This window comes from Mchenga conophoros, linkage group LG16 (assembly GCF_057382185.1).
Source record: "Mchenga conophoros isolate Kocher_MC1m ecotype Shallow Benthic linkage group LG16, M_conophoros_male_GT1.1, whole genome shotgun sequence".
Classification (NCBI taxonomy): domain Eukaryota; kingdom Metazoa; phylum Chordata; class Actinopteri; order Cichliformes; family Cichlidae; genus Mchenga; species Mchenga conophoros.
In genome coordinates this window covers 11033728-11177906 of record NC_140541.1, presented here as the reverse complement: position 1 = coordinate 11177906, position 144179 = coordinate 11033728, and the positions used below count along the sequence as shown (strand labels likewise).

The 144179-nt window shown below is 40.7% G+C and overlaps 3 protein-coding genes and 1 long non-coding RNA gene across 4 annotated transcripts; 1 reads left to right on the top strand and 3 right to left on the bottom strand.

The window, feature by feature from the left end:
- Positions 1 to 13687: 13687 nt before the first annotated feature.
- On the bottom strand, positions 13688 to 17945 carry LOC146556337 (uncharacterized). Its single transcript, XM_085250111.1, has 13 exons — positions 17751 to 17945; positions 17526 to 17667; positions 16791 to 17441; positions 16616 to 16693; positions 16309 to 16484; positions 16093 to 16212; positions 15971 to 16018; positions 15802 to 15885; positions 15642 to 15691; positions 15215 to 15230; positions 14099 to 14159; positions 13951 to 14001; positions 13688 to 13875 (listed from the first exon to the last, which is right to left on the bottom strand). The coding sequence occupies exons 2-11, from the start codon at positions 17578 to 17580 to the stop codon at positions 14106 to 14108; spliced, it is 1332 nt and encodes a 443-aa protein (XP_085106237.1). The 5' UTR covers positions 17581 to 17667; positions 17751 to 17945; the 3' UTR covers positions 13688 to 13875; positions 13951 to 14001; positions 14099 to 14105.
- Positions 17946 to 18018: 73 nt separating this feature from the next.
- On the bottom strand, positions 18019 to 19753 carry LOC146556336 (uncharacterized). The gene is made up of 4 exons (XM_085250521.1): positions 18785 to 19753; positions 18546 to 18685; positions 18206 to 18410; positions 18019 to 18128 (listed from the first exon to the last, which is right to left on the bottom strand). The coding sequence occupies exons 1-4, from the start codon at positions 19743 to 19745 to the stop codon at positions 18019 to 18021; spliced, it is 1416 nt and encodes a 471-aa protein (XP_085106647.1). The 5' UTR covers positions 19746 to 19753.
- Positions 19754 to 39641: 19888 nt separating this feature from the next.
- Positions 39642 to 137407, top strand: htr2aa (5-hydroxytryptamine (serotonin) receptor 2A, genome duplicate a). The gene is made up of 3 exons (XM_085248948.1): positions 39642 to 41589; positions 106969 to 107169; positions 131559 to 137407. Exons 1-3 carry the CDS (start codon positions 41148 to 41150, stop codon positions 132419 to 132421), a joined length of 1506 nt encoding a protein of 501 aa, XP_085105074.1. The 5' UTR covers positions 39642 to 41147; the 3' UTR covers positions 132422 to 137407.
- Positions 137408 to 142711: 5304 nt separating this feature from the next.
- Positions 142712 to 143396, bottom strand: LOC146556334 (uncharacterized). Its single transcript, XR_014888976.1, has 2 exons — positions 143001 to 143396; positions 142712 to 142913 (listed from the first exon to the last, which is right to left on the bottom strand). It is a non-coding gene; the product is annotated as an uncharacterized LOC146556334 (long non-coding RNA).
- Between the last annotated feature and the right edge of the window lie 783 nt (positions 143397 to 144179).

Here is a 144179-nt window from a genome sequence, read left to right as displayed (position 1 = left end):
TTTTGGCCCAGTCCTCTTTGCAGAATTATTTTAAATCGGAGGGTCTTCAGGCATGAACGGCCTGTTTTAGGTGATGTCAGCACAGTTGATTCCAATTCCTGACTTTGACTAGGCCACTTCAAAACCTTTCTTTTGTTTTTCTTTTTGGAGCTATTCAGAGGTAAACAATCAAATTGAAGAAATATAAACATTTTGTAATTTTACTTGATGTTTTGTCATTGATTTACTATTCTACTGTGGTACGAAAGACCACAATATTCCCGCTTGTTCATGTTGACTGTACTAAACTATATAATCACTTAATTGATTCAATTAAATAGCCCTTGTTTTGAACAGCTTTAATTTGACAGTTTCAAGCTGTCACTCTTTGTCAGTAGGTTGTTTAAAGCTCATCGGCAGCTTCCAAACACAGGAAACAACTGGTGAAATGCTAACAGTGCAATTACAGATGGTGAAAACTGCTTTGCCTGCTCAGATCAGATCTGCTTTTATCACTTTACCTCAGTGTGCACATCAGATGAGCGGTCAGACTGGGCAGCATCACCTCATCCTCCATCACACTGAACACTGGTGCTCCACAGGGGTGTGTACTGAGCCCTCTCCTATACTCACTCTACACCTACGACTGCACGGCCACTAGAAACTCCAACATCATTGTAAAGTTTGTGGACGACACTACAGTGGTGGGTCTTATCACCAACGGTGATGAGACGGCCTACAGGGAGGAGGTCAGCGCCCTGACCCACTGGTGTCAAGACAACCATCTCACCCTCAACGTCGCAAAGACAAAGGAGTTGATAGTGGAGGTGCAGAGAAGTACACACCCCCATCACCATCAACGGCGCTGCTGTGGAGAGAGTGAGCAGCTTCCGCTTCCTTGCTGTACATCTGGCTGAGGATCTTACGTGGTCAGTACACACAAACAAAACAGTGAAGAAGGCGCAGCAGCGCCTCTTCTTTCTCAGGAGACTGAAAAGATTCGGCATGAGCCCCCGCATCCTCAGGACCTTCTATCGCTGTGCCATTGAGAGCATCCTCACTGGATGCATCACCACCTGGTACGGCAACAGCACCGCTTACAACCGCAAAGCTCTCCAGAGAGTAGTGCGGTGCTCTGAACGGATAATTGGAGGTGAGCTTCCCTCCCTCCAGGACATCTACAGGAAGCGGTGCCTGAGGAAAGCGGGGAGGATCATCAAGGACTCCAGTCACCCCAGCCATAAACTGTTCAGACTGCTTCCATCAGGAAGGAGGTTCTGCAGCATCCGGTCCCGTACCAGCAGACTGAGAGACAGCTTTTTTCACCAGGCCATCAGACTGCTGAACACGTCATAGACACCTCACCTTCACTACTGGAACTTCAACATTATGCACTCCATACTGTATATAAATGCCACTTGTTTTGCACAATATCCAACTACCAACCTCTGTATATTTTATATATTTACTTTATTTTTACTCTATTTAATTTGTAAAATATGTATATACACACACACACATATATACACACGTAGACATACATATTTAGTATACACATTCAGTAATATGCATACACTCTTATATTGTATATATATTTAGTCATATCATTCTCAGACTTAGCCATTCTTATATTTGCTTGTTCTTTTGTTATTGTACTTTGCACACCTCTGTTGCTTGTGAAGCTCGCACACAAGAATTTCACTCACATGTACTGTACCAGTGTACCTGCACATGTGATGTGACAATAAAAGTGATTTGATTTGAGATGAATAAAAGTCATATCAGTAAAATGTCATAAAATTTCTCAGGATCCTGGAAAAACAAACTTTCCTTTTGCATTTGTCATTTAATCCATTGAGGCTTTGAAAGAACTTGGTGTGCCCGGACAGCTATAGAATTTCTTCACCAAAGAGGGCATGTAGTCCTTCACATCAAGTTTAAATATATCAGCTAAATCAGAGCTGAAAGGATAGAACTCCAAAACTGTCATGCCTGGTGTGTCCCTCCCACGTTTCTTGTCATAGCGGTTTTCACCTTTGCTGTTATTGAAAGAATGCTACAGAAATATCAAACTTGCTCACAGGATCACCAGACACTGAATGGAAGGTACAAAACGTGTATTTTTGTGTTTTATTGTGGGATTTGTTTTCTCTGCATGAGTGCTCATCTGGAGGATTTTGTTATTTATATGTGAAGGATAACAGGTGATCCTCTGGTCCTCTTCATCCCTCTTTATCTCCTTCCTACCATAATGACTCCATCCATGACTTCATGACTTATCCCTGCTGTCCATCTCTCTCTGCTTCTCTTATTGCTATAAAGGCATTTCACTGTGTGTGTCACATTTATTTTCTATATGTTCTACAGCTCTATTCACAGTTTTTCAATTTTAATACTGTTTTTGGTCATGATTTTTTTCACCAATGCACATCCACTCAAAATGTGTGTTTTGATGTGTCAGCAGGAGAGTCTGGTCTCTCCTAACTTGTCTTTTGCCTGCAGTCAAGGGTGTGTTGTAACCCAAACCTCTATCTTTTCCTAAACCAAACCAAGAACCTTTTAGTGCTAAAACCTAAAAAAGTTGTTTTTAAAGCATAAACCCAACCACCCACCAAAGGTGACTGAACGGATGGAAAACACTAGGGTTCGACAGGGATGCAAGCCCCTTCCCCTTTCACATCTGTAAAACAGGGCCATTCAGTCCTGTGCATCAGAGCACTAATGCTAAAGGACTCCTTGCACTTAATGGGAGGATGCAGCAGGGATCTGACAAAGTTGCAGCACACACACATATTTGTTGTATAAAAAGTTGCATATTAAATAGTGAAATGCCACATGCATTTTCTTTTCTCGCTTTTCTAGCAAACATGTACAGTATTATATGAATCAAAATGCACATTGCTTTGTATCTTGGTCTCCCTGACAACACTAATGATGTTTTGGTTTCTGTCACTTCTGCAGCTGATCCATAACCAGGGTGGTCCGCAGGTGCGCATGGGCTGTCAAAATAAAAGATAAGAAGTTGCAACGCGCGTTTGCGTACATAAGATTTTCTGGAGGAGGACAGACATTTGTTTAGAACTCTTAAAGATGTCGAAGAAGCAAGCTCCTTTAAGCAATTACTTTGGTGTTCCTCCACCTCCAAAGAAATATCAGAAGGAGTCCGAACCACAAAAGAAGCACGTATTCTCGGAAAAGTGGAGAAGGTGAGCTGGCTTCAAACAACTACTGGTTCTTTTTAGAGAACCGGCTCTTTCGGCTCCGAACCAGCTCTTCAGGTTGTTTTGTTGCTTTAATTAATTTATTATTAACAATAATATAAAATTATGCACAAAAAGGAATTACTAATGTAAAAAAAAGTGGTTTTATTTATATATGTTTATATATAAATATTTACGGTGGCCCCTAGAGACAAAGCACGTACAAACTCCAAAACACATTTCTAGCATGAACTGAACTTCCAAAACAGAGCTACCTAAATCACTTAAATTACACAATTGAAAGCATGAAAGCATATGTGTATTGTTTGTGTATTTATGCACAAGCATTCATATATAGTCAAATAATAAAAAAAAAATATGTTCATTTACCTGTTACTACCACACACCAAATCCGGTCGTTGGTACTTGCTGGCTTGTGTAGCCACTAGGTAACAAAAGCTCAACACTGCCCCTATCATCCTGGAGCACTTCTGTTGTCTTTTGTACGTATTTTGAGTTTTTACGTGTTTTTTTATGTGTTTTGGAGTCTGTACGTTTGTACGTGCTTCAGGGTTCACACACACACACATACACACACAGTGTCAAACACTGTAAGTCTTTTGGCCAAGGCTTTAGCTGATTGATCTGTCAATACAGGGTTTCTGTTTTTTTGAAAGGCTCTGTGAGGCTGTAATTCCTGCTGTCGCTGCAAAAAAGGGACAGGAAACAAATTAGAAAATGAAAGTGCAGAGCGATGGTTCTGCGGAGAGGTTGACACACAAGCCAGCTAGAAAGAGAATGAAACTGAGTAAATGAAAAAAAGTGCAAGAGACACTTGGAAACTCAGTGAGTGAACGAGGGAGACAGTAATTACCCTTCTGACTGAGAAGGACCATAAGGTTGAAAGTGAAGATGAGTTAATGTGAGAGACTAGCTGAAAAGGAGGGTACTTTATCTAAGACTCACTGCACCCTTAAAGCCTCTGATGCGGTTTCAAATTAGAAAATTATCCTCAGTGGAAAAAAGTCAACATTTGTTCAAATTACTGTTGTTGAAAAAAGCTGAAACTGACTAAAAACAAACAAAAATCACATCAAACACACCTTTGGTCCACTAATCAAAACCAGTGCTTGAATCAGACTAGAACACATGTATGGCTTGTTTTTCTGTTGAACTGAGGATGGAAAGCTCCCTGGAGAAAACCTTAAGAACATAAAATCTGTGGTATAGGCTCAAAGTTCTGAACAATTAAAGGGAAAAATCATTATCAGTTCAATTCAATTCAGTTTTATATAGCGCCAAATCACAACAAAAGTTGCCTCAAGGCGCTTTGTATTGTACAGTAGATACAGAGAGAAGCCCAACAATCATATGACCCCCTATGAGCAAGCACTTTGGCGACAATGGGAAGGAAAAAATCCCTTTTAACAAGAAGAAACCTCCGGCAGAACCAGGCTCAGGGAGGGGCGGCCATCTGCTGCGACCGGTTGGGGTGGGAGAAGGAAAACAGCATAAAGACATGCTGTGGAAGAGAGACAGAGATTAATAACAGATATGATTCAATGCAGAGAGGTCTATTAACACATAGTGAGTGAGAAAGGTGACTGGAAAGGAAAAACAATGCATCATGGGAATCCCTATCTCTATTGCAGCATAACTAAGGGAGGATTCAGGGTCACCTGATCCAGCCCTAACTATATGCTTTAGCAAAAAGGAAAGTTTTAAGCCTAATCTTAAAAGTAGAGATAGTGTCTGTCTCCCAAATCCAAACTGGAAGCTGGTTCCACAGAAGAGGGGCCTGAAAACTGAAGGCTCTCCCTCCCATTCTACTTTTAAATACTCTAGGAACAACAAGTAGGCCTGCAGAGCGAGAGCGAAGTGCTCTAATAGGGTGATATGGTACTACAAGGTCATTAAGATAAGATGGGGCCTGATTATTTAAGACCTTGTATGTCAGGAGCAGGATTTTGAATTCAATTCTGGATTTAACAGGAAGTCAATGAAGGGAAGCCAAAACAGGAGAAATATGCTCTCTCTTTCTAGTCCCTGTCAGTACTCCTGCTGCAGCATTTTGGATTAGCTGAAGGCTTTTTAGGGAGTTTTTTGGACATCCTGATAATAATGAATTGAAGTAGTCCAGCCTGGTAATAAATGCATGAACTAGTTTTTCAGCATCACTCTGAGACAGGAAATTTCTAACTTTAGAGATGTTGCGCAAATGGAAGAAAGCAGTCTTACATATTTGTATAACATGTGCATTGAAGGACATATCCTGGTCAAAAATGACTCCAAGTTTCCTCACAGCGTTACTGAAGGCCAAGGTAATGCCATCCAGAATAAGAATCTGGTTAGATACCATATTTCTAAGATTTTCAGGGCAGAGTACAATAACCTCAGTTTTATCTGAATTAAGAAGCAGAAAGTTTGCGGCTTTATGTCTTTAAGACATTCCTGCAGTTTAACTAATTGGTGTGTGTTATCTGGCTTCATAGATAGATAGATAGAGCTGCGTGTCATCTGCATAGCAGTGAAAATTTATGCTATGTCTTCTAATGATACTGCCTAAGGGAAGCATGTATAATGTAAACAGAATTGGTCCCAGCACTGAACCCTGTGGAACTCCATAATTAACCTCAGTGTGTGAAGAGGACTCTATTTACATGTACAAACTGGAGTCTGTTAGATAGATATGATACAAACCACTGCAGTGCAGTACCTGTAATACCTACAGCATGTTCTAATCGCTCTAATAGGATATTATGGTCGACAGTATCGAATGCTGCACTAAGGTCTAGCAGGACAAGCACAGAGATGAGTCCACTGTCAGAGGCCATAAGAAGATCATTTGTAACCTTCACTAAAGCTGTTTCTGTGCTGTGATGAGCTCTGAAACCTGACTGAAACTCTTCAAATAAACCATTCCTCTGCAGATGATCTGTTAGCTGTTTGACAACTACTCTTTCAAGGATTTTTGATATGAAAGGAAGATTGGAGATTGGCCTATAATTAGCTAAGGCTGCTGGGTCTAGAGATGGCTTTTTGAGTAAAGGTTTAACTACAGCCAGCTTGAAGGCCTGTGGTACATAGCCGATTATTAGAGATAGGTTGATCATATTTAAGATCGAAGAATTAATTAATGGCAGGACTTCTTTGAGCAGTTTTGTCGGAATGGGGTCTAAAAGACACATTGATGGTTTGCAGGAAGTGATTATTGAAGTTAACTCAGAAAGATCAATTGGAGAAAAAGAGTCTAACTTAACATCAATGGTACTAAGAGTAGCTCTGGATAATATTACATCTGTGGGATGATTATTGGTAATTTTTTTCTCTAATGATTAAAATTTTATTTGTGAAGAAGTTCATGAAGTCATTACTAGTTAACATTAAAGGGATGGTTGGCTCAGTAGAGCTCTGACTTTTTGTCAGCCTGGCTACAGTGCTGAAGAGAAACCTGGGGTTGTTCTTATTTTCTTCAATCAGTGACGAATAGTAAGATGTTCTGGCTTTGCGGTGGGCTTGCTCATAAAGCAACAAACTATTTCTCCAGGCTAAATGATGATCCTCTAAATTTGTGACATGCCATTTTCTCTCCAGCTTACAAGTCATCTGCTTTAGGCTACTTGTTTGAGAATTATACCACGGAGTCAGGTACTTCTGATTTGACGCCTTAGTTTTCACCGGAGCTACAGTATCCAGAGTCATACGTAGTGAGGAGGTAAAATTATTAACAAGATAATCGACCTCTGTTGGGGTGACGTTCAGATAGCTGCTCTGCTCTATGAGCATTGAAGATGATAACAGTGGGTGGATTAGTGATGCGCGAATCATGAACGAATCGTTCAATACTCGAGAATCACTTTACTGACTCATGAATCATGATTCACAAGCCCAACTGACTCACTAACTCATCCCTGTTGCTGTTAGCAGCGATTTATCTAGCTTATAATTAAAATTGTGGAGAAAAACACAACATCCAGTATCTTAACAAAAAAATTTCTGCTCTGAACTGGAAGAAAAAACCCTGAGTAGAAGCTCACATCAAGACAATAGCTCCTCGGTTCACAGTAGCATCGCTCTGCTAACATGCTAACAGCACATGTGAGCTACTCACCCCCTCCCTTCCTGTGCTGAATCATAGAGCGAACGAATCACTCACTCACTAAACCCCTCCCTCCTGTGCTGAATCATAGAGCGAACGAATCACTCAGGACTCACTAACCCCCTCCCTCCAAGAGGACCTGGCTGCAGCCACTGTGGAGCTCCACAGTAACCGGAAACACGTGACCTCCACAGTAACCGGAAACACGTAACTTCAGTTAAATCGACTTTGACAGCGAAAACTAAATTGCGTTTTTGTTACTATTGATGCTGCTGAGAAATAAAAATGGTTTTAAGTGGGGGTTTTTAACACTCTGGGTTTGTTCAAAAAAAATTCACCATCCCCTAAATTATTCGTGGCCAAAAGTGACACATTTATGTTTTTTTTTTTACAGTACATCGCGTTGTGCGTTCTGATTGCTGTAGACCATTGTCAATCAATCTAGTCCAGTGTCTCCTGTACTGGAGCGGTCCCTAATAGGCCCACGGACCGGTCCCGGTCCGTGAGTCTTTTGGTACCGTTCCGCGAGAGTTGATCCTCCGGTGTGAAATGTATGGTTGTAGTTGTGTGTCTTATTTTGAAAGAACTATTTACGCGTTATCATAGCGACCAGAGAGCATTAAAAAGCAGAGAGGAGAATGTCACTGTCATTGTTGTTGGCGTACAGCTCAAGTCACGTTTATTATTATATTTACAAAATACCACAGTTTCTTTTTTTTATTCTTTTGTTGTATTTATCCGCGACACCTTAAAGCTCGTTCCCTGAAAATATTGTCTGACATTAAAGTGGTCTGTGGTGCAAAAAGCTTGGGGACTCCTGCTGTACAGTACAGAATGCGTTTAGCTTGTCGAATTTACATAGCAGTGTAACTCTGAAGTGCTGTACTGTATGTTTGTAAGTTTTCTCCCAAACAAACACAACAATGCCGACGAAACGTTTTGCACTGGACTTATGTTTCTACGAAGGTTTGAACTCTAAGAGTGTTTAAACAAAAAAGAAAAGTGTGAAAATATTCATGCCTGTCTGAGAAAAGTGTAAAAAGCATGTAGTGAGGGGTTTTACAGTCTTAACATCTATAATAATTGTAAAAAAAATAAAGTTGGCTACTTCATGGATTTCACCTACCGCGGGTTATTTTTTGAACGTAACACCAGCGATAAACGAGGGGCTGCTGTATTAGTAATAGTAGAGTCTGGGACATTTAATTGATTAACATAAACATTGATTATTATGCACTATTATTTTTGTTCAAGGAGAGACAAAAATATAAAACTCTCTCTCAGCTTGTTTGTTGCCAAAAATGGCCACTTTTTGTGTATGTTCACAAAATGCTATAAAATGTATATTTCTTAAAACATTTATCTACTTTTACCGACGTGACTCTTTAAATTAGTACCAGTCCTTTTCATCAAAATCAAAATTGTATATACATTTTTTACTCTTTATAGCCAGTTAGGTTATATATTACCATTAACTTTGAAGATAAAACGGTGATAAAGTCCTAATGTTTTCATGAAACTTCCTTTTTTCCCCCATCTGAGCATCGGGGAAAAGGCTGTCTTGCAATTGTTGAGGTCACTAGTGTGTGCCCAATTTCTTCCAGGATCACTCTCTTTATAGGTTTTAGTGGACTCCTAGTACTGCGAAGTGGTTTCATGGTACAAAGGGATTGTATTCCAAGATCTGGGAGACTGTAGAAATGAGCAGTGATGGCCTTCCTACCATCTTTCCAGAAAAATAAGTGATCTGGAAGCTGTTAGGCTGACTTACAGCAGCAGCACTTTCTGCACCTGCATAAACTCCAGGACACATTTAATAACGGTGTTTGTTGCTGTATGTGCTGCAGCTTTTAAATTTTTAATAATACATATTTTGTTAATATTTTGGCTATGGTGTCTTGTTATGAAATGTACAAGAGTAAAAGTGTTTTTAGCAGGTGCTTCAAAGCTAAGTTTGACTGGGAAACTCAAAGCTCAATAGTCTGTATCAACAGAAATTCCCTGCAGCCTATGTAATATTTCATGCGTCATAATTTATTCTACTCTATCTTGCAAATACATATTTGTGTGGCAATGTCATGCACAACACACACAACTATTAGATCCTTAAGATCAAACCCGTGTCATTCTTTTGGTCCACTGCAGTGCAGTAGTCAAAAAAAAGAATAAGTGAAGTGTCCACAGATGGCCAGGATAGAGCCCAGAGTGTTAATGTTTAAAATGTATAAAAATATTATTGATTACAATTCTTTACTGTTAATATCAACAATAAGCTTTTTATTTTGAAATTACAAGTTTAAAAAAAATGCTGTTACATTTACATTTAGTGCGCATGCGCCAACCAGCGTGCAGCCTGTTACAGTCGCTCCTGCTTTTCTCTTAGTTTAGCTTTTTTTTTTCTACGTATTCTTTTTTTTCCTGACTTGTATTTTCCTCCGTTTTCTATCTCTTACTCAATCATGTGGATTGAGAGAGTTTTTGTTCTTCTGGTGGCCGTGGAACTGTTACTTTTATCAAGGAACGGGACCGCGGCACATCTCCTACACGCACGGACTGTTTACTCCAGAGATCAGCTGATCGCCCTGATGCCGGCCGGTTCGCTGGCCAGGCCCGCAGAAGTACCAGCTGAAATTTGGAGGAAAACACATCGGGGATGCAGAGGTCAAGGACAGAAGAGAAGAAAAAAGGTGACGGTGAGACAGCGGAGGCTCGAAGCGAGGAGGTTTAAACCGTGTCTGCCGTCTATCGTGATGGGTAATGTGCGATCGTTGGCAATTAAAATCGACGAGCTCTCAGCACTGGTACGGAGTCAGAGGGAATACCGAGAGTGTAGCCTGATGTGTTTCACCGAATCATGGATGCACCAGGACATTCCTGATGAGAATGCTTCCGTGGAAGGCTTCCACACTGTTCGGGCGGACAGGGACAGCATCGCTAGCGGTAAGCGGAAAGGAGGTGGGCTTGCTGTTTTAGTTAACAACCGGTGGTGTAACCCTGCCAACATAACAATCAAAGAAAGGATTTGTTGCCCGGACACTGAACTGTGTGCTGTTGGACTCAGGCCGTATTATTTACCCATGGAATTCTCTCACGTCATCTTGGTGGCTGTTTATGTACCCCCCTCTGCTAACCCCACAGCTGCATGTGACACTATCCACTCTGCCATAGCTCGGCTACAGACTCAGCACCCGAGTGCCTTTATTGTGATCTCGGGTGACTTCAACCATGTATCACTGGACAATACACTACCAACATTCAAACAATATGTGGACTGTCCCACCAGGGGAGAGAAAACTTTAGACTTACTGTATGCTAACGTCAAGGATGCATACAGCTCCTCCTCCCTCCCCCCACTTGGTAGGTCAGATCATAACCTGATTCACCTCACCCCCCGCTATGTGCCAATTGTGAGGAGGGAACCTGTGACCACCAGGACTGTCAGGAGGTGGTCAGAGGAGGCCTTAGCAGAACTACAGGGCTGTTTCGAGGTGACCGACTGGGAAACACTCTGTGAGCCTCACGCCGAGGACATCAATGGGCTTACTGAGTGTATCACAGACTACATAACTTTCTGCACCGACTCCATTGTTCCAGCTCAGACTGTTCATTGTTACCCAAATAACAAGCCGTGGGTGACTAAGGACATCAAAGCCCTCCTCAACAACAAGAAGAGGGCTTTCAGAGGGGGCAACAAAGAGGAGGTGAGGAAGATCCAGGTGTTACTAAAGGACAAGATCAGAGAGGCTAAGGACAATTACAGGAGGAAACTGGAGTGGAAACTCCAGCAGAACAGCATGAGAGAGGTGTGGAGGGGCATGAAGACCATCACTGGATTCAGGCCAACCAACAGCAGGGGAACTGAGGGAGGTGAGAATAGAGCCAATGAGTTGAATCTGTTTTTCAATAGATTCGACACCACAGTGTCTGCTCCTACCCCCACAACCTCACCTGTAGTCAGCCTGGAATCCAGAGCCACACCACTGTGCCAGCCTCTCTCTTCACATGGCGCTGTTGCCTCCTGTGAGATTCCTGACACCCCTCCCCCATCCATCACCTTCACTCAATACCAGGTTGAGATGCAAATGAGGAGACTTCACTCAGGCAAGTCTGCTGGACCAGACGGAGTGAGTCCCCTTGTCCTCAAGACCTGTGCCCCCCAGCTGTGTGGAGTCTTTCATAAACTGTTTATGCTGAGTCTGAGTCTGCAGAGGGTCCCGGTGATGTGGAAGACATCATGCCTCGTCCCTGTACCAAAGACGCCACGTCCCAGTGGCCCCCAAGATTACAGGCCCGTGGCATTGACCTCCCACATCATGAAGACCCTGGAAAGGCTCATCCTGGACCAGCTGCGACCCATAGTAAGACCACACCTGGATCCCCTTCAGTTCGCTTATCAGCCTCGTCTCGGAACTGAGGACGCCATCATCTACCTGCTCAATCGTGTCTACACCCATCTGGACCAGCCGGCGAGCACTGTGAGGGTCATGTTTTTTGACTTTTCCAGTGCTTTCAACACCATCAGGCCGACCCTCCTGGGTGATAAGTTAGCAGCGATGCAGGTGGATGCTTCTCTGGTGTCCTGGATTGTTGATTACCTGACAGGAAGACCACAATATGTACGTCTCCCACAGTGTGTGTCTGACAAGGTGATCAGCAACACAGGGGCACCACAGGGGACTGTCCTCTCCCCCTTCCTCTTCACCCTCTACACCACAGACTTCAGCCACTGCACAGTGACATGCCATCTTCAGAAGTTTTCTGATGACTCTGCCGTGGTTGGATGCATCAGCAGGGATGATGAGACAGAGTACCGGGCTGTGGTCGACTCCTTTGTCACGTGGTGTGAGCAGAATCATCTGCAGCTCAACGTGGCAAAGACCAAGGAACTGATCGTGGACTTCAGGAAGAACAAGAAACACTTGACCCCTGTTTCAATCCAGGGGGTCAGTGTTGACATTGTGGAGGACTATAAATACCTTGGAGTACACATTGACAATAAACTGGACTGGGCTAAAAACACCACAGCACTTTACAGGAAGGGCCAGAGTCGTCTCTATTTTTTGAGGCGACTGAGGTCCTTCAACATCTGCCAGAAAATGCTGAGGATTTTCTATGAGTCTGTTGTGGCCAGTGCGATCCTCTATGCTGTTGCATGCTGGGGGAGCAGGCTGAGGGTCGCAGATGCCAACAGACTTAATAAACTAATCCGTAAGGCCAGCAATGTTGTGGGGATGGAGCTGGACTCCCTCAAGGTGGTGTCGGAGAGGCGGATGCTGTCCAAGATAAAGACAATGTTGGATAACACCTCCCACCCACTCCATGACATGCTGGTCAGTCACAGGAGCACGTTCAGTGAGAGACTGAGATTACCGAAAAGCACCACTGAACGACACAGGAAATCATTCCTGCCTGTGGCCATCTCCCTGTACAACGCATCCACTTAACACACTGTTTGCTGCTACAACTACACATGTTTCTTTTCCAACTATTTATTTATGAGTGACTTATGTATGTATGTATGTATATATATGTATATATTGTACTATTCTTAGTTAGTGTATTGTCTGTCTTGTCTTAATGTTGGTTTAAAATGGAGCACTGTAACAAAAAATAATTTCCCCCAGGGATCAATAAAGTATTCTGATTCTGATTCTGATTTAATGCTGTTACACTGTAATCCTTTATTATAAGTATGGACACAGAATCAAGTGAACAACATTTTGAAATAAGTTTAATTGGAATTTTGTACTACGCAAAAAAACAACAACAACAACAACAACATATTAAACAAACAAACAAACAAACACAGCCAGTGCCTTCATTTGTCCATCACATGTCAAACATAGCACTGACCCTTAGTCCCTGCTCATCAGCACATGCTTTCAAAAAGAGCTCCATGTCCTCTGCAAAATGAAAAACAAAGAGGAACAAGTCCCTTGCTCCAGTGTCTTCTTCCTCTGACATGTCTCTTAAGACCCTCTGCTGGTCCCCTTGATTTAAGGACACATATTTGGGCATTGTTACGTGTCCACGGAAAAGTGCCTTATTTTGGACAACCCACTGCACAGCAGGACGCAGATCTTCAACAACTGCTGGCTCCTGTGTCAGGCAAACGGGGATAAAAACATAGTTATTTCTCTGTTGCAGAACAGTTTTTTAACAGTTATTCAAATGTCACTAACCATGTAATTACACTACTGGTTAAAGTGAATACTGACCTGACCGACTTCCTGGAACTTGCGCTTTTTCAGTCTGAAAATGGGCACGTGTTGTCCTTCAAGCACAGCTTTGGCTTCCTCTCTCCAGTGTGCAAATAGCTTGCCAGAGCTTAACAGAAAATGTTGATATTGTTAAGGTGTGTAAACTTTGACACAACATAGAACAGAAGTCAAAATATAAATACCTCCTGAGATCAAAGTTCTCCATCAACAGCAAGCACCACCATTTACGCAAGTAGGGCATGTCTGACTGTAAAATATTAATATGAAACATATTTAACAACTTTCAAAAGATTCAAGACTCCATTGCTGTGAAAGTAAATAGAATACTTACTATAGTATAGTCAAATGAAGCATCCAGTGCCACGTACAGAGCAGACTATTTGGAAGAAAAAATAAAAATGTCATTGCTTAAATTATCTTCTGAATCTCAAGAAGAGAAGAGAAAAATTACCATCAGCATGAAGATCCCACAGTCAACTCCATAGTCTTGGCTTGGAAAACCCTGTATTACATTGAAAATAAAGGCTCGTTAATAAAATCCCTTAAAAGAAGACTAGTGTAATTCATATTATTCACCATACACTTAAACTAGCACATACCTTCAAGTCAAAGCTCTTTTTTTCTGACCACTGCCCGGGAATGATCTTCACTGCAAGATTCCTTTTTTTTTAAAGACAGTTACATTCACAAGTTAACAGATGTCATCATGATGGGTGTGAAATGTTTATTGCTAATAGCACCAACTGTAACTACAGGCCTTAGGAACACGACCTCAAAAAAACAGCATAACAAAATGAAAAAGTACAGTCACATGCTCACAGTTGGTCAAAATAAAGCATTAACAGCTTTAAGTTAAGGTTGGCATATTTTATAAACTAATTTTTAATGGTGTTTTATGTTAAAATAGAACACTGGAAGACCCTATTTATGTCTGAAATTCATCTAAAGACAGTATCACTGACTTGATCATAATTTGAAGATGAGAATAAAATGTTGAAGCATCATGCTGATATATCCATCCATCCATTCGCTTCCGCTTATCCTTTTCAGGGTCACGGGGGGAGCTGGAGCCTATCCCAGCTGTCATAGGGCGACAGACTGGACAGGTCGCCAGTCTGTCGCAGGGCTAACACACAGGGACAGACAACCATTCGCACTCACATTCATTCACACAGTTACACCTAGTGGCAATTTGGATTATCCAATTAACCTATCCCCACAAGCTGCATGTCTTTGGACGGTGGGAGGAAGCCGGAGTACCCGGAGGGAACCCACGCAAACACGGGGAGAACATGCAAACTCCACACAGAAACTTGCTGATATAGTTTATAGAAAAAGCATGTGAGTGTACTGTATGTGTGAACACTCAAGATCAGCAGAACATGATCTGGGATGCACTTAACCTGGAACACTGAACAGGTTCCTGAAAACTCCAGAACAAACCAAAAATGCTTATAAAAATGTGACCTCAAAAGTGAAACATATTGTTGGTCACCAAATCCTGCCTTGGTGTATAATGGGTCAAGAAAGAGGATTTCTCTTTTAGGTGGCTTCAGTACCTAAAAGACAGTTAGCCATGACTTCAAACCTAAAAACAATGTCATTGCAAGCGATCACAATCAAAGACTTTTGAAACTGCGTCATAAAAGCTTGAATACATCTCAGACACATAGCAAAATTCTAACAGTTTGTACGTGTCAAAAAACAAGACTTACACACAACTGGAAATGACCACACAGCAAAATCTCCAGTGTTAAATTAACACTAGAGAGTGTCTATATGGGTCCACACCTCTGAGTGTTAAATACAACACTGTTGAGTGTTAAATTAACACTTTTGACAGTGTTATATGTTTAAAAGTAACCTAGTCAGTTTTGAAGATTAACAATGGCTAACACTGAGCAGTGCTGATTTTCTAACACTGGAAAATAACTCAAAATGTTAGAAATATTCCAGTGTTAGAAAATCAGCACTTCTCAGTGTTAGCCATTGTTAATCTTCAAAACTGACTAGGTTACTTTTAAACATATAACACTGTCAAAAGTGTTAATTTAACACTCAACAGTGTTGTATTTAACACTCAGAGGTGTGGACCCATATAGACACTCTCTAGTGTTAATTTAACACTGGAGATTTTGCTGTGCAGGTGTCCAGAGAGGGAGAACTATGATGTCCATCCTCTGAGCATCAGTCTGAAACAGAATTGTATTTTTAAGTATCCTGTATATGAACTCGCACCAAAGTTATAAAAAAAAAATCATTTTGATTACTTGCTTGTTTCTTTAAAGGACGGTACACTTACAGGAAAGGACTGCAGTGGATCACAGCCATAGGGTGCAAGCCAAGTCCGGGTGACATACAGATTTTCTATGTAAATGCTTATCCCCTAGAATGTTAAAAAAAAAAAAAACATTTAAAACAACAACTCTTTCAATTAAAGCTTGACAATCATCATATACAACATACAGTACCTTTGACTGAACAATTTTAGTGATAAGCTCGAAACAGCCATTTCCAATCTGAAACAGAAAAAATCATGATAACAATGAATGTACACTTTATTTTTTCATATTCGTAGAAAAAAAATACTTACAGTCGATTCCATTTCTTTGTTTAAACCCAGTGTCCAAAGATCTGACCGCGTGAGGCATCCAGAAGACGTTTCAACAATCAGCTCATCTTTGGGTCTGCTGATGTCCAGAACATAGTTGAGCTAAAAAAAAAACAGATAGGTGTCATAGACTGTGGATGACCAAATCAGATAAGCACTAAAAGTTGCACTTTGCGACATCTGAAAACTTTAACATACAAGCTGTTGTTGGCCAGGGTGCGGTACAAGACACCATGATGAACGGCTGGCCAAAATGTTCTCAGGCTTTGTCAGAGCTTCGCACGGTGGTCCACACAGGTCAGGAAAAGTTGCATCTGTTGACCTTCTATTGGCTTTCTTGTTGTCAACTCTTTCCTGAGGTTCTATAGGGATTTCTATAAGGAAATTCATTTGAAACAGCATGTAACAAATTCTTTTATGAGCCATCAACTACAACAAGATAATGAATGCAAGATTATTATTTCACCTATATATGAGAATCACTATTCAAAATAAGAAATTTTACCAGTGTCACCAGACGCTGAAGGTGCTGGGTTCAACACCGTTTCTGTGATTTCTCTGGGTTTATTGCACACCAGTGGGGCTAGGTACACAAAGAAAAGAATATACACACAGATAGGAACAAACCTAACATGTAAACAATGGTAGCGTTCTGGTCATGACACAATGCATGTACTTACCTACGACAGCTTGACCCAGTGCCGACAATGAGATATTGATCTTTCCAAGTCGACCATGTCTTAGCTGCCTCTCCAGAAGTTTCTTGTTGGTGACAGTGTTATAATGATGATTTATATTTCTCATCAGAAACACATGTGTGGATGGACTCATATTACTTAAAAAGTAATTGCTTTTCCTCATGTTTGCAAAGAACTGTTCAACAACTTGACTGTTCAGCCAGCCTTTCAGCTCTGGGACAAGTTGAATTCTGCGTAATATGTCCTTGGGATCTTTTGTATTTCCCTCATGAAATCTGTCATACAGGACATAATGGTCAGATGATCCAGTGACAGGATGAGGATTTTCATTTACACTATCCATCCTTTCATGTAGCCATGGAAGATTCACTTTCAGGCTTCCATCCTGTCCTGCCTTGACATTTTCCTCAGTGGGCTCAGCAAGTCGACCTTCATGTGGATGAAATGGCAGTTTATCAGGAACCCGCAAATTGGTGTGTGCTGCCAAACCCCTCGCAAAATCGTAAACACAGACGTTTGGCATGTGCTTCCAGGACAGGAGAAGGTCAGCAAAATCCCGGGGACTTTCAGCACGAAGATTAAATTTAACACTGTATACAATGCCATGTGGACATAGTATTACAGACCATCCTCCTGCAAGCAAAGATTTAAAAAGTTGTTTGTAATTGTAATTACATTTTTTAATGCTACTTCTAATAATCGCTAAGTGATGCTTACCAGAGGCACCCCATATGCTTTGAAAGACCTTATCATATGTCTGCCTGCTCTTCATCTTCTCCCTCAGTCTGGTGATGAGATCAAAGCGGGAGCCTTTGGAGTCGATGTTGCATGCTTTACACAATTTTCTTACCACTCCAACCTGACAGCAATTAGGGAAAACTGTAAATGGAACAACCCCAGAACTTTATGTCACATATTCTGAAAACTTCAAAGCAATGTTACCTTTTGTTTGGCAAGTTCATCCAACAGACGGTCTTCTGTGACACTGCTAAGCTTTGCTTCATGTGAAGAGCTTGTTCCTACTTTTTTAAACTCTGTGTTAAGCACAATGTCACTTGTTCGAGTTTCACTCCCGATCCATGGTGCCCAGTGCGTGTAACTTGGTGGAACGGAAAATGGATTCTTCACACCGCCTACAGAAAATGGCATGTTTTTAATTACAATCTAAATTACTTTAAAACACTGAATGACTTTCAAAAAGTTTTTGCCATCACTCACTTGGAAAAAACCCACGGCTTATCATTTCCAGGTGAATAGAGTTCCAAAAACCTTCAATGTCATGTTCACCATTGAAGTCTTCCGGGGCTTTGAGGTCACTCACTATAATAAATTGACTCATAAAAACATGCACATAATGTACACAATGAACTATATACACAAATGTACATTAAACTTACCTGCTAACTTGAACACCCCTTTTCTGTGTAAGTCCATAACTACCACAGGGGGGTGAAACCCACAGTTTATGCAGGAGTACATGTATTCTGCGTCAGTCAAAGCCTCAAAATGGCAATAAGCATGGAAAATGGTATCCCGAGAAGGAAACTTCACTCTTCTTAAGCCCTCCAATGAGTCAATGACCCTTGAAGCAGATACATGGTTCTGTAATATGACAATAGGGTGAAGAAGACTATGATTACACAGATATTTAAATTTGGGCACCAAAATATCATAATGACACAAACACATTTTTAAAGCAATCTTCAGATGAGTATATTTTATTTTTGTGATCCTCACCTGCAGATTTTCTCTCAAAAGAAGGCAAAGTTCAAGAGACAAAACAACATGGTTGTCAAAGTTGTGAAGCCCATCTGTCCACTCCTGGTACCTGTAGACCATGTGGCACCGAGGACACGATCTATGGTGTGTTGAAACATCTGTTAAAGACAAATCACATTAATGTCAAAACATTAGTATAGGAACAATTATAACTAATTATTTCACACTGATGTTTAATCTTATTCATTAAAACTTACTCTCAATCACTCCCATCATGCTGACAATCCTCGCTTTATTGGTAACTAGAACAGCCTCATCAAGTTTTGGGTGCTCTGGGCACACCTGGCACAACGTTTCACATGGAAAGAGCTGTTTCTGATGATCCATTTTCTGTGAGATGACATTTTCTGGAAGAGATCCAGGTATTTTTTTCTCTTTAAAAATATAGCGTATACTCCTTTCGACGGCAGCATTGTCCTCAAAGGAAGAACTCTCCTGAGTCATCTGTGATGGGGTGCCTGATGATAGTGGTACAGTTGATTTGAAGATGTCTCTCTGTGTCTGGAAGAGATGCCATTTAGCTATGTTTTTATGAGGACATGATATTCGAGGCTTTGCACAAGCACAATGCCAGGTGTTCCTCAGAGCATTGTAAGTCACAAATATTCTGCCAAGACGGCAGAAACTGTGTATTTCCGGCTCAAATACAGACAAACAGATCTGTGTTGAGGATCCACCAAAATCCACCCTCACACAAAGTGGAGCATGTGCCATCTGGGCAGCTTTCTGTCTCTTTATGCATGTAGCAGCTTTGGCCTCTCCAAAAAATTTAAGGTCCACCATTTCCATCACGATGTGCTCTTGAAGAAAAACCTCCTTTACAGTTTCTCGGCAGTAATCTAGTGAGCGAAGGTGCTCACATAAACTGAAGCCTAGTCCGCTCCGCTGGGCCAGCAACTGGTATTGCTGACATTCCTCCAGCTCACATCTAATATTGTGAGACATCCCCCATGTTTTCCTCTGAACGTGAACTGGCACAGAAAACCCATGGCCAGTTCTCTGCACAGCAAATAACCCTGTAGTTTCATCTACACAAACACACTGCAGATGACTGGCCAGGCAAACATCTATTGATTGGTTGGAGTGCTTCCTCATCATGTGAGCCTTGTAGTTTTTGGTACGAAGAGCAAGGCCACAGTGAGGGCATGTCATTTTCATGGACTTTCCATCAGCTGCAGTTTTATTGAACACAGAGGGTAGAGCATATGAATGTTCTAACAAAGACTCAGAAAATGGTTCAGATCCCAAAGACAAAACCTTGGGGGGGAGACGGGGCTCCTCGAAGAGTACTGCCGGAGGAATACGGGTCTCCTCGGAGAGTTCAGCGGGAAGCAGTCCTGATAATGGTGGCTGACTTGGTATTGAAGAATGCTGACAAGACAATAAATGCCTTGCCATATCCCCACGCCGTATGATTGTAATCTTACAGACAGGGCAGTGAAAGTGTCCTATTGTCCTACAAGGCAGCCTGCACCGGCATATCATTTTATCTGTAAGAGAAAAAAACAAACAAATAAACAAACAGATGTAATTTAAATGTAGTTGTATAGAATGCAATCAATTTGTCTAACAATCAGATTGTACATGTTAACAAAAACATCCAAGCCAACCTCAATAATGAAAGTTAAATGGTATGGATCACAAAAGTTATGTCTAGGAAAGTGGTGAAAAGTAAATAAAAATATATTTTATAAAAACACTATTTTTGTTGCAGATGAATGAACTGAACTGTACAATATCAACAGCAACTTTTAAGTCAACAAAGATACTGCAGAAGTGCTTAAAAAAGTGCATATTTATAACTATAAAGTATATTTAATACAAACATACCTTTGAAAGGCAAAGCATTTTTTATATGCACACTTAGATGCTCCTCAATCTTTGCCCTGACAGTAGGGCTGAAAGTGGGGCACAGAGGGCAGTGAAAGAGTCCTCTGCAACACGTGTTGCATTCCTGCAATTCTGGCTTTAAGCCCGAATTCCAGATTGATAAGTGCATCTAAAACAGAGAGAGAAACAGATAAACACCATATATACATTTAAGTTAAGGTTTTAGCAGAAATAACAATTTACAGTTGGCATGTAATAGATTTGGGAAGAAAATCCTTGAAAAAAACCCCACAAATATTTTACAAGACACTTTAATTTGTGAGACATGTTTCTATTGACATATAACAGTCAATTGAACAGAGGCTAACTAAAATCTGGGCAATAAAAAAGCTGTACAGAATAGAATGACGAATAGAAGTATTGATAAATATATAAATCTGTTTGTGACGAAATTTACAGTGTTGACGCTAACCAAAGGTGTCACAACAAGTACACACGTTCCTTACTACAGTTTAGATACCTCTGTTTAAAAAGCACCGACTCGACTTTTTAGTCAAGTCGAAGTAAGAAGTACAGGGTCTAAAATATAATTTATGTACAAAATTTTGAAGTAATCTTGCGTCCAAAGCACGCGTGCGGGGGGCTGATTTACAAATGTACGGATTACAAAGTACAGATACGCGTGCTAAAATGTGAGAAGTAGAAGTATAAAGAAGTATACAGTAGGCACAAAAAAGTACAGGAGTAAAGTAAAGATACCAGAAAATTCTACTTAAGTACAGTATTGAAGTATTCGTTATTTCGCATCTCTGACGCCAACAATAAATCATACTCTAATGCAAAATGTGTTTTTTGCTTCTTCTCGCCCACAGAAGCCGTTAATCCAGCTCTCTTACTGAAACCAGGCCCAGGAAAAAGCATATCTGTGTGTTTCTCTGCCATGGAGCACGATGAAAAAACATTAAAATAAGGAGGAATGTTGTTGTAACGCAAAAAAAGTGGCAACATGATCATTGTAAGAAAACTAGACGATTCCTAGAATTATGAAATCACTAACGGCAAATTTATTTAAGAAAGACTTAACCAACCTTTGCGATCAACTTGCAAGACTTCCACGGTATCCATGCGTGTTTACGGCTACTGTGGAGGTCACGTGCTTCCGGCTACTGTGGAGGTCACGTGCTTCCGGCTACTGTGGAGGTCACGTGTTTCCGGTTAGTGTGGAGCTCCACAGTGGCTGCAGCCAGACCCTTCTCCCTCCCTCCTGTGCTGAATCATAAAGTGAACGAATCACTCAGGACTCGCTCACCCCCTCCCTCCTGTCTCACAGCTTCTTCTTCTTGGTTGGCAAACAATGTTAAGGCGCATTACCGCCCCCTGGCTCACAGCTCAGTGGACATTTAGATGAGAAAATATATATTTAACACATTTAAGGAAAATACTAATAAAATAAAAATAAACAAAATAAATGTTTATTAAGCAATTTTGATAGGAAATTGCTTAATTTTAGAAATGTTTTTGCTCTATAAAATAGTTGTTTTCTTTTAGAATCATTCATCTAAGCAGTAGGATTTACATGAAAAGAGAAACAAATTAAGTTTGAGTGAAAATGTACATTTTCTGCACTCTCTGGTCAACTGACTCAGTGAATCAAATGACTCAAAAAACCCGATTCACTTTGGTGAGTGACTCATTAAAACTCGATTCAGTAAAAAGAATCAAATTTACCATCATTAGGGTGGATTACATTCTTAAACATAGTTAAGGCGCTTTCAGAAAGACATCTACTGTGATAAAGTCTACTCTCCACTGCTGTGTAATCAATTATTGTAAATGTAAATGTTATCAGGAAATGATCAGACAGGAGAGGATTTTCAGGAAACACTGTTAAATGTTCAGTTTCTATGCCATATGTTAACACAAGATCTAGAGTGTGATTGAAGTGGTGGGTGGGTTCTTTTACATTTTGAGAGAAGCCAGTTGAGCAATTTTAGCATCTACATGGATATTAAAATCACCCACAATAATTATTTTATCTGAGCTCAGAACTAAATTAGATATAAAGTCTGAGAAATCAGACAGAAACTCTGTGTAAGGCCCAGGTGGACGATATATGATAACAAGTAAGACTGGTTTCTGAGTTTTACAGCTGGGGTGGACAAGGCTAAGCATCAGGCTTTCAAATGAATTAAAAGTCTGTCTTGGTCTTTCATTAATTAATAGGCTGGTGTGAAAAATTGCTGCCATTGTGCTTCCAGATTTCTGGTAGTTAGAATGACTCGGGGGTGTTGATTCATTTAAACTAACATAATCATTCTGCTGCAACCAGGTTTCTGTAAGGCAGAGTAAATCGATTTGTTGATCAATTATTAAGTCTTGTACTAACAGAGACTTGGAGGAGAGAGACCTAATATTTAATAATCCACATTTCACTGTTTTACTCTTTGGTTCAGATGTGGATACTGTATTGTTCTTTCTTTGTAATTGTTTATATTTAAGTTGTTTGTTGCTGGTTTTTAGTTTGTTTTTTGTCTTTTTGGAAGCTGACACAGTCTCTATGGTGATGGGTTTTTGCAGTGAAATTATTATAAAATCTGTGTGCGCCTAACTTTTGTGCCGGTATGTCTAACTTTTTAAAGTTAGGCGTACCGGTACGCCCATGGCAAAAAGTTAGTCTAGAGCCCTGAATGTGATGGCAGAGGCTGTATCAAGACTAATGTGATCTATTAGATGGTTTTTATATAGGTTAGAATTAAGATTATTTTTATTTTTCCAGTTAATGAGGACCATTTTCTGAAAAGTGCTTGAATTTCAGATGTGGTGCTTAAAAGTGCTTGAAAGTGTAACTGTATTTCATTCACCATAAATAACTATCTAATTGAATAGTTTTCTTATCAGATAGAGAAATAAAACGAGTCGCAAAATGTAGAGGCAAATTTCCCCGCCTGGGCTGCCTTGCGTTTCAACGTGTGACCCCGCCCCTTCCTCGGACAGTCGGGGATGAGTGCGCTAACATACCTGTAGGTTGCCGTTTTAATGAGTGTTTGATGGAAAACAACAATGGCGGAGTTTGCGCTCTCCAGTCGCATGATAGGTGAGTCCTAGTAAATAATTTTCCAGTACGTGTACGTTACACATGCTATTTTTAAAAAATTATGATTATTATTTTGCTATCTGTCAAACTTGCTGGAGAAATGATTGAAATGTACTGAGTGTGATGCAGTATGGCAGCGCTATTATGGAATATGCTGTGAACTTAGCTAACATTACTTAGCAGTAATATGAGTTAATTTACTCAAGTGAAAGCTTTAAACATTAGCCTGATACATAACTAGCTAACTTAAGGCTTTCTGGTTAGCCCTCTGGGGTCAACGGACCCAGAATCTCCATTTCAACTTGGGTCGAACGTGTGGACTTCAAACTATATACCAGTTTTTAAATTGTGTTGATAGGCCACGTAAAACTGGTGTTTTTTGTGTTTAATAAAACAGTGGCGTTTCCTCCGGGAAGAAACGGTAAAAATGGCGTTTTCTAAGGAAAGCGCTGGCAGACACGCTTTGCTTGTGAGTGAAAAACAACAGTTATTGGTGAAAAAAGAAAAAACACTCCTTCCCTATTGGTGGAAAAATGTACCATGTCAACCAATCAAAAAATGATATGGCAACATGTGGCATTTGGTTGTTTGGGAAGAGGGGGAAGTTTTAGGAGTGAGCGAAAGAGAGAGAAAGACAGTTTTGATATATGAGAGATTTGTGACGTTTACCGTGTTTGGAAAAAGCCATCAAAGACAGATTACAGTGTAAACGCTGAGTGACACACCTGCTGATTTATCCCTGTGCTGTTCTCATCTGTGTTAGAGTGGACACAAACTATTTTTTGGCGTTGCATAAATAATTTGTGTGCCTTCTTATTTGATGCAGAACACCTGATTGTTCTGCAAAGAGATTTAAATGGTTATATAAAAAAAGTCTGAGCCTTGGCTGCATTTTTAGGTAAATAGTACCATATAACTTTGTTGTTTACAGAACTTGTGCATATTTTTAAAAATGTACAATTTCTATTTGCATTTCAAGTTATGAAAATGATTCGTTAAACATGCTTGTGGTTTTTACAGTTAAAAATTTCACTTTCTACTTAAATATATCTAAATATTGTCTGAATTTAGATAAATTGTGCTGATACAGTTTGTCAAAATGAGAAATTAACAGATTGGCAAGATAAAGGTGAAATATAGAGGCCAAATCAAAAGTAAGGCAAGGCAAGGCAAGGCAAATTTATTTGTATAGCACAATTCAACAACAAGGTGATTCAAAGTGCTTTACAGAGACATTAGAAACAAAAACAAATAAAAAGCATGATTTAAAATTGATTAAAACAAGTCAAAAACGGCCAATTATACCCTGGACCCCAGATTTTTTGAGTATTTGAAATAATGGTAATATGAGTGATCCATATGGTCACAAAGAATAGCCACTTGTTTCTGTGCTACCAAAGTTCCCTGGCTTTCATTCAAAATGTGTTTATCGTCATCTGCACATTAAACTACTTAAACATTATAAATGTCTTCAAGCTCACACTGAGGCCTGTGGGGCACTATCAGCCACACATTTATGTGTTTTTGTATATGAATATTTCATACTTTAAGGCTGCCTGTTTATTTAAGGGAGATGAACAAAATACATTGGATTTGTACATAATAATATCACAGATGATAAATTAAATAGATTTTAAGTAGATGCTTGTGCATTCTTAAAGTCTTATATGTTGAATTGAACTATGTGATCTGTTCAAAGCCTCCCAGTCAGTGCTGTTCTCCATGCCTGTCTGACTGTACATGATGTTATTAGCACAAACACTTTAAAGGTGATCATTTAGGACTTCAGCAATAATACAGACAGCAATGTAGTTAGCAATAAAACCGTTTTATTGGGAATTAACTTAAAAAACAAACAAACAACAAACAAATGCCTGTCTCCTATTTTTTGTCACACAGGAAAGAAGCATCAATTTCTGATGAGAAGACTTATGTATTTCTTTATTTTTTGGGGGGGGGGGGGGTCAACAGGAGATGAATATCTCTAACAAGTTGATTTGTTCACATTTTCACATCTTAATTTTTAAGTGAAATGTGCATTTTGAGTTTGTACACTATGTATATAAGGTGACAGTTTCCTTTTGCAGTATTTTTGTGTGGTTTGTTTTTCTATTTCTTAACAAAAGGTGAACAAAGGTATTTAAGTTCACCTAGGATGATTTGTTTTAATTTTCACATGGTTTTACTGAGGTGATGTGAATTGAAACATGCATTCTTTTTGGGGGTCGGCAGTGGCAGCATGTGCTGGAAAAGCTTGAAAAGGGACACTGAAAGTGCTTAAAAAGTGCTTGAATTTGACCCTGAAAAAGGCGTATGAACCCTGACTTGCTCATCAGAGGTTATATGATGTTGGGGTTTTCTCAGTTTTTTGTGGGTTCTTCGCCTTAAACCATAAATCACCTTGAGGCAACTTTTGTTACATTGTACAACTTTCCTCTTTATCATTAACCCCATGTTACCATTTTACATAAAATGATCTTGTGCCTTTTCCCCCTAATGTCCCATGTTCTCTTTTCTGTCATTTCCTGTCAGCGAAAACTTGGACTTACTGCAAGCAGTGTAAAAACAACTAATGCAATATGATAATTCCAAATGTCACCTAAAAAGTGTAACATATTTCTTTCTAATAAACTTGTTTCACATACATGTGGGCTATTTCTTTAAGATTTTTGTGGCACTGATAAAGTAAATAAACTGATAAACAGCTCGCCTATTTTCCAAAGAATAACAAAGGTGCAGTCCCTCTGCTGTGAAACGTAAACAGTTAATGTGGACAGTAAATCATTCTTCATAATGGATCTGTTCTCTCACACAAAGAGCAGTAATAATGAGTCTGAGCCTGGCTTTGTGGCGTGCTCGGTGTGGTGAGGAGGAAGAGAAAAGAAATCAAGTCCTCGCCCTTAATTCATTTTACGGATGTGCCGCTGTATAGAGTGCAAAATGGACCAATACAAAATGAAGAATACACACTATTTGTTACAATTAGTGAGAAGCATGTAGCACAAAAACACAATTAACACAAATCGAAAGCTGCGTTCACTGCTGTTGTCAACGGGCTTTTCTTTGCCTACAAAGGCTAAACAAAGCATATTGATGAAAAAGAGATGGTTGTTAGATCTGACAGTCATTACGCGCATGAGTCGGAGACAGAAAGAGGCAGTGCAGGAGAAAATGAGGCAAATCGTCGGAGAGAGAAAGCAAATGGTTTATGCTCTTCATTATGATTTTCTGTTAACAGCTTCTGCTTCATTGAAGAGCGTCTGTGTGGTGACGGCCTTTTGTTTCACCAGCTGTTTTGGAGCGTAAAAACACCTTTTTACCTCACCTAAAGGGAAGTGAAAGGAGAGTGTCAGCAGCACAGAGAAATTACACAGAGTCGGATTCAAACATCGCATAGGTGTCGCCCGACACCTATGTTACAAGCAGTTGCATGTACCATAAAATCTCAAGTGAAAGCTGGAATTTAAAGTTAAACTGACATGAACAATTTTAAAATGAAAGTTTACAGTATAAACATTCATATTCCCACCTGGTTAATGCACTTTCCAGACTTTAATCGAGACACAGGCTGTTCTGTTATCTTGGTCACTTTAAGTTTAAGCAAATGACAATAAACCTTTTACTTCCTCATATAGTTGCCTGCTGCTCTGTGCAGAAGTCCTATGTACGTTACACACTTCACCTACAGCAGGCCTTGTAAGCATTAATAAAATATAACCTGCAGCACAGCTTTCCAGCAGAAACAAAAGAAGAAAAACTGCATGGAAATATCCACAAAGATACACCCTGAGCTGTAAATACACGTGTGTGTTAACCAGCTGTCATTTCCAAGGCACTGACGCTCCAAATGAAATCATTATCTCATGATCAAAACATCGTCTGACAAAGGAAGAAAAACACAGGTTAATAAGAGCAGCCGTGCTGTGGGATCCGCCATGCTGACATTTAAAATGAGTGATGACAGAAAGTTAGTGGGTTGTCATGTTCAAGTACAGATGTGAAGCATCTCAATGGGCCCCTTGCAAAATGTTTTTATAGCATCATTGAAAACATGGGTTTTAGAAAGTGTATTTAAGCAGTGACTCTGTCCCCAGTGTTCACAAAAAAGGCACTAATTGCACTGCTATCTCTAGCAGCTTATTTACTTGTGAATTTGTAGCACTTAAGTCTTGATGGAAATTTTATTTGATTTTATCATCTTACAAGAGAAGAATACTGCATTTGTGCATGATTATTTTCCTTACTGACAGTATGCACTGTATGTATGCCTGATCTGTTACAGTGAGCGTTATGAGTGACTTGCTTTTGTTTTTTTCGATTTCCTTATCCTTCATCAGAAGTTCTTCAATTGAGATATGAAAAATAGTGAGAGTGTTTTTGTTGTTTCTTTTGTTTTTAGTGAATTAAAATTTCTAAGAATGATTTGGTGATTATGAAGGTGAGTTTCTGATTTCTTCCTCCAACACAGCAAAAAAAAAACACTAGAGAAAAAGCCTCTCTGAGTCTCCAGCTGAGGGATAATCTTAATTGTTCCCCTGCCCAGGAGTGAGACTATTTCCTTCTCCTGCAGTGTTGAATTGTGGGATTGTGGAAGCTCAAGCATAAACCCTCCACAGTCCATATGTCACCCTTTTCTGTTATTTTCATTTTGTTGGGCATACTTGTCACTCACTTGCAGCAAACTCAATGTTTTGTTACTGAAAAAAAATCTGTATCCAAGGGTCATTAGTCAACCATAATTATTATGTTACTATCAGGCAGACTTTTTCTGTAGAATAGTCATCAAAAATGGGAATTGTGCAAGTTTTCCTTTTATATCACACAGCAGAAAACTTGAAGAATGGTGTGTGAGTTTGTGGCTTGACATTTCCCTCTTGTATCCAGCCTAGTATACGCCCCAACTGTGTCTTTGTTAACTTGAAAGTTCACACTATGATGGATAACACCAGGAACTCCATTTTTTCATTGTTGTTAGTTTTTACCTCTCTTTGTATTTACGTGTAATTCACATTTCAAATCTGCCGTGTCCGAGCCAACACAACAATCAAATGTTGTTGTGATGACTGAGATACAACAAATTCAGTTTTATCTACATAGCACCAAATCACAACAGTCACTCCAAGGCGCTTTATATTGTAAGTTAAACAAAGACCCATTTGAGCAAACACTTGGAAACAGTGGGAAAGAAAAACAGGAAGAAACCACTGGCTGAACAAGGCTCAAAGATGGCAGCCATGATCTGAATGATGGGATAAATGATTATGTGGCAGTGGTATAGAGCCCCAAATTATTAGCTGTGTGCTGTTGTACAGTATTTATGTCCAGACTTTTATTTCAGTCATTTATGTATTTGTCTGATGACTAGTCAAAGTGGTGGACCCAACACAGACACAAAACACTCACTGATAGTGGTTACAGGCTGAGCTCCTGATTGGAGGTGTTAATAGAAGGGATGTACCAATCTGATATACAGTCCGATCCTGGCCCAAATTACTGGATCGGATATTGGGATGAAATAAGAAATGTAACCTGACCCATTAAATGTCAAAAAAAGCGCTTCACAAAACTTGCAACATCGCATGGTCTCACACATGTTGTTGTGTTTGAGACCTGTTGGCATGTCAGCGGTGTGGAGTTACTTCAGAAAAAAAAGAGCAAGACCGCAGAGTCTGACTTATGCAATGCAAATGTTTCATGATGGCAGCAGTGTTGGGAACTTTAACACCACTAACATAATTAAACACTTGCAGAAACACTAAGGAAAGGAATACATGGAATTTATCCAGGCCTCCAATGCTGAGAACAAAAAAGGTACTGTATCAACAAGCACTTTTGGAAACCATTCAGAAGCGTGAGAAACTCCCTCCAGAAAGCAACAAAGCAAAGCTGATAACAGAGAAAATTGTTGATTTTATAGTGCTTGATGACCATACCCTTTCTGCTGTGGAAAATGCTGGTTTTCAAGGCTTAATGGAGCATTTGGTGTTGCCAAACTGCCATTTCATCTCCAAGCAAGCTATCCCAGAGATGTACAAGCAGTTGTCTAATTTCCTCTCTGAATGTTTGGAAAGTATTCCCACGTTAAACTTAACAACTGATATTGGGATCTTGGACGTCTGTCCATCGTCATTTCTAAGTCTGACCACACAATTGACAGACTCAAGTTTTACTTTTACACTATAAAAAAGCAGTGTTGCAGACTAAACAGTTTCATGGTTAGCACTCAGGAGAGTCCATCTCTACAGCTATGGAGGAAATGTTGGAAAGAAAAAATTCGAAGAATTAAATCTACGTTATTTTGCAAGACAATGCCAGCAAAGGTAATGGATCAGCAAGGAGTTACAAGTTTGGGATGCTTTGAGCACACGTTGCAAGTCGTGGTGAATGAGGGACTGCTAGCACCAATGTAGTGGATGTGACGCTGTGGTAGTTGGAAGAAAAATAGTGGGTCACCCTCAACACAAGCATATTCACGTTTAGAGGACATTTGAATGGAGCTGAATATGCCACCAAGAGGAGAGTGTGTGTGTCAGAAACGGTGACGTCATTCTAGATTAGATAGACTTGTCGTTCAGTAGATACACCACCAGTGCATATTAGAAAATATGCTGCCTGTGTCATGAACCGAAGTTCCGTGCGCAAGCTGGACCCAGAAGCAGAACACACACACCAGGGTAGGAGGTAATAAAGAAAGCAAATTTATTATAACTAAAGGTGTCCCGTGAGGGTAGCCGAAAAAACAACGTATGGAACCAGAAGAAACCGAGGGACTGGGGAGGTGAACTGCGCAGGGAACGCCGAGAGCGGGGCTGTGAGAAGGGAGGTAGCCGGGCTGAGTGAACCAGAGGGGGGAGGGCTCCAAAAGGGTCGAGACGGCGAGGCTGATAGTGCTTCCGAATCTCAGGCGGACAGGTGGACAGGCAGGTGGCTCGCAAAAACGCCGAGTTGTGATCTGAGTACACAGGGTAAAACAGAGTCAGTTCCAATGGACAATTTGTCATAAGCTTTACCGCTGAGAGGCGACTACGGACTGGCGTGGAGCAGCAGGTAGGGCAGGATTAAATAGTCCACCTGGTGATCGCCTGGGATGGGATGCAGGTGTGGGGTTAGCAGCCACGCCCGTGGGCGTGGGCATCCCAACAGCACCCCGGACGCCGGGCCGCGGACCATGACAGCCTGGCTCAAAATAGTACAGCAAAGTATGTTGAGATCCATAAAATGGACATGGAATAAAGAGCAAGAATGAGGGCCCAAGTTTAATCACCCTACCTGATGATACATTTAATATTATCATTTGGCTATTCTTATAATTTCAGGGACTTCACAAGTGCAGAAACCTCAAAACAATCAAAAGCTACTTTAATGGTAGAGGTATGGAACATGGACGAGGTTTTGAGGAGAACTACTCATGAAAGAATAAAGTTACGTTGAAACCAAGCACACCATTGTTTTTCTTGTGACATTACCAATAAGTTTGATGTGTCACATGGCCCTCTTTCTATTGAAAAAACAAAAGTTGTATCCAAGATGGCCGACTTCTAAATGGCCACCATGGTCACCACCCATCTTGAGGAGTTTGCCCCCTCACATATACTAATGTGCCACAAACAGGACTTTAATATCACCAACCATTCCCATTTTATTACGGTGTATCCATATAAATGGCCCACCCTGTACATTAGATTCATCAGAGTGACATAATGTTTGGCATTCTTGGAGTCAGCAAAGAAGACTCCTCGGGTAGAATCTACAAGCCCAAGAGACTTGAAAGTGTTTTGGATAAAATCCCGAAGGAAAACACTGTAAATCCTGTGCCTCAGTGAGCCAACCATTCAGCGTTCAGACAATCCACTGCTGTACTGGAAAGTCAACCAACCTCGATTGCCCACTCTGGTTTCTACAGCAGCTAAATTTCTCTGTGCACCTACAACAAGTGTGGAGAGTGAGAGACTCTTCAGTACAGCCTCTATTGTTATTGATGAAAGGAGAAGCAGCCTGACAGCTGAGAAGGCTGAAATGCAGATCTTTCTAAAGAAAAACCTCCCTCTCATGTTAAAGTGGACACGTTACAAAAGGGTTATTAAAAGAATGAGCTTTTTTTTCATTCGAGTTTGGGCAGCTAACGTTTTATCATAAAAAAGTGGTATCGTGCCATTCCTAGTTAATAGCATAGGGACTGGGCAGGTAGTGAGCTGAAGAGTGGACAGACGGAAATCGGCCGAAAGGGGAAGAGGAATCAAGAGGGTGTTCTCAAATAAACAGAAGCCTGAGACACATACCAGAGGAACCAGTACAAGGTTGAAATCACCAGAATGCTAAAGACAACTTAAACTAAACTGTCAAAGGCGCTTGCAAAGAAAAGCGTCTGGACTTCTTTAAGTTACTTGAAGACGTTTCACCTCCCATCCGAGAAGCTTCTTCAGTTCTGAGGTCAAATGGTGGAGAGTCCCAGATATAAACCTAGTGGGAGTAACCCCCCACAGAGGGACAAAAGGACCCCCTGATGATCCTCTAATCGCCTGAGCCAAGGTGTGAAACTGGGTGTCGGTCCCAATCAGCCAGAGTATCGGGTGCGTTCATTGTGAAACCTGGCCCCACCTTATCATGCGAATTCCTGAGATCAGATGGCCCAGGATGTGAGTGGGCGTTAAGGCGTCTGGGAAGGGATCTCAAAACTGGATTATAGATGGCAGAGAGTTGGTGTCGTAAACCACCGCCTCTGTTCAAAGATGGTCGCTCACAGTGGACATAGATGGCTTCTTTCACTCCTCTTTCAAACCATCTGTCCTCTCTGTCCAAAATGTGAACATTGGCATCCTCGAAAGAGTGTCCTTTATCCTTAAGATGCAGATGGACTGCTGAGTCTTGTCCTGTGGAGGTGGCTCTTCTGTGTTGTGCCATGCGCTTGTGAAGTGGCTGGTTGGTCTCTCCAATGTAGAGGTCTGGGCATTCCTCGCTGCACTGTACAGCATACACCACATTGTTAAGTCTGTGTTTTGGCGTTTTGTCTTTCGGGTGAACCAGTTTTTGTCTGATTTTTTCTCAATGGGCCCCTTGCAAAATGTTTTTATACCTTTCCACTTCCTCCATGTAAAGGTTGGCTACAATAGGTGACACCTATTGTAGCCAACCTTTACATGGAGGAAGTGGAAAGGAAGGCTCTTGGCTCTTTCAAAGGAAGAGTACCCAGCCACTGGTACAGACATGTGGACGACACCTGGGTCAAAATCAAGACACAAGAAGTGGTATCCTTCACTGCGCACATTAACGCTGTGGATAAAAACATCAAGTTCACCAGGGAAGACACAAAGGACGACTGTTTGCCTTTCCTGGACTGCACTGTGCACATTGAAGAGAATGGCAACCTCAACATTGAAGTTTACCGGAAGCCCACACACACGGACCAGTACCTCCTCTTTGACTCCCATCACCCTCTGGAACACAAACTTGGAGTAATTAGGACCCTACACCACCAGGCAGAACATGTTCCCTCTAAGCCTGAAGGAAAAAGAAGGAACACACACATGTAAAGGAAGCACTCAAAACGTGCGGCTATCCTAAATGGGCGTTCTTAAAGTCAGCAAAGAGGCACAGAAAAGAAGACCAGACACCAGCGAGGGAGGATAAGAAAGACAGACGCAACAACATTGTCATCCCCTATGTAGCCGGTGTATCGGAAAAAAAAACTCAGGAGAGTTTTCTCCAAGCATGACATCCCGGTGCATTTCAGACCAAGCAACACACTCAGACAAAAACTGGTTCACCCGAAAGACAAAACGCCAAAACACAGACTTAACAATGTGGTGTATGCTGTACAGTGCAGCGAGGAATGCCCAGACCTCTACATTGGAGAGACCAAACAGCTACTTCACAAGCGCATGGCACAACACAGAAGAGCCACCTCCACAGGACAAGACTCAGCAGTCCATCTGCATCTTAAGGATAAAGGACACTCTTTCAAGGATGCCAATGTTCACATTTTGGACAGAGAGGACAGATGGTTTGAAAGAGGAGTGAAAGAAGCCATCTATGTCCACTGTGAGCGACCATCTTTGAACAGAGGCGGTGGTTTACGACACCAACTCTCTGCCATCTACAATCCAGTTTTGAGATCCCTTCCCAGACGCCTTAACGCCCACTCACATCCTGGGCCATCTGACCTCAGGAATTCGCATGATAAGGTGGGGCCAGGTTTCACAATGAGCTCACCCGAAACCCTGGCTGATTGGGACCCACACCCAGTTTCACACCTTGGCTCAGGCGATTAGAGGATCATCAGGGGGTCCTTTTGTCCCTCTGTGGGGGGTTACTTCCACTAGGTTTATATCTGGGACTCTCCACCATTTGACCTCAGAACTGAAGAAGCTTCTCGGATGAGAGGTGAAACGTCTTCAAGTAACTTAAAGAAGTCCAGACGCTTTTCTTTGCAAGCTCCTTTGACTACGATGACCTGGATGACTGGGAACCTTCACAGACTTAAACTAAACTGGTTACCACATCACTACAATGTAATAATCTGGCAATCAATGAATGAGTCCTTTTATTCAGGCAGTGATCAATGGATGTTGCAGGTGTGCCAGCGAGAGGCCAGACTGGATAGAGAGCACTCCCTCCTGGAGGACATCACACAGCTGGAAAGACCTGTCTGTATTCACATGCTCACAAAAAATGGGTAAAAGGGGGAGAGAAAGACAAGATGAGAAAGAGGAAGAAAATAAAGAAGAAAGGAGAAGGATAGTCCTGTTAGAGGAGGATAAAAGGGGGAAATCTAGGAGCTGACAGGCACTGATTGACACCCTGGCTCTAATGGATATCTACTCCCTTTTCAGAGCACAATCAGGTGAGGAGAGTGTGAATCATGCAGAACTCAGAGGTTCAGAGGCTACCTTCAGGTCCTGAACACAGGTACTTTCATGCAACAGAGCACAAAAGCAATGTTGGAGGGAATGAAACTTGTCCATTACAAGTCATGGTTGTACATAAGGCATTGTAAAAGGTACCTTTTAAAGTGAGCTGAATGGTTCCTAGTATTCCTGGGTTTTAGTCAGACTTCTACACAGAGATCAGTCCAGAAAAGCAATACTGCAACATCACAAATCATGCTCATGACTTCTTTTTTGGTTAGACTTCCTACTAGTATTAGATATTTAACACAAGGTATTAAAATCTAGGTCGATATGTAATCATTGATGTCACTCATGTATCTGAAATGAGTTTTAAAAATATCTGAATTGTCTGAGTCATGTCCACGTTTGGATAACTAATGTGTTCTTGTACAATCTAACAGGTCCAATTGTACACATAAGTGGGTCTGTATGGAAGACTTTTGTTGTAATGAAGAATTCCTTCTCTGCGCTCCACCTAGGCTGTCAGATGTATCCAGAGAACAGTTGCCTTTCCTCCAAGACCTCACAGTGCCCATCAATTTCTAACAGAAGAGTTTGCCCTGATGTCACAACATCGATTTTCCTTAAACTCTCTCTCTTTGATCTGAACTGCCATGTTGCTCTCAGAAACAAACACTTGAATAATACCTGCATTTTTATATTGGATTATGTTGGTTAGTATGTTACCCACTCCCTCAAGAGGTGTGCTTATTTTTGATCACCTAATTTGCACTGCTTATGGTGGATGGCTTGCATTCATACATTTATGGATTTAAAAAAAATAGCATCCCAATAGCAGTGTGCTTGTGGCCTCTGTAATATGTACATGACTGAAAAAAATGTGGACAGTTTTAACACAGACTTTCTGTATAGTACAAAGCACTATGAGCTGCTTCCAGATATGAATTTACTTTTTAGATGAATGCCTAATGTGTTTGGAAATGTGAGATTGCTTGTAATGTGTTTATATGAGTTACACTACAGTCTCCTCAGTCAAAGGAGCTTGGAAAGAAAAGCGTCTGGACTTCTTTAAGTTACTTGAAGATGTTTCACCTCTCATCCGAGAAGCTTCTTCAGTTCTAAGGTCAAATGGTGGAGAGTCCCAGATATAAACCTAGTGGGAGTAACCCCCCACAGAGGGACAAAAGGACCCCCTGATGATCCTCTAATCGCCTGAGCCAAGGTGTGAAACTGGGCGTGGGTCCCAATCAGCCAGAGTTTCGGGTGAGTTCATTGTGAAACCTGGCCCCACCTTATCATGCGAATTCCTGAGGTCAGATGGCCCAGGATCTGAGTGGGCGTTAAGGCGTCTGGGAAGGGATCTCAAAACTGGATTGTAGATGGCAGAGAGTTGGTGTCGTAAACCCCCGTCTCTGTTCAAAGATGGTCGCTCACAGTGGACATAGATGGCTTCTTTCACTCCTCCTTCGAACCATCTGTCCTCTCTGTCCAAAATGTGAACATTGGCATCCTCGAAAGAGTGTCCTTTATCCTTAAGATGCAGATGGACTGCTGAGTCTTGTCCTGTGGAGGTGGCTCTTCTGTGTTGTGCCATGCGCTTGTGAAGTGGCTGTTTGGTCTCTCCAATGTAGAGGTCTGGGCATTCCTCGCTGCACTGTACAGCATACACCACGTTGTTAAGTCTGTGTTTTGGCGTTTTGTCTTTCGGGTGAACCAGTTTCTGTCTGAGCGTGTTGCTGGGTCTGAAATACACTGGGATGTCATGCTTGGAGAAAACTCTCCTGAGTTTCTCTGATACACCGGCTACATAGGGGATGACAATGTTGTTGCGTCTGTCCTTCTTATCCTCCCTCGCTGGTGTCTGGTCTTCTTTTTTGTGCCTCTTTGCTGACTTTAAGAACGCCCATTTAGGATAGCCGCACGTTTTGAGTGCTTCCTTTACATGTGTGTGTTCCTTCTTTTTCCCTTCAGGCTTAGAGGGAACATGTTCTGCCCGGTGGTGTAGGGTCCTAATTACTCCAAGTTTGTGTTCCAGAGGGTGATGGGAGTCAAAGAGGAGGTACTGGTCCGTGTGTGTGGGCTTCCGGTAAACTTCAATGTTGAGTTTGCCGTTCTCTTCAATGTGCACGGCGCAGTCCAGGAAAGGCAGACAGTTGTCCTTTGTGTCTTCCCTGGTGAACTTGATGTTTTTATCCACAGCGTTAATGTGCACAGTGAAGGATTCCACTTCTTGTGTCTTGATTTTGACCCAGGTGTCGTCCACATATCTGTACCAGTGGCTGGGTACTCTTCCTTTGAAAGAGCCAAGAGCCTTCCTTTCCACTTCCTCCATGTAAAGGTTGGCTACAATAGGTGACACGGGGGAGCCCATGGCACAGCCATGTTTTTGTCTGTAAAAGCCTTCGTTGTACTTGAAATATGTAGTGGTGAGGCAGAGGTCTAACAGTGTGCAGATCTGATCGGGTGTGAAGTTGGTCCTGTCCTCCAAGGAGCTGTCTTCTTGTAGTCGTTTTCTGACAGTCTCCACCGCCTCCGTGGTGGGTATGCAAGTGAAAAGGGAGACTACATCAAAGGACACCATGGTTTCATCTAGATCCAGGGTAAGTTTCTGGACCTTGTCGGTGAAGTCGGTGGAGTTCTTGATGTGGTGTGGGGTGTTCCCCACGAGAGGCGCAAGGATGGTAGCAAGGTGTTTAGCAATGTTATAAGTGGCGGAGTTTATGCTACTGACTATGGGTCTGAGTGGGACAGCTTCCTTGTGGATCTTGGGAAGTCCATAGATGCAGGGTATGGCATCCCCTGGGTAAAGGCGGTGATATGTAAGGCGGTCAATAATTTTGTCCAAACAGTCTCCACAGTTCCCCTGCTTAATATGAAGCTTTGTGTCTTCATTTAGAGTAGACTAGAGGATGGAAACCTGCAGTAAATCTGTAATTGACTACAGATTAAATAAAGTGTAACCTTTCATACACATGCATTTCAGGCTTTAGCACTCTTGGCTCAGCATTCATTTTTTGATGAGTTGATGTCATCCATTGACCAGTTGAAATTGTGAATGCTTTGCTTTACTTGTGATTACGAGCTGAGTGTCCAAACACCAGCACAGATGGCAGCAAACTAAAATGCATCTGTTCAAATGTATCTGCACATTCCGCCAGCCAACCAAATCATGTCGTGATTGGCAGCCATCAAAAATCTTCTGGTATAATTCTGGCTGGATGTTTGACCATTTTTCTTGTCAGAGTTCCTTTAAATTGCTTTGTTTCCTGTCATTTACCCAGCTTTTCAGTGTAGTCCACATATTTTCAACATGGTTAAAATCAGGGCTTTGGGAAAGCCTTTCAAGAAGCCTAAGGTTCTCAGTCATCCAGGTCATCATAGTCCAAGTCTAACATTTCACCTCTCATCTGAGAAGCTTCTTTAGTGGTAAGAGCAATTTGTGGAGAGTCCCAGATTTTAAGTCCTATGGAAGTGTCCCCAAGAGGGTCATGGACCCCCTATTGATCTTCTACCTAATAACACAAGCCAAGGTGTGAAAAGGGGTGTGGGTCACAATCAGCCAAGGTTTCGGGTGAACCCATTGTGAAGCCTAGCCCCACCCTATCATGTGATTTCTTGAGGTCAGATGGCCCAGGATGTGAGTGAGAGTTAAGGTGTCTGTGGATGGATTTCAAAACTGGATTATAGGTGGCAGACAGTTTGTGTCATAAACCACCGCCTCTGTTCAAAGATGGTCGCTCACAGCGGACATACATTGCTTCTTTCACTCCTCTTACAAACCATCTGTCTTCTCTGTCCAAAATGTGAACATTGGCATCCTTGAAAGATTGACCTTTGTTCTTTAGGTACAGATGGACTGCTGAGTCTTGTCCTGTGGAGGTGGCTCTTCTGTGTTGTGCCATGCGTTTATGAAGTCCACTTCAAAAATGTCTTCAAGGAAACTTAAAGAAGTTCAGATGCTTTTCTTTCCAAGGTCCTTAGACCTTTCCAGAAGCCAAATGATAGCCTGCTTTATCCATTTAAAACATAGTTTTGATGTGTGTTTGGGATAACCGTCCTGTTCGAAAACTGAGCTGTGTCAAGTTTCAACCGTCTAGCTGTAGATTTGAGGGTAAGTTGAATCATTTGTAGGTAGTCCTCATTATTCAATCCACTTTGTGCAGTACTACTAGCAGCAAAACAGCCCCAGAGGTTTGATCCCATGATGATTGACAGCTGGCAAAATGGCCATAAAGCTCAATCTTTGACTCATGTGACCAAAATTTTTCTCCAGAAGGCATTTAGCTTGTCCATGTAAACAGCTGGAGCAGGTCCTTCTTTGTTGGTTGGCACCTTCTCATTTCATAAAAATGTAAAACACCTCACTGTGGACAATGATGCTGGTGTTCTAGTGGTTTTCAGGCTTGAGTCCTGGTGGTTCCTGGGTTGATCCTGAATAATTCTCTCATCTGAGGGTGACAACTGAGGTCTTCTCCCCGACCTTGGCAGTGTGGTGGCGACATATCTAAATAATTTGAACTGTTTAATCTGATGATCCTGGAATCTGCAGTTGTTTAGAAATGACCCAAAAAGCTCTGACCTCAACCCTATTGAGAATGTGTGTTCTACACTTAAAAGCCCGCTCTGTGCCAGGACATTTTACAAAATATTAGCACAAATGTATGTATACTTTTGACCCCTGTGTGGATTAGAAAAGATCCAAAATAAATTCAAACTTGTGCACCCAATTCTTGTTTTTTTAAGTCATTAAACATGTATGCAATACAATCATTCCACCAAAGAAATCACCCATGATGAGTATCTATCTATCTATCTATCTATCTATCTATCTATCTATCTATCTATCTATATATATATATATATATATATATATATATATATATATATAGAGAGAGAGAGAGAGAGAGAGAGATATATAGATATATAGATATATAGATATATGAGAGAGAGGGCTTTGGCATATTGCTGAATATGGTAATGCTAGTAAAGTGAATTGAGAGAGATGCAGGTTTAACTTGAGTGAGAGAAACACAGAGAGAGTGTGAGAGAGCGACTGAAGGAGGGACAACAGGACTTCCAGATTCAGGAATAAGAAGAGGAAAGAGAAAGCGGCACAATAAATAGAAGAGAACGCTTGAGAAAGAGAGAGAGAGACCGAGAGAGGGAGCATACCAAAATGGTATGCGGGGGAGAGACCCTGGGTAAAAAGGGAGAGAAAGGGAGAGAGCGAGAGCAGGAGATCCAAGTGAGAGAGCTGCAGAGAGAGAGGGAGGGAGAGACAGGCTGCATGTGAGAAGCAGCGTGAGCGAGTAGAAGCAGAATAGCATTCAGCTCCTGTTCACCACAGAAGACGACTCAACAACTTAATGGCACTCTCCTGGAAAGCTGAAAACACACGGAGCCTCTTCAGTCTGCTGATGGGAGAGAGAGAAGAAGTTTGCTTTCCTCCTCCTCCTTCTCTTCCTTCTGCTTCTTTTTTAGTTTTTTTTCCTTTTTGGAAAGTGACAAGATATGGAAATGTGCAGAATGAATGATCAAGGTCTGTGAAGGAAGGAGATCTGTGTTTATTCATGAAGGATTTGAAGAGTGACTGACATTTTCCACTGAGGGCTTATGCAAGTACAAGGAGGAAAAATGTAAGGAATATTTAATTCTCTGGAGGTCTGACATTATTCTTAGTTACAGTGAACAAGGAATACTTTCTTACTATGAGTCAAGAAATGCGAGTGAAGGAAGGAGACTGGAAAGTTAGTGACACATACTCACACATGTCAGATATCATCATGTTCATCATCCATGTCTGTCGGCTGCCGACGCACTCTCACAGGTGCAGGGATGAGTTGAGATGAGAGAGCGAGGACGCTTGAAGATTTCCACACACATTAGGAAACACGCACGTACAGCATAATGACATCTGTGCAGGAGTGTCAGCTAGGATAAACAAATTCTGAACATTCACACGTAAGTCAGGGTTTGTGTAAAACTGATAACACCAGTGTGTCATTATACTGTTTAAGAATGACCATTTCAAGGCTAGAGGATTTTTTTTATTTGTTTGTGTTCTCATACTCCTTAAAGATCATACATTAAAGACTGACTGAAAAGAAACAAAGTTACTGAATAACTGCTTCAACCAGGCCATGAAATTCTGATTTGTAACATTCCCGACTTCACATGGACCTGATATTTTTAACATGAACACAGCCTTGACTTCAAACTCCAAGGAGGAGAAACCTGCAACTGCCATCGCGCCAGCTTTGAGTGGATTCTATAATCAGAAGAGATTTTTTCTTTCCTAAATCACTGAAGACATGGGACCTAAAACAACTCTGTTCTGTTTGGGATATTTTGGGCAACGGAATACTTTTGTTTCTTTGTTTTCACAGAGCCAGATGACGGACTGTTGGCACAGTGAGGTTATTAACCAAGCGAGATATCATTTTTAAGCGTTTGGCATTGTCCTGTGAGATCAAACAGCTGCTCTTCTGGTTGCGCTGAATTCAGCAGAATGCTATTTTTGTTTCCCCGTTGTGGAGATGATTTTTTGATCCTCTGACAGTCAATCCGGGGACTTTTCTTCTTTTTTTTTATTTGACATGATGGAGCAAAGAAGTGGTAAACCATATTGAATTACAGGTTAATTGCTCGAGTGATGAACGGTGTTGTATTTATAATATTCAGAGCAACGGGAATGGAAAACAAGTGAGCGATGAACAGACTTTCCTCTTTTCTCCGCCACTCTGACCCACTTTCCAGGCAGCGGTCCTGAGCATTTATCGAGCTGACACCATGAACCTGCATGGTGGCAATGTGTCAGAGTTGATCTCTAACACTGTCACAGCCGTTACCACTCTGGGGTCTAACCCCTGGCCTCCACGCGAGGAAGGTGGCCTCCAAAGCAGCAATGCCACAAACCTGGGCTGCCAGAGGAACAACGTGGTTCATAATGGCAATGACGCACAGCTGGGGAACTGGTCTCACCATAACGTGGTGGGAGTCTACGGGTCTCAGTGTCCTCCCTTGGAGCAGCTGATGCAGAAAAACTGGGCAGCCCTGCTGATTTTAGTGGTCATCGCTGTCACGGTCATGGGCAACATCCTGGTGATCTTGGCCGTCTCCCTGGAGAAGAAGCTGCAGAACGCCACAAACTATTTCTTGATGTCACTGGCAGTAGCTGACATGCTTCTCGGCATCTTGGTCATGCCGGTTTCCATGGTGACCATTCTCTATGGTAAGCATTGAGTGACACTCATATCGGGCTTCATTAAGTTGACATTTGGTGTGTTGCTGACTCGAGTCCAGCAGGCACAGTGCTTTGTTGTCGTTGATGTGGGCTTTTTTTCTCCTCAAAGAATGAATGGTTACATGACTAATGACTAAACAAACTCCACCTGCCTGCATGTGTAAAGCTTTGTTCAACTGCAAATCATTTCTGAGACATTGGTGAGAGCAGGAAGTGAAGAAATCACATTAAATCTGACGTTTTTCTTTGCATTTTGAAAAACGTATATTTGGTTTTTAGAGAACTGCTCTTGAAAATATGTCTTATGAGGCAATCCCAGTCTGTGCATGTTAGAATTCATGCATGGCTGTGGCTTGAGGACAGATGGAGAGCAGCAGTGATGGAGGTGTTTGGTGCTGTTGTTGTGAGTGAAGTGTTTACTCCAAGTGCTACTTCAGCACGACAAGAAAGGGGCACACAGAGGTGGTGCAGAGACCAAGTTACTGCAGTCCTTCAAATCACTGTTTCACAAAAATACGGTAGCATGCAAAAGTTTGGACGTCTTCAGATTTCTGTTACTGTGATGAACATAGCATGAAGTGATCTTTAAAAGGCATAAAGTTATAAATTAAAAACTTTCTTTTTTTTTTAGAAAAAAAAAGGGAGAGTGACAGTAAATACGAAGAATGTGATTCAGAAGTTTGGGGGACTCTTTAATAGAAATGACCAACTATTACCAAGTTGTGTCAGATTTACTTGTTGTGCTTGGTCACACAGTAGTCATCAGGAAAGTATTGCAGTTTTCAAATCTAACAGATCCCCATTTTCCAAGAGAATGCTATAAGAACAAAACAAAGATGTTGTCACAGTCTGGCGAGAGCAGACTGTATGTATTGTGAAGAGTGGACCCAAAATGCAGACACCAAGGAACTTGGATCAAAACTTGAGTAACAAAAAGCGAGCCGTTTAATGAGGCTGGCAGAAAAGGTACAAATAACGGGCAAGGCAAACAGAAATAAAACTAACATTAACCTAAACTGGGAGAACTAAACAAACAACATGGAAAAACCTGGACATGAAACCTAGAAACATGGCATGGAGAACATGGCGTGAACAACAGACGACCTGACAATCACACACTGAAAACAGAGGACTTAAATACACAGGAGGTGATTAGGGGAAGTGGAGACACATGAGGAAACAGCTGGCACACATGAACATAATGACGTCACAGTGGGAGAGTAAAACTGAACATGATGAACACAGAACACCAGACCTCTTCACAATAAAACAGGAAACATAATGAGACAGACATGACAACCCGAACTTGACAACGTAAGACACAGACATGAAACGCATAAAGAGCAGGGGAGATTTAACATGGTTGGAAACACGAGGGGAAAATAATAACTAGAAACACTTAGGCATAATAATACAAACTTGATAACAAATGACACGCAGCATGAAACACGAAGGTTGAGGGGAAACTTAAATACAGGGGAAGAAAACACAAGGAGTCTAATAACCAAATGAACTTAGATAACCTAATGAACAAAATAAACTCAAACTTAAAACGCTGGGTCAAAAGACCCAGGACCATGACACATACACACATACACCCACCTTCCACCGTCCTTCACTGTTGCCCATTTCCTGCTGATCCATTCTCATCTTCCTTGAGCTTCCCCGTGTCTCTGTAAATGTCACGAGCTGCTGCTCACATAAGAAGCTTTAAGCCCTAAGTAGCAAATTCATTTGCGTGAGAAGAAGTGCAGCAAATTAGTCAAAAGGAAGAGTGCTTCCAAAAGAACGACCTCCAGTGCCTATTACTCGCCTTCCCTGGTCTTTAATGAGAAGACAAAGGAACTCATTAGCCACACTGATGCAAAACAAACACACACAAAGCAATTATTTTCTCATGTTGTTACACCGTTGCAGTGATTGTGATTTGTTTACCGATTCACTGAGCAAACGCAGCTTTGTTTCAGGGTGAGAAGGCATAATGATGATATTACAAGTGATCTTATGAAATGTGATAGTGACCATGAGTGAGATTTTAAGAGGTTATTATTGATGTCAAAAAGAAGATTATAGGCGAAATCAAGTGGCGAGGTTATGGATGGTTATTAACGAGGTCACGGATGAGTTTGTGCTGCTGAACTTGTCAAGATTATATTTGTAATGGGGTCAGTAATGAAGCTAGGAGAGCCCACATTTTATGCATAATAATAAGTGAGATCACTGATAAAGCTGAACCAGTTGAGAGGCCCTTGGGCAAAAATTTATTGCGCAAGTGCCAAATTACCATTCCAGCCAAACCTCCTGTGCTGAGTCATAAACTTCTAACAGCTAAAACGGTGCAATTAATTAGAGAAAGTGTAGAAGTGAAAGAAGCCAGCTCAAGTTAAAAATGTGGGCTACTTAATTACTTTTGGCAAGTTAGACCTTTCATCAATTAGATGTGTTGCAGAAAACTCATCTAGCTAGCACCTGCTCCACCTGAATTTCACTCTACAATCTGAGAAGGTGCGGAGGTTTTCTATACATACACTGGGAAAGACATGAATTTCTCCTTGAATACTCTACATTTATTCTCCGAGATGTGCTAAAACTTGAGTAAGTGGAATACAAATGGAGATGGCGAACATTCACCGATAAAGTTGCAGCAAGTTACAGCTTACTACCTTTTGGCAGGTATTCAGGATCTTCCATGCAAACTATAGGTTACTGTGACAACCAGACACAAAGGGAAGGAAGTTTTTGATACAGCACTGTATACCTCGTTACAACCAATTTCTTGCTTGCAACTGCCAGCAACCATTCACAACCCCTAGCGTAGTGGTTGAGGACATTGTACTTTGCTCTAGTGGCTGGTAGTTACCAAGATATCACTGACCAGTGTCTAGGGCTGTGCAAATGTGGCTTTAGCAATCACTTCATATTGACTTCCACCAACGATTTGTAGCCAACTGGGGAATAAAGTTACCAGGGTTCACCAATTGGTCCCTAGGCCTGTGTGACAGTGGCCTAAGATGGTAAGCATGGTAAATAGTATACTGGCCAAGTCAGCTACTATGAGACAGAAAATGACAACAATTAGACACTTAAATACTTCAGAACGATGCATAATAGCAATAAAAAGTCAACATGACTACAGAGAGATACGTCAAAAGACACATAAACAAAAGTGATTACAGAGGTAAAAAACCACTACAAAGAGATGTAACATGACAAGTACAAAGACACAAAACAGCAACATTTAAATTGACTACAGCAGGGATAATGCAACCATAGAAGCATATGAGACAGAGCGAGCTGGACCGTAACTACAAAGAGACTAAAGCTCTCTTTAAACCACTCTCCATTGTTTTATTTTCGTTTTTTTTAATCCTGCTGTCCTGCTGCATAGAGGAGTTGGGCCTTTTTCTTGTCTGTGCTCAGGGACTCAGTCCATGGCAGCCTAGGCATGCTCACACTGTGACTGTATATGTGTTGACACTCATAGCATGGTGTCTCACAGAGATGCCAGCATAGCTGTTATTTGCCTTGATTTTGGGAGAATCGGATGTACCCAACATGAAAATGCTTTGTCTTTAAAAAAGGCCTCCGGAAGCTTTGTGGAGCAAAAATAAGTTTCTTCACTTTTTTACACTGTTTTGAAATTGCATTCCTTGAATGAGCCTTGCTGAAGCAGTCAGGTTTCTCTTCAAATATACGGTTATATTACTCAGACAGGAAGCATGGCCATATATCTTATTAGGGAGTATGTTAAACATGCCACATGCATATCAGCTTACCAGCCAAATGCTAATACTTTGTGGCTTTGGCTGGTGTGCCTGTCTTGTCTGGTCATGTTGGCAAGTGGCCAGGTGATGATTTAGAGATCCAGTTTTGCTCTACAAATCTATTTGGCTAAAACAAACACCCCAAGTGTCTTGGGAAATTGAGGATTAACATAACATTGTAGCTGTGTGAAAACTGTGGACACAGAGCTTGTTTCTCATCCATTTTACATAAAACCACAGGGGGCAAATACAGTTCTTACTGTGCAGTGCTGGTTTGCTTCTCCCCTCTTCCATGCCTTGTTTTTGTCACATGGTCCCTGGAGATGAGCTGTCAAAATATACTTGACAGACTGAAGTGCTCTCACACCTTATAAAACCCTCCTGACATTCCTCTTTAATGCTTTAAAGAGCTTGAATAACTTGGGTTTCACTTGACTAGAATTTGCACCCATGATAGTTGAAGATGTACAGTCATACATCACCTAAAACAGAAAAATAACTGTTGTTTCCTTTTAACAGATGTCTCCACCAAGTTTTAGAGATTTCTTTGGAGACATTCAGGGACTATGTTTACTCTCCCTTCAGAGATTGACTGTGTTTTGTAATATAACTTTATTTCAAAGTGAAGGTGAAAGTGTGGTTTGTTAGACTACATTGGAACTCTTTTGCTGTTCTTCACTACAAAAAGAAGCATTGGAAAACTTGCCATTGGAAAATGTCAATATTTCAAAGTGACCAAGTGTTAAAAGTTTAGGAAGCACAGAACTGGCAGCATCCTCGAGAGAGAAACTTGACTAATTGGCAAGCCTGAACACTAGACAAGGAACTTATATAAATAGAAGTAGTTGTCATGTTATTCTTTGGCCATTGTGTTCGAAGGCCAGTGTGCTCAGTTAGCAGCAGTAAAGTGCAATTCCTCCGAGACCTAATGTGGGTTCGTTAGAAGTCACATTACTTTCTCATTTTGACATCACTTGGAGTTGCAAAAAGAGCATAACTAGAGTTGTTTGACCACGTATACTTTAAGTAGGGACATGATTGCAGTCTGTCGTTATGTCCAGACTGAGATCTCTTGACAGCTACTGGATAGATTATAAAGATCTAAATACTAATCAGCGTCAGTTTCTAGCTGTTATTCTACAAACTGCATTAATTTCTCCAGCATGCTGCCATATACTTGAATCTTCAGAGCTTATATCCATATTTCATTATGTTTTGAGACTGTGTGTGCCAGGAATTTGAAAACATGATACGGAAAAAATGAGCAGTTACTAAGAAACACATGACGAATGAATACGAAACAACCTGATAATTAATGAATTCATATTAAGTGGTTCCTGAGCAACACAAAATTGCAGGGAACTACAGATAATGATGAGTTACCATGGCCCAAATTTTGAAATACTTTAACAATGCATCATGAGGTAGCCTTACTTCTGTAAAACAAAGACAAAAAAGTCAGTTTTGTGTGGCACAAACCACAATCCCTCATTCATTAACTAACAGTTAAATTACTTGTTGTGACTTCCCCAGAAAGAACTCAGTGGCTGTTTGCCATATTCAAATAATGAAAGACTACTTAGTAACTACCCTGTAGAGAAGGGAAACAAGGCTTTCCTGAAGAAACTAGGCTTTATGGGAAAGTTCTCAGAGGACTCACGAATTCATTCATTAAACAGCATTCAATGGCCGCTGTCATTACACAAATACCTAAATGTTGGTTTTCCATTGACATTCAATAAGGGTGTCTTCATGCATTTCCATAATCATTATTAAGTGCCACCGACATCATCTGCTGTGACATTCGTAAATAAAGGAAAAAGGACAGACGGCATCAGGAAGAAGATAGGGAAAAAGTTTCTAATACAGAAGGTGAATGGTTAGTAGGGAAATTAAATAATTACTTTTGGCTGAGTAAAACCAAAGCTTTGTCATTATCTGTAACATTGCCTCACATGTAAAGCATTATTATGAAACATGTATTTGGACTGCAGTAAATGGATTACATACTGTGGTCCTGCTGTTGTGGTCAAAACACAAGTTATACAACATCATTCAGAGGATTAGGATAGAGATATAACTGTGCAAGGCAGTTGCACATGGAGACAACATGAAGCATACCATCAGTCTGATATCATTAAGATTTGATTCGTGAACAGTTTATTGAAAGTAAAGATTATGGTTTACATCTGAAGTCATGTGTTTTTGGTGGTATGGCTCTGTTCTGGCACCTGAGCAAGCAGCAAGACCACAGATATGACATTCACTAAGTCAAATACAGCATGAACAGAGGAGCTGTGGTGAAGGTAGGTTCCAAAGTGGTTTGCAGATGTGCAGAAGAGTAGGCACCACAAATAGTGCATTCATTGAGTATCAGCTGATTCAGGTTGGCATTGAGATCAGCTGATCTCCTGGGATTGTGGCTGAGTGTCACTATATGGACTGCCAGAGGTAAGGATAGGCTTGATTTGTGAAATTATTAGTTGTATTGTATACTAAGCTAAAATCAAAATAATTATGAGCTTGCTAAGAGTTAAATTGGGCTGCAGCCCTGGATCAACCTCTCTTGCTGAACTTAAATCCATTCCTGATGGACTTTTAGAAAACTTAGTTTAACTTCTCCTGGTTCTAAATCCTGCAAAGGAGGAATTAGCCATACCATCTGGCATTCACTCTTGCCTTTGACCCAAATTCCAAAAAGAAGAGATTCAGTGTAATAAATAAAAACAGAATGCAATGATTTGCAAATCCCATTGATGCTAGTTTTATTTACTATAGAACAAAGAAAATTTATAAACAATAAAGAAAGAGGTAACATCTGGGGATTGAGGAGAGCAGCTGCCAAACTTCTGGGAGAGAAATATTGTCCTGTTCTTATCCGACAGGATTCTAGCTGCTCAGCAGTCCTGGGTCTTATTTATCTGTGAATACAATCTGCAGTTTGCTGCTGTCTTGCTGAAATGGGCAAGGCTTTTTCCTGAGGTAGGATCTATATGGGAGCACTTGTTGCTCTAAAACCTGAATAAACCTTTTATCAGATGTATAAGCTGCCAGTTCTATAGGCACTGATGATGCACTGCCATGCCATCAGAGATGCAGGCTGATAATAAGTTGGATATCCCTTCTCTTCTTTAGTCTGGAAGATGCACTCAGTGAAGTTTTCCACGTTCAATCGTCCGTCCACAGAACAGTTTTCCATTTTGCTTCAGTCCATTTTAAATGAGCTTTGGCCCAGACAGGAAAGCAGCATTTCTGGATTATGTTCCGGTATGGCTTCTTCTTCAGAACTGTAACCTGCATTTGTGGACAGCACAGTGAACTGAGCCCACGCAGGGATTTCAATGACAGAATCATACCTGTTTTTAATCAACTGCCTTCTGAGTGCCTAAAGATCACAGGCATCCAATACTGTTTCTTGGCTTTGTCAGTATTAGATGATATTATGTATATGATATTCGAAGTTTTAGGATTTTATGTTGAGCAACATTATTCTGAAACGCTACCTCTCTAAGATGCTCTTTTTTTTTTATATCCAATCATGTTACTCACATGTCGCCAGTGAATGTATTATTTGCAAAATGTTACATTTTAACAATTCTTATTTTCCAGCCTTTTGTTACTGCATGTTGGTAATATTTTTTTATGAAATAGTGAAATGTCTCATTTTAGACATCCGATATGCTTTCTAGGTTCTATTGTGAATAAAATCTGGGTTTATGAGATTTTCAAATGATTGCTTTCTCTGTATTCTCTGTCTTCATTTTTATATCACATTTCCCATATACTGTTTCCTACCTCATAATAAATCAGAATTTATGGAACAAACTGATCACCCCAGGGCAAGTACATATCATTCGTCAATCAGCCTGTGCTGACTGATATCAAAAGATGTTGTCTGTAGAAGCATGTGTGTTTAAATGATTTAGGTGTGTTTCTGTTCAGTGTGGACTAACAAAGCTGTCCACACACTCAAACAACTTCTCAAATGGAAGCAGTGTCTCTTCTTAGCATAAAAGGCCAGCCTTCTTTCCAATTCAGTTGGTTGGTAATCAGTGCTTGTTGGTGCTAAAACATTAGTCACTGGTCATTTGGTAAATAGAGACAATAGTGAAAAACAGGCTCTGTGGGAACAGAATTTTCCAGCTTCAAGTCAATGAATGCTTGCCAGGTACTCCAGTTTGCCAACTTCTGCTCCTGCTCCTGTCTCAGTCCAACCTCTGCTGTCTGGATAATTTAATATCATATAGATTTTTTAAATTTTTTTTTTACATTTTAGCTTCAAATGCTCATTTTCTCCCTCTCATCCCTCCCTCCCACTGGGCTTTTGGGCTTGTTGATGTCTTTCCTCTTGCTTTGCAGACTTTAACGCCGCTATTCATTCATCACTTGCAGTGTTTGTTTCCTGTGTTTCTGATTTAAAAAGTTTACCTCTTAGAAGGTCTCTGGTAGAAAGAAAAACAAGCACTTCTGTATCAAAGCCACTGGATTTTGCCCGCTTGTCTTGGATGGGCAGCTGTGTAGAATGAGATTTACTTAAAAGATTAGGCTGTGTTTCTCCTGTGGATTCCCCTGTGATTCTCTGCCAAACCAAGCACTGACTCCAGATCTTGTGCATGTTACATAATTCAATGACGGAAAAACTATAAAGCTAAAAAAGGGAATTCTTTTTTTATTTACTGTCTAGTTTTGGTAATAGAAGTCTGATGTAATATCAAATGTCACTAATATTTTTATTTATTTATTTTTTTGTTAATATGTATTAACCATTCCCACTCATGCTAACTATTAGGGGTGTTATTATATACTGATTCTGATACAGCTAAATATGCTGATTATGAAGGACAGGGAGGTAACAATACAAAAATAAAACCACGCTTAAGAATTGCAAGTAAACATATAAATAAATAAATAAATAAATAAAAGGTTAGCTACAAAGCATGTGCAATGCAAGTGAGAATGGAGCGTGAAATTCTCCAGGTAGATTTGCTTTCATGGTAATGTGGGAAAGCTAGCAGAATGTTGAACAGGAAGCAGAGGCAAAGGCAAATCTTTGATCTTCTTTCCAATGCTCCCCTGTGTTCATGAACTTTGAGGAGCAAACTAAAGGAATGAGAGTGTGAATACAAGAAATGAGTTTCTTCTTTAGGATGTCTCGATTCACCCTTCAAGACAAGGTGAAAAGCTCATACATTAAGTTTAGAGTCAAGCTCATGCTTCTTTAGATTGGAAGGATGCGGTTGGAGACCCAGGAGTAGATCCCGAGTGGGATAAAGAGATAATATAATTCATCCAGCCTGGCATTTCCCAGGATCCCCAAGGAGGAGCTGCAAGATCTGGAACCTGGACTAGCTTTCTTTTCTGATAGCGACCCAATCTTTAGGTCTTAATTAAGTCCTGCTTTGAAGCCTCGAGCTGAGCATTGACAGAGAAATCATGGGGTACTTCACATTGAAACAGTACCAATGGTACTGTTGTGGTTCTTTTCTTTCTTTCTGACTCAAATGAATTCCAAAATGTAAAATAAGACTTGAAACGTGTGACTCAAATAATAAACTCATGAGCAAAGTGTTGTCTGCAATCCCAGTGAAATGAAGCTGGTGTCCATTTTCACAATGACTCTTATGGTCTAATGGCGCCCCCTGTGTGCCATTAGAAAGAATGCAGGTTTAAAGTACTTCAGATTCGTAGAAATCCGTAGGAATACAGCTAGAAAACAGCTAGCTTAAAAACAGGCCTAAGTAAAGAATGAGCATAATATTTTTGAAAAAAATGACATAGAACACAGAATTTTCCTTTTTTTCTCTGCTACTGTGGTTAATAACAGAAGATTAGATGTTTGGACAAGCACATTAATGAACATAATGCAGGTTTTTTTTCTTGGCTATAAACCAGTTTACAGACTTTTTAGTCCATGCAGATTTGAACCATTTGACTGGGCATTCACTCTTCTGCAATAAATTGTAGCTCCCCACATTATCCTTTGTTCCTGTGTTTAAAGAACACAAACCTTATAAAAATTCATAGTTTTCCCAGAACCTTGAACTTAACCCTGTCCAGCTCCTCTGGGATGTACTAAAACACAGACTGTGAGCCAGACCCAATTGGATGTTACATTTATTAGCTACCGGAAAGGGTGTAACTAGAATAGTGCATGTCTTTACAGCAGCATAGTGATAATATTGTGATTTGTAATGATTCCCATTCAGGGAACACTTATGGCTATTGTCTTTCTTGCCTATGTTTTCGGTCTTGACTGTGTGATATTATTTCAGCAGCCTCCATATTTTTGTTCGGTTCATTGTTTTATACTTCAGCAGAGTGAGTTCATGATTCATGCAGTAAACAGCCTTATCAAGCAACAGATGAGAATACAGCTGAAGTCATTACAGGCCGGGCTGTTTGTTCTTTCACCTCATCAGGTTTTGTACCATCTACTGAAATAACACTGCAAGAGCAGCTGGGTTCTACACCATCCCGGCCCCCACACATTCAGAATCAAATGGTCCCCAAGTGTAAAAATTGAGCACTGTTATATTCTAAAAATTCTAAATCATAATAGAGGCCTCTAAAGGATGCATTGTTTATTACGTTTATGTAATGTTCAAGTGACATAAAGAACAACATTGTAACTATGACACTTAAAATAAAATAAAAATCACATTGGTCCAGATTAATCTCTAAGGGAAGTGTTGTGTTGCCCTCATAATCCATCATTTTATGCCAACCAAAGATTACTTGATTAATTGCTTAGTTAATTCACCATCTTTGTTTTACTCACTTTTTAGGCACAAATGCCCTAAAAATATGCTTATCCCAGCCTCTCATTATAAATATTTTCTTTCGGTGCAACCAGCTCACACAACCCTGAAGAGATTTGTGTCTCCTCATGGGCTCAAACCTGGCACATGTGTAAATCACTACACTACACTGAAAGTCCAAATACAAATAAAGTTAACAGCTACAACCAACATGATCACATCAACACATTATCCATTATACATACAATTATAAAATACCCTTGCTATATAAAAAGAAATCTGCTATGCAGACGATACCCAGCTTTATTTATCCATGACGCTAGATGATGCAAATCAATTAGTTAAACTGCAAGAATGTTTTAAAGACATAAAGTCCTGGACTTCCTCTAATTTCCTGCTTCTAAATTCAGACAAAACTGAGGTTATTGCTCTCCGCCCTAAATATCTCATAAAGATGTTGTCTAGCGATAATCTAAACATGTACTGGACAAAAGAACAGAATGGAATACAGGTGTACAAGAACAATGAGCAAGCGATAGATAAAGTACAGTGGGGCAAAAAAGTATTTAGTCAGCCACCGATTGTGCAAGTTCCCCCACTTAAAATGATGACAGAGGTCAGTAATTTGCACCAGAGGTACACTTCAACTGTGAGAGACAGAATGTGAAAAAAAAATTCCATGAATCCACATGGTAGGATTTGTAAAGAATTTATTCGTAAATCAGGGTGGAAAATAAGTATTTGGTCAATAACAAAAATACAACTCAATACTTTGTAACATAACCTTTGTTGGCAATAACAGAGGTCAAACGTTTACTATAGGTCTTTACCAGGTTTGCACACACAGTAGCTGGTATTTTGGCCCATTCCTCCATGCAGATCTTCTCGAGAGCAGTGATGTTTTGGGGCTGTCGCCGAGCAACACGGACTTTCAACTCCCGCCACAGATTTCCTATGGGGTTGAGGTCTGGAGACTGGCTAGGCCACTCCAGGACTTTCAAATGCTTCTTACGGAGCCACTCCTTTGTTGCCCGGGCGGTGTGTTTTGGATCATTGTCATGTTGGAAGACCCAGCCTCGTTTCATCTTCAAAGTTCTCACTGATGGAAGGAGGTTTTGGCTCAAGATCTCACGATACATGGCCCCATTCATTCTGTCCTTAACACGGATCAGTCGTCCTGTCCCCTTGGCAGAAAAACAGCCCCATAGCATGATGTTTCCACCCCCATGCTTCACAGTAGGTATGGTGTTCTTGGGATGCAACTCAGTATTCTTCTTCCTCCAAACACGACGAGTTGAGTTTATACCAAAAAGTTCTACTTTGGTTTCATCTGACCACATGACATTCTCCCAATCCTCTGCTGTATCATCCATGTGCTCTCTGGCAAACTTCAGACGGGCCTGGACATGCACTGGCTTCAGCAGCGGAACACGTCTGGCACTGCGGGATTTGATTCCCTGCCGTTGTAGTGTGTTACTGATGGTGACCTTTGTTACTTTGGTCCCAGCTCTCTGCAGGTCATTCACCAGGTCCCCCCGTGTGGTTCTGGGATCTTTGCTCACCGTTCTCATGATCATTTTGACCCCACGGGATGAGATCTTGCGTGGAGCCCCAGATCGAGGGAGATTATCAGTGGTCTTGTATGTCTTCCATTTCCTGATGATTGCTCCCACAGTTGATTTTTTCCCACCAAGCTGCTTGCCTATTGTAGATTCACTCTTCCCAGTCTGGTGCAGGTCTACAATACTTTTCCTGGTGTCCTTCGAAAGCTCTTTGGTCTTGGCCATGGCGGAGTTTGGAGTCTGACTGTTTGAGGCTGTGGACAGGTGTCTTTTATACAGATGATGAGTTCAAACAGGTGCCATTCATACAGGTAACGAGTGGGGGACAGAAAAGCTTCTTACAGAAGACGTTACAGGTCTGTGAGAGCCAGAGATTTTCCTTGTTTGAGGTGACCAAATACTTATTTTCCACCCTGATTTATGAATAAATTCTTTACAAATCCTACCATGTGAATTCATGGATTTTTTTTTCACATTCTGTCTCTCACAGTTGAAGTGTACCTCTGGTGCAAATTACTGACCTCTGTCATCATTTTAAGTGGGGGAGCTTGCACAATCGGTGGCTGACTAAATACTTTTTTGCCCCACTGTAACATGTAAGACAAGGTAGCAAAAAGAATGGTTTATTAGTGTGCAGGAACATGTCTCAGTTTTACTGTGTGGCTAACTATCCACTAATCATGAGAAAGAACACAATGAAAACATTTCATAAAGCAAATCAAGAACATGGATTAAAGATTACCAGTGGTTGTTATCCCAATACCCAGTTATGTGTGTGCACTTACCAGTCTGTAAAAAGGAGCAGTTCCAATGACAATCTGCTGCCAAGTCTGGAAAGAGTTGAGTCTTTAGTGAGGCAGGTAAGAGGAAATTATTCTAGCTGCACAATTAACAACTTAATGCTAATTTGCTATATGTTATTTCTGCTGCTTGCGCAGTTACTTGTTGGACCTTGTGCCTGCTGAAGCTGCATACACAAGATACAAAACATATATTTCTTAATAAATGCTAAATAACTGCTTTAACACACCACTTGTAGCCCTTGTATTCATATCGCTACACTTTAAGACCATGCACAAACATTAGCCAAAAATTTCAGAAGAGGCATTTGAAAAATAGTAGTAGACATGCGCCAGTCTTTGTGAGAAGAGGTGGTAGGTCAAAAGCAGAGCAGGCAGGAATATATGGACAGATATCTCTGAAAAGCCGTAATAATTCAGCTGCAAATCATCACACAACTACAGTACTGATAACAACAAGTAAACACAGCATTTGTGAATTTCTCTTGTCAAGTAAACTTTTCTCTTTTGGTCAGATATCTGCAGACAAGCGGACTTAGATGTATGTACCCATATGGAAAAGAAATAGTAAAAACTTATATGTGATTTACTCATGAAAGTGGCCACTTTCTCATTACTTTCATACATTGTTTTAGTAAGTATCCAAAACATACAAGTTTCATTATATAATTTTTCAAGGGATCTTATATCTGTTTTCATTCTTATATGCTTTTCATACAAGTTTCACACAAGACAGATACAAACTTTATAAGATTTATATACCGTAATTGTCGGGCTATAAGCCGCTACTTTTTGCACAAGCTTTGAACCCTGCGGCTTTTAGTCAGGTGCGGCTTTTCTATGGATTGTCCATGATTTTTGTCATATCGTAAGACGATTTGTTTTGTTTGTTCCGCTGTTGTACGGCACTACGTTGCCTGGCGGAAGGGCATGTGATCAGACACACAGTATCGGGGTTCAAGAGTGGTATGTTGGTCACGTGTCCATCCGCCAGGCAACATAGTGCTGTACAAGTAGCGCGAAAAACAAACTTCAAATTAACGCTACGCGTTCAGTGGGAGGCGTGGATGACGAGCAGCAATAAACTTGCGAAAAGCAAGTTATGCTCAACTCCACCATTGGATTCTGACAGCGTGGAAAAGTGTGAAAACATCCATGATCACCAACGGATTTCGAAGGGCTGGACTGCTGCATTATGGAGAGGAGGACACCGCCCCGGCCCTTCTGAGGGTGTTCGACACTGACAACGAGGATTTCTTTGGTTTTGTAAGTGACAACGAATGAAAGAAGCTGAGAGTGGATGACGTACAGTGGGGCAAAAAAGTATTTAGTCAGCCACCGATTGTGCAAGTTCCCCCACTTAAAATGATGACAGAGGTCAGTAATTTGCACCAGAGGTACACTTCAACTGTGAGAGACAGAATGTGAAAAAAAAATCCATGAATTCACATGGTAGGATTTGTAAAGAATTTATTCATAAATTAGGGTGGAAAATAAGTATTTGGTCACCTCAAACAAGGAAAATCTCTGGCTCTCACAGACCTGTAACGTCTCCTGTAAGAAGCTTTTCTGTCCCCCACTCGTTACCTGTATGAATGGCACCTGTTTGAACTCATCATCTGTATAAAAGACACCTGTCCACAGCCTCAAACAGTCAGACTCCAAACTCCGCCATGGCCAAGACCACAGAGCTTTCAAAGGACACCAGGAAAAGTATTGTAGACCTGCACCAGACTGGGAAGAGTGAATCTACAATAGGCAAGCAGCTTGGTGTGAAAAAACCAACTGTGGGAGCAATCATCAGAAAATGGAAGACATACAAGACCACTGATAATCTCCCACGATCTGGGGCTCCACGCAAGATCTCATCCCGTGGGGTCAAAATGATCATGAGAACGGTGAGCAAAGATCCCAGAACCACACGGGGGGACCTGGTGAATGACCTGCAGAGAGCTGGGACCAAAGTAACAAAGGTCACCATCAGTAACACACTACAACGGCAGGGAATCAAATCCCGCAGTGCCAGACGTGTTCCGCTGCTGAAGCCAGTGCATGTCCAGGCCCGTCTGAAGTTTGCCAGAGAGCACATGGATGATACAGCAGAGGATTGGGAGAATGTCATGTGGTCAGATGAAACCAAAGTAGAACTTTTTGGTATAAACTCAACTCGTCGTGTTTGGAGGAAGAAGAATACTGAGTTGCATCCCAAGAACACCATACCTACTGTAAAGCATGGGGGTGGAAACATCATGCTATGGGGCTGTTTTTCTGCCAAGGGGACAGGACGACTGATCCGTGTTAAGGACAGAATGAATGGGGCCATGTATCGTGAGATTTTGAGCCAAAACCTCCTTCCATCAGTGAGAACTTTGAAGATGAAACGAGGCTGGGTCTTCCAACATGACAATGATCCAAAACACACCGCCCGGGCAACAAAGGAGTGGCTCCGTAAGAAGCATTTGAAAGTCCTGGAGTGGCCTAGCCAGTCTCCAGACCTCAACCCCATAGAAAATCTGTGGCGGGAGTTGAAAGTCCGTGTTGCTCGGCGACAGCCCCAAAACATCACTGCTCTCGAGAAGATCTGCATGGAGGAATGGGCCAAAATACCAGCTACTGTGTGTGCAAACCTGGTAAAGACCTATAGTAAACGTTTGACCTCTGTTATTGCCAACAAAGGTTATGTTACAAAGTATTGAGTTGTATTTTTGTTATTGACCAAATGCTTATTTTCCACCCTGATTTACGAATAAATTCTTTACAAATCCTACCATGTGGATTCATGGATTTTTTTTTCACATTCTGTCTCTCACAGTTGAAGTGTACCTCTGGTGCAAATTACTGACCTCTGTCATCATTTTAGGTGGGGGAACTTGCACAATCGGTGGCTGACTAAATACTTTTTTGCCCCACTGTAGCCATCCTGAGCCTGTTCGTATCCGACACTGGAGGAGAGGACTTTGGTGGTTTTAGTGCGCAGGAAGATGGTGGTGAATGACTGACTTTTCTTCTTGTTAAAGCCGTGTCACTGCACCTGAGCCTAAAAGGTAGTCCGAATCTATTTTCTGGTGTGCTGTAGGTTATTGTTATGTACTACATTTGTTACTCATTTATGAAGCACAGTACATGTTTCGTAATTGTAATTACCAGTACTTGTACATATACCTAAAAAGTTATGCAAATATGTACCCATAACTTGTTTTTCAAAATATTAATAAAAGTGATGTCTCCAAACAGCCATCTCTTTCCTGACAATTCCCTTTGTGCATATTCTTTTACATATGATAAGTCAACATTGAAACACCTGCGGCTTTTGGTCAGGTGCGGCTAATGTATGTACAAAACAGGATTTTCCCCTGATTTTAGCTTGTGCGGCTAATATTCAGGTGCGCTTTGTAGTCCGGGAAATACGGTATATCTTTTCCATATGGGTAACCTTCTTTTACAAATTGCAGTCTTGTAGGTGGCGGTGCAGAAGTGAACCTTCAACATAAAGCCTTCATATAGAAAACTAATTCAAATGCCTTTTTAAAGGAATTTCTCAAAAGATATGAATGTATAGCACTACAGCATCTTCCAGCATCCCTTTATGTCAACTTCTTAAGTGCCGAGACCAAATAAAAACCACCTAAGAACAAAAGGCGGAAAAGGTTAAGCAGATCAAACATGGCTTAGGAAATTCTGTTTTATGGTGCTCTGGGGTTCTTTCCTTTTAGAGATAAGGACTTCTGACAGGCTGTGGACACAGTTTGAGCTTTAATATCCTGAGCTCACATTTTACACTGCAAAGTAGGGCGGGTGTAACAAGTCTTATACAACAGCTAAAAAGTCTTCAGACGCTGGTTTTGTGGTAGCATTGATTGATGAGGCTACGCAAAAATACTCTCTAATTCCTCTCTTGATAGAAGTGGGGATAAGGAAGGGATGTAAGCAGAATGTGACTGAAAGTCAGCTGAGATACAACGTCCCATGTGGAAAATATCCTCTGTTGCGCTCATCCATTTGTGCTCAACTGCTCGAGATGGAGGAGATTTTTCTTTTTGTGTCTCTGAGCCGTAGAGCGAAGCACAAAGCAGCCTGAACAAAAACAGAGCAGCAGGCAAGCGTTCAAATCATCCAACATCCTCCTTCTCCTGCTCGCTCGCATGACCAGATGGAACAAAGTGAAACAGATGCAAACAAAAGGGCAGACCCATTATAAGGTTCTGCTTCCCAGATGTGAAACCACAGGGCAAAAGGTAAAGATGTGAAAAACAAAAACAAAAATATGATCATGGGTGGAGGGTAGTGAATAGGTTAACAGATAAACAGAGATACTGTATAGCGAGATGAGAGGAGAGGGGGCATGAGATGAATGCAGCCTCTGAAGTCATTTAGGGCAAATACAATGGCTGATATCTTATATAACACACTTTATTTACATAGAAAACCCGGAGGCAAAATTCTGCCAAAAAAGATGAGATAACGCTTCATTGTCTGTTAACACGAGAATCTGCCGTGGATCATATGTTCCAACAGTCACCAGAATAATGATGGTAGAACATAAAAGAAACTCTAAAAATACTGTATAAGAACATAAGCCGAGTGAGCAGAGCAGTCTGCAAGTGCCATAAACAAAGTCACGAAGAAAGAGAGACAGAGTATGTTTAGCAAAATTAGCTCAATTTCAAATTTTATTCTACATGAAAAATAATCTCTCCACCAAGCCAAATTTCTGAGATGCATTCAAATATATAGGCTAACAAACAAAAATGATTTTATTATTAATTAAAAATGTCAAAAAAGGTTTCAGGAAAAACAAACAAAAACACTCTAAACTTGTATAAAATGTTCAAATGCAAGAATAAAATGTCCATCCATCTCTAAAAATGTTGGGACAGAAGCAGCACAGGTTGGAAAAGTGAGTGATGCTAAAAAGAGAAAGCTAAAGTAACATTTAACTAGTTAATAAAACTAGTTAAATGTAACATTTAACTAGTAAAAATTACTAGTTAGTAAAACTAGCTAGTTAAATGTTACGGTTTGCCGCAAACCGTCAGGCGTCTCAGGAGGGCAAAGCGGTGCTCTACCTGCACTGTGTACAGTGCTGGCGGAGCGCTGCTGACTTCAACTGAGAAAATGGTCGAGTAGTGGAAGGAATACTTCGAGGACTTCCTTAATCCCACTGACATGTCTACCGAGAAGGAAGCAGAGTCTGAGGATGAGGGGGATGACCCGCCAATTTCCGGGGGCGAGGTCACTGAGGCTGTTAAATAACTCCTTGGTGGCAGAGCCCCTGGTGTGGATGAGGTCCGCCCCGAGTTCCTGAAGGCTCTGGACGTTGTAGGGCTGTGCTGGTTGACACGCCTCTACAATTTTGCATGGAGATCAGGGGCAGTACCCCTGGACTGGCAGACTGGGGTGGAGGTCCCCATTTTTAAAAAGGGGGACCGGAGGGTTTGTTCCAACTACAGGGGGATCACACTCAGTCTCCCTGGGAAAGTCTATGCCAGGGCGCTGGAAAGGAGAGTTCGTCCGCTAGCCGAACCTCGAATACAGGAGGAACAATTCCCTACTTTCATCTCCGTAATATTAACCGTCTTCGTCCCTCCCTCACACCACATAGTACCGCCATACTTGTCAGTGCTCTTGTCACATCTCGTCTGGATTACTGTAATTCTCTTCTCTATGGTCTACCTCATAAATCCCTCCATGAATTGCAATTGGTTAAAAATACAGCTGCTCATATTATTTCCAGAACTAGAGCCACTGAACATATAACACCTGTTCTTAAAAAGCTCCACTGGCTCCCAATTCACCTCCGTGTCAATTTCAAGATCCTGCTTCTCACTTTCAAAGCGCTTCATAACCTTGCTCCTCCATATCTATCCGATCTTCTCCATACATACTCACCCCTTCGTACACTCCACTCTTCCTCAGCTTCCCTTATGTCAGTTCCACCTGCTCGCCTGACTACCATGGGACTCAGAGCCTTTAGTTGTTCTGCCCCAAGACTTTGGAATGCACTTCCACTTGCTCTATGGACCACACACTGTCTCACCACTTTTAAATCACTACTCAAAACTCATCTATTTAGAATTGCATTTTTACCTTGCTCAGTTTTTATATTTGCTTTTATACTTTTATGACTGTTTATGTCTAAATTTTATCTACCATGTTTGCTATATATGCATTTTTCTTATGTTTTTTATGATATTGTTTACGTGTTACTGTAAGGTGACCTTGAGGGTCTGAAAGGCACCTATAAATAAAATGTATTATTACTATTATTATTAATGTGGTTTTCGTCGTGGTCGCGGAACATTGGACCAGCTCTTTATCCTCTCGAGGATACTTGAGGGTGCATGGGAGTTTGCCCAACCAGTCTACATGTGTTTTGTGGACTTGGAGAAGGCATTGGACCGTGTCCCTCGTGGTGTCCTGTGGGAGGTGCTACAGGAGTATGGGGTGTCTGGCCCATCACTACGGGCCATTTGATCCCTATACAACCGTTGCAAGTGCTTGGTTCGCATTAATAAGTCGGACTTGTTCCTGGTGGGTGATGGGCTCCGCCAGGGCTGCCCTTTGTCACCGATTCTGTTCATAATTTTTATGGACAGGATTTCCAGGCGCAGCCAAGTGGCTTTCACTTCGGTGGCCTCAGAATCTCGTCTCTGCTTTTTGTGGATGATGTGGTTCTGTTGGCTTCATCAGGTGATGGCCTCCAGCTCGCACTGGAATGGTTCGCAGCCGAGTGTGAAGCAGCGGGAATGAGGACCAGCACCTCCAAATCTGAGGCCATGGTTCTCAGCCGGAAAAGGGTGGAGTGCCCACTCCGGGTCGGGGATGAGTTCCTGCCCCAAGTCGAGGAGTTCAAGTATCTCGGGGTCTTGTTCGCGAGTGATGGGAGAAGGGAGCCGGAGATCGACAGACGGATTGGTGCTGCACCAGTCCGTCGTGGTGAAGAGAGAGCTGAGTATAAAAGCGAAGCTCTCAATTTAATGGTCGATCTACATCCCTACCCTCACCCATGGCCACGAGCTGTGGATAGTGACGAAAGAACGAGATTGCGGATACAAGCAGCGGAAATGAGCTTCCTCCGAAGGGTGGCTGGCCTCTCCTTAAGAGATAGGGTGAGAAGTTCAGCCATCCAGGATGGGCTCTTCCACAGCGAAAGGAGCCAGCTGAGGTGGTTCGCGCATCTGACAAGGATGCCTCCTGGGTAAGGTGTTCCGGGCATGTCCCACCGGGAGGAGGCCCCGGGGCAGACCCAGGACACGCTGGAGAGATTATATCTCTCGGCTGGCCTGGGAACACCTTGGTGTTCCCCCGGATAAGCTAGAGGAGGTGGCTGGGGAAAGGGAGGTCTGGGCTTCTCTGCTTAGGCTGCTGCCCCCGCGACCCGGCCCCGGATAAAGAGGAAGAAGATGGATGGATGGATAGTTAGTTTTACTGATTTACAAAAAGCATCTTAGAAAGACAGAGGTTTTCCTCAAAAAAACCCCAACACAAAAATGCAAAAGAAAAAAAAATTAGTGGAATAACGTTAGAATAATGTTACTCAATATAACATTTTGTGAAGACTTTGAATATCTCAGATTTAGTACATTGTCAAAATCTGGAGAAATCTTTGTGCGTGGGGATAAGACTGGGAATCACTGTTGAATACATTTGATTTTTAGGCTCTCAGGTGGCACTACATTAAAAATAGACATAATTCTGTCATTGAAATCAATGCATGGGCTCAGGAATACCAGAAATCACTATGAGCATAGTGCTATGCTAGCCACAAATGCAGGTTAAACCTCTATCAAATGAAGAAAACACCACATGTAAACATGATACAGAATAAGCTGTCATCTTTTAATTGCCACAGCTCATTTAAAGTGAACTGAGGCAAAGTGGAAAACTGTTCTGTGGTCAGATGAATTTAAATTTTAAAATGTTTTTAGGGAAAAAATGGACACCGCATTCTCTAAACGAAAAAGGCCATCAAGCTTGTTGTCAACGCTCAGTTCAAAACCTGCATCTCTTATTGTATGTGGGTACACCAGTGACTATGGAATTGGCAGCTTGCGCTTCTGAAAAGTCACCATCAGTGCTGAAAGGTACTGTATATACAGGTTTTAGAGCAACATGTGCTCAAATCTAGATGACACCTTTGTCAGGGAAGCCCTTGCATATTTCAGCAAGACAATGCTAAACTGCATACTGCATCTATTACAACAGTGTGGCTTCATAATAGAAGAGCCAGCCCTGATTGCAGTGCAGACTTTTTACCAACTGAAAACAATTGACATTATAAAATGAAATAAATGCCAAAGAAAAACCAGGACTACTGAGCAGTATTGTTAAAATGACAAATTTTCACATCCTAAACATTTCATACATTAGCTATGTTCTATTTAGAGATGGCACGATACCACTTTTTTATGTCCGATACCGATACCGATATCATAAATTTGGATATTTGCCGATATGAATCCGATATAGTGTTTTTTAATCAACAAAACAGTTTTTTAAAATATCTTGCTGCATTTTATATAAGTTCATACTCAAGTTTAAAACAACAACTACACTAAAGCTATTCTGTTATACCTGTATGCAAAAAAAAAAAAAAAAATTTCATAGTTCAGCAATACTGATCAAGCTAATAAACTTAAACCTACACCATCCTCCCTATTCTGGTATTTTAAAGAGTACTTAGCGTAAATATTAAGCAACCTAACTAATAGGGTTCCAACTCCCAGCAACAATAAAAATAAATAAATAAAAAATAGGGAACCACCCCTCACGCTCCACCTCATGATGCTTAATCGACGTAATCAACCTTAATTTGATGCAGTGTGAAAAAAAATGCACTGAACTCAATTATTTTTCAAGAAATATTAAATAGATTCAACATCTTTCTTCAACAGAACTGCAGACTGCACAGATGGTACCTTCCCAAAGGAAAAAGTACTATAGCTTACTAGGGTATATATATTAGACTTAATAGTCACTGTATACAGTAATTGACTTCTATTCATTTTACATCAAATTAAAACTTTGGGTGTCAGATAATTATTTATTAAAAGCTACACATTTTAAATGAGAATAAGAAAGAAAAGTATGTCTTTGTGCCCCCTTCTCCCTGTTAATGCCCTATCGGCCCCCCTGGCTAAACTTTGCTAGATGCGCCCCTGCACAGTTACCAGCGTCAGCTACGTAGAAAAAGATCCTCGAGTAGAAAGTAATATTAAATAAGTTCTAACAACAGCTTATCAAGCTTAAACGTGCTGCTGTTGTTGATCCACTGGTTTCCTCTTTCTGGTGCAAAGTGGGCCAAAAACAAACAAGAGAGATGGAGTCGTGACAGAAAAGCCGATCAGCTGATCATTGATCAGTTTCATGATTGAAGTAGCAGCAAGAAGAGGCAGGAATGCTTTACAAACATTCAGAGATGGACTTACACACTTGCTTTACTTCTCTCGGGATAACTTTGTCGGAGATGAAATGCCGGGTTGCTAGCGAAGCTCCAAATGCTATCCAGACCACCGACAGGTCCCGCATGCCACAGCCGCTCTATCACGTGATGCATACTGCTCCGACGTGCTAACGTTCTGAGGCAAGTTACGGCGTGTTGCAAGTTTTGTGAGGTGCTTTTGTGATATTTAATGGATCGGATTACATTTTTTATTTTTCTCCGATATCCGATCCAGTAATTTAGGTCAGTATCGGACCGATACCGATATGTAATATCGGATCGGTCTATATCTAGTTCTATTGTGAATAAATTATGAGTTTATGAGATGTGCAAATTGGGGTTGCACTGCAGGACTGACACAGAGAGACAGACAACTATTCCCAATCACACGAGAGCCAATTTGGAATCAATCGGGCCTAAGAAACAGGTCTTTGGGAGAAACTCTGAGTACCCAGGTAGAGGCGATGCAGGCACAGAGAGAACACGCAAACTCCGCAAAGAAAGGTCCCGGCTGGCCGGTGGATTCACTGGCCAGCCACAGTGATTAGCAATGTCACATTCTTCCTGTGAGGTGACAACATTAATTACCTCAAAAAAAAGCTAATTTTGTCAATATTGCAACATAAGTGAAAGTGTCTTGTGAACTGATTCCAGTGTCTATACTACCTTTTAATTTCAATGATAATCTCTATAACAACAGATATTCAAAAAAAGGCACGTCTTTTAAAGTCGTGAACCAAACCTTACATTATTGCAACTTATTGCAAAATAATCAAGAGAGAATCAAACACTCTTATTTAAGCTAGTCGATAGTTGTGGACGTTCACTTCTAAACACTTTTCTCCTGAGTCCTGAGAGCAGCATATAATTAATGTTGAGTAATTAGGGCTTATGATGACACACTGAGGCAGAATGTTGTAATTTGGACTGAGCACGTTTGTTTCTCAGGGGAGGAAAACTCACGTTTCTTTCCAAGTTCACTGAAGATGAAACTCATCAGCTGCCTTCTCACACGTGTAGCCATCTCAGTGCTGTTATGTCACATACCTGTTATAGCGTACATGTGCTCTATAACAGGTAAGTGACACAATCTATAACTCAGACACATATATGCATATGTTGACCTAAATTTCTGTCTTGTTGTTGATTCTGTCACGATCTGCGGAGGCAGACCGTGCGGTGGTGTGTGTGGTGGACCCAGGTGTGAACACACGAGAGTAGACTGGAGTAAACTTAACTGAAAGCGAGCCTTTATTGTGGCTGGTGACAAGGAGTGCAGACAAGGCAGAAACGCAGTGACAAACTAAACTATGACTAAACTGGGAAAGTAAAACTAGGAAAAACTATGAAGACACAGGAAACCATAACTATGAATACTAAGACTGGCTGTGACGACATGGAGGGTGGGAACACAGACGACGCGACACAGACTGCATGAAACACAGAGACTAAATACACATGAGGGATGATCAGGGGAAGTGGCCACACATGGGAGCACAGCTGACACACATGAACCTAACGACAGGACAGGAGAAGTGAAACTGAATACGCTGACAATGAATACAGACTTTCAAAGTAAAACGGGAAACATGGAGATTAGACATGACAAGAACTAAACATAACCACGCAGACATGACACATGAACCAGGGAGACTTAGTACAGGGGGAGATGACATAAACAACTAAGGAACAAAACCAAACTGCAATCTAGAAATTAACTAGGTGAACTAAGCTAGGTGCAAATGAATACAAAAGATACATGAAACTCAAATGCTGGGTCGCTTGACCCAGGACCATGACAGATTCTACTGAAATATGAAAACAACAGTGTTGCATCTGCCAAAGCTGCCCTCTTTATCCCTTCACCTTACTCTTCCTTTAAATAACTTCAAATTGTATTTTGAACGTATATATTGAAACTATATTTTTATACAAATATACTTTTACCAATTCTATATGTATTTTTGCACTCACTTACTGCTTTACATTGTATTGTGAAAAAGCTCAGTCTCCAACACAGACATAATTTCCTTCATTGACTTAAAAACATCTTTTCCGCTGTTATTGGTACTGAAGCTAAAGCCTCACTGTTCATTGTTAACAGTTTTTCATTAAGAAGTTAAGTATTATGTCATATGGTGCATGAGGGCTGAGTCTTCAGCTGATGTAATGTGTATTAAATAAAAGCATTCACTGCTCATATAATTTCTTTAGAAGTATTCATGCTCACATCCACTGGAAACTGTTACTGCTTTCATGATGTTGCATTAGACAATGTTGCATCTTGGAGCTTATGGATGTGTTAGCTGGTCTAAACTGTGGATGGAAAAATCCATTCAGATAACAGTAGTATTGATTCTTATTTTCTAAGATTCACTGCCTATTGAAAACCCCCCACATTTTTGTAACACCTGAATATAGGCCTTGAGAAAATTACTGCTATATTGACTGGGATCAGCTTTGCTTTAGAGCACAAAGCCTCACAATTCAAACACTGAAACCGTTTAAAATAACCAGCACCACAACAACATCAGGAATGGTCTCCTAAGAGTGTGTCCAACACAAAACTCTACTGTTTAGTCTGTTGAGGTAAATATGTGGAATGTGGGTGATCTTGACATAAAGAAAACTTTCATTGTGGCTTATGTTCACAATTAAACACAAACATGAGGAGCTACGGTATCTTCTGGACAACAGAGCAGCACAACACAAGTGTTCATAGTATATATACGGGTGGCTGATTGGGGATAAGAAATGGAAACGTGAAAGTAATCATACATGGGTGAGGACAATCAGAGAAAAATGAAGGGAGACAGGAATTAAAAACAAGAAAACAAATCACATAAGGAAAACAACTATCAAAGTAAAGTAGGGAACAAACCAAAAAGGCAGATGATTAACAGGAAGAACATGATTAGAAGGAAGACCATAGTCTGGATTTGGTAACTTAATAATTAGCTTCACAAGGTTTGAAAAATTTGTACTCCGTTGACACAGATTAATGTCTGCATCCAACTTCAGAACATCTGACCACACTGAAGCAATTTACAAGTATTTAGCTAATATCTGCAAGCATTAAATATATCCAGCATACAAACACATTTCTTAATGGCAGCAGTGCATTTGGTCATAATTTGGTTGCATAATTTTGTAGCAAAATTGCCAAATGCTAAGCAAACTAGACAGAGGCTTTTCTATAGATGTGGATGTGTTTTACTAATCTAAGTGTGATGTTAGATGAAACTTGGAGTAATGCTATTATAATGCTATTATCAGCATGTTGGGGCCTGTTTGCTGGTCACATCAATGTGGGCAGAGACCCTGAGGCATAACCAGAACATACTAGAGGGATTATATCCCATCTGGCTTCAGTGTCCTGCGCAGTGGGGGCAGGGGGCTTATCCTGATGTCACCCTGAGTTTGGCCTAGTTGGATGGATGGACTTTAAATGCCATTCTTTGTTAGAGTAAGAAAATGAAAAGAATGAAACCTGGACACTCAGGGATTTGTGTCCTGAGGTTTCACAAGCCGTCATCCACGTGTGTGGAAATGAGATCACTTCTGAAAGATTTAATCAAGTTCAGCCTCATGAAACACTGCTTTTCAATGTAGCCATGTACCATGAGTTAACCATTGAGAGTTTGAAATTTATTTTCTGTTATTATCAGTTTAATGAAACAGGATATTTGAATGGTAATTATCCCTTTTTTGATTTACCTCTGTTTTCATGTGGTAGTGTTTAACTGTGTACATGTCCGCTCTGTCTGATCTCACCATGTGCTCATTGCAAAAGCTTTTCATGTGCAAAACAGAGTCTGTCCCAGCTAATTAAATGTCTGTTTAATTATTTACTCTTTTGCTCTGAACAGTTCGACAGAAAAGACAATTAAGATGCTGACAAAGTTCCCTGCAGCAACAGAAACACACAAATGCAGATAAACTCAGACACACACAGGAAGGTGGTCGATGAGGATTAAATAAATCGCGGTGGGGGTCCCGTTGGTTTATTTACATGCTTTATCTTGTTTGCTCGCAAGCTAGTCACTAGCTAATTAACTGTGTGTTGACAGTAATAAAGCATGGCAAGGTGTGTTGTCAGAGCCCATTCATAAACGGAGATAATTTCCAACACGAGGGAAGTATTGAATGGGCCTACCTAGCAACTCCCCAAGGGGCCTAAACGTTTAGAGCAAAATGTCTTCAAACCAGTTTCACAAAAGAAGCTCTTCAAAGAAGTCATATTTAATGTTTGCATAAAATGATGCAAAAAAAAGGAAAAGAAATCATCAAGAATGTTTCAATTTAAACTCTTCACAAAAATATGCGGCAGTAGCCCTGCTATTTGAAATCTGCTAATATTTCATCCCTTCTAGTGGAATCTTAACTAATCGTTGACGTAAAGCAGAGGTTAAGTCAAGTCAAATTTTTATTTCTACAGCACAATTCTAAACAATGTCAGGTGCTGACCAAAGTGCTGTTCAGGTTGTACATAACAGACACCAAATAATATTACATACAATGCAAATAAAATAAATAAGACTGCATGTTAAAGACAGAGAAGTCTGCTCAATTTAACCTGAGAGCAAGCACACCACTGAGACATTTAAGAACAAGTAACACAATTTTAAACTGGATCCTGAAGTGGACTGGAAGCCAGTATAAGGAGGTCAATATGGGTGCAATGAGACCATGCTGTTTCTTTCCTGTCAAAAGGCGAGCTGCTGCACTTTGAACAGTTTGCAGTCAAAAAAGTAATGACTGATCAGAGCCAACATATACAGAGCTAATCTGTTTTTCAAGAGTCACACCAAGGTTCCTTGTAACTGGATGATAGTAAGAGACCAATGACTCTGTCATGCCAATCTAACAGGCAGTGTTGGGAAGGTTACTTTTAAAATGTATTCCATTACAGATTACAGAATACATGCCCCAAAATGTATTCTGTAACGTATTCCGTTACGTTACTCAATGACAGTAACGTATTCTGAATACTTTGGATTACTTAATATATTATCATGCTTTTTACAACAACGTGAATGTACTATTGCTGTGTGATTTATTACTATTACTGAAGGTCCGCGACTCCGAACTGTAGTAAAGGGACCTCTGGCTAATACGTCAGGTTCCGTGTTGGGCTCGTAGCCGAAAACTAGCTTTACTTTGTTGTCTATGTCAACTTTTCTTGCGAGAGACAGAGAGAGGCGTTGAAAGACTGCTCCAACGGAACTTATTGTTTTCGGAGGAAAACACGAACACGGTGTACAGTCGAGTCTTAACAGCTTACTTACAACTGGGCTCGTCAGGCACTCTTCTTGGCTGAAGTGGTTATTATTATATTTACATGCTTCCAGCTCCCGTTTTTCCTCGATGACAACTCGTACCTTTCCACTCCCCTTTTTCTCCCTCCTTGCGCTCACAGACCTATAACGTGTATGGCAGTCCATTCTCCCTGCAACACGGACTACACTGCCCATGATGCTACATTCTTTAGAGCTATGCTTGTAGCATTCTGCCTGTTAGCTTAGCACAACAACAACAACAACGAAAAGGCGCTCTCTCGCCCAGGAAACACACAGTCGCAGAGAGAGAGAGAGAGAGAGCGTCGCCCTGTAACCATGGCAACCGTAACGCTGCCGCCTGGAACAACAGAACGTAGCTGTCAAACAAAACCCAAACAGTCCTGACCCGCGACAAAATGAAAGAGGAAAGTACCGCCGTGTAATCCATTTATTTCAACAAAGTAACTGTATTCTGAATACCACCTTTTTAAACGGTAACTGTAACGGAATACAGTTACTCATATTTTATATTTTAAATACGTAACGGAGGTACATGTATTCCGTTACTCCCCAACACTGCTAACAGGCTGGGTTGCCCAATAATTTCTGTCTTACTTTTGTTCAGACTGAAGTCGTTTATATCTACAATCATGACATCTCTAAGTATGTCTCTAAGACAAGTCACCAGTACCTGAATAGAAACATGGATGCTGCTTTGTCAGGGCAAATATATCTGTAGGTCATCCAAAAAAACAACAAAAATAAGAAATGGACCCTAATGGAACTCTACAAAAAGAACAAGGAACAGGACCCAAAAGAGAACCATGAGGTACCCCACAAGAAACAGATGACAAATACTACCCTAAATGGACAGAGAAATTCCCATCTGACAAATACAACTGGAACTATTTAAAAGCTGTACCTTTAATATCTACATTCAATTCAAGCTGTGACAGAGACAAGCTCTGATCTATATTGTCAAATGTTGCAGTCAGGTCCAAGACCACGAGGACAGCAGAATTACTGGCAACAAAACTTAAAAGCAAGCCATTAAAGACTCTTAGAAGGACAGTTTCTGTGCTATGAGGTTGCCACAGATGTCAACAACGAAACAAAAAAGGCACACATGCAAACAAACAAGAAGGACCACAGGCCTTTGTCAGAGGCCATTGTCAGCTTGCGATAACTGTCTGACTTTTTCTTTCAGGTTACCTGATATCAATCACTATCGACATTTTTGGTTTACAGGTACAAATGTTAATCTCACGCTCTTTCTTTTCTCACTCTCCAACTTACACATATTACACAAGTCTATATACTGTAAATGTATGTGAATCCGTTTTTTTAGAAAGAGAACAGAAGTTACATGGCCACTGCAGCTGTGTGACTCATGGACGCAGGGATGAGGGCTGTGCGCACACATCTCATGTCGATGCCGTTACCATGGGTGATTGTAAAGCCCATCGTGTTGCTAAGTGGAAATGCAGTTGTTAGTCGTCAGACACACATAGAAAGAACAAAAATATATTTTAAAAAAATCCTTGATTATAGCCCACACAAAAGACCTGTCCATATATAACTGCAGGTTTTTGAGCAGCACATCAAAAATGACATAATCATGTGTATACCGTGATAGATACATTTCAGATGTATGTTTAACGTTATATTTCTTTAAGTAACAAGAACATGACAAATTTTTAGTAAACCTGTTTTTGTTTTCTTAAAACTGCTAGAATTTTTCAGTGTGCTTCACTTACTGACTGATTTTAAACAATATCTAAACATGGGGCCTTACAGTACTGCAGTAGTTTGGACTGTTTCACTGCAAGACGCTCCTGGATTCAAGTCCACGGTCCAGCTGTGTGGAGTTTGCTTCTTCTTGTGTCAGCATGGACATGAACTCAGATTCCTCAGTCCAAAAACGTGCATAGGGTAAATCGCCGATTCTAAATTGGCAGTAGGTGTGAATGTGAGCATGAATGGTTGTGTGTTTTTCTGTGATAGACTGGCATCTCTCCAGTCGGTATCATACTTTTTGGACTGGACTGGATAAGCACAAGAAGTTGCATGGATAGAATATGAACTTAAAATTTTACTGTAGTTGGAAACTTCAATAAAATTCATATGCCGCCAAATCACTACACGAGTTACCTCACGGCACTTTATATTGTAAGTCGACGATGTTAAAATAATACAGAAAAAACTCCAACAATCAAACAATGGAAATGGTGGTTGTGGGGCACTTTGCATATTTTGACCAGCCCAAAAAGAAAAAGTCAGCTTTAAGCTATTATATGGACCTAGAGCTTATCTTTGACAAGAGAATAAAATGCATCAATATATTTAAACTCTGTAATGATAATCTAAGCATATACATTAATTAATAACTGAAGGCTTTAAATGAATGTAGACATGTCCCTGCATGCTGCAGGTATTGTTGCTAGAAAGAGAGCGAGTACTGTTTCTGTCAACCTCAAATAAAAGTCACAGAATTTTAATGGCAAATTTGAAGATTTTTTTTAACAAAGGTAGGACTTTGGCTGTGTTTAGACAATTTTTTTTTTTGTAGTGCTGGAGGGAGGGGGGAGGTAAAAAGGCAACATTTTCTATGTTCAGGCTTATTGAAAGATTGGTTTGATAATGGGCATTTAGTAGCCCACGTATGCTTTGGTTGCACTCAGAATAACGAGCATTGCTGTGGTCACTTCTGAGTCATCGAGTCCCCGGTTCTTTTGAACACCAGAGTAATAAAGATATGTTTTAGAGCATCTTTAGACTTAAGCGACTTTGAAATTGTCTTTTGGCTCGTTTGTCTACACTCAACAAAGCCAGAGGAAACTGATGTGATTAGATGAGACAGCTCCTTGACAGACAAATGACTCGGCCTTTTATCAAGGCAGTATAATGTAATCAAAGGAGCAGATTATGTGCTGTCAGAACGTCTCAGAGACTAGAACAAAGGTGTGGAAGCAAAAGGGAAAAGAAGTCCAGTTCATCCGATGATTAGTGTGTGAATTAGCCGGTGAATCAACTTCCTTTCTCTCACACACCTGATTAACAGTCACAGAGTATTGCTGAGTTTAGGATCATTTAAAATTTTGTGCATGTTGTCTTAGAGGGGAACTCTTTAGTGCGACAAGATGAAACCACACATGCATGTCGGCTCTGGTCTATATAGACTGCAAGGCCATTCATTGAGTTACTCTCTTGATCCTAATTTGAAATATTTTCACTTAATTTCACAGATTTATTGTTTTTGCCTCAGGTTTCAGTGCGTGCTACCATAAAGTTCCACTCTGCTGTTGAACGTGTACATTAAGGTCATTGTGGGTGGAAAACGTTAATCACAGAAGCTCGCAGCTCTCATTGTAGAGTTGCTACCACGTCTTTGTTGTGGCTGCACTGACAGATCACTGTTTACTGATTACAGTGATCAGAGCTGTTATTTGTGCAATTACATTAACACCGAGAGAGTGCACAGTGAACTTTGAACACGAGAAGCTTGAACTTCAAATACAGAGCAAAAGAAGGGACAAAATACTAAATTGCAAGTGTTTGACACAGGACTAATCACTGTATGTCTGCTGTATGTAGCTTCCAAACACATCCACTGGAAATTATGTTGAAAAAACACATATTCAAGGAGCTAGTTCATCAGTATAGGGACAGATCATTTGTCACTGCTCTTGTTTTGAAAACTGTAAACATGCTGTCTTTATCATAAAGCTGTGTTTCCTGAATACTCATGATTAACAGAAGGAAAGAGAAAAAACTAAATCAGATTTTCTTTTTAAATTTATTTTGTGAAACTATGCAGTGCAACGGCCTAGGAATCATGCTCCAGGTGAGGCTGCTGGATACTTTATGGTGTTTTGACAGAAATCTTTTGAACTGTACTTGGGGCAGACTGGAGCAGGAGATTGACGGATGAATTTTTCCAATCTCTACGGCAGGGGTGTCAAACTTATGGCCCACTGCCCATGATACAATTATATCCAGACTATGAGATAATTTCATACATCAATAATTAATGGCCCATTGGTATGTTGGAGTCAAATCTTCAGTCCTTCCGAGAATCCATGCAGGCAGGGGTGGGACTTTATTTTGATGGGCACACTATGCGGCCAATCACATGCAAAAACAGACTGGATACCAAATTATAAAATTAGGAGCTGGCTAAAGTGATATCTGTTTTTATTTTCAGCCATTTTCCATTGTGGAGGACAAAAGGTTTCTAACTTGTCCAGGCCTTAAACCTGATGTATGTTCTCCCTAGTAAGTGCACAAAAATAAGGCTTTTATGAAAACACTAAATACTGAAATAACACTGATATAATAATAACAATTATTATTATTATTAACTTGTTTGATCTGCTGCTCACCACAAACAAGCGCAAGTACAAAATTTGGAAAAAAATTTCATTCGTTTTACAGCTTTACATACTAATAAAAACCTCCTTTATGGTCGTTCATACTACACAAAATAACTAAGCAAATGACAGAAAAGTTTCTGATTTTTACTTTCTACTATAGAAATTTCATTTTTTTTCTACTGCAGTCCTAATATAATTATTATAAATGTGTATATATATATATATATATTATACTTATAATTTAGTCCAAAGAGTTGTACTGACGGATTTCTTTGTCACAACAGTTTTTCATTATGCTGTACAAAAACAGTTAAATATGTAACTTCTTTACACTGACAGGAGTTTCACTGGTCTGGAATGTAAAATGAGTTTGACACCCCTGCTCTACAGTGATGTTATGGTAAAGAGAGAGCTGAGCAGTAAGTAAGTTGATGCGGGTAGTGATTGATAAAATAAGTCTTGAAGAACAAAAATGAGCTTCCTGTGGTCAGCTTTAAAGATAAGATGAGTTCAGTCTTTCAGAAGGGCTTCAGTGTAGACACACAGTCATACACATTGTAAGGAGTCTCTTGAGGTAGGTTAAGCATCTGTCGAAGCTATGTCCTGCATGCATCCTAGGAGGGGTTTTTGTGTGTGTGATATATTTAACCAAGTGGAAGCGCACACAGGAGTTTAAATCTCTTGTCTGTAGGGCTGCTCAATTAATCGAATTTTAATCACGATTACGATCTGGGCTTTCAACGATTATTAAAAATGACTGAGCCGATTATTAGCCCCTCCCTCGTGCTTTACTCTCACGCTGCTCCGTGTGACAAATCGAGCGCACCTCTCTGCATTTGAACACACCTCACAACAATTAAGAGGACCCGAGGGAAGCTCGGAAAGCTAAGCAGAAGTTATTTGGAGAGGAGAGTGACTGCCGTTGGCTGAAAAGAGAGGTAAAAAAAACTTCAGTGGTGTGGAATCATTATGGGTTTGCGGAGTCAGACGTGGATCAAGTAGACATAGTGTGTAAACTTTGCTATGGTGTCATAGCTGCACCACAGAGCAACACTGCAAAGTTCACTAAACATAGATGTTTACATTTTTTATTTATTTTTTATATTGAAAACATTTGCACTGTTATCAGTATTTGCACACTATTTTATATTATTTTTTAAAGTCATTATTCAATACATTTTTATTGTTAACCCTTTAAATCCCTGTAGAACCGGAACCGTGTAAGCTAGCGCAATAATTTGTTTTGCATATGAAACCGGAGGAGTTGTACTTACATCTTATGCTATCAGCTTGTCCTCGGTCACGGTTTCCTTCCACATAAAGCTTTGCAAAAATTGCATAAAAAGCGCTTACAGCAACAAAAACATAATATTCCAGAAACACGCTTTGCCGATCCGATCATCTGTTCATAACACTTCCCACATTGAAAAAGATGTCAACTCGAACTATCGCATGTCCGCCATTTCCTGTCCGAAACCGGAAGTGACATCATTTTCACGAAAAATGTAGTTTTTTACTTGTAGGCCTTAAAAGCCTATACTGGTGTTTTTATAAGTCATGTTTGACTTTTCTGAATAGTTTCTGGGATGCTTAGAACTCGAATTGCACTGCTGGAAATAGTTTATTTTGATGCACATGCTGTTTTCTTTGCAAATTTGCATCATAGGATTTGTTTTTCCTGCAGTATATAAAAATTGCTGTATCTCCAAAATAAAACTGTGAAGACACTCAAAATAAATTTCCTGTTGTTGTAAACTATTTTTTGCAACTTTTTTGTATTTAAAGTTTTGAGGGATAAGCCTCTTAAATTTCCCCAAGTAGAAATATATGTAAAAAAAAGCAAAAACGATTTTCAATTTTTTTGTAGTTTATTGCACTTTTTTGCAATTAATGTAATTACTATGGACTTAATGCATACATATTATTAAAATATGGGCTATAACAGTTGTATTGATGTATAGCAACTTGAAATGCTCCCAAAAATGGCACTACAACATGTAAAAAAAATAATATAAGCTCTGGCGGACTTGGTTCTATGGTAGGTCTTAAAGGGTTAAATAAATATCGTCAAATAATCGAGATCTCAATTTCAGTGAAAATAATGGTGATTATCATTTTTGCCATAATCGAGCAGCCCTACTTGTCTGGCTTGGAAATGCCTCAGTATGAGTGACATTTTAATCAATTTAGTAATTTCGGGACAGTTTTGGTCCACTGAAAGGGTTGTTTTGTAACGCCATGGTGCTTCTTTTTTTCTACTTCTACTGAATGTCCAGTGTTGATGTCTGTAGGACCTCCATGTACGAGCTATTTATAATCCAAATGTGGTCGTTGTGGATGTCTTTTCAATGTCAAAAACAAGACTCATTTAAATGTTGTTGTTATACTGCTTCTATAGGCTCTGTAGTCCCGTGTTTTCAGAGGGTGGAGGGCATGTTTTCTATACAGAAACAGTTAAGTGTGAAGGAATGCAAAACATCTGCATGACGGAGCAGACTGTTGATGCTAAAACAAAAAGGAGCAGCTGCACCGTGGATTTGGAGCAGAAATGTCCCCAGCCTCTCTCAGGCAGATAGTCCAGTTCATACATGCACACTCGCACAAACTTCTTGTATTTTCTGTCGCAACTTCTCTCAATCCTGCTACAACACAACCACATTCACTTCCTCTTACAATCAGCTCTCAGTAAAAAAGGTCACTTGTAAAAATGAACCATATATAATGCAAATTCCATTTTTTTTCCAAATGCTTTAGCCATTATTATTTTACATTTTAATATGAATTTCAACGTTTTTACTATTTCAACACATTTTAATAAATGACAGTTTTAATCCAGCTACAAACAATTTTTTTGCCTGTCCCGTTTGGCTCTTTTGCCATCAGAATTATTGTCTAAAGGCAAAGAAAGATGCCCAACGGATTTACTTTACCAAATTGACCATCCCAGCCTTGCCATAATGGTCCATTTGATTCACCTTTTATTGTTTATTTTATTTTCACTTACTGAATACGGGACAGACTTGACTGGGGGAAAGAAGGGGAGAAAGAAAGAGGGAAAGAGAAACAGCTGAGAAGAGGGATGGGGGAGAAGGGCAAAAAACAAAAACCAACAGAATAAGCAGAGAAAAAAAATGCATATATCAATCACCTGGATCACCTGCTGAGAAAGAAAAAAGAAAACAAGCAGAAAAAAACGAGAGTAATAGAATAAACAACATCATGATGATCTATGGGAATGTAACAGTAAATACTAAATATTAAACATTATTGTGCAGCACGTAAGATCGACAGCACACAGTGTGCTTTGAGGTAGGAGCCAAAAAGGGTGTAGTTTGTGTGTGTGAGCACCCGTGTGTACACCTGTGAGCATGGACGCGTTTGTTTTTAAAAGGTTCCTTCATGTAATGATCTGCTAGAGGGTGTGGGGGGGCCACAGCCCCGTCCTCCAGGGCATGAAGCAGGTATGGAGGAGATCAAAACTCCAGACATCCAGAGGCCCCCAGAACACAAGAAACCAAGGAAGACCAACAGAGGGGCAGCCGCGCCACTGTCCCAGAAAGAGCTGAGGAGAGTCCCAGATGAGGGGTCACTCAGCAGCCGCGGAGCAGAAGCCAGGGGGGGTTGCAGTGACGCGCCCGTGAGCTCCGCCGGCAGCCAGCTGTGCCTGAGTGACCGAGCCCCAGGCCGAGAGGCCGAGGGCACCCCACCTCCGAAGTGGCCCGAGGGAGCCCCAGGCTCCAGGCCCCGATAAGCTGCCACCAAGGAGTGAGCCGGTGTGTACCTGGACGCCCATCCCCGGACACAAAGAACCACCAACGCACCGATGTCTGAGGGAGTCCGCCACCGGCAGGGGAAGTGTTGGTGGGGGGAGATAGGCCTCCAAACCTTGGAGGGCCTAAGATGTCCCCAGAGAGGTGGCGTCTGACACCCAACCTGACATATAGACACAGAAATACAGGCACGCACAGATACAAACATCCATTCCCACCCTCATGCTCTCATATGCACTTACTCCACACTCAACCAACGTGGAGACAGACATAAAGAGACGCTGTACGCAGCAGCAGGGAGGCCCCACATTCCAGACTCCAGTCGGACGGCCAACTCCTCCTCCTAGCCCCCCACTCCAGCAGGCCGCAGTGAACGGGGATGAGAGAAGACTCCAAACCTCCCTCCACCCGCTCATTGTAGTGTTGATGCATGTGTGTTCTAAGGTGCATTTAAAACCCAGGAGGGCATGGAGCTACCTGCCAGAGAGCAGCAGGTAAGCGCATAGCCCCTCCTGCTAGCCCTCAATGTCTACGTGTATTTAAAATTGAGAGGTGGGCAACGACGCCAGGGGTGAGGTTGTACACCCTGATGGTCTTTTGGATTCCTTGTAGCGTGCCCACCCCCAAGATCCTATATGAATGTGTAATGAGAGTGTGAGTAATGTGAATGTCTAAGTTGTGAGATAAAATTGAGACACAGGCAGCCAGAAGGGGACAGAGGGGGGGGGGAGGGGGGGGGGGTAGCCTCCCCTGCACCCTGGTGACACACCTTTACTCCAAGGCCCTGCATGTGTGGGTGGTTGTGGTGGAGCGGGAAGAGGGAGGCAGCTGGAGATGGGGAGGGAAGGAAGGGAGGGGCAAGTGACCCCTCCCTGGGGCCAGCTCCCCCGCTGACCCCAGTAGGCACCCCCATACTCCGCGACCCGCCAGGGAAAGGGGGCCCAGGCCCATCCAGACCTTCCGAAATATAGAAAAACAAATAAGTCAATAAAATGAGTCAACAACAACTAAAGCAGTTAAAACCAAAATGTTTGGGTCAAAGTGTGTTAAAAGCCAAACCGCAAAAATGTGTCTTCAGTAACAATTTAAAATGTTCAATTGTTTGTGCAGATCTAATATTAAGAGGAAGACTGTTCCAGAGTCTGGACCTGCCATAGAGAAGGCTTTGTCACCACGAGACTTAAGTTTAGTCCGTGGAATAGTTAAGGATAGTTTTGACATAGCTCTGACTTCCGTTTAGTGCCGGTTAGTAAACGAGCAGCTGCATTTTGGACCAACTGGAGATGATGAAGAGAGGCCTGGTCCAAACCAAAGTACAGAGAATTGCAGTAGTCGAGTCTGCGAGTAATGAACAGATGAATAACACGTTCAAAGACATTAGCTGGATGGTATGGCTTAACCTTGGCAAGCTATCTTAAATGAAAAAAGCTGGATTTGACTAATACGTTCACCTGCCTACACAGTTTGAAGGAACCATCAAGGTACACACTGAGGATTTAACATTTGACTTACAATCGGGAGATAAGGGGCCCGGAGGTGTCAGTGTGTTTATTAACGAAGTTCCCAAAAATGACAACTTCTGTTTTGTTTTCATTTAATTTAAAAAATATATAAAGACATCCACTATTTAACGTCAATAAGGTAGCGTAATAACAGCTGAAGTGAGTCGGTCCCTGCTATTAAAGATCTGCAAGTCATCTGCAAAACAGTGAAATGAAAGGTTGTACCGCGAGAAAATCGACACCGGTGGCAACATATACAGTGCAAATAAAACAGCAAGGTGGTCATTACCCAGGTTTTGTTCTTCTCATTCAGCTGACTGCTCAAGAAATGCGTTACTGTTGCCTCCACCCTCCATTGGTACTTCTCTAGCTTCTCATGTTCTTTCCTCCTCATGTTGTGTCATTCTGTATTGCTACGTCTATCATTACGGGTGCCCGGCTCTGCTTGTCTACCACCACTATGTTTGGCTGGTTAGCCTTCACCATTTTGTCTTTCTGTATCTGGAAGTCCCACAGGATCTTAGCTCAGTCATTCTTGACCATCCTAGGGTCCCATTTTGACCTCAGGATTTCCAGGCCATACTCGGCACAGATGTTTCTGTATAGAATGGCGACCACTTATTTATGGCGTTCCATGTATGCCCTGCACTGCCACTGCTGTTATGTGCTGGACTGTCTCAGGGGCATCTTTACACCTGGTGTGGTAGACCCCGAACTCTATGCATCTTGTGCTCAGAGCTTGTTCCTGTGCAGCCATGATTAACCATTTCACTCTTCAAAAGTAAGTTAAAAAAAATAAAATATTTGAACTCCTAAAATCTGTACCTTATCACCAATGGAGTCAAATCTGAGAACGGGGAATGAGAACTTCCAAAATAGTTTTGGGACAGGAGTTGAGGAAATATAGTGCATGCTAAAAAGGAAAACTTTTCTCTCAATGACTTAGAGATCATGAATCCATTCAGTCCTGATTAATTTCTTAAGCTTATGCCTACTAAGTTCTGTCACAGCTTTGGTGATCAGTGTGTAGGTTCTCTTATTTGATAAAGTGAAGCAGAAAGTTTGAAAGCTTAATATGTGATGGAGATGTAGTGCTGCCTCAGTTTCTTGTGATTTTCTTCAATTACCAGGAAAGTATGGGTGTGTCTTGCTGCCTTTCTAGATTTGTTCAGTCACCTCAAACACAATTGTTCTCAGTTTGTCCTTCATCTATTAAATCATGCCACTTTCTCATGAGACCTTGTGTTTAGTATTCAGGAACTGGTTTTATCTCAAGCTGTAAGTCAGAGAGAACCCTCCCGCTGACCTCTTCAGTCTCTCCTGACTTCATATTCACACTGACCTCCTGTCTGCATGCTGAAACACAGACAGCTGGTGTGATGCATTAATGTCAGCTCCTGCAACACAATTCAGTTCCTCAGATATCAAAAGGCAGTAAAAACGAGGGAAGTAGTTCAACCATTTTACGAAGGACAGTGTTCAATATGTGTGAAGGATAAATCTCTTTAACATACAGTGGAGTACAAAAGCCTGAGACCACTTATGAACAGACTTCTCTTTTACATTCATTTCAAATTAAAAACTTAAAATATTTAATTAATTAATTACAAATGATAATGTTCCATTCAATTTTATTTATGTAGCACCAAATAAAAACAACAGGTGCCTCAGGGAGCTTTATATTATAACCCTACAATAATACAGAGAAAAGCCTACAATTAGAAAACCCCCTATGAGTAAGGACTTGGCAACAGTGGGAAGGAAAACCTTCGTTTGAGCAGGAAGAAACCTTTGACAGATCCAGGCTCAGGAGGGGCAGCACTCTGCCATGATCAGTTGGGGGTGTGGAGGAAGAATATCAGTTTAATAACATGACTGAAAAAATACGTATACATTTCAAAATATCATTATAGGTGGTTTGACCACCTTTTGCTTTACTGACATGACACTGATACCACAAGTATGAAACCTGATAAAAATATCAAGATCCCCTTGTGCATCGGTCTAATGAAAGTTATGAAATAGTCACAAAATTTTATCTGATTTGCTGTGATGAACACATATTTTTCACTTTTAAAACTTTTTTTATGTTCCGGAAATGAAATTTATGGTGTCTATCAACATTTATTTATTTATGAACTGCAACCATAACTGCCCAGAGCTGTTACCAAGATAGCTAACAAGTTACAAGACATGAAGGACTTTGATAACTTGCTTTTTTCTGTATTTTGTGTCTCTATATTTGCTGAATGTACAGCTCTTCAGCCCCTGAGGGAGCAGAAGGAGCACATCAAATACTATCCAGAACCAGGCAGAATGTAGGTTTTGATACACCCAATAAAACACCTAGCTGTCATCAGAATCCACCCACCATCCATCTTCTGCTCACAATGAGGGTTGCAGCAGGGCTGGAGCCTTTCCCAGCAGTCACAGGGCAAGAAACACTGCACACTTTAGACAGTTTGCCAGTCTGCTGCAGGGTAAAGTGAATACAGCAGTTCACACTATCCTTCTTTGATTTATGCTTGATATAAATAATGTAAATATCCCTATATAAAAATATTTTAACTTCTAACAGCTGATTAGTCTGAACAAATGTATGGGGATTTGATCCTTGGTTTAAGACAACTTATCTACAGTCAAACAGCTACCGTGGAACAAGTTCAGTATTACAGAATTAACTGAGATTTGCACCACTGCAGTTTGTTAAAGTCAACTTTGAAAAAGCTGTGCGAGATGTTCAGCCAGCACTTTCCCAAAATCAAGGGTGTTTTATTGCAGCAGCACTGCTTTGCTTTAAAGAAATTTGCATACTGGAATTCATTAGCATTCAGCTACAACACATCCCACGAGTGTCAATCGATGGTGCACTGTCACAGCTGCTGAGGTCGAGAGCAAGGAAATACATATTGTGCTTTGGGCACAAAGAGATTTTCCAGCAGCTTCACGCGAAAGAAAAGAAAATAGATAAAAAGTTGAGCTGACAAGCGAAAACGCCGGGTCACAGAAATGAAAACACCATCAACACCCATCACTGAGGAAAATGAAAGGAAAACACAATGAAGAAGTGACAAAAGCCTGACAGCCTCATCTGGATGTACTGTGGGATTCATATTGTAAAGGAGCAGCACAGCAGTGATTAGCCTGACCAGCTCTGGCTGTTTTTGATTGCCAGTGGCAACCTTTCACTTTCAACGATGACTCAAGGCACAATTTTGTTTGTTCTGGCTTTTTCTTCAATGTTATGGTCTATTTCCACACTCAGTCTGATTCTAATGCTGTAGTGACCCAAGTATGGGATGGTCCTAAATACCATTTGACCCATTTTCCAATATCTGTTTTTCACGGTGAGGAAACACTATGAACCTCTCTCTGAAAGTTCTGCAGAGGTACTATTAATTCAAGAAGTCCTTCATTTTCTAACTGAGACATAAAATGGTAAAAGCCAAGCTACTGTATATTTTCTATAATACATACACTCTCCTTGTATTCTATTATACTCTTGAACCTTAGTGAAAGGAGAGCGTGTGAAAGACGTAATGTGAAAAGGTTTAAATTAGTAACTTCCAGTGCAATCAGCACTTTCATTTTGAGAGCTTTCACATCTTGGAGTTTTGTTTATACTAGTGGGAATAATGATGCTGTCTATGGATTTAACAGAGCGTGATGAATATTTTTCAGCCAGTGATGAACACACAAAAAAAGAATACCACCACCACATTTTGCATGATATCATGATGTTTGCCTTGCTTTGTTCTCAGCTTCCCTTTTTTTTTATCATACACTGAGTCACACAAAGTTTGAGCTGCTGGAACCCATAATCCTTGATTCTCACCTGCTGCACCATCTCAGGTTTGTTTATTAATGATTTTTCCCACTTTTTCTTGTTTTTTGTCTCCTTGTTTGACGATTTAGAGTAGTTACAGGTAGTTGTCTCCATGACTCCTGCTGCTTCCATGATTAACAATCCTCTCAAAGTCACCTGCAGATGAATATGTTGCTGATTCTAGCAGCTTATGGTATAGCTGCAGAAAAAAGTCAGCCAGCTGGAGTTTTCTATATTTTTGCATAAATATGACCTACTTGCATAACATCATGTTATTATCACAGAGCTTTTCAAAGTAGAAAAAGGAACCCAGTAATCCAAACGAAATGAAAATATTGAACCTGATCATCTTTTTAATGAGGGAAATTTTTATACATGATCTTATATATCTGATCACTTTGTTGTTATCGCCTTACGGAGCAGCAAATGCAAGCAGGGGCTCTCAGTAACTGACAGCCAGTTGTAGGTATTAGCTTGGGGAGGCTTCAGGCAATCCCTCCATCCAGAACTGGTGGTTTCCTCACATTTAAGGTTTATATTTAAGATGCTTCATTTGTCATTGTAGAAAGATACAACACAATTTCATCTGGTGACTCTATTAACCAAAAAACTTAAAAAGCTAAAGGACATAAACGAATACAAGCTATATATACAAACAACAAGAATATGTACAAACATTGTCTTGATTTTCTTTTTTGAGGTTTTAACTAGACTGTTCCAATAAATTGCCTTTATTTTGCTTTTTTTATACAGCAGCATTTTCACATTTGTATCCCTACCATGCAAACACAACTTAGAGGACTTGTGAACACGGTTCAGTGTGAAGTTAAGGCCTTTACATACCAGGGCCCTATTTCAGGAAGCCGGTTTAGAAAACTCAGAATGAAAAACGATACTCAGGGTTGAGTAACCCCGAACTGTCCAACTCGGAATATTCGGTTTCAGAAAGGCTGATAACAATTAGTTCAATCAACGCGGAGTTGCTTTAACCCCAAATTAAGCGCGCGCACGAGGATACATAAAGCCCTGATTAGTGGAGCACAGATTAAGCGAATCACCATGGAGACGGAGGGAAAGAAGGCGCGGTCAATGTATTTTACAGCGCTTGAGGCCGAAATTCTGATGGCAGCATATGCTGATAACATGCAAATTTTGCAGAAAAAAAGTAACACAGCCTCAGCTGCAAAAGAAAGGGAGCATGCATGGCAAAACAAAGCCGACAGAGTCAATGCGTGAGTGTTAATTTAAACATTGATCTAGGGATAGATCACCCATTTAACACGTTATTTTATTATATTTTATTTTATTTTTTATTTTATACATTTTATTTTGTGATGTGATGTGAGCGCAGGTGCAACCCAACAGGCCCCAAACGTTCCTGGCAGCAAGTAAAAATGAAATATAAAAATATAGTCCAAACAGGTAAGGTGTAATTGTATTATGAGCCACAGTGCTTGGTCTGTTTGTCCGATGTAAATCAATTGCAGTTAGAGGCTACATTAATTTTCTTTCTGTAAGCACTTATTGAAATTATCTGAGCACATTACAAGTACATATTTGCTTACTCTGTATGCTCAAATGTGGCCCGTTATAGCCAACAGAAAAAAAGCGGAGGCCCGAAAAACAGGTGGGGGTCCTCCACCACCACCACTCACAGAGCCTGGCCACTTGGCTTCCACATTTGTGATAATGTTGGCAGCATCACATATGATCTTCACAGTGCAGAGAACACAAATTAGCATCCATTACTATGATGAAATAATTTGTTAGTTTGAAATGCTACAGGGAACTATGTACCTGTACATTAATGCTGTGGAAAGACTTCCTGTTCACATAGTCTCCTTCATTTACTGAAGGAGCAATGATTGGAATGTGAGTGCCATCTGTACAGCCAATCACGCCTGGGAACCGTGAGAATAAATATAAAATTTAAGTAGTAGTTCAAGTATCACCACATCATGAATTAAGTTTCGTTCATCCTGATACCTGCAATTCTGTGGAATCCCTCTTTGATGAATCTTGTGGGTCTATGACCGGGGAACACCACAAACGAGTACAGGAGACGTTTCAGTGCAACTGTAACATTCCTGACTGCCCGACAGACGGTAGCCTTGGAAACGTGCTCAGCGTCACCAATATTATACAGAAAGCTCCCGTTTGCAAAAAAACCGAAGTGCGATACAAATAATATGTACAGAACTGAGAGGATGTCCGCGATGTGTCACATGAGCAATATTAGGCCTGAGGATGTTATTCAAATAAATTGTAGATTGTGCTGAAAAACGGTAACGTTCACACAGGAAATCATCAGGAAATGATAAAATGTCCAAACGCGCGCTAATCACTCTCTGGAGAGCTCTGCGGAGAATTTGGGCTTCAACATCTACTGGCTCTTCAAGGAAGGGACACGCCATGTCTGACACTTCCTACAGTCAGGTTTCTGACAAAGAGGCGGAGAAGGTCAGGGTTAGTTGAAGTAAACCTGCTAGGAGGCAGGTTAGCTTCACGGAGTGTGTCGTCATAGTAACTCACTCAGAATTAATCTAAACTCGCTTTGTGAAACCAAAAACCCAGAGTTTTCGTTAACTCAGGGTATAGTTACTCAGAGTTTGCACTAAACCGGCTTTCTGAAACAGGGCCCAGACGCGTAAAATTGGTGTGAATGCATTTTGTGCATTAAAAATATTTCTCGACTCACCTGTTCTTAATGCAGCCGTTCACACTGCGCAATTTCACAGGATGACTTTGCAACATTTATTTTTCAGATTTAATCTTGTTTTAAAAAAAAATTATGCAGATAAACAGATCTGACCAATCACAGGGTCATTTAGTGACGATACTATCAAAACATTGTAAACATTCATTCATTCTAGACACAATACTGATTCTAGGCGATGCCCCTTGGTCACTCACCTCTCTGAAATAATTTCTCTGCTTCCTCAGATGTCCTAACTGTCGTAATCATCACCGACATCCTGAAATCTGCATGAAAGCAGTCATGACACAACTTCAACTACTGGATCAAACCATGAAACTCTCCCTGCTGCTGCCTTCTGTTGAGAATTGGATGAACTCAGAATCTCCATTTCTTTAACTTCTTCTTAAACATCAGCACTGACTCATCATTGCTCGATGTCAACTCCATTTTCTTTTTTGTAGTACATCTGGTGTGTATGTACGTACGTTAAAAAGGAAAGGAAAAAAAAGAAACATCGTGAATTTGATGACATTCTTTCGTAACGCTTTTATTTATCACAATACCCCTGATCCTGAGTTGTTTTGAGCCCAGGCAGCTGATCTTTGTTGGCTGATCACTACTGGTGTTCAGTTTCCTTCATATGTCAAGTTAATATTTTCTAAGTCTAGTTAATATTTTTTAATCTCACATGCATTATCAGTGGGCAGGGATAGCTCAGTAGGTAGAGTGGTGGCCCCATGATCGGAAGGTCGGGGGTTCAACTCCACTGAACGGCTACCCTGAGGTACCCCTGAGCAAGGCACCGTCCCTACACACTGCTCCCCGGTGGCTGCCCACTGCTTCACTGGGTGAATGGGTTAAATGCAGAGGAACTATTTCCCTATGGGGACTAACACATACACATTAACAACCAGTTTTTAGGTCCTCTGGAATCTCTCTTGCACTCTTTATGTTTTTTCTGAATATTATTTTTTCAATTTTCTTTCCATGACTCGCTTCTTGGAACATACTATGAAAGTTCAGATGTAGAGCCCTCCTCCTCCTCCTCCTCTTCTTCTTCTTCTGGTTGCTCCGTGTAGGGACCTTCAGCTCCTCTTCATGTCTTTGTGACATAGATCCCTGTTGAATTGAAAAATCCCATATGGATAATAAATAGTAAAAATTTATAAAAGACTTGCATAAGATATGGCTACTTACTTCATACAGTGAATCATAGAAGGCTTATATGATTTACTCATGAAAGTGGCCACTTTCATATATTGTTTTAGTAAGTATCCAAAACATACAAGTTTCAAGGGCTCTTATATCTGTTTTCACTCTTGTATGCTTTTCATACAAGTTTCACACAAGACAGATACACACACACAAGACAGATACAAACTTTATAAGATTTATATATATCTGGGATACTGTTACTTCCCCCTCACCGCCTAGACCCCTCAGGGGAACGTAACAAGTGTTGTTCTTGATATTTGTACATATTTGCCCCTTTTTGTTATGTAGTATTTACCTGGGGGCTCTTCTTCTACTTTTAGGACTTGAGTGACCAGAGGTGTGGACTCGAGTCACATGACTTGGACTCGAGTCAGACTCGAGTCATTAATTTTATGACTTTAGACTTGACTTGAAAAAATGTTCTAAGACTTGTGACTTGACTTGGACTTTTACACCAATGACTTGGGACTTGAATTGGACTTGAACCGGTTTACTTGAAAAGACTTGATATTTTACCCCAAATATAAAATTTAACATGCATATTATATAGAGATTGAAAATGTGACGTCATTCAGGGGTAGAACCGCAAAGGATTCTGGGAACTCGTGGCAAGCGGTACTAGCGCACGCAGGCTTTCAATTAAAATCAGTTACACAGCGATAAAAAGAAACACAAAAATGTCAAGAAGCTGTTGTATTATTAACTGCAATAGCCGGTCGCATGACAGCCACGGGAAGCCGACGGGTAAAGAGATCGGTTGTTATCGGATTATGTCGTTGAAGAGAAATTGTTCAAGCCATGTTTCCGAAGTAACAAAGAGGCGACGGATGGCCTGGATTGCAGCCATTCAAAGATCAAATATAACGTCCCAGAACACTCCAGCTCACAGGTTAGTCTGCTCCAAGCATTTACACAAAGGTCAGTGTTTTTTAGTAGTTAATACGTCATTTTCATAACATAATTAGTGATATAGGTTACAAGCAAGTCTGGCGCTGAACAGAAATTGTCGCGCTATGCTCCTTTATTTATTGTGTTTATTGTGCATAAATAGTAAATTGTCCTGACACAATATTGCGTTTCGCTTCTGTTATTATGGTACATTGACAGAAACATGTACTTTTATTCACAGGATAAAACAGGTTTTTTGTATCACTAATTGCCCAGTACGATTACAACATACAGTATTATTGTCACTGCTACATTTCTGTGATGCTACCAGAAATTATTTCCACTACTAATTAATTACCGTTGAGCTCAAAGGTCCTATTAATAAACTGTTAAGGAATGTGTATTTATGACGACAATTTGTGAGACTGGTAAACTTATGATACGTACGATGGTCTTTCGTTCTACACGGTGCATTTCAAGGTCCTGCACCCATCCGGCGGTAAACTGTACCTGGGCTTGTTGCAGTGACCTGAAGTTACTAAACTTCATGAGTGTATGCACTCACTCCAAGAACCGTATGATTATAAATATGCATATAAATATGCTACGATGAGATAGCTGACTTCATCTAACTAGCAAATGTTGTACAGGCTACGTTGGTGATGCAGTTTTTTTTAATATGTATGATATTTTTGTCATGCGATTTTAAAGCCAGTCCTACAACCGCATCCAAGAATAACATGCAGCTTATCTCAGAACTGTCGGTGAAAATTATTCTTGGAGCTAGGTTTAATTGAGCTGCATTTTAAAGAGGTGCAATTTCACAATTTGTGTATATTTTCTAAGTTCACTATTTTGTCATGTGTTGAGAAAAACACAGATTTTAAAATTACATGGTCTAATATTTACATTTAGCATATAACTGCAACATTATTTTTTCGTTTGTTTTTTTTAAAGACTCGAAAGGACTTGAAATTCAAAGTTTCAGACTTGTGACTTGACTCGGACTTTTACACCAGTGACTTGAGACTCGACTCTGACTTGCCTGACATTACTTGAGACTTGACTTGAGACTTGAGGATAAAGACTTGAGACTTACTTGAGACTTGCAAAACAATGACTTGGTCCCACCTCTGTGAGTGACAATCTGATACAGGAGTAAAACCAGTAATAAGTCAGTAATGAAAATAAAATTTAAGACCTCAGTGGAAAAAAATAGAAATCTCAGGTGGTTCACCGTCTTTTACTACAAGTGTAGCTAATTTTGTGCTTTATTTCTATTTATACAGTTGTGAGCATTTCCATCTCTCTGCTTCTGATCCTTTCGGTCTCATGCCTCACTCACTTCATTTTTGTTCAACATTGTCTCTTCCTTTTCGTGGCTCTTGTCATCATTATGTTATTTGAGTTTTGACTCCTTTTCTGTGCCTCCATGCAAACCTCCTGCCTCTTTCTCCGCATGCTTCACTAGTGTCTCTGCTCTCTGTTGTTCAGCTGCTGGCTTTCCTCACGTTTCATCTCCCGTGCTGTCATTCTGCTCTTCAAAACTAGCACAATCAACTTATTTTATCACCACAAACATGCTTTAGATGGAGCACTGGAATAATTACTGGCTGAGGCTTTCTCTCAGCTCCGCTGGGTGCTGTGGTTCTCTGGGGGAACAATTTCATTTGCAGCTGAGCATTTTCCACCCTGATTTCTGGAATAAAAAGCAGCATCTGAATATACAGCTCTTTAGACCTCAAGGCAGCGGGAGGGCTGAGTGGTTTATAGTCCCAATTTGGGAATTTAACATGATTACCATTATAATTCTCTTCACATTTTCCAGGAGAGTATACATTTCAACTGTTGAAGTTAAACCCCTCCAGTGCCGAAGGAAATGATACTTAACCTTTAACCATTGTGTTGATGCTTCCCTAGGTTTGGCATTAAACATTTCAGTGTTGACAGCATGTTTGTCACTAATAAACAACACGTGAGAGTTCTTTTCTAGTTTGAGAAAGAATATATTGTTGGTTTTTAGACATTAAAAGCTGTTCTAGTGGAAGGACATGGTCACTTTACTTGGCATGGATGGCGAGTTGCAAATTCTTCAATGTTGCAAGACCTGTGTCTGAATTTGCCTGTGAAAATGTAACCTGTCAGGACATGAACTCAAAGCCTGTCACATTAATAGATTTTTATATATGTTCTAATTGTGATAATCAACTGTTGCATGGATCAAGAGTTCTGACAGCGGGGCAGTTCACTGCAGAAGGTCCAGGTCACAAGCCTAGACACCAATGGCAGCCATATGAACTTCCTCGTAGAGGTTTGAGTGTTTGGGTTTCTTTGTATTACTGTAGGGTCTTTACCTTACAGTATAAAAAGCCCTGAAGTGACTGTTGTTGTGATATAGAGCTATAAAAATACAATTGAAATAAACTGAATATGTCAACCACTGGTCATGAAAAATGGGTATTCCAAGACCATTTGCAACAGGTTTGGATGTCGCTAGCTGCTTTGAAGTTCTTTGCCAAAGCATCATTAAAACAGGCCTATTGACCGGTCAGTTACCACCTGCCAATCGGCAGCCAGAAAAGGTTGTCTGTGATAAGTTGAAGGGTGGTGGCAGCTGCTAACAGGAAATTGTTCACAAAGTAGTATGTAGTGCTCTGTGATTACTTTGGTTGGTCACAGGCAGTGTTGGGAAGGTTACTTTTAAAATGTATTCCATTACAGAATACATGCCCCAAAATGTATTCTGTAACGTATTCCGTTACGTTACTCAATGACAGTAACGTATTCTGAATACTTTGGATTACTTAATATATTATCATGCTTTTTACAACAACGTGAATGTACTATTGCTGTGTCATTTATAACTATTACTGAAGGTCCGCGACTCCGAACTGTAGTAAAGGGACCTCTGACTAATACGGCGGGGTCCCTGTCGGCTCGTAGCCGAAAAATAGCTTTACTTTGTTGTGTGGGTCAACTTTTCTTGCGAGAGACAGAGAGAGGTGTTGAAAGGCTGCTCCACCGGAACTTATTGTTTCGGAGGAAAACACGAACACGGTGTACAGACGAGTCTTAATAGCTTACTTACAACTGGGCTCATCAGGCACTCTTCTTGGCTGCAGTGGTTATTATTATATTTACATGCTTCCAGCTCCCGTTTTTCCTCGACGACAACTCGTACCTTTCCACTCCCCTTTTTCTCCCTCCTCGCGCTCACAGACACATAACGTGTATGGCAGTCCATTCTCCCTGCAGCACGGACTATACTGCTCATGATGCTACATTCTTTAGAGCTATGCTTGTAGCATTCTGCCTGTTAGCTTAGCACAACAACAACAACGAAAAGGCGCTCTCTCACCCAGGAAACACACAGTCACAGAGAGAGAGAGCGTCGCCCTGTAACCATGGCAACCGTAACGCTGCCGCCTGGAACAAAAGAACGTAGCTGTCAAACAAAACCCAAACAGTCCTGACCCGCGACAAAATGAAACAGGAAAGTACCGCAGTGTAATCCATTTATTTCAACAAAGTAACTGTATTCTGAATACCACCTTTTTAAACGGTAACTGTAACGGAATACAGTTACTCATATTTTGTATTTTAAATACGTAACGGCGGTACATGTATTCCGTTACTCCCCAACACTGGTCACAGGTTCCCTGTATGGAAGACGATGACTTGTCTGCAAACACATGCAGGCTGCAGAGAAACTGGAAACAGACTGTTCACCTTCAAAGTAAAAGTTTTTCCTTTTGAAATGTTTGCAGAAGTAAGATACAACTTCCACTCCCTGCTTTCAGTTTGTGTTGCACTTTTTCAGGTTTCACTGCTGCTCAGAGAGTTAATGACAACTGTTTGCAGTCAAGTCAGCATCTTCTAAACTACAGCAGACTGTAGCAGTCAGCTAGCAACCAAAGCAATCACAAAATGGACAGGGCAGTACCGTCTTTTGTGACCAGTTTCAACAAAACAACCAGCCAACTTCAGCAACCACTGACCAATTGCTTAAGGAATGCACTTTTTTACCCTAATGATGGGAGATTGCCAGGGGGTCACCAACCTGTTAGGCCTAAAACAGAGAACCAAACTGTTAGTCGATGTACAGGGCACAGGCACACTAAGCAGATGAAACACTCTGAAAGCAGATAAAAGAGGAGCAGCAGCATTAAAAGCAGCTATTAGATTAAAAATGAAGTCCCCATTAGCTTTTCTAGCATGTGTGTGAGTGACTCAGTCTAACTTGAGTTGCAGCAGTCACAGAAAAGTGAAGCTGTCTGTTTTGCTACCTTGTCTTACATGTTACAGTGGGGCAAAAAAGTATTTAGTCAGCCACCGATTGTGCAAGTTCCCCCACTTAAAATGATGACAGAGGTCAGTAATTTGCACCAGAGGTACACTTCAACTGTGAGAGACAGAATGTGAAAAAAAAATCCATGAATCCACATGGTAGGATTTGTAAAGAATTTATTCGTAAATCAGGGTGGAAAATAAGTATTTGGTCACCTCGAACAAGGAAAATCTCTGGCTCTCACAGACCTGTAACGTCTTCTGTAAGAAGCTTTTCTGTCCCCCACTCGTTACCTGTATGAATGGCACCTGTTTGAACTCATCATCTGTATAAAAGACACCTGTCCACAGCCTCAAACAGTCAGACTCCAAACTCCGCCATGGCCAAGACCAAAGAGCTTTCGAAGGACACCAGGAAAAGTATTGTAGACCTGCACCAGACTGGGAAGAGTGAATCTACAATAGGCAAGCAGCTTGGTGTGAAAAAATCAACTGTGGGAGCAATCATCAGAAAATGGAAGACATCCAAGACCACTGATAATCTCCCTCCATCTGGGGCTCCACGCAAGATCTCATCCCGTGGGGTCAAAATGATCATGAGAACGGTGAGCAAAGATCCCAGAACCACACGGGGGGACCTGGTGAATGACCTGCAGAGAGCTGGGACCAAAGTAACAAAGGTCACCATCAGTAACACACTACAACGGCAGGGAATCAAATCCCGCAGTGCCAGACGTGTTCCGCTGCTGAAGCCAGTGCATGTCCAGGCCCGTCTGAAGTTTGCCAGAGAGCACATGGATGATACAGCAGAGGATTGGGAGAATGTCATGTGGTCAGATGAAACCAAAGTAGAACTTTTTGGTATAAACTCAACTCGTCGTGTTTGGAGGAAGAAGAATACTGAGTTGCATCCCAAGAACACCATACCTACTGTGAAGCATGGGGGTGGAAACATCATGCTATGGGGCTGTTTTTCTGCCAAGGGGACAGGACGACTGATCCGTGTTAAGGACAGAATGAATGGGGCCATGTATCGTGAGATTTTGAGCCAAAACCTCCTTCCATCAGTGAGAACTTTGAAGATGAAACGAGGCTGGGTCTTCCAACATGACAATGATCCAAAACACACTGCCCGGGCAACAAAGGAGTGGCTCCGTAAGAAGCATTTGAAAGTCCTGGAGTGGCCTAGCCAGTCTCCAGACCTCAACCCCATAGAAAATCTGTGGCGGGAGTTGAAAGTCCGTGTTGCTCGGCGACAGCCCCAAAACATCACTGCTCTCGAGAAGATCTGCATGGAGGAATGGGCCAAAATACCAGCTACTGTGTGTGCAAACCTGGTAAAGACCTATAGTAAACGTTTGACCTCTGTTATTGCCAACAAAGGTTATGTTACAAAGTATTGAGTTGTATTTTTGTTATTGACCAAATACTTATTTTCCACCCTGATTTACGAATAAATTCTTTACAAATCCTACCATGTGAATTCATGGATTTTTTTTTTCACATTCTGTCTCTCACAGTTGAAGTGTACCTCTGGTGCAAATTACTGACCTCTGTCATCATTTTAAGTGGGGGAACTTGCACAATCGGTGGCTGACTAAATACTTTTTTGCCCCACTGTATTTTGTTAAGTAACGTTAATTAGATGCGATATTGATGCTATAGCCAGTTTCTGGCCACTTATGGAAAACTCTATTAGTCAAAAGGGAGATGTTCCACTATACTGAAATATGGTGGGGGAACATGGCAGTTTTCACAAACTGGTGCCCTGTCCTATATATTTTTAAAAGATTAGTCATACATTCATGAGAATTTAATCATTTGCGCATTTACAATAGCCTCAAAACTTTACTGACTGTATCTTTAACTCTTTACTAACATCATTAGGTTTAAGTCTTCAGGAAATTAATGTAGATCAGTGTGAAGTTTTCTAAAATCAAAGACTGTGTGTGTGTGTGTGTGTGTGTGTGTGTGTGTGTGTGTGTGTGTGTGTGTGTGTGTGAGAGAGAGAGAGAGAGAGAGAGAACATGAGTCAGTGTGAAGAATTCATGCTGAGTGTGTTTGTACGTGATCATCTGTCTTCATCTTTCCTGCACAAACTCTCCTCCTTCCTCTCCTCCTCTTTCTTTTCAGCAGATTTCTGTATCTGTCTTTTCTCTCTGCTCTTCTTTCATCAAATCAACCTTTCTGTTTGCAACTCTGCCCTTGTGGGAGCTCATTTTCCCGCTCTCCATTTCCTGTCGCTCTTCTTCTATCAATTATTTTCATATTGCTTCGCTTTTGAAAGCACACAAACCTGGCCAAGAACAAGGTCTTGACTGAGCCTTTGCACTGTTCTTCGCTGTTTGCTCTCGTTGTTGAGATGAAATCCCACCCTCTTAATGATGACAATGTTCTGTTTCTTCTCATCTGCGATCCTTTTCGAATCAAAACCCAGACAACCTTGCACCCTGCCACTCCAAGCCTCTTCTTTGTCTTTACTTTAAAAATCTGCATCTGTTTGCAAATGTTGGCTCTGCATAGAGAAAGTCTGAAAGCGTGTTTGTCTCTTTTCTTCATCTGCACTGATCCAGTTTTATGAGTTACATCACAAATCTCTAAGCTTCAGTATCTGGCTCCATTGCGTTCTGAGTGCTTCGGATTCATTCATTTTCTAGCCAGGGTTTAGATTCAAAACTTAGTAACTGAGTTAGAAATGCATATATACTGTATAAGTAGCCACATATTGCAAGGTTAGATAAAAGTGCTGCAGTTTTTTTCATGTAATTTGCATTTGAATTCCAAAAATCTGATCTGCCTGAACAGAATGATACCTTTCAAAGGAGAATGATGTGAGGACAGCCAGATCTGTCACGAAGACTTCTGAATACAATTTAACCCCATCTATAATGGAGTCAACTCAAAAAGACCCTTACAGACACAAAACTCTAACAGCAACAGTGTCAGGATGGACTATCCATTATCTGTCCATTCTGTATACCCATTTGATCATTTAATAGGAAACTGAAGAGGTAAAGAAGAGGGGTGGAATAATAACATGTAAATAATAAATGTGCATGTAACATAATGGTAATAAAATAATGTCCCTGTCTAGTGAGATAATAGTGCTCAAAATCAGGCCCATTTGAGACCATTTGACCCAAGGACACAACTAGTACAACCAGTACTTTCTCAAGTACTAGAACTTCTGAAGACCTCATCTGCAGTGCTTAACTGTGAACTGAGGCCTTTGCTGGTGACTTTTAAGGCGGTGCGTCCTCTAAAGCAGTAAAAAAAAGTCTGGGGGAAAATGTTGACCTAAAGTGGACTTACCATGTTTTTGCCCTATTTTCTGTTATATTATTACTGTTAATTCTATTAAGGTCTATAAAACATCACTGCCAGAAATGATCTTTTCTACCCTAATGCTGAACTGAACCGTGAATCAGAACATGGAAGAAAGAAAATAGCGATTCTAAATTTCACACGCAAAAAACTATTTCCATATTTATCTTTTTTTGATACCCCAGAGGCTCGAGTCCATACTAGATCATACTTGACCCAAACAAATATGATTGTAATCTCCTCAAGTAGCCAGGACCTGTGATAGTAAATGTAATGGTTCTTAAATAACGCTTTTCAAACCGACGTGAGAACTCGAGGCACTTTATACAGCATGTCACTTTCTTACAAGCACTTTTTTCCTCCTACATGTAAGTGCTTTCTATCTAACATTCTCGCTTCATCGAACACATCTGGAGCAACCAGGGAATCAACCATCAACCTTCTGATTAGTAGATGACCTGCTCTACCTGCTGAGCCCCATCCATTTGTGGTGCTGTATTGTGCAGACTTTTGTACCCTGACTACAATCTTAAAACTCAAATTGCCTTACAATATAACACACCATGGGGTCACTGCTGTGAGCTGGCGCTATATAAATAAAACTAAACTGAAATAAATAGAAATGTCTGGGGAGAAGCAAGCAAATGTCCCACATCCTGGTGCACATCAACCTGCAAGCTTCATATCTCACAGTTACAGTTACAGAGACACACATCAGTGCATCTTTAAACTTTTTCTAAAATAAAAGCATGTCTGCCAACAGTGGGATTAGTGCGTGCTATGGGGCGAGTTTCCACATAACGTCAGAATCACACTAGCAGACACAGAAGGGCATGTTTAAGTGGCAGAGGAAGCAATAAATTATTAAATATCGGCTTGATTATTTCATTTAGGACAGTGAAGGATCAAATGTTTAATAATTTATCTTCTGGTTTCCCATTTTCACTTTTAATATTCTTTCCTGGTGGATTTATTCCCATGAAGATTACACTGCTGCGAGCTATGAGTCAGACTCCATCATTTTTGTTTTGTCATTCAAGTCTAAAATTTAGTTCAGCTTTTGTGTGTGTATGAAAAAGGCATCTGTTAACCAGCAGTTGGCAGATGTTACTCGTAAAACTTCCTGTAACTCGAGCAGTGCACTTAAACAAAAACCTCATAACGAAACACACAAATAAACCCTCCAGAAACATCTGAGACCTGCAGTTAACACAGAGCTAAAAAAAAATGAAAAATAAAATCTTTCACTTATGTTTGTTGTTCTTCCTCAGGGCTCCGACCTGCTGAAGACCTCCAGCTTGACAGCTTAACTGTAGGTTATGTCACATTAAACCGTGCGCTGTGCTTAACGGTCTGAAGGATTCACGCAGCGCAGTCACCCAGATTTAACCTCCCTGAGAGACGACTGAAGTGATCCAATCTATTTACGTCTGTGTCCATCGGCAAATCAATACTTTGCGCTCGGTTCTCCTGCTGTTCAGCTCTCCAGACAAACCACATCAAAACCCCAAAGAAGATTTAAAAGCCTGACCCACTGTTCACCCTAATGGTTTCACAATGAAAACACCCCAACTCATCCCACTATACCTGCTGGCTCTCCAGCTCCACGGTCTCACCCTGTAACCACAGTAATGTGTCACAAAAGCTTTCATCAAAGTAAAACAAAGACTTGCTGATATTTCTGTCATAAATCTCATTACACTGTGGGTTTTTTGGTGGTCACAGCAGAGAAAGGCAGGAAATATGAGGAAAGATAAGGGGCAAGGTCCCACAATTAAACTGGAGACTCACTGCCGGATGCGTTTGAACCCATGTGGTATGTGCCCTAACTCTGAGCTGGAGGATCTTTTTTGAAAGATGCAGTTCTGTACATGCAAAAGTTTCAGGCCAACACCATCTCTTTATATTTCCAAGCAGACAGACTTTCTTCTATTTTTTTTTTTTTTTTACGTGCTCTTAAGTGATAGATATCCAGGGTTTCTGAACCTTTGTCTTTGGACATTGGCTGCTTTTTCACTTATTTTCCATTCAGTCCTTCTACCTGACCTTTTTTTGTCTGCACGTAACAGACAGGTGAACAAGGAACCATGTTTAAATTACATCTTTAGGCACTTTGTTACAAGCAGCATGTCAAAAAAGACATCACTTGTTCCAATTTCTGTAGTCTAATCAACAAAAGATTGCCAACGATAATGAATGTTTGACATTGATAACACTGTATTTTTGCACCAACAAGCCATTCTCAAAGAACTCTTAGCTGAAAACTTGACATATCTCAGCCTAGTCTTGTGTGTCCTTAAAAATTGCGATGATTTTCCAATTTCCCATGATCCCTACAGCCCTCCCCCCTCTTTTTCAGGATTGTCACAAAGTTATTGTGCTGCAAGCCTGAAGTTACAAACAAACAGTGAATCTGAGCAGTGGACGCTGCACATTGATATGGTACTATGGTTTTTAGAGAGCCAAGTAGGCTTTCCCCAAAACACACCCTGTTTTATCCCACTTTGTGACTCCAACAGGGGATCGTAATTTACAAGATGAACAACATGTTTTATTCTATAGGAAACTGGGGATGACAAAGCCCGAAGAACACAACGGTTCTTTGGTCTTTGAACTGTGCTGTGTCACCTGAACAGGCAGAAAATCCATTGTTTTCCCACTGATTGAACCATGGTACAGAGCTGACTGGGTCTAATTGGTGTCAGGCACTGAGAAATAATGTCACAGTCTCCTGCGGTCTGACACCTCTGAAGCTGTTGAGGCTTTACAAGCTGGGGAAACAGCAACATCAAACTACTGGTGGCTCTTTGAGAAAAAGAAGGGTGAGGTGACAATGCCGGAACATGTTGGGTATAACGCGACAGCAGCAGTTTCATGAGGACAGCTCTCTGTGCATCAGCAGGAGGGGGAGCAAACAGCTGCATCTTGGTGGGTCCTAAGAGATTTTTTTTTTAACTTATCCTCTTTTTTTAGGTACATGTGGGGAAGTCTCTCAGAGAGGGATAATTCAATGTGGTTCCAGGTCATTGCTATCAGAAGTTATGGAGCCAGTAATAATGTGATACTTTGTAGATCCCTGAGGGGGATTGTCTTTGTGTTGCTCTGTGGGAAAGTGAGAATGGAGGATAAGCCACAGCACAACATCCTTGTTTAAACATAAGATCCAGTGTTAATGCAGGTTTTTCTTCAGTGTATGCAACCCTTTAATTCAGCTCATCTTATGGACATATATGTGCACCTGACAAGAAAAACCGCTTGGTCATCAGAAAAACTATTAATTTGAATGAAACTTGCCCTTATTACCCACTGAGTGTATTTCAGCACAGCTGCCATTTAAAGTTTCATTATCTCATTCAGAAATTAAAAAACAGTTCACTAAATGTTCAATGAATCATCAAATTAAGTTATTAGGAAACACTGTTTGCTTATTCAGCCACACAAATGCTCTGCAATACGGGAAAGATTCGCCTTGTGAAAACAAGACATGATAGAGGCCTTTTTCATATCTCTGTATAGGTAATGTGTTTAAAAAAACAGAGCTCTGTCTCATCAAAATGAAAGCTGTGTATACCAGCTGTGTAGAATGACAGCAGGTCTCCACACTGACTTATTTCAAGCTGATGTTCATTACTTGGGTGCCAAGGGCCAAGTAAGGGCCTTTTAGGGACGTTTTGTCAGAGCCTCCAGCATCTGATAGGAACACAAGGTGTCCTGGGGTGACGTAACTGGTTTCCAACTCTTCCCATGTAAAAGCTTGGAATCACACTGAAACACACCCTTAAGCCAAATTTAATTTTTCAGTGTGCATGGTTAATGTTTTGAATTGGCAAAGCAAAGCAATGTGAAAAATGCAGACCTGCTAAATACAAAACAAATGACACTGGATCAATAACTGACGTACAATTTGGGAAGATGTGCTATTCTAATGGGCTGAAAAAAAGCGACAGGCTGAAATAACAGGGTGTTGAAAATAATTTGATCACCTGATCCTTCGGCCTGGAGATGAGAAAAAAAACCAAATTCTCCAGGACCAGGACATTAGACACAAAGGGAATACATTCAGCAGAAACTGAAGTTTTTAATGAATGATAACATGAAGACGGTAGGTCTATTGAAATATATGTTTACATTAAAAGCTTACAGCTTTTCATTTAGTATCTTGTTTTCTTTACATGCCATTCATTTATTTTTATTTTTATTTTTTGACTAATCCTGATTTGGAAAACTGTATATAATAACCAAAAGGAATTTGGTTTAGGAATTATTATCTGTTATTACTATAGTAAATTAAATATATCATAACAATCGCAGCATACATATGTATATATACTATATTGCCAAAAGCATTTGCTCGTCTGGCTTCACACACATATGGACTTGAGTGAGATCACATTCTTAATACACAGGTTTCAATAAGCTTCCTATGAGGTTTACCGATGTGTTTATGTAAACTTTTTAAAATTCTTCCAGAAGTGTATTTGTGAGGTCAGGTACTGATGTTGGACGAGATGCCTGGCTCGCAGTCTTCATTCTAATACATCACAAAGTTGTTCTGTTGGGTTGAAGTTCTTCCACATCAAACTCACTCATCCATGTCTTTGATATAACATTTGGATGCTGCTGCTCAGGCATGGAAACTCATTCTATGACGCACACTATGCACTGTTCTTGAGCTAATCTGAAGGCCACGTGAAGTTTGGAGGTCTATAACGACTGGCTATGCAGAAAATTGACAATCTCTGTGCATTATGGCCCCAAGTATCTACTGGTATGGCTCTGTTATTGTACGTGGTCTACCACTTAATGGCTGAGTTGCTTATCACTTCCACTTTGTTAGAATACCACCAACAGCTGACTGTAGAAAGGCGAGGAAATTTCATGACTGGACTATTTACACAGGTGGCATCCTATTACGACACCACACAGGAATTGACTGAGCCCCTGAGAGTGACCCATTCTTTTGTATGAATTAAATAATTTGGGTGTTTGAGGGAATACTTTTGGCAACACAGTGTAGGTCTGTAGGTGCCCCGTCACCTCCTTAAAAGGTGGGCCAGTCTGAACTGTTGCGCCTGTGCATTTGCAGAGACATTTGTTTATATCATTTCCTTAACTGTGTATGGGAAAAATTGTATAAAAAGTACAGGAGAGACAGATAAGATATATTTTTTAAAACTAGAACATATAATTGAACTGTAGGTCTAAGGTAAATAAGCAACTAACCAGCAAGTGCTATTAAGAAATATTTCACAACTTCTAACCATTCAATTGATATCCACTTAGTGTATGTTGGTTAATTAGTCAGTTAGACAGAAGATTTGTTTAGGCTTAAAGTGAGAAATGCAATGTTATTGGCCATCAGTAACCTAACACTGGGACAATAGGACAACTATTATCCAGTGGTTATTAGAATTTCATTGATCAAAATTCATGCAAAATCATTTTCATACAGTTGCCACGAGTAGGAAAATAAATAGACACTAAAACTGAATAAGACACAAGGCTGTAAAACCCCTGAGAGTTCTCCTCAAATCTAATACAGCATGAATTATACACATTCAATATTAGTACTGATAATATCAGTAACTTCAAGCATTTATGGTATTCAGAGGACAAAGTTGAAAGCTTTTGGGAAGCTGCTAACTTCTCATGTTGTCGTGTTGCCTCATTAGCTTGCTCTTTAAATCTAATTTGGAAATTGTTTTCATTTATTTAAAATCTCATCTGATAAAATGCAGAATCTGCCCACCTGAAACACAGGACAGCACAAGTGCAGGCCATAAAAGAGAGAAAAGAAAACGGTTTGTGATCAGTGCTGGAGTATAATGGGCCTGATTGAGAGATAGAGAAGGAGAGCGCAAAAGAGATTCACAAATGTAAAACAAGGTCAGAGAGACAGAAAAGGACATATAGGCAGACAGAGGACAGAAATAACTGTTCAACATGACCATCAGACAGAGACGATGACATAAGCAGCGCGATTAAAATAAAAAATCTACGGGAAAAGAGGAAAGTAGTGAAGTGATGAAGTGATGATGACGGTGAGGAGAAGGCGGTAGAAGAGAGTCTGGCGGTGACCATGGCGACATCGAGCAACGTGGATGAGTCATCTCCTTCCAAATAATAAAAGCCTGGATCAGGTTGTCTCTCACCTGTCGCATGGTGGGAACAACAGAGAATGGAGGTGATGAGGAGGAGGGTGCGTAAACACTCCACCATGATCTGGAATATGATGGTGCTCACGATGATCTGGCTCTAATCCCCTCAGCTATGGATCTATTTTTGTCAACACCCTTGGGATGAGATCCTGGGGGAGGTGGTGACAACTTGGCCACAAAAAATCTCCCAGATACTGACAGGGACTTTTTGTCTACATATTCTATATGGGCTGATGTTAAATTCACATGGATGAGCTGATTTATTCAATCAAGGGCTGGTTTCTGTATGCGTACATTCATTCCGTTTTTCATGATTATGCAAAATTAAGGTCCCAATTGTCCTTAAAGATCTGCATCAAATCCTCAGTGCCATTGTTGACATCTCTTAAAAAAGCAGACATGGTAGATGCATTTATTCTTGCTTTTCTTATGGTCTTTACAAAGAGTAGGAGGGGGCCTGGCTGCAGATGCATGGAGGATTACATTTTGTGAGGACTGAAACTCACCATAATGTCAGCAATTTAGCTGTGAAAATCAGTTTTAAGCAAGCACTTGGCAACAGTGGGAAAGAAAAACTCACATTTAACAGGAAGAAATCTCATGGTTCACAGAGGGGCAGCCATCTGCCGTGAGTGGTTGAGGTTTAGGCAGAGCAAGACAGGACAAAAGGCACACATGAGAAGAATCAGCAATGGTTAAATGCAATACTGGGGTGTAAACACAGAGTGAAAAAGAAGTGAATTAAGAGGAAACACTTATCATGGGAGGCCCCCAGGATCCTAGGGCTATGGCAACTTAACTAAGGGAGGATTCAGAGTAATTAGATTCAGCCTTATAAGCTTCGTCAAAACGGAAAGTTTCAAGCCTAATCTTAAAACTAGAGAGGGTGTCGTTGTAGTTCCACAGAAGAGGGCCCTTTCACCCACATTCAGTTTATTAAAACTCCTATTGTGATAATATGGTTCTATGATGTCTTTAACATGAGAAGGAGAAGTTGAGGAGAAGGATATTGAATTCAGTTCTTCATTTAACAGGAACCATCAATGAGAAGGCATTATGGGAGAAATATGGTTGCTTGTTCTATTCTCTGTCAGCATTCTTACTGGAGTGCTCTGGATCGACAAAATCTTTTTAAACAACTTTTACAACCTGATGATAATGAAATAATCCAGGCTAGGAGTAAAAAAATGCAGTAGTTTTAGTTTTTCAGTGTAACTCTGAAAATATTTTTTCTAATTTTAGAGATATTGCACAATATCATATTAGGATATATTTTGGTCAAGAATGAGCCCAAGATTTGTCACAGTGTTACTGGAGAGCAAGTTTATGCCATCTAGAGTAAACATCTGGTTATACACTATGTTGTACGCAAGAAACCACGTTTATCCATAGCCAGCGTGTCAAATTCCTTTCAGTGTCACTTGCTTTGGTGCCTGGAATGCTATCAGCTAAAGTCACTGGAATCTTTAGCTTCGTAAATCTAAGATTGGTCTTGCCAATAACCAGAGTTTGTTTGTTTTTTTTATTTGAGAGATGTGTCTTTGAAGGTTCTCAGTCATCCAGGTCGTTGTAGTCAAAGGAGCTTGCAAAGAAAAGCGTCTGGACTTCTTTAAGTTGCTTGAAGACGTTTCACCTCTCTTCCAAGAAGCTTCTTCAGTTCTAAGGTCAAATGGTGGAGAGTCCCATTTGACCTTAGAACTGAAGAAGCTTCTCGGATGAGAGGTGAGACGTCTTCAAGCAACTTAAAGAAGTCCAGACGCTTTTCTTTGCAAGCTCCTTTGACCATTTGAGAGGTATGTTGCTCTGTGGGGAAAGGGGCTTGGTGGAGTACTGGGTGCTTGCTCATCATAGCCACACAGCTGGCCAGATTTCCCAGCTTCTGGGGTAATATACCAGGACTAGCTACCTTTGTTCCCGCAGGCTACTTGGGCCTGGCTATCTACAGGGTTGTTTAAGGGGGGTTTATGGTGTGGATTAAGTTATCCAAATAAATTAGTCTGATCTCCAAAGCAACCCAATAACATTTATTTTAAGTGCCATTAATGCTAAAAGAGGGCAAAGAGTGAATAAACATTTGACAAACTGAGCAGGAAAGTGCTGCTGCTAATGGTGCAAGAGTATTGATCTAAGCTAGCAGAAGCTAACCTAGCTAATCACTAAAGACACAAGAGTGAGTACCATTCAAAAATTGTTGAGATCTCTTCGAAAAGTGTTTATTGAATGGGACATTACCACATTTTCATCTACAGATGCCATTTATCGATTTATAGACATCTCCTGATGTATTGGGATTGGTGCAATGGAACTAGCGAGCTGCTTGGGGTGACACCCCCAAAGTGGCCAGTGATAAAGAATTATGATAACGTTTGCAATTTCAGTTTTTTAACCCTTTCAGTGACAAAGACTCAATAGTAATCTTCGCTGTTTTTTTTTTTTTTTACTTTCCGTGTCTGCCGTGTAATAGAATTTCTCTCTTGGAAATGAGATTTTTAATCTCAATGAGATTTTTTACCTGGATAAATAAAGGATTAATAAAAAAATAAAAAAAAATAGGTACTGCTGAATTTGCTTTGTAAATAAAAAATTTTCTGCAGTCAAAATGTGAGGCTTTTATTTGTTTTTAGTTTTTCACTATTTCTCATTTCATTCCATTTTGATTTTATAGTTTTGATTTTCACTGCTCTGTTTCTGTGTTATGCAGTTTGAACTGCCCTGTGCAGAAACAACCTCTATAAATAAACTAACCTTGATCTATAGAACATAAAAAGCATATCTGCTTCCATTCGTGATAATATTCATAATATAATATAATTTACATCAGCAGCTGAGTAGTTTCAGGACCAATTTAGAGGGCTATATTTAGAAATGACTGCTGCAGGAGCAGCACGACAGCCATGAGGGAGACATGCTGTGGTTGTGTGTGTGTAATTTGAAGATACGTGCATGTGTGTAGAAACATATATTTCCAGCCTGTGCACCTGCAGTTTAGTCAGTGGTGGATGTATCTGGAGCACATTCTCAGTTTGAGGCGGGTCTAAAAGCCTTCGGCCTTGTTCCATCTGTATGACTCATTCCATTTATCACTCTGCAGTGACTGTGTGATCAGCTTTTTAGAGGCTAACAACACACAAGTCCATGAAAACCACCACTACAGCACAGCTAATGTTCTTTATCACAGACACAAGTTAAATTAAATCAAATATGCAGTCTAGAACAAAAACAAATATTGTCCCTGTGTATCATTACTATTCATATTAGAAAGACCAGCTGCAAAAACCTACGAAATTAGCCACTGGTTATCATGAAGCCACCTCCCTTCATGGGAAAATTTCCTGGAGATATAAAAGGAGAAGAGAGACTTCTCTGCTTTTATGTGAACTATGAAATACATTGCTAAGTTTTGAGGGACATAGACATACTTTCAGTACATGAGGTATAGTGACTGTATTTGTCAGGTTCGACGGTGCCCCGACCGGCGACCTGTGTGTTTGTTCTCCCGCTCTGTTTTTGTCTCCGTTGTAGTTGTTACGCGGTTGCGTAGCAACGGGAGATGTCCGACCCGGAAGTTCCGCCACTCTGAGTGGTCCCACCTGCAACTGATTCCTCGCCAGCTGCTGCCAATCATCCACCATTGTGACAGAACTATTTAATGGTGTGGCTGAGTGACAGACAGCGCTGGAGTATTCCACCAAGCCGGGTAGTGACTCGAATTCAGCGAGTGTTAGACAAACGTTTGATAGCGGAGGGAGGCTAACCGCATCTGTTTGCCTTTTTTCCAGGCTACGAGTGAGACGGAGATACGAGAGGAGAGACGTCACTGTTCACGAAAGTCGTATGGACACACGAGGGGAGCACGGAAGGGACTTAGCACTATGGATTACTTTGGATTTGCTTCACTGTAAATAAAGACACTGTTCAATCTTAACGAGCGATCCGCGTCTGGGTTCTCTTACTCATCACCCCCGTAACAGTATTTTTCCAGTTAGTCCTCATGTTTCATCTTCTGTGGTGTCATGCCTCCTGCTTTTTCTTGTTCTTGCAGTTATGCACCATGGTTCCATACTTTCCGTGTAGATGCCCGAGCCACATCAGCAGGCTCCAATCTGTGTTAAAAAGCAGAAAATCCATTTCCTCACCCATGTCTCTGAGTCCTGTATGATACAGTAGGAAACAAATTTTAATTCCTCCTTTATCCTCGGTCTGATTCTTTCAAACAGTACATAAAGCTTGCAAAGACGAGAATGCAAACATACCGTTCACTTTGAGGCTCAGCTAATTCTTCAAAGCAGCATACTGGTAAAGCATTAACATTACTTCACTTGGGACAGCAAATTAAATATATCAACAAGAAGCACAAATACCACCTTTTAAGGTATCTTGTGGGCATATTTCTTGCTAAAAAAATACCCAAGCATGAGGTCATTTTACACATATTACAATACTATATTATTCTTAAGATTCCAATGCAGCAGTTGAGGTTTAAACTACCTACATTTCTAAACTGGATTGAGCCATGAAGAAGTAAAACAGTGAGGTCATGACCAGGTTAGGCTTTGTTCCACTAGCTTAAATGCAAGCTCTTGTGGGAATTTCAATGGTCTTTGTGAAAAAGGATAAGCATTCTATTGAGTGTTACTTTGTACTGCTGCTCAGACACATTTTATAACAAAATTAAACCTGGATTCTTGTTTGATAATAATCCAAGAAAAATAGTTTAATTTCATATCATGATCTCTTCTAATGTCAGTTCTCTGAGGACCTTTCAGAGTAAATAAAATAAGATTATTATTCAGTGACAATAATTTATGTTTGGAAGTGGGACTCTGTTCTGAGACCTTCCTGGCCTGCCACTCACAAATGTGCAAAGTCAAAAGGCAGCGAGAGCAGCTGCAGATTTGTCTTATCAGTAACAATGACATGACTTTAATTAAGTGAGAAAGAACATGAATAGCATGATATGGAAGAAATGAGGGTGGAGGTGGCTTTGTGAAGGAGCATGAGCCTGCATACAGTGACAGCTCCCACTGTATGCAGGCTGAAGCAGGTTGTGAGATTTGTGAGATTTGCCAATAGGATGTTCATCTGAGTATCCGCAGAGCAATCAGCTGATGATTTTGAAAACAACTGATCTGCCAAGATTGCTGGCTAAGCTTCAGGCTACGGCCTGCCAGAAACAATGCTATGCAGAGATTTTTCAACATTTTCAGCAGCTCGCACAGTGTTTTTCTCCTCTGTGATTTTGTTAATTCCAAATTTTGTGCACCCAAACTCATTCATGGATTCACCTCATTGGTCAAGCGCTGACAGTTAAGATCAAGAGTGATTTTAAATGAAAGTTGCTTAAAAACATCAGTATTTGAAAAAGTACCATTTCTGAGTGATTTTGAAACACGTTTTTAAGTGGCATGTTCTCAATAAATGGTCTCTACTGAATTTTAATTTTAAGTCTGTGAATATCAGTCAGGTGTAAATAAAGCTTAACTTCGGGGAAAACCTGAAAAATGCAGTTTTAAATAATTGAAGAAAGATATTTATCAGTCAAGTAGCAGAAGATGTAATGTTGACACCACACAGCACTAAAATGCATCACTGTTGATACAATGCAGTGAAATTGCCTTTTGGAAGATATCATCCGGAACACTGAGACTAAAGCACCATTGTTCATCCAGGTAAAGCTATTTTCACAGATTCAACAAATATGTACTCTCTGCCCTTCTGCAGATTACGGTTGGCCCCTGCCCTCTGATCTTTGCCCCATCTGGATCTATCTGGACGTCCTGTTCTCCACAGCATCCATCATGCACCTTTGTGCCATTTCTCTGGATAGATACATTGCCATACGCAACCCAATCCACCACAGCCGCTTCAATTCTCACACCAAGGCCCGCATCAAGATCATGGCAGTGTGGACCATTTCAGTGGGTAAGTACACACATGCAGACCTAAACACCAACTATCTACGGTCTATATATCTGTCAGTAAATTGTGGGATACTGAAGTCTTCACAGGCCAAAAATGCTGCATTAGATTGAATTTGAGATGCCTTCAACACTAACAGAGAGAAAACACCAACTGGTAGCAGCATGCAGTATGTCAGTGAACAGAGCAACAAGGATATGATGGGATGACAGTGTGGGACATTTTGAGTCTTGGCAGAAGAAGCTACGACAAGCAATGAGAATGGACAAGAAATGTTGGAAGTGCAGGTGGATCAAGAATGGATATTGCACTTCACATTGATTTAAAACAGGGAGAATACAACTTTGAAATCTAACCAAAAAATAAAATGGTTCAGAAAAGTGTTATGAATCAAATAATACCACAAAAAATCAAAGCACATTCTTCTGAAACACTGCTTGAAAAGCCTTTAATTTCCTCCAGTATTGATTATTCCCCGGTGAATAAAAAGCCTTCATGTCATAATGCTTACATTATGATTTTATGGCTCTCATTTTCAAGCAAGTCAACAAAACCCGGAGGTGTCCATAGTTTATTTTTTTAGGTTTCTTATAGAAAAACTTGTCTTGTACTGTAGGTATTAAGCATCAGACAGAGAAATGCAAAATCTGTAAAAAATGGCAGCACGGCATAAAATTCAAAACAAAAGACATGTCATGTGAAAAGATCTTGGATCACGTTTGTTTATGTGTACTTAAGACCTGAAAAGATGTTAAGCGGATCTTTAAGGTCGTGATGCTCAAATTTTCTCATTTACAGAGAGGCGACCCTTCTTACTCATGGTCCTAAGTATGTGATAGAGTTAAGACACCAGTTAACAATCCATAAGTAACTCAAAGAGCAAACCTTGTGGGACACAACAATTAGTGAAACACAGATTATTTAAAGATTGCCAATTTGTAAATTTAAGCTGCCAAACATCATCCTGGGTAATGCTAGCTTGCCAGGTACAATAAGGCCTCAGTCACACAGGCCTATGTGACCCCCTGACAGCCTCCAGTTGCTAGAGAAAAATGTGTATTCCCTGAAGAGGAGCTGCTGGGTGCTCCTGGCTCTTGCTAAGTTTAAAGAAAAGCAGAAAGCACCCAACATCCCTTTATGGTTGCTTTGGTTGCTGGCACATTGCAGTTTTCACTCTCAGTTTGCATGAAAGATGCACTTGCCAATCATTCTTTGAGCTGTAGTGAAACTTAAAAAAAAATCTGTGATGCAATAAAGAAAGAGAGACTGTTTACAAGTAAACATTTTGTCTGCAATTAACTCATTTGCAAAGGAACATCTTTTACTTTGAAGGCATATGGTTTCTGATTTACATCACACATTTCACAGTTTCAGTACAGCTCTTGGGTAGTTTGTTAGTGTTTGCAGGGAAACACAAAAACTACTGGCAACCACGGCAACCTGCTACAGACCAAATTGATTGCAAAGAGGTTGTCAATGCAACACTGTGTATTTCTTTGTAACCAGTTTCTCATTAGGGACTGACAGCAACTACTTGCATTGTAGAATTTACACTTTTCCTTTCCAACTGGTAGTTGGCCTCTTTATATGACTGGGGTCTAACCATGTATATAGCCATCTACTAGGTCATCAAGGTGTGGTCCTTACCAGTATCTACAGAGGATTCAGGCCCGGCTCCTGTCAGAGCGAGAGAGGGTTTTTGAAACCTCTGCTTTGTGCTTGATTTCAAAGGCAATTAATTGAACATTTAAGTTCACTTTGTATCTTATTCTGTTTTCATAGACTGTGGGCTAGCAGTCTTGTGTGGCTTGCCTAAAGCAGCATTCATACAAGGAGTCACTTTTATTGACTTCATTAAAGTATAGAAAAGGTGAAATGAGGATAATGTGCTTCTTGAGGCTAAGAGCCATTTCCCCCAAAGTTTCCCAGCCACACTGTCGAAACAGTAATGGGAATAAGTCAGTACACTGAGGTTTTAAAACAGTGGAACTACACCAAACCTAAATCACTCGCAGAAGCCTTGGTCTACATATTTTACATCTTTATTTCAGTTCAGGATTCTTTTACTTTATTGTTTATGCTGCTGAAATTAAAAGAAGTCTCTGTAAAAATGTAGCCATGTACATGTAAAATGTTGCCTCTCTTAATTCTAAGATGTTATGTGCAAGAGCATCATAAAAATGACCGTATATTTAGCAGGTCTTAAAACTACTTACATAAAAATGAACAGCAAAGCAAGAAGGTCTTTTTTTATTGACCAAAAATGAAGTCAAAATGCAGAAGCAATGTTTGAAAAACGAATTCCATCCTTACTACTTCCACAGGAAATAACAAGGTAAGTAGCAGCCATGTCCTGCTAATCAAATTACTGGATTAACTGATCATCAGCAAATATGAGCACATCTATAAAAATATAGTTTTCGCTGTTAAAACAATGTCAAAGAGGAAATACATCACCAACCTTAGAGAAGCAACTGTTGCTGCCCATAAGTCTAGAAAATATGTGATTTCTTTATCATGTGACTATACTATATATTAACAACACTGTCTTCACCAGATTTACATAAAAAATTAAATATTCACTCAAATATTTGCTAATTTTTCAATAATTTACTGTTGAACTCATCATGTAAACTAAACTTAGAGGACAATTTGGTGTTTGATTTGACACAAGGGTTGAGGCAGTACATCAGTGCTGTATTTTATTTGACATGTGCTCTTTGTAAATATCGGATCTCTAATAAAGGCCAGGATTCTTTTGCTATGATTTACTTGGATAAAACAGCAGAAATTAAAGTTCTCTGAGTTCATAAACAGTTAAACCGAAGTTACCTAAGAGAGAATATAGTGAAGAGGAATAAAAAGAGTACAATCCTATTCATCAAAAGCATTGCAGCCAGCTCCTCATAAGATGCAATTTTCCACAAGACGTTTATGGCTTCATATAATTTTTTGGAAAGGACGGGGAACAATCAAGTCTTGATAATTGGTTTCTGCTAGTCTGGCTGGTCTCCAGCTGTTCAGTTCAATGGACATAGATGAGCAGGAAATGTAATGATGGGACCGTAGTCAAAGACTTCCAACCATAGTGGTGGTTGGATGGGAGTGCATATTAGCTTTAATTATTTACTAAGAAAAACAAGAAACATTAAAGATGAAATCAAAGATCTCAGCTTCACGTGATTGCATGTAACTGGCAGTGTGCAAAAATATCATCAGATGTTGGTGAAGTTTGCACTTTTTCTGCTTCAGTTTTTCTGTCCCTCACAGCAAAATCTCCAGTGTTAATTTAACACTGGAGAGTGTCTATATGGGTCCACACCTCTGAGTGTTAAATACAACACTGTTACTGTTGAGTGTTAAATTAACACTTTTGACAGTGTTATATGTTTAAAAGTAACCTAGTCAGTTTTGAAGATTAACAATGGCTAACACTGAGCAGTGCTGATTTTCTAACACTGGAAAATAACTCAAAATGTTAGAAATATTCCAGGGTTAGAAAATCAGCACTGCTCAGTGCCAGTCCTACTGATTGCCAATACTTTGGGGGTGATCAGAACAAGAAGAACCAGAAGATCCCAAAGAGTTAGTGACGTTTTCACAGAGTTACTTACAGAAACCTTTTGCAACGTTTGCATCTCATTGACCTTGTTTACTAAATGAACTCAATTATAATAAATTCATTATGTTGGCTGCAGCCAAATTAATCCGTGAGTGAGTTTGGACCTTTAGGGAGGGTAAGAACTGCAACACCGAAACAAACCAGTGAAAAAAGTTTTCCCTGAAAGAAATTCTGATTGTGAATGTAATAATGATTAAGTCTAAAAATCAAGATTAGAAATCAGCATGGTGCTTAGTTAAAAGAAAATAATGTCCGACCTGTGTTACCCTCTTGTGCTTCTATGTTAGTTATGAAAATGGAAATTACTCACACATTATGTTCTTTAAATACAGGGACGATTTAGACAATATAATATTAATATTTCATCAACTGGAGAAACTGTCAGGTTAGCTCTGACCATTTTCTGACCTTGTAGCTGTGACAGATGCAGCAAAAATCACTGATAAGATCTTTTTTCCTCAAAATACTACTGTCAGTAAACACAACATCCACAAAGAAATGTGACATACAAACACATCAGTCCAATCTTCAACACACAGTTAAACAAAAAAAGGTAAGAGGAAAGATCTCGATGAGCTTTAATGAAGCATCTCAGCCTCAAATAAGCACAATACAAGCATCAGCGTGAAAGACATTAGACTTTCTAATGGTAGAGGTAAATGGCCTGCATTTGTATAGCGCTTTTCTAGTCCATAGGACCCCAAAGCGCTTCACACTACATTCAGTCATTCACCCATTCGCGATAGCAAGCTACATTGTAGCCACAGCTGCCCTGGGGCGCACTGACAGAGGCGAGGCTGCCGGACACAGGCGCCACCGGGCCCTCTGACCACCACCAGTAGGCAAACATGGGGTTAGTATCTTGCCCAAGGATATTTGGCATGCAGCCAGGATGCAGCCTGGGATCGAACCACCGACCTTCTGATTAGTGGCTGACCTGCTCTGCCACCTGAGCTACAGCCACATAAAGGGCACTGGAGGAAACCGCACTACGAATGCATTAATGGTTTTGGTTATTATCCCGCTTTTTATACAAAAAGCATGGTGTACTGCTTTTAAAGAATGACAAAAAGACCATTTTTAACTTCGTCTAATTTATTTCAGTGATCTCAGGGTCTAGTTGCATCTATACCACAGTCTGTATATAAAGAAAAAACTTTTCATCACAACAAGAACTTGAAATATATTACATATATTGCAGTCGTAGCCGGGAGATACAGATGTGTTATTAAGGTCCCACCTAATTAACAGTGTAAAAAGTGTTGTTTTTAGCACATGCTGTAACTCTGTGGAATTCCAGCTCCAAGTGTCAGGAAGAGTCAGTGAAAAAACTGCATTCTGTATAATATGTTTTAACCATTGCTTTAATGCCAGCAGCATTTATCCAGCCTCTCTTATGACGACTTTCCCCAGTGCTGTTTCTGTGAATCTTTCAAATAAAAACATAGTTACATAGTTTGAAGGATTATGAACGCTAGTTTGGTCCCAGGTCTGCAGTTTGTTACATCGCCTGGATCAGTAGAAGGGTTTCTAATCAACTTCAATCAGCAGCTTAAAAAGACTGGTGCATAGCCATTCAATAAAGGTCAGATCTAATGTAGGTGTGTTAATTAGTGCTTCGGTATCCTTGAACACTTTAACTGGCATGGTGTCTAAAAGACATTTGGCATTAAAAGACATAAAGACATTTCCTGTAGTTAACTCCTTAATAGTTAACTCCTTAACAGCCTTAATATGAATTAATCAGGTCTTTCAGATGATTTCAAAGATGCTGCTCTGGATGGTTAAACATGCAGCTTGGAGAGGCCACAAATTTGGACTCTGGAACTTTGGGGAAAAAAAGGTGAAGATATACAAAGTAAATGATAAGCACTAACTCAACAGGCACAAGCCGATGATTGTGTCATGACCTAAACCTAAACACGAAGACAAATCAGTGGAGAGACGTTAAAAGAAAAGTGCATGCAAGCCAAAGCATCATAAAAGCATCCTATGGGATTCTATGATGAAAGACGTCAGTTTCTTGATGCTGTAGTGCGGATGAACTGAAGGGTACTGATGCTTCCAGGCCCAGGTGATAAAAGCACTCCTGCTAGCTAAAGGATAAAACAAAACTGTAACTGTGATCCTAAAAGCTACTGTTGAGTGTGATTTAAAATCTGACAAACTTCCTTTTTGTAACTTTTTGCTGCCTTTTATTCAAATACATTTGATTTGACATTTGTACATTTTCAAATAAGGCTTAGGTGTCCAGATATTTGTTTCAAGGCTAGCGAAGCGATCTAAAGGGAATCTGTACACCTTTATGCTCATCTATAAAAGAACCTTCCTTGCAGTTTGATTCATTGTTGGTCAAGTAGTTGCAATCAAATTCAAGAAGTGATTTATTTCGGTGGAAGAAACTAGCCACAGTTGTTTGTATAATAGCAAATCTAAAGGTCTTAAAGGCCTCACAACATTTACAGATAAAGAAAAAATGAGAAAGGAGTTCAAAGGAGTGAACGTCCTTCCTTTGATGGCTGAGGAGGCAATAAGAGCTGTAAGACGGGAAAAGGTGGATTACAACAATTTAATATTGTTACAGTGTGTTGTTGAGAAATACACAATTCAGCACTGAAATTATAATAAATTGACAAAGTCTGTTGCTATGACAGGACCATCATAATGAGTCAAATTAAACAGTTCAAAGAAATGATTGTGAATGAATGAATTCAATAGCAGCCTTCACATTTGATGAAGGAGGTGGGGTGGAGAAAAGAATTAAAGAAGCAAAAACAACCATAAAAAAACATTTATTTATTGGAAAACTGAAACAAGAGATAACTTCCCTCCAAATGCTTTGTCCATTAAACCAAATAACATTTTGTCCAGTCATTATATTGTCTCCAAACTTTATTGACCAAAAGCAAAGACACTGATTTATTTAGAGCTGTCAGCCTCCCCTAATGCCTCCGAACTCCCGAATAACCCTGAGTTCCGTGTTTGCATCCTGTTGGCTCCACTTCATTAACTCTGTCCTTCTGCACCGTGGCTGCTAATGACTGACTCATGCCACAGTAGCTGACTAATAATTTAGCCTTCCATCCTAGCCCAGCTCCACAGCACGAAAGCTAAGATTCACTCATCATTTACTGTATAGTCCAAATAAACTGACGCAGGTACGTAATTTCCATAAGATCCAGTTTCAGGTGGAGTTAAGTTTGACTGCTATAAGTGTGCTGTTATACATTTAATGGTAGTGATGTGCAATACCACTGATGTCCTTTTCTAATCTGATACCACACATGACTCTGCTTACAATCAGCCATTAGTGTGAGCTGATTGACTGAGCGCATGTGTGTGTTTTATTGCAATAAAAATAAAATAAATGTTCATATCTCCACTACTCAGAAATTGTAGATGCACCACCAGTTTTCACCTCGCTGCACATTAATTAAAATCAGCTGACTGAAGCTCAGTAGCTCGGTTTGAAAAGGAAAAGCTAAGTAGATGTTGACCGGTTAATTAGTGGATGGCCCACTCTTCTTCCTGTGCTGCATCTCTCCAGTAGTTATTTTGTGTATATTATTCATTTTTCTTAAGCCTACACATTGTCAGTGTAATTTAGTAGCACAATGTAACTCAGTAATAACAAATGCCAAATAATGCAAAAACACAAAACCAACCAAAGAAGAAGGAAAAAAAGCCTAATTGCTAAAAAGAAATTCTGCTATTTAAAAAAAAAAAAGTAAAACAAAGAAGCAGTGTACAAATGTTGCTAAGGAGGCACACCTGATTGTCCACTAATGAAGACTTTGTCCACATATTCACATTCTTTGTTGTGTGACTGTGTGTGTGCGACATCACTGTATGAACATGCATGCAGAAAAATACCATAAAATGACAATTTAAGTGAAACATTACAGCAGAAAAAACCTAAATAAAGGACTAAATCTACTTAAAATGGACAGATATATTTACAAAACAGATACAATTTACAAAACAGATACAGTGTGAACACAAGATGCAAAAAAGACCACAGACACACAAACAACTAAAAACAAATGTAACCAAAAAACTGAGGTGTGAACTCAACAGAAACGCATAGAGAATGACTTTAAAATCACCCTGAAAAATCAGAAAGGGGTTCAAAGAAAGAGCCACTACTAACGAGAAAGAAAGCTAAAAGGATAATACACACAGATGTAAAGTAACCACAAAAAGACATGACTGAGAGACTCGACACGACCAGGAAAAGGGGAAAAGAATGAAAACAAATATGTGCAAAATAACCAGAGAGATCAATCAAAATGAAAGAATGAGTGACAAATCAGCCACAAAGAGATTCACAACACATCTCAGTGTCTCGTGTCTATGAGGGGAGAGTGGGAGGGCTTTTTCACATCTGTGCCCAGGAGCTTTTTTCTGATTTTGATCATTTCACCTGTCCTGCTCAGTTTCATTTCCACACTGTTTCCCGAAAGCGTCTCTTGTGCTTGGTTTCTGACAGGAGACATGTTTTCTGTCCTCCAGCCTTGAGGGGCTACATGACTCACAGACATTAAAGTTTGTTTTGGTGATGCAACCTGCACTGGTTAACGTTCGGCTGAGAACTTTTCTTCATTACTCTCGGTTATTTCACGCATGCAGGAACAGTTCTGCCCGTGATTAGTTTTAGCTGGAGAACAAACTTGTCTTTCAAAACATCCTCATTTAAACTATCACCTCACATCGCTTCAGGCCGCTGGTTATTTCCATTAGTTGTATTTCCTGGCTAAAACAGTTTACCTCTTACTTAATATCTTAACATCCACCAGTGAGCATGATGGTGGTTAGCACTGTTGCATGGGTTAAATTTACTGGTCACCCGGGGTCTTTTTGTGTGGACTTTTCTCCTTTTCCCGTGTTGGTGCCCCCCAGGTGCACTGGCTAAAGCTTTAATTATACTTTTGTCCACATGCTAAGGTCTGCTTCGGTCCAACTAACATAAAGTTCATCATCAGACCATGAGCGCAAGAGTCCACGCCAACGTTTGAGTGCCTTCCTGTTTTTTGTGAATGCACAGACTCAAAACAAGACTTACAATATGCCATGCACCCAAGGCAGCAGACCTCAAAGTATAACAGGAATAACTACCCATTGTGTTGGTAGCACCAGAGTGTAATTTCACTAGCTGGGCCCACGTCCTCATTTTAGGTTTGACAGCGTTTTAGTAGGTAAAAGTGAATGCTTTGACATGAATTGAGCTGCGGTTTGGGGAAGGCATCGAAGGGGACTGGTGATGGTTCCTGGGCCTGGCAGATCCCCGTGTACTAAATAGAAGTGAAGAAGTTAAAGAATAGAGAACAAGGAGGGAGGGAGGGTGGGGGAACCTATTTAGATGACAACCCGAAGGAGCGTGTTTGGAGGCGTGGTCCTGCTCCTGAAATTCCAATACATTATCTCCAATAAATATAGTATATTCAAAGTTTATCTCAACAGTCCAACAGTCCAAAAGCAAGCCTGAAGGGTGTAGATGGGAGAGTTTGTGGCTCTACGTCTCTTTGTTTGCCCTGTGGTTGGAGGGCTCTCTCCTTCGCTCCTTGTTGACAAAGCAATTGAGAGTATTAATGGACACCCATCAGGTTACCTACAGCACTCTAAGAGGAATTATGCCAAAGCTGCATTTTCAGCACATGCTAATCAAGAATCATTACAGGAGCTAGAACACGTTCCTGGAAAGTCCATAGAACGTGGATGTTAACAGGTTAATGTCTCTAAATAGTTAATATAATCTGCTCCTGGGACTCTGGGAAGCATTAATCCCCTGCAGCAGAGGGAACTCTTGCTCTTTCTTGGGGCCATCCTCATGTGAGAGTTTCATCACAGTGTTTGATGGTCTTTGCAACTGCACTTTAAACTTTCAAAGTTGTTAAAAACTTTCCAGATGTGTTGGAGTTATTTCTTTTTTTTCTTATTTTGGTCTTCATTATTCTTCCACACTGTAAAATGTAAAACAAAGGGGAAAAAATATTGAAAAATTTGGCTGACTGGAAGGTTCGACATCAGTCTAAAAGCTAAAGGTATTTTTTAAAATTGCTGAGTGGTGACGTGCTGGTAAAGTGCACCGCTGCATATAATGGATAAAACCAGCAGTGTGCTCTTTAATAGCGCTCAGTTTCGATGTTCTTGGTTCCTTTTAAGAGACCGACCCAAGTCTACCTGACATTTTCGTTTTATTTTCTTCCTTCGTTACTCTCGTCTTTCTTTCAAAACATTACTACATTGCATTGACATTGCACTGACTCTTTCTTCAACATGGTTTTTCTAATTAACATTTTAAACTGCACTGACACTGGGTTAAGAACTCAACTCCCTGATCTTCAATGAACTTTTCAGTTTGTTAACTAAAACGAAGCTGCTTGCTGATGAATCGGTCAGTATGTGAAAATGTCGAGATGCAGGGAAACAATCGGCCTTTGCATTAAGTTTGCTCTAAAAGCCACAGACACGTGACTAGCAGGCAGTATGCAAGACAAAATGTGAAATGCACTAAAAATATTTCTATAAATTGTTTAAACAAGTCGGTTTAATTACACAAGTGCAGCCAGCAATCCAACATATGTGAGGAAATGTGAGGAAAGAGATCACAGCATTTAAGTATTATTTGATAAATAGAAACTGTTCCCTGCAGTATATTTGAAAGCCTCCTGTAAGTGCTTAGAGCTTTTATGTGTAATACACTATGCATGCAAAAACCTCAGGGCTAAAACCTACCAACTAAGCGGAGGATCCACAGAGTCAACATCACGATGAGTTGAATAATGCGATGTCAGTGGGGCAGGCAGCCAGTCCTGCCTTCAGGCACATTGGAGCACCCCGAACACGCCACAGTGGCACACTACCCCGCCTCGGCGCCTCCTAGGGATTGAGTTTGTCTGAGAAAGGAGGAGAGCGGAGCCCGGTGGCTTCCTTGTCAGAGTGTTGTGGTTGTTGTTAACTCACACCTGCTCAAGCTACTGCAGTGAGCTGAGGTTATAGTCTGATCTGATTGGACCTAGCATCAGGACTTACAGATTCCTGCACAGAGGAGAATAGGAGGGTGTAGATGCTCACACTGACATGCATGAATGCATGCTGATGATGTGCGAGTGTGTGAGATAGTGAGAACATCTCTAGAGTTACATAACTGAAATGTTCATGTATTTCTTTACAGATGCGTTACGCTGCACTCACAAACCACACATACACAGGCCTCAAAAGCACCCTGAAAAGGATTTTAGAATGCGGCAAATGATAAACTAAAAATTATAAACATCCTTCAAGTGTTCTCTGAAAACATCATAAGAACTTGTAGATAAATGTTGCCATTGTTATAAAAATGAGGACCTGAATTTTTAAATTTTTTAGATGTGTTATTTTGACGCAGACCTCTGCATGTGGTGAAGTCGCTGTGCTGACTTAATCCTGAGAGCAGCCATTGAACTGGGCATGAACAGTTTTTTTGAAGAGTTAATGTTAAAACTGAATCACCACATAATCGTTCCTCCTTGATGTAAAAAACCTTAATAATAAATGCATCAGTATTATGTACAGAGGAGAGAGGAGGAGACAGTGTTGGGGAGTAACGGAATACATGTACCGCCGTTACGTATTTAAAATACAAAATATGAGTAACTGTATTCCGTTACAGTTACCGTTTAAAAAGGTGGTATTTAGAATACAGTTACTTTGTTGAAATAAATGGATTACACTGCGGTACTTTCCTGTTTCATTTTGTCGCGGGTCAGGACTGTTTGGGTTTTGTTTGACAGCTACGTTCTGTTGTTCCAGGTGGCAGCGTTACGGTTGCCATGGTTACTGGGTGACGCTCTCTCTCTGCGTGTTTCCTGGGTGAGAGAGCGGCTTTTTGTTGTTGTTGTTGTTGTGCTAAGCTAACAGGCAGAATGCTACAAGCATAGCTCTAAAGAATGTAGCATCATGTGCAGTATAGTCCGTGCTGCAGGGAGAATGGACTGCCATACCCGTTATGTGTCTGTGAGCGCGAAAAGGGAGAAAAAGGCGAGTGGAAAAGTACGAGTTGTCATCGAGCAGAAACGGGAGCTGGAAGCATGTAAATATAATAATAACCACTGCAGCCAAGAAGAGTGCCTGACGAGCCCAGTTGTAAGTAAGCTATTAAGACTCGACTGTAGGCTGTGTTCGTGTTTTCCTCTGAAACAATAAGTTCCGTTGGAGCAGCCTTTCAACGCCTCTGTCTGTCTCTCGCAAGTAAAGTTGACCCACACAACAAAGTAAAGCTAGTTTTCGGCTACGAGCCGACAGGGACCCCGCCGTATTAGTCAGAGGTCCCTTTACTACAGTTCGGAGTCGCGGACCTTCAGTAATAGTAATAAATCACAGCAATAGTACATTCACGTTGTTGTAAAAAGCATGATAACATATTAAGTAATCCAAAGTATTCCGTTACGTTACTCTCATCGAGTAACGTAACGGAATACGTTACAGAATACATTTTGGGGCATGTATTCTGTAATCTGTAATGGAATACATTTTAAAAGTAACCTTCCCAACACTGGGAGGAGAGAGGTACAACACTGAGCATCTACAGCCATCTGTAAAACACCTCGAAGCTCTGTCATAATTTGGGACTGACTTTCAGCCAGTGGTGTTGGACATCTTGTTAAAATTGATAGAATTACAAGTGCAGAGAAGTACTGCCAGATCCACCATGCAATACTGTCTGCAAAGTGTCTGATTGGAATCGGCTTCATTTTTCACCATGACAATAATCCCAAACGCGCTGCCAATCCAATAAAAGCATCACCTGGTTAGAAAAACACACAGTGGGACACTCAGTCATGGCCTAAATCAGGGGTGGTTTAAAACATTTGTACAGCGCTACATATATTTTGCTTGGGAAATTCCTTATATAAGGTAAAATTATTCAAGCTCTATTTTATGAGTGCATAGTTATCTATTTATACCAGAGAGTATCTTGAAGTGGAATCAGAACCTTTTAGAACAAAGTGCCTAGTGTTCTAATTTATGTTTGTCTAACATTTCATTTTCTGTCTGTGAATGGCTACCCAAGCAATATGGGCTATGTAGGTCAGCTGCTAAGCTTGCCAGGGAGAAGGGGAAGCTTCCCTTTATGTGTCACTTACATGGTTCACGAGCATAATATATTCACTCAGTCTGATTTCATTGTACTTTGTCAAAACACTGTATTTAACCAAGCCTGAAAGATTATTAGAATTTGAAATGAAAATACTTTCAGAATCTCAGCATCAGGGTTTGAACTCAAAATGCACCTGAAAACTGGATAGAAAGAGTATTGATATGATGTATAAGCAGGTTACCTTATGCAGATGAGCTACTGCATAACAATCAGCACATTGTTTGTAAGTAAGTAAAAAGTAAAATTTTATTTATATAGCACATTTCTAGATAAAAGATCACAAAGTGCTTTACAAGGTATAAAACAAAAACAGTCAAAAGTTAACAAAATGCAATTACAAAAAGATTTGTGCAATAACAAACAATTTAGGTGCCACAGTCTGTAACATGGCTATTATAATGAAAGTGGAGATTATATCAAAGAGGAGAAATGTATAGAAAAAAGTGTTAGGTGACAAAACAGAAATGAGAAGTGAGACAGGGATGTTGGAAACAGGCCAGATGTATCTCCTTGTAACAGCAGTTGATGTGTGAGACATTCGTAAAAGTGAGACTCCATCTGCTTGTGTGGGACAAACAACTTTAAAGACTCATGAATTTCTAGCATTGCCTGTTAAGCATGAACACCACAAATATTGATTCACTGGGGTGGAAACATATTTTGACACAAACCACATTTATTACAGACCATTTCCTGAGAGGCTTGTTTTCCCTTTTCCGCTCAGTGAAGTCAGAGAGAAGACATCTGCGTCACTCAGTACTGAAGTCTTCTTTTGTTTTTGCTGCTTTACCTCCTGCTGGGGCTCTTACCTGATATTATGTGAATAAATGATCACGAGGCAGAAAGCTTCAGAGTGAGCGGAAGAGACTGCATTTCAAGTAAACAACATACAGTTAAATGCAAAACATTTACATCACTTATAAACAGTTGCTAGTGTCCAAGTGCTCAGCAACTTGGCACAAACTAATTGCATATAGATGGTTAAGATCAGGCAGAGCATCAGAATAGGGGAACGGAGGGGATTTAGGTGACTCTGATTGTGGAATTCAGAGTTACTTAAGAATGTCATAAATTGTTTCAGAAACTGTTGAGCTACTGAAAGTTTCCTGCACAATTATCCATAGGGTTTACACAGACTGGCCTAATAAAGAAAATATCCTGTGAGAGGCAGTTGTCTTGGCACAAACGCCCTATTGTTACCAGAGCTCAGAGGAGAATTTGGGCTGACAGGAAGGCAAAAGTAATTCAAATAACCACTTGTTGTTTGGAAGAGCATCTCTCAATGCACAACAGCAGAAGACCACACCGGGTCCTTCTCTTTTTATCTAAGAACAAAAAACTGAGCCTACAGTTTGCATAATTTCACCAAAACAGAACATATGCATCTTTGTTTAATCAGTGAGCTTTACTCATGTTAATTTTGTCAAATTTCAAAACCTGCTGCAAAAGAACTGGGACAAAGCAATCACTGAACTGTGGAGAACCTGAAAACCTTTCATCTGTTAAATAGAAAACAATAGAATTTTCAAATTTTCGTTTTTGTAACATTCATGAAAACATTACCCAAGAACTTAGACTTACACTAAGCTCAAATAAGTGACATTTATCTCATTCTCAGTTTGAAAGGGAAAAGCCTCAGTATACTTCCTCCATACCCTTCAACTTTTCCTTTAAGTGCAGTTTACTGTTGTCTTTGTCATATTGCAGCTTACTGTACCAATAGTAAAATTAATTTCATTAAAAAGAGATTATGATCCAGGGCGCTGCAGAAAGATCCAAAATAAACATTCACGTCTGGAGACATGAATGGCACAGTCCCGTGCATGAAGATAGAAAACAGGCCCATTCAAAGGTCAGAATTAAAATGGATTTAACAGAAGAATAACATGACTTGGATGCTGCCAGCTCTTTGTGAAAAATTGACTAATTAAAGCCAACAGCAAAGACCAGAGTCTTTGTCACCACGACATGTTTGCCAATTTTGTAGCCACTTGTCATCCTGGTGTCTTCCAGTACTGAATGTCAACATATTTACAGCAGGAAATAAGACTCTAATCCATCTAGAGCTGCTGCTGTGATGTGAACAAACCCTCATCTAACTAACAGAGTCTGCTGGCTACAACACAGAGCTGACGGCTGGCAGGAAGAAAAAAACCCTCATGTGGTTGTGGTTGCATTATTTTTCAGTCTCAAGATAATATCTATATTTGTATAGGTTTACAATCTACAGTGGGGCAAAAAAGTATTTAGTCAGCCACCGATTATGCAAGTTCCCCCACTTAAAATGATGACAGAGGTCAGTAATTTGCACCAGAGGTACACTTCAACTGTGAGAGACAGAATGTGAAAAAAAAAAATCCATGAATCCACATGGTAGGATTTGTAAAGAATTTATTCGTAAATTAGGGTGGAAAATAAGTATTTGGTCACCTCAAACAAGGAAAATCTCTGGCTCTCACAGACCTGTAACGTCTCCTGTAAGAAGCTTTTCTGTCCCCCACTCGTTACCTGTATGAATGGCACCTGTTTGAACTCATCATCTGTATAAAAGACACCTGTCCACAGCCTCAAACAGTCAGACTCCAAACTCCGCCATGGCCAAGACCAAAGAGCTTTCGAAGGACACCAGGAAAAGTATTGTAGACCTGCACCAGACTGGGAAGAGTGAATCTACAATAGGCAAGCAGCTTGGTGTGAAAAAAATCAACTGTGGGAGCAATCATCAGAAAATGGAAGACATACAAGACCACTGATAATCTCCCTCGATCTGGGGCTCCACGCAAGATCTCATCCCGTGGGGTCAAAATGATCATGAGAACGGTGAGCAAAGATCCCAGAACCACACGGGGGGACCTGGTGAATGACCTGCAGAGAGCTGGGACCAAAGTAACAAAGGTCACCATCAGTAACACACTACAACGGCAGGGAATCAAATCCCGCAGTGCCAGACGTGTTCCGCTGCTGAAGCCAGTGCATGTCCAGGCCCGTCTGAAGTTTGCCAGAGAGCACATGGATGATACAGCAGAGGATTGGGAGAATGTCATGTGGTCAGATGAAACCAAAGTAGAACTTTTTGGTATAAACTCAACTCGTCGTGTTTGGAGGAAGAAGAATACTGAGTTGCATCCCAAGAACACCATACCTACTGTGAAGCATGGGGGTGGAAACATCATGCTATGGGGCTGTTTTTCTGCCAAGGGGACAGGACGACTGATCCGTGTTAAGGACAGAATGAATGGGGCCATGTATCGTGAGATTTTGAGCCAAAACCTCCTTCCATCAGTGAGAACTTTGAAGATGAAACGAGGCTGGGTCTTCTAACATGACAATGATCCAAAACACACCGCCCGGGCAACAAAGGAGTGGCTCCGTAAGAAGCATTTGAAAGTCCTGGAGTGGCCTAGCCAGTCTCCAGACCTCAACCCCATAGAAAATCTGTGGCGGGAGTTGAAAGTCCGTGTTGCTCGGCGACAGCCCCAAAACATCACTGCTCTCGAGAAGACCTGCATGGAGGAATGGGCCAAAATACCAGCTACTGTGTGTGCAAACCTGGTAAAGACCTATAGTAAACGTTTGACCTCTGTTATTGCCAACAAAGGTTATGTTACAAAGTACTGAGTTGTTTTTTTGTTATTGACCAAATACTTATTTTCCACCCTAATTTACGAATAAATTCTTTACAAATCCTACCATGTGGATTCATGGATTTTTTTTTTCACATTCTGTCTCTCACAGTTGAAGTGTACCTCTGGTGCAAATTACTGACCTCTGTCATCATTTTAAGTGGGGGAACTTGCACAATCGGTGGCTGACTAAATACTTTTTTACCCCACTGTACTTTATCTACTCCTCTTTTATATGATTGAGAACCTGATCTTCTTCTTTGGCCCAGAAACAGCATTTATTGAACTAGTTGGTTCTGGGTTAACTTCAGGATCACAACTTTCTTGAAATTTCTCAAACTGAAGAAAATTTCGTAAGAAGTCCAAAATAACAAAGGAAAGAAATGTCATGTGCTTTTGATTTGAATGTGTGTGTGTATGTTCATGAGATGCCTACAGTAAAACTACACATTAAAGTACTTTTGACTCTATTGTGGATAGTGTGATCAAAATCTATTTTAACTGTGTATTTCAGACCAAAATTAAGGTCAAGTGTAAAGATGGGTGAGGTCTGGCCCATGAGTACTCATGTGGTAATGACTACTGATACTACTCATGGCTTTGACTATCACCAGTGATGAATCACTGATTTCATATTCATCACTATATCCTCAGTGGCTCTGATAGAGCAGAGCACTGGATTTTCTCCATTTGAATCATCTCATAGCAGCACTTTAGCCAAAAACAGCTCAAACGGACGACACATCTGCAAGCCTCTATGGCAAACAAATCAAGACTCACAGATCAAAGAAACCAGCAGTAAAAAGGTTGTGTGAGTGTCTTTGAATTCAGCTCTCTGAAGGTTGATCATTTTCACAAGAGAAGAGAAACCCAATATCTTCCTTAGTAGCCCATTTGCCTCGAGGCTGAATGTGTGCTACAGTAGCCTTTCTTTCAGCTCCAGACAGAAAACTAACAAAAGTTTTTTCCATCTGTAGAACTGCAGCTCTATGGACTGCTTTGTAAACACACAAAAACAGTAGAAAATTCACCGAGTTCACTCAGATCACATTCTCTACATTCTCATGATATGAACATAGACTGCAGCTCCTGACCTGCATCTGCAGGATTGTATGCACTGCACTTAATTTGTTTTTCAATGCAAAAATTTCTACATCGTAGGATCAATAAAGTCTTATCTTATCTTATGATTCCCTACTTAGATGAACAAGCAGGTGTTTCAAAAACAGCTGCATGTTGACTGGAGTTAGAGCTTATCCTTGTAAATTTACCCAAGCATTGAGTGAAGATAAATATGCTATCATAATTCAAAATATATTATCCTACAACACAAGTTTGTGGAACATCTGGTATCAAATAATAGAGATAAAACGCATGCAAGTTATTAAATGGTTGTAAATCTGCTACATTTCTTCAGCTCTTTCAGTTCTGATTGTAGTATTCCTGTAGTTTCATCTGTGGTCCTTTTGACGTCTCATCAACAATAGATACTGCCATTCAAAGTTGCCGGCTTTAACCAGAGGTTAGCCAACAGTCAGTCAACAGGGATTCTCCCCTTCATTCCTTGGGGCGTATCTGCTTTCCACTATAAACACACCCCTTTCACTCAACTGCAGAGTGTAACCAAGAAATGCCGCATTCTTCAAAAAACCTTTGACTTGGATTGTCAGCTATAGATGATTTTCTCTGTATTATTGTACGGTGTCTTTGCCTAATAACATAAAGCATTGAGGCCACAGTTTTGATTTGATGCTATATAAATAAAACTGAAATGAATTTCACATTCTGCAATAGCTTTCATTGTGAACCTCTACACCCATTAAAATATTTTTTTTTAAAAACCCTTAAATCAAATGGATAAAACTTTACAGTTAGTTTGACCATTCAGACATTTACTCGCCTCTGTCAGTGCGCCCCAGGGTGGCTGTGGCTACAATGTAGCTTGCCATCACCAGTGTGTGAATGGGTGGATGACTGGTTGTGTAAAGCGCTTCGGGGTCCTTAGGGATTAGAAAAGTGCTATACAAATACAGGCCATTTACCATTTTACTCTGCAAATCACCAAAACTATTTCCAGTAAACAGTTCCTCATTCATAGATACAATTTAAAAGTAAATTAAATACAGAAAAATAATATTCTTGCACACAAGCCTCCTCATAGATCCCAAACCAGATGTGGAGTTTATTTCTGAGACTGGTAGAACTTCATTTTTTATTGAGCCTAAATTGTTGTTTACAATAAATGCAGTCTACTACTATGTGACTTCCATAAATATTAAGGTTTTCCTTCCTGTTATTTAGTGGTGGTTTTTAAATTGATATTACGCTCATCTATCAGCCGGTAATCGGTCAGGACTACATCAGGCATCCATCATTGTCCTGTCAGGGATGAGCCATTTTAAGCGGCTGCATCTGTTAATTCATATAATGATGTTCATATTATGTAAGCAGCTATTAATGGGAATAATTTTTTTTAAATTTTGTGCTATTTTGTCTTTTCTGTATTTGCAGTCTGTTCACGCTGCTTCCTAAATCCCTCTTCTTCGTTGGTAAATTGATGATTTTTCCTTTTTTGTGTGTATTTGCACCAAACAGATATTATACAATATAACAACACGTAAGAAAGTGCCCCAAGCAAGTTTCCTGTAAGCTTCTTTGTGCCTTTCTATTTCTACAGATCTCAGTTTCCTAATCCCCAGTGACAAATTTCTTATAAAATCTTTTTATCAGTTATGTAGGCCCATATAAATTCTAATGCACATCTAAGCAAAGTTGTTTCTTGGCAGGAAAAATAGTCCCCTGTTCCTTAATCTAACAGCTCATTCCACCTCCACACCTCGCAGTTAAAGCAGGTACAGAGAACTAAAAGAAATCACTGCTTTTATCAGATGAATGCAGTACAATAAAAAGCTTATAGTCATCGTTTTTTTGCTTTCAGAGTTCTAAGCACAAACCAGCTGTTTGAAGCATTTTCCAATCAGATTTCAGGCTGCACTGATTCTCCTAAATGTCTTGATTTATACTTCCAGACTGAAGCATTCTCCATCATCTCTCTCTTCTTCTTCATCTCCTTTGTGTCTCCCTCCCCTCTGTTTTCTCCCACTTGATCGTCTTTCATCTTCTTTTCCACCTCTGATATATTATTTCCTGACCGATTTGTTTCATGTCCTCAGTGTTGAGTTTGCCATCAGGGACAAGAGAAGGAGGCCAAAAAACACAAAAAACAACAACTAGCTTTTGATTTCTGTGATTCTGTGTGATGGATGCTTGAGGGACTTATCTGAAGAACAAAATTAATCCAGGGACTTGTATCACCGTCACCTCGACAAATAACGTTTGATCGGCTGGATATGAAGCAGACAGCAATTTAAAGTTACTAATGATAGTTCCTTTCTCTTTGAATCCAGCTCTGTTTTTGAGTGTTTCTTTTTCTTTGACACCTTCAGTCCGTCAGCTGCCTAACCGTTCCACAGTAATGATGAAAAATACGTCTGTGCCTAATCACCTGCTTTTTAAAAACATACAAAGCCACATATCCACAGCAGACAGCCTCTACTCACCTACAAAACGTAATTTTGTAATGAGGAGCTTGATAGCACATCGACATTTAGCCCGAATGTTATCACCATGGAGTTTAATAACGGCACAGCAGATGCCATATCATGCTTGTCTGTGAGCCTCGAGTCTAAAAGCACTCTTCAGCTCTCAATCAAACATTGTGAGCGTGTCTGAGTTTGCATTTGTCACGGAGGGTCAGGCCTGCTACGTAAGAGTCTTGGGCCCAAAGTGTCAGGGCGGCTCTGGGTAAAATCCATCTTTAATGTTTCTCATTAGAAGGTTAATCAAGCAATAAGACATGCCAGAAATGACCAAAAGTTAAAGACTCTGACAAACTCAACCTAAACTACATAAAAATTATATGAAGAGATTAAATGGCAAAGAGATCAAAATCAACCACAATAAGACATGACGAGAGTCCAAAACTCCTTTTAAGAGAACAATATCATATTTTATATAGATAGTCTTCATTCTTTTTAAACGTACTTTAAGATGTTTGTAGAGAAGTAAAAGTGAGATAATGGAAGCAAGATTTACTTACTTACTTTACTTTCATTAACCAAACTTTTATGGGAGTAGGCAATGGATAATGGGTATTAATTTGTTAATACCTGGACATGAGTAACTTTATTTGATTATATAGAATAGAATAGAATAGAATAGAATAGAATAGAATTCAACTTTATTGTCATTGCACATGCACAGGTACAGGGCAACGAAATGCAGTTTGCATCCATCCAGAAGTGCTTTAGTGATATAGGTATATTACAATATATATTAGCAATAATATAGATATGTAAATATATTACAGAAATGGGTCTATTATGGTATGTTATAATGTACACGGTATGAAGTATGTTGTGAATATTCTATAACTATAGGTATGTACAGGCTATGAACAGGATATAAATATGAAAAACTATACAGAATATGAAATAAATAACTTTACAGAATCTGAGATATACAGCTATACAGAAATGGGAACTGTGCAAGTTGTAAACAGTTGTAGGGTTAAAAATTATCATATGTACAGAATGATTATTACAGAGCTATACAGTAGTGCAGTTAAGATAAGTGAGGGTGTAAATAGTTTCTACAGAGGCTATATAAAGTGCTAGTGGTTGTGAGTGGTGGTTCAGTCCATGTTATTATTGTGTTTGAGGGTACAGTTGTCCATTGTGGGTGTGTGTATGTTCTGTCTGTGAGTTTAACGTGGGTCAGATGTCAGGAGGCAGAGTTCAGGAGTCTGACAGCTGTGGGGAAGAAGCTGTTCCGGTACCTGGTGGTCTTAGTCCGGAGGCTCCTGTAGCGCCTCCCAGAGGGCAGGAGGGTGAAGAGTCCATGTGATGGGTGACTGGGGTCTCTGATGATTTTCCCAGCCCTTTTCAGACACCGCTTCCTGTAGATGTCTTTTATGGCAGGAAGTGGTGCTCCGGCGATGCGCTGGGCAGTTTTCACGACCCTCTGCAACGCCTTCCGGTCCGAGGCAGAGCAGTTCCCGTACCAGACTGTTATACAGTTGGTCAGGATGCTCTCTCACTATGGCAACGATAGAAGTTCTCCAGGATGTCTGAGGACAGGTGGTTCTTCCTCAGAGTCCTCAAGAAGAAGAGGCGCTGGTGAGCCTTCTTGACCAGCTTGGAGCAGTTGGTCGTCCAGGTGAGATCCTCGGAGATGTGGACTCCCAGGAACTTGAAGCTGCTCACACGCTCCACAGCCGTCCCCTTAATGTGGATGGGTGGATGTGGGTCAGCATTCCTCCTGTAGTCCACGATGAGCTCCTTGGTCTTCTCGGTGTTAAGCAGCAGGTTGTTTCTGTCACACCACTCAGCCAGACGATCCACCTCCTCCCTGTAGGCGGCCTCATCGTTGTCACTGATGATAATACTACACCACAGTATATTTCCAAATAACTGGTCAGCTTTTGTTTTTAGTGTTTTAGTGTTGTTTTAGTGACGTTGCAAGAATTTCAACATTACATTGTAACAAGTTCAAAAGTTCAAAACAAGGAATCAAAAGCATCATAGTAAAGTCCAGGTGGAAAGAGACAAAAAGGCTGCAAAAAGGCACAACGTCCTGTTGTATTATCATCATAATCACGCTCAGGTTATCACAACCTCTAAAGCTGCCTATTAGACTGCACACTCTTCAAAGATCTTCAAAGCTGTTCAGTCAAAAAACAAACAAACTTTAGTATCTGAAGCAGCTGTAAAAACAGATTTTTTTTTTCATTTCAGATTTTACACAAATAAAACATAAACACTCATGAAGTATGTACAGCTCTTTGGACTGTCACCAAATCTTTTACAGTCCTTTGTGCTTTCTAGAGGACCAACAGAGCCAGCAACAGCTCAAAGTTACTACAACTGCTTTAATACAATTCCCAGATGATGTATCTTACTGATTTTGCTGTTGTCATTGTTGTGTTTTGTAATGCAGAGCACCTTCTGAAACTGTACTACAGCATTTGCAGCTTTAAATACAATACCATCGATACTTTTAAAGTAGAAGGATGACAGTCCACCCACCCACGCTCCCTGAAGCAGGCAGCTGTATGTTCCTCTATGTTCCAGAAACACTGTTGTCATGGTGTTTCTGTTTCACGTTTCAAAATTATACATTCATGACTGTTGTCAATAAACTGATTAACTGGCTGATCATTTCTGCACCATCTTTCTCTTGAGAATAAAGCAAGACGAAGGCCGACTGGGATGGGAGTAAATATCTCTTTTATGAGGGCTGCAAAGCTTCACAGTGAAGCACCGAAACCAGTTTTCTGTCAAACCAGCCAAACTTAATGAGAATTATCCATCTTTGACCCTCCTGCTCCTAATGTGCAGCAACAATTTCAGTCTACCTTCTCTGCGCCCGTCCATCTCCAACCATCTCGCCCTCCTCCTCTCCCCGCTCTATCTCTGTCTCTTTCTGTCACTTTCCTTCTATTTGTTATGAGCCGGTAATGAGAACATGGCGTGTGGGAGATTGCTCAGTTTATCTCCTTCTACCCAGTTCCTGCTAGTATCATCCAAAACCTTTTTTAGACATTTTCTTATTACATTTATCACAACGTGTGACTGCCAAAGCCCCTGCAGACAATTAAAAAGAACAAATAACCCAAAACAATAAAGGAAGTTCACCGTTAAACGTTTTAAAGCCGATGTATATCGGGTAATAAAATGGGCAAGTATGCAAGGTGAACTGCTACTGTCAGCCACAGAGGGAGAAGGAAACACTGTCAAACCTCAGATTCAGCCCACAGGAGTAAGGTGGAGGCAAACCTGCACTTTCCTCCCACACTGTGACAGACAGAAAAATGGAAAAAATTGTTTTAGCTGCAAACTTAATGGAAAATTTGACGCCTTTATTTGGGAACAGATACGGTCCAACTGTTGTGTCCGTGCGGTGAAATAGAGCAGACTGGTGAGCTCCACTCAAAAGAAATATTTAAGCTCAAAGATCTGACTTAAAGTAATTTGATTACATTTAAATGTAATCCATGTAATTTTGTTACATAATTGCAACGTGAAATGTTAAAGTTAATGGAATCTGGTCAAATAAGTGTGTTTGATTGGTATACATTCAGTCTATATTTTACTTAACAAACAATTATTTGACTACATAAACCTTTGATTTAATATATGTGAAATATATGTACACACTGTTTGTGTGTATACAGTACTTCTGCTAAATCAGTGGTTTCAAACTGTGGGGCAGGGTCCTGGAGTGAGACAAGGAGCCACCACAGGTGTAGTTCTATGACGTGAAGTTGGATGTCATTTTCTTAAGGAAAAAAAAGCTGAGCTTTAACCTCCTAGGACCTGGCGTCCACATATGTGGACATCACATTTTTGGATGTCTGGATGAAAATACTTAATTTTTCTCTACAAGGGCCTGATATCCACTTACCAGGACATTATACTGCCACTGTTCTATCAAGATTTAAAACCAATGTCCTCATATGTGGATCTCATTTGTCTCAGAAATAAAAATTAGGTAATAAAACAAAAAATCTGGTAATTCTTTGTTTTTACATTCATCAGGTCCCAATCAACCCAAATAGCAAAGAAAAAATTAAAATGCATGCCATGAAAGAGTTCGGGTCTTAGGAGGTTAAGTAACTTGGATCTTTGTTTTATTGTTAATGAGTGATAGAAACCGTGGGCTGTGGGACGTGAACTTTTTTCAGCGTCTCTATGCCAAAAAAGTTTTGCTTGTTTACACAGATAAAGCCTGCAAATCAGTGTGCTCCGATAATAGTTTTGATTTATGACTATAAAACTTAAACTCATGTGAAAATCCATCCACTGCTGCACAAAGCCAGGTTTCCTCTCACCAGCCGACCCTAATCTCCTCTGGTACAGACACAAACACTAATATCTACATGAATCATAGAGGTTGTTATCTAATTGTAATGTTCTCCTCATGTCTCTGCTGTTGTCTTTCTCTGTAGGGATCTCAATGCCGATTCCTGTGCTGGGTCTCAGAGACCACTCCAAGGTCTTCAAAGATGGCAGCTGTCTGCTGACAGATAACAATTTCGTGCTGGTCGGCTCCTTCGTGGCCTTCTTTATCCCCCTCACCATCATGGTCGTCACCTATTTCCTGACCATCAACGCCCTGCAGAACGAAGCCACCCTCTGCTTGGACCAGCTGGTCCCACGGCCCAAATGGAGCACTACCTTCACCTTGAGCTTCTTTCCACAAACATCTTTGTCCTCCGAGAAACTCCTCAGGCGATCGATAAGCCGTGACGCCACAGGCAGAGGGAGCACCGGCGGGCTGGGTGGTGCCCGCGGGAGCATATCTGGCTCTCTCTTTGGGCGCCGCACCATGCAGTCGATCAGCAACGAGCAGAAGGCTTCAAAGGTCCTTGGGGTGGTGTTTTTTCTCTTTGTGGTTATGTGGTGCCCGTTTTTCATCACCAATGTGCTGGTGGTGGTGTGTGAACCTGACGTTTGTGACCCGGGAGTCATGGGAGGTCTGCTGAATGTTTTCGTCTGGGTAGGCTACTTGTCCTCTGCAGTCAACCCACTGGTCTACACGTTATTCAATAAGACGTACCGCGCCGCGTTTCTGCGATACGTTCGCTGCCAGTACCAGCCAGAGAAGAAACCTCTTCAGCTTATACTGGTGAACACCATCCCCCCACTGGCTTACAGCTCCACCCAGCTACCTTTGGGAGACATCGGGAAGTTAGGAAATGGAGTGGCGCATTGTAGCAGTGGAGCAAAAGAGTTCTCTTCTCCTGGGCAGGAGATGAAAAAATCCAGGCAGAACAAAAGCCAGGGAGACAAAGACGAGAGCTGTGTGTAAGAAACTGAAACAAAATCCTGGTTAAAGGCCAATCCAGTGCAAGCAATTTCAGTTTCCCCCCTCTGTGGTTACAGTGTAGGGTCTGAGATTTTAAGTGCCAAAGACAATGTGCCTCAAAGTCAGGGGTTCAGAAATACAGAGGTCAAGCAGAAAAAGCAGAAGAAGCCTTTAAATGCTCAACATTTCCACAACAGTTTCCTCAGATTCACACAGCTTCATCAACAGATCAGGTGAACAAGGTCTGTGATTGCTCCTCAAAAATGTTGTAAACAAGCATGTGCATCACAGATCATCATCCCCATCTTCAGGCTCGCTGCTCTTTCAGAATCTTTTGTACACTGCCGCAAAAGACAAAATTACTCTTGACAAACATATCAATTAATTTTTTTTCACCAAACAATCTTTGAACGTTATCTTCCAGTCTGAGAGCCAAATCAGAGAGATGAAAAGACGGTACCGTCCGTGTGGATGATGTGAAACACAGTTGGGCACATCCCAACAAAACAGTTCTATTTTGTTACAACACTTTGGACAACAAGGGTGAAAAAGTCAGACATTGTTCACATAACTACATTTTCCATGGATGCTCAGCTGCTCTAACCTCAGCTGCCCCTTCATTTTGCCAGCTCCCTGGCATCAGTCATGTGGTGTCTACCTTCTATCATACCTTTGGGTGGATCAGTGGGGATTAGACTGGATTTCCTGCCACCTTATCAGATGATAGTGTTGGGAGGAGGAAGAACCAGGACGAGCCTAAATACACCAGAACTCCAGACACTTGCAGAGGTCAGATGAAGCTGTCAAAAGGGGATGAAAAAAAAACTTCTGCTGCTTCTGTATTTTATGTTGAAAACAACAAAAGGAAGAACATGTCTGAGGCAGACATTCAGTAATTAGAGAGAATCCATAAATGAATCTATATTTGTATTTTGTGCACATTTGTGAATAAATGTATATGACTGTTGAGGTTAAATAGATTTTATATGCAAATGAGAGGATGATTACTGAAGCTGACATGGTGCAGGATGAGTACAGCAGAGTAGGAGACATTTGATTGGCAGGAAAAAGTGTATTTAAGTGCAGTTGTATCCACTGTAAAGGTCATAGTTTATATTATGTTCAAGCCAAACTATCCGTGCACACTGGCATTTTTATGATGACATTTCCAAAAAAAAAAAATGCTTATATACTATCTAGTGTGTTTTGTTTTTTGTTTTTTACTGTTTTTGCTAATATGAGGAGAAGGATGTGAAAGGAGGAAAGTAGCTGGAACAGTGCATGAAGGTGAGCTTGCACCATGGATTTATTGCCAGGAAATATTTGGAGCGGCGTTTCAGACTCAGTCTCAGTGCCTGACACTTGCATGGGCTTGGTCTAAAATTGTAAAAAATCACTGTCTGCACTATGAATGCACACACCAACCTTGTCTCACCCTTAACTCATCACATAGTGATGTTTGGTCTGGACCACATGGATTCCGATTTTGACACCCTGGATATCCCTTTAATGTTGCTTTTGCAAAGTGCCACCTGGTACGGTTTACCCGGAGTCCATCAATGTATGGATCAGGCAATAATGAGCCTGAAGGTAAAAGTAATCCTGTGGTGTTTAGTCCATTTAAATCCAACTGAAAATGAAGATAAGATGGTGCACCCACTATTAGAATTAGAGTAGAAGAAGTTTCTGACCAAGCATCACTATGTAAGGAGTAAGGAATCAGTTTAAGGTGCCCTGTGGAGTTGTGTTTAAAACAAACACCAGTTATGTTCAGCAGTTCTTACCAAACCCACTCTGTTTATGAGCTTGTTTCAAAGAGGCCAGAATGACACAGTATTAGCAGAACCCAACTTTTCAGTTAGTGCAGGTCCCAATGAGCCTCAGCAGCAGTCACTGTGAGAGCTAAATAATTTCACCTACTGGTTAAAAACCTAGAATATGGGAACTCCCACTGATAGCACGACCATCAGTGTCGTATTACATAGTTATGTATTACTTTACCATGAGCCAAAATCTTTGCAGGGTACCTTTAAGTAAGTCACTGTCTTTTAATACTGCACCCAACATCCCACCAAAAGTCACTAACCAAGTGTAAGGAAAGGACAAAAGGAAAGTAAATAAATGGAATTCGCATGATAAGGTGGGGCCAGGTTTCACTATGAGCTCACCCGAAACCCTGACTGATTAGGACCCACACCCAGTTTCACACCTTGGCTCAGGCGATTAGAGGATCATCAGGGGGTCCTTTTGTCCCTCTGCGGGGGATACTCCCACTAGGTTTAAATCTGGGACTCTCCACCATTTGACCTTAGAACTGAAGAAGCTTCTCGGATGTGAAGTGAAACGTCTTCAAGCAACTTAAAGAAGTCCAGACGCTTTTCTCTGCAAGCTCCTTTGACTAAATAAATGGTGTTGCATATGTTATGCAGTTAAAACACACACCTACTCAACAATTTAAATTAGACTAGATGAAACAGATGGCATCGTCATGGCAAAGATTCAATGAATAATGAGAGCAAAAAGAATGCACCTTTTTTAACACATTGCTGTTTCAGTGGTTTTATACACTGAGAGGATGTTGAAAAAACAGCTGTTTAACAAAAATTAAGTCCTTGGAGTTGAGAAGTCATCATCAAAGTAATGAATCAGTTGCAGTTTAACATGTCAGGTGTTTTGTGGACACCTATCTATGCCTCATATGAAAAGCATTATTTTAACCCCTTTGTGGAGCAGATCTTCTGCATCAGACAGCTTCTCTGGTTCTGCTCTGCATTGTGACTAAACAGCCAGTGATTTTTAAAGTGTTAGAAAACCATCAATACCTGCTCATATGAAAACAGCATCATTATACTCAGTGGTTGAAATTTAATTTTAAAGATTACTAAATCTCTATAAAGACAGAGGATATTGAATTTTTTTAGAAGCCCCTGCACAGATCTACAATTCACTTCGTTGTAATAAAATGAAATATGGTGTTGGATGATGTTTTTCTGTGGTACAAAGCCACAGTGAAACAATAAATTTGTTATTAGGCTAAACATGCTCAGCGTTGTGGGACCTGTATGAGACATTGATGTTATCAGCATTCATAAGCAACAACTTTTTTCCTTGTAGACAAATTGTTGAGACCAATCAAATAACAGGAGATGCTGCAGAACAGGGTTAACAAGAGTGCTGGAAAGCAAAGGCAACCCGAAGCAGAGGTGGGAGTAAAAGCTGAATGTATCTGAACTTATTAAAGTTTAATATTAATAGTTCCTCCAAATATTAGCTTGGCTTTTGTAAGTGGACTGTAATAGAAAGTTACAAAATGGTATTGGCTTGTAATTTTACAAGCTAATACGTTTTGTTTGTTGGTTGGTTCATTTAAATTTTCTTCTCTAAGTCATTCCATTCTGAAGAACTGGCAATATCATACTGATGTAGAATTCTTCACATCCACCAAGAAAGTTAAAGGGAGCTCAGAGAAAGAAAAAAAGGTTAAAGATGTGATAGCTGTTGCTCTACATATCACACAGAGTGACTGTCAGGTCTGCTGTTTGAAAGAGGGAAATGATTTTTCTACTAAAGGATGTAGCCGGGTTAGTTACTGTTTGCCTCACCTGTTTTTCCAACAGCAGATGTAAGAGAACCGATAAAAGATTTAGGATCAGAGCAGCGAGGCTGCTTGTAAACAACAGTAATGAAATAAGAGAAGTATGAGCTCTGGAACTGTCAGTTTTGGGCCCCGTGGGAGAGAATAGCTAAGTGGCTAATTAAGCCAACAATAATACAGAAACAATGAATTCCTGACTAAATTCAGTTTGTTTTAAACCCAGGTCTTAATTTAAATTGTTTTGTGGATTCTATCCCAATCATTGTGAAATTATGTTTTCTTTTTATTTGCTAAGGTTAGAGTGCAAAATCAACTGTAGGTACTCAGATGTTAATTATGGTTTAAAAAAGAAAGGTTGGGTAATAATTTCAATATTTTCTTTTCTTTTCTTTTGTTTTGGTGAAAACCTGTTTTAACAAGATTTAATGTAATTTTAATTTGGAAAGACTTGGTAGTATTTTACAAAATTATGTCCCTCCTACAGTATCTCTAACTAGGTTATGTTTAGCAGGTTTTGTTGATGATTTAGGCACAAGAAACGAAGCAGAGGTGTAGTAAGACTAGAGCCACTGACTAAGTAACTTTTCTCTTTGTTCCATTTTAATTTCATGTGAAGGAATAATTTTGTATTCTGTTGTATTTCATTGTTTTATACATGCAACACGTATCGTCCATCTCTCTCTATACACAGAGTTGATGGCTAGGTGGAATATAACAGTCATTTATTTTATCAGGCCAAATAAAAAAAATGGATTTAATTTTGTGATAATAGTTATTAAAGTTTTCTCTGCGTACTTATTTGGTCAGATTGATCAGGCTGCTGTTGGACTATGTTGTGATCATTCACTTTGCAAAAATCCTCATAAAGTTTTAGGAATTTTGGACAAAAGTATCAAAAATAAAAGCCAGGATATATATAAAGAGAATTTTCCTAAAATGCCAAAGTTTTCAGAATCAACTGTCTTTGTATTTTTTGTAAGTGCAGCCATGGTGTGTAAAGGACTCTGTGGTTTGACCATATTGTTTGCCTGTTGTGTTACACATTGTGGTAGCACTCCTGGTTTTGACTTTTTTCAAATCTGGAGTCACTAAAGTAGCTGCTGTCTGTGTAATTCTGTTACTGTTGCAGTGATGTAAAGACCATCGACAAACTTATGCAGACAAACCTGGATCCAGATGTAACTCTGATTTTGAGACGTTTTTATGTTTTATAAACTAGTGTCAGTTTTGGAATTCGATGTTTGACGGTAACAATCACATTTCTTTAATATGTCAACTGTATGGATCTATTTTGTTTGTTTGCTCTTGTTTTTAATTCAAAGTAAAGAGAATAATTGGAGATAATGTCAGAGAGTCATTTTTTTTCTTTAAGACTTCAGTGGGTGAGATAAAGTGGGAACAAGTCCATCCATCTATCTGTTACCTATGCTTGACCCACCCGGGCTCAGTGGCCATTGACAGGAAGTAATACAAAAGTATTTCATATAAATACCACAGAAATAGTTAATAAAGATTATTTCTTTAAGCAGCAGGTGTCCTGAGGCCTGGTTCTGGTCTACAGCCTGGTGCCTCTGAACATTTGCTGCCTGTACTCTGAATCCAAAAACCCTCACAGCACATCTCCCCGACACAGCTCGCTGCGATATGATACAGCATCACATACCAACAGCCAAAGACGCTCCACATTTACATTCACAGAATAAACTGGGTCAGGAAAGAAATGGGGCTAAGGTAAAAAAAAATAAAAACCATGTTTACATGTGATGCTGGAACATGATTACTATAAAAACCCAGGAAAGGGAATACTCTGCAAACCTCCATGCTTCACTTCTTTTTTTAAACTAAAACTAGTATATTTGCGGGTTATTAATAATGTATGATGCATCAGCCATAAATCAGCCATTTTTCTTTCATCTCTCTTGTTTGTTTTTTATATATCTTGGATGGATCGACAGCTTGGTGAGAGAAAAACTTTAATGTCATTCAAACATTAAAAAAAACAAAAACAAAAACTTTTGGTTTTGTTTTTATGGTTCAAATTTGAAATAACTGACTTTACCAATACATGACCAAGTGAGAGGGGAGGGCCTTCTGCAGTGATGTGCATCCATACCAGCCTATTGTGGGTCTAACTGTGGGTGGTGACCGCAAGAACAAGACCAGCAGAAAAAAGCTTCCTGTTGGGGAAGGAACTCAGTTATTTGGTGGCTGTACGAGCAACAGAAATATATGAATAGCCATATTCATAATCAACAGCTGAGTAATTGATCAAAAAAATCATTTCATTGGCTGTAGCTCAGGTGGCAGAGCAGGTCAGCCACTAATCAGAAGGTCGGTGGTTCGATCCCAGGCTGCATGCCAAATATCCTTGGGCAAGATACTAACCCCATGTTTGCCTACTGGTGGTGGTCAGAGGGCCCGGTGGCGCCAGTGTCCGACAGCCTCGCCTCTGTCAGTGCGCCCCAGGTCAGCTGTGGCTACAACGTAGCTTGCCATTGCCAATGTGTGAATGTAGTGTAAAGCGCTTTGGGGTCCTTAGGGACTGAGTAAAGCACTATACAAATGCAGGCCATTTTTACCATTTCACAGGAAGTAGAACTAACTTTTTCGTTTTTTTTCCAATGTCAGTTTTTATTAGTAGCAGGGACAGCCTAGGGGGATCCGCATGAGTTAATAGCACAAAATATTGAATTTTCTCTTAATTATGGGTCTCCCATCTATCTTCAGAGGGCGACTGAACCGAAAAAAGTCAAAATTAGAAAACAGCTTCAGAAATTTCAGCTTCGTTGGAGAAGATAAATTAGATCAGTTAGAGATCTAACAAAACAAAGTCAGAAATATTTCTCATTGAAGGACCTGTAACAGCTGTAACCGTGGTTACCCCAATCTTACCACAAAAAAGTCAAGCTCTGGTTTTACATAAAACAATTCTCAAACTTTAGCAGTGACTTGATCCCTCTAGTTAACAGTAAACAGTATTCCCGCTGAGGCTAAGCTATCTGTCCAGGAAATCTTTTCATATTTGCTGAGTGTAAGCAGAGTCCTGCTGCTTGTGTACGGTAGCAGCCTTAGAGCGCTGCTCTTTGCTGTCCTTCTTCTGTTAACCAAGCAGCTGCGGCTATTTACAATGCTGCAGTGTGTTCAGTGTGACTCCCACAATTAAAGGCATGTAGGAAGCCACTTTTTGTGTGATGTAGGTCTTTGGGATTGTGTGGTCGCTAATAAAGCAGTATCTTCACATCATAGTTTTCCTTATTTCTCTCTGTGGTGCCACCTCGTCTCCTGTGTCCTTTAAGCCTCAATTCCTAAAACCCTTGTAAAAGAAAGAAGATTGATGACAGAGGAGGCTTGATGAGGAGTTATAATCAAGCAGATACTAGCGACTCCTGGACCTACAAGAAGAGCTAGGGCACACTGCCAATTTACAAACCAGGCCTGAGCAAAAGTCTACAAATAATCCTTCCTTAGCATTAACAGGTTTTGTTAGTAATTTAAGTTGATCATCTGTGTGATTAAACTTTTTGGTCTTCACTATTTGTGTCTGATGGCATCTCAGATCATAAAATAAAGCAACAGGCTGTAACATAACAATGACCAGACAATGCAACCGTGTCACATATTTAAATGACTTCCTAACAAAATGAAGGCTGCAAAGCAAGGATGTTTCATTTTACCAAATACCCGTCATCTGCACTGCTGGAACATCGCTTCTTCTGAATAGATCCACTTGCCTTGACTTCATTATAATATAATTCAGCACCTAATTATAATGATCACAGTGTATGGATGTGAATTGTGTGGATTTGACTGTGAAGTGCAGACCCATCTACATACCTCGCGAGTTTACTGTTGTCATGGTAACGGCCGTGTATGTACCACCCGATGCTAATGCTAACTCAGCCATGGAGGAGCTGCACAAGACAATAAGCAACCAGCAGAACTCCCATCCAAACGCAGTGCACATTATAGCTGGGGACTTCAACCATGCTGATTTAAGGTCAGTATCCCCCAGATTTGAACAGCATATTAAATGTGCAACGAGGGGGAAAAAACACATTGGATAAAGCCTACAGCAACATCCAAAAAGGCTACAGAGCAACCCCTCTACCACATCTAGGTTTGTCAGACCACATGTCCATGCTGCTGATCCCTGCATACACTCCCATTAGGAGAAGAGCCCCCCCAGTCACAAAAACTGTGAAAACCTGGCCAGAAGGTGCATCACATCAGCTGGAGCGTGTTCGAACATCAGGACCTTGAAGAGCACACAACATCAGTGCTTTCCTATATTAACTTCTGTGTCAACAGTGTCACTGTGGACAAACGTCTCCGGGTGTATTCCAACCAGAAACCCTGGATGACTAAAGAGGTCCAGGTCCTGCTGAAGCAACGTGACGCCACTTTTAGATCCGGTGATGGTATGCAGTACAGTGCAGCCAGATCTGAGTTGAAAAGAGGCATCAGAGAGGCCAAGGCAGCGTGCAAGAGAAGGATCGAAGACCACTTCAGCACCAACAACTCACGACAGGTATGGTAGGGAGTTCAGCACTTAACCAACTACAAACCTTGCAATACCACATTGACTGAGCTTGCGGAGGAGCTGAACCACTTCTTCGCACGCTTTGAGGTGAAGGGACCAGAGGCAGCAGCAGCAAAAACATCGGACAGCAGCAGCAGCCCAAGCCTCATAGTGCAGGAATATGAGGTGAGGCGCACACTGAGGGCAGTGAACCCCAGGAAGGCCGCCGGACCAGATGGGGTAACCACAAAGGTCCTAAAAGAGTGTGCAAACCAGCTGGCTGGGGTCTTCACTAAGATCTTCAACACTTCACTGTCCCAGTCCTGCATCCCGCCGTGCCTAAAGTCAGCCACAATTGTCCCACTGCCAAAGCGTACTAACATTAGCAGCCTCAACGACTACCGACCAGTTGCTCTAACACATGTTATAATGAAGTGCTTTGAGAAACTGGTCCGACGTCACATCATGTCCTGCTTGCCACCCACACTCGACCCGCTCCAGTTTGCATACAGAGCTAACAGATCAACTGAAGATGCCATCGCTACAACGCTCCACACCACCATCTCTCACCTGGAAGTGCAGGGCCGTTACGCCAGGCTGCTCTTTGTTGACTTTAGCTCTGCTTTCAATACGATACTCCCGGACAGACTAATAGTTAAACTGCTGGAAATCGGACTTCCTTCTACCACCTGCCGCTGGATCAGAGACTTCCTCTCAGACCGTGTACAGAGAGTTAGAGTGGGGCCTCATCTTTCCTCAGCCCTCAGCCTCAACACCGGCTCTCCACAAGGCTGTGTACTGAGTCCCCTACTGTACACTCTGTACACACATGACTGTGTTAGTTCCCACCCAGACAACACAGTCATCAAGTTTGCAGATGATACCACCGTGGTGGGGCTCATCTCTGGGGGAGATGAGACTGCGTACAGAGCTGAAGTTCAGAGGCTGTCAGATTGGTGTGTAGATAACAACCTGGACCTCAATACCACCAAGACAAAAGAACTGGTAGTTGACTTCAGAAGGAGGAAGTCCGAGCTGCAGCCTGTCAGCATCAACGGGGAGTGCGTGGAAAGGGTCTCCAGTTTCAAGTTTCTGGGTGTGCACATAGACACAGACCTCCAATGGAGCTCTAACACCTCTGCGGTCTTAAAGAAGGCCCAACAGCGTCTCCACTTTCTGAGAATCCTCAGAAAAATGGACCTGAAGAGGGAGCTGCTGACCGTCTTCTACCGCTGCTCCATTGAAAGTGTGCTGACATATTGCATCGGTGTGTGGTTCTCCAGCTGCACCACTGCACACAGAAAGGCACTCCAGAGGGTCATCAATATGGCCCAAAAAATCATTGGACATCCTCTTCCCTCCCTGAAGGACCTGTACAGCACTCGCTGTCTCAAGAGGGCACGCAGCATCCTACGGGACTGCACACACCCAGGACACCAGGTGTTTAAGCTGCTGCCGTCTGGCAGGAGGTTCAGGCTGCTGAGGTCCCGAACAAATAGACTCAAGGACAGCTTTTACAACAGGGCAATAGCCCTGATCAATGTAAATAGCTGACCTGACTGGATACCTACCTGGACTTTTTTAGGGGGGAGGTAACAATGTTTAAAACAATAACAATAATAATATTTATATTTATAACAAGGTGCAATAATAATTAGTGTGCAATACACATACACTTATTCTTCTTTTTTTATACTAAGTTAATATACTGTGTTGTGTTGTTTGTGTTGCGTTGTGATGTGTCATATCGTGTCGTGTTGTGTTATATGTAGTGCCGACGTAGGACAGTTTTCCAATTTCATTGTACTACTGTACTATGTATGACTGTGCAATGACAATAAAGAGTTATCTCTTATCTTATGTATAGATGTCTGTATGTACCCTATTTTCTGCGTAATGAGTGGGGCAATCTAAGATAAGATAAGATAGAACTTTATTAATCCCTCGGGTGGGTTCCTCTGGGAAATTCGATTTCCAAAAAAGCACAGCACCGACAGAAGTTACAGAGTTACAGAATATTATATACATACATACATACATACATACACACACACACACACACACACACACACACACACACACACACACACATATATATAAATACAGAGACAATATAAATGTCACGGGCTGCGACGGCAGACCGTGGAGTTGTAGAGAAAGTAGGGCCCAAACGCGAGACTCAAGTGAAGGACAGTGGATTTATTTATGGCGAGTGGACAGAAACGACAACTATATACAATTCAAGCACTGTGACTCCTGTGGCGATTCCTCCAAGAATCCCACACAGTGCACGTGTCCATAGCAGTGAAAAGGTGACAACTCCAAAAACCCGATTCCACTCTGTGATTTCCCCTCGTGACGACGTTCCTGACTCCCGACTCCTGGTGACACAAAAACACACACAGCTCAGCAGGCAGCCTTTAGTAGCGAAGCCGATCACAACACACTAATCTACGGAGGTACTTAACAGGTTCGACTTAGTATAATCCCGCGCCGACTGGGGCTCCGCCACCTTCTTAAATAAGGCGCCCCTCATGAAGCCATCAGCTGCAGCTGGTGAGGGCTAATGGGCGGCAGGTGCGGCAGTCCCCAGTGCGGGAACACTTCCGGGTCGCAGTCCCCTCAGCGACCCCAAAACATCCGGGAGCACCCAGGGAGAAAGGACAAAAAGGGAGAGAAAACCACCATAACATATGGAAAAACATATACAAGAAATACATGAGCTCTGGGTCATCAGACCCAGACCATGACAATAAATAAAATATACAAAGGGGATAAATAGAATAAATAGGAATAAAAAATAAAAATACAAGTGAATTTCACATTTCAAGTATTGTCTATTGCACTGTTGACTATTTACAAAAGTATTGCACAAAAGGTATTGTACAGTGAGGTGAAGAGGCACTACAGCTTAGTTGTTCCCCCCTCCTTTGTCCTCCTGTTTCCCCTCCCTCTCCCCTCCAGAGAGGAGTTAAACAGTTTGATGGCGTGTGGGACAAAGGAGTTTTTAAGTCTGTTAGTTCTTGTCTTGGGGAGAAGCAACCTGTCACTGAACAGACTCTTCTGATTGTTAATGGCCGTGTGCAGAGGATGCCCAGCATTGTTCATAATGTCCATCAGTTTCTTTAATGTCCTTTTCTCTGCCACTGTCACCAGAGTGTCCAGCTTCATGCCGACCACAGAGCTAGCCCTCCTGATCAGTTTCTCCAGCCTGGATGAGTCCTTCTTTGCTGTGCTGCTCCCCCAGCACACCACAGCATAGAAAAGTACTCCAGCAACCACCGACTGGTAAAACATCCTCAGGAGCTTCCTGCAGATGTTAAAAGACCTCAGCCTCCTGAGGAAGTACAGTCGGCTTTGTGCTTTTTTATACAGGTGCTCTGTGTTGCATGACCAGTCCAGTTTATTGTCCACCCACAGCCCGAGGTACTTGTACTTGTTGACCACCTCCACCTCCTCCCCCTCTATCTGAACTGGCAGTGGACCTGCTCTAGACCTCCCGAAGTCCACAATCAGTTCCTTAGTCTTTGAGGTGTTGAGTTGCAGGTGGTTTGTGTGACTCCATGCGACAAAGTTCCTCACCAGACTTCTGTACTCCTCTTCCTGATCATCCCAGATACACCCCATGATGGCTGTGTCGTCTGCAA

Coding starts and splice junctions, on each gene's coding strand:
- htr2aa (XM_085248948.1), top strand. CDS start 41,148: ATGAACCTGCATGGTGGCAATGTGTCAGAGTTGATCTCTAACACTGTC. Junction 41,590..106,968: donor CATGGTGACCATTCTCTATG/GTAAGCATTGAG, acceptor GCCCTTCTGCAG/ATTACGGTTGGCCCCTGCCC. Junction 107,170..131,558: donor AGTGTGGACCATTTCAGTGG/GTAAGTACACAC, acceptor CTTTCTCTGTAG/GGATCTCAATGCCGATTCCT.
- LOC146556337 (XM_085250111.1), bottom strand. CDS start 17,580: ATGAAGAGCAGGCAGACATATGATAAGGTCTTTCAAAGCATATGGGGT. Junction 17,442..17,525: donor AAGCATATGGGGTGCCTCTG/GTAAGCATCACT, acceptor CTTTGCTTGCAG/GAGGATGGTCTGTAATACTA. Junction 15,886..15,970: donor CTAAAATTGTTCAGTCAAAG/GTACTGTATGTT, acceptor TTAACATTCTAG/GGGATAAGCATTTACATAGA.
- LOC146556336 (XM_085250521.1), bottom strand. CDS start 19,745: ATGAAAATGACATGCCCTCACTGTGGCCTTGCTCTTCGTACCAAAAAC. Junction 18,686..18,784: donor CATGATGGGAGTGATTGAGA/GTAAGTTTTAAT, acceptor TGTCTTTAACAG/ATGTTTCAACACACCATAGA. Junction 18,129..18,205: donor AGGGGTGTTCAAGTTAGCAG/GTAAGTTTAATG, acceptor AATTTATTATAG/TGAGTGACCTCAAAGCCCCG.